This window comes from Strix aluco, chromosome Z, assembly GCF_031877795.1.
Source record: "Strix aluco isolate bStrAlu1 chromosome Z, bStrAlu1.hap1, whole genome shotgun sequence".
Classification (NCBI taxonomy): domain Eukaryota; kingdom Metazoa; phylum Chordata; class Aves; order Strigiformes; family Strigidae; genus Strix; species Strix aluco.
The window spans coordinates 94,243,451-94,385,907 of record NC_133971.1 but is presented as its reverse complement, the minus strand read 5'-3'; the positions used below and the strand labels follow the sequence as shown (position 1 = coordinate 94,385,907).

At 45.6% G+C, this 142,457-nt stretch overlaps 4 protein-coding genes across 12 annotated transcripts; 1 reads left to right on the top strand and 3 right to left on the bottom strand.

The window, feature by feature from the left end:
* Positions 1 to 25,931: 25,931 nt before the first annotated feature.
* On the top strand, positions 25,932 to 43,637 carry LOC141918003 (RNA-binding E3 ubiquitin-protein ligase MEX3C-like). Its single transcript, XM_074811905.1, has 2 exons — positions 25,932 to 26,787; positions 40,445 to 43,637. The coding sequence occupies exons 1-2, from the start codon at positions 26,079 to 26,081 to the stop codon at positions 41,668 to 41,670; spliced, it is 1,935 nt and encodes a 644-aa protein (XP_074668006.1). The 5' UTR covers positions 25,932 to 26,078; the 3' UTR covers positions 41,671 to 43,637.
* An 11,840-nt stretch (positions 43,638 to 55,477) lies between these two features.
* SMAD4 (SMAD family member 4) lies at positions 55,478 to 81,011 on the bottom strand. Of its 2 annotated transcripts, XM_074813780.1 has the most exons (12): positions 80,644 to 81,011; positions 70,803 to 71,168; positions 69,721 to 69,895; positions 69,268 to 69,297; positions 67,463 to 67,678; positions 65,550 to 65,669; positions 65,307 to 65,417; positions 63,440 to 63,490; positions 61,206 to 61,389; positions 60,056 to 60,224; positions 58,672 to 58,810; positions 55,478 to 56,837 (listed from the first exon to the last, which is right to left on the bottom strand). In XM_074813780.1, the coding sequence occupies exons 2-12, from the start codon at positions 71,049 to 71,051 to the stop codon at positions 56,626 to 56,628; spliced, it is 1,656 nt and encodes a 551-aa protein (XP_074669881.1). In that variant the 5' UTR covers positions 71,052 to 71,168; positions 80,644 to 81,011; the 3' UTR covers positions 55,478 to 56,625. The 2 variants fall into 2 exon arrangements, with proteins under 2 accessions (XP_074669881.1, XP_074669882.1); XM_074813781.1 differs by lacking the exon at positions 65,550 to 65,669.
* A 7,202-nt stretch (positions 81,012 to 88,213) lies between these two features.
* On the bottom strand, positions 88,214 to 93,576 carry LOC141918115 (zinc phosphodiesterase ELAC protein 1-like). The gene is made up of 5 exons (XM_074812179.1): positions 92,950 to 93,576; positions 92,586 to 92,647; positions 91,597 to 91,774; positions 89,787 to 90,242; positions 88,214 to 89,175 (listed from the first exon to the last, which is right to left on the bottom strand). Exons 3-5 carry the CDS (start codon positions 91,751 to 91,753, stop codon positions 88,712 to 88,714), a joined length of 1,077 nt encoding a protein of 358 aa, XP_074668280.1. The 5' UTR covers positions 91,754 to 91,774; positions 92,586 to 92,647; positions 92,950 to 93,576; the 3' UTR covers positions 88,214 to 88,711.
* A 675-nt stretch (positions 93,577 to 94,251) lies between these two features.
* ME2 (malic enzyme 2) lies at positions 94,252 to 133,863 on the bottom strand. 8 transcript variants are annotated; one of them, XM_074811670.1, is made up of 17 exons: positions 133,707 to 133,822; positions 132,860 to 133,079; positions 125,580 to 125,708; positions 115,629 to 115,762; positions 114,090 to 114,239; positions 112,115 to 112,190; positions 111,193 to 111,354; positions 110,588 to 110,691; positions 110,144 to 110,253; positions 109,937 to 110,034; positions 107,446 to 107,559; positions 107,233 to 107,347; positions 105,963 to 106,105; positions 102,271 to 102,373; positions 101,589 to 101,659; positions 100,732 to 100,830; positions 94,252 to 99,597 (listed from the first exon to the last, which is right to left on the bottom strand). In XM_074811670.1, the coding sequence occupies exons 3-17, from the start codon at positions 125,685 to 125,687 to the stop codon at positions 99,448 to 99,450; spliced, it is 1,737 nt and encodes a 578-aa protein (XP_074667771.1). In that variant the 5' UTR covers positions 125,688 to 125,708; positions 132,860 to 133,079; positions 133,707 to 133,822; the 3' UTR covers positions 94,252 to 99,447. The 8 variants fall into 8 exon arrangements, 7 of the variants coding, with proteins under 7 accessions (XP_074667771.1, XP_074667768.1, XP_074667770.1 ...); XM_074811667.1 differs by having other exon boundaries at positions 133,722 to 133,822; XM_074811669.1 differs by having other exon boundaries at positions 132,860 to 133,076; positions 133,722 to 133,822.
* Between the last annotated feature and the right edge of the window lie 8,594 nt (positions 133,864 to 142,457).

Sequence of the window (142,457 nt, the reverse complement as noted above, 5' to 3'; positions counted from 1 at the left end):
TTTGAGAGCATTTCTCCAATTTACCAAGAGCCTTTCAAATTCTAGCCCTGTCCTGCAAAGCCCTTTTGGGCTTTTCCCAGTCTGGGATGATCTTCAAATTTGATAAGCACATTCCTGCACCACCAATATCACCTCCAAAAGCCAGAGATGAGTGCCCACCCCAGGACAGCCCTCGGTAACCCCCAAAAATACTCAAGGCTGTTTCCATTTCAACTGGGAGCCACTGGTGACTACTGTCCAATAGCAATTTCCTACCCAGCCCTTCCCTACCTTAAAAGACTTTCTTCTGGACCACGCTACCTTATTTACCTCACCAAACTGCTGGCTGACACATTATTAAATGCCTTATTACAGTTGTAGGAGACAAAAGCCAGATGCACACTCAACCACAGCAGCCTCCACCATCGCGTTAACACTTGCCAGTGGAGTAGAGACCTTAGAAATAAATCAGTTATCGCAAATGAACTATCGTTTCCCAGCGGTTTGCTTACTTGGAGCTCAGGCAAGTCGCTGAGCCAAAAGGTCAGTGGGGACCCAGGGGAAAAGAAAGAGTTTATCATCAGCCAGAGCAGGATTCAGTTCCCTTGACTCAAAGGTATCTGCAGCGTAGATGTCTCCATCAGAGCTAATCACCCCTCAATTCCTTTAGTCAGCGAAGAGAAACAGGCGCTTTTAGGGAGTGATTCATTGAATCTATTTTAAATGTCTTCTGCGGGATGAGATAAATCGCACCTAGAAATCTCAGTTTCTCTCATTCGGTCAGACGGATCCTACCACTAGTGTCAAGACGACCCATTTCATGGGCTTTAAATTAATAAGGAAAGCACCTTGGAAGGGGTAACAGCTATAGTTGTTTACTTTGAAGTCAAATCCAGCCCTTCATTTCTATAATTAAATGAGAAAACAAAAAAAGAATAGTAATAATATAAAATATAAATAATGTATACACATATGCCCTGTGAGCATCCCACTCACTTCCCGGAGCTCGGGCGCCGTCACCGCCCTCTCTGTTTTCCTTCACTCCATTCCTCTTTGTCTGCAACTAGAAAAATTATTATTTTCTGTCCCAGATGTGAGATTTAACATTTGTTACCAGCACTTAGTACATGCTTGAATTATTGTGCTGGCTGCTAACAGAAAAAGATTTAGTAGGATAAATATGGTGAAGAAATGAAAAAAATTGCTGAAGGTGATGAGGGGACGGCAAGAAAACTGCCAGAGAGTGGCTCTCCTTTCCATCCCGATGATTTATCTTTTTCATTTTAGCACTCAGTGAGAATTTTGGTATTAGCACTGGAAACAACCTCTTAACAAAAACTGGAAAGGAAAGAAGCATTTCATACCCCAAATGTCCCTATTATTGGGATGTGGAGAAAAGAATCATTAATATTGCCGGGGGCATTGCGTTGGGGTTGTTAATCGGGCTCGTGGGGTAAGACCAGGGCAGCTCCCATGGGACCACGGGGCCCTATTATGTCTCCCCACATCCAAAGAGAAGCTCTGAGAAAGGCATCAAGCAGGGACCCAGAGTCCTTCAGCCAGGCACATCCCAACATGACACCTTGATTTTAGAAGTAGCATCTAGTCTGGGGGAATTTCTCTTTTCTCTTTCATTTTAAGCATCAGATAAGGATAAAGCAAGAGCTTCAACAAGATCTAGTTGCCCCATGAGCACGCCTTGCAACGCGGATGCTGCCAGATGACAGTGCAACCACCAACCCTGTGCCTGCAAACATCAAATCCCAAATATTTCAAAGGCCAGAAAATACTATCTTTGCAAAGCTCCAAGTTTCAGAAGGGGAAAAACAAAAACAAAAAGCAAAAAGTTGATGAAAGTGGTTGTGAAATCACTGACATTTGCCATCGTCCTAGGACACTTTCCATAGACTGGCACCGAGATGATTTAAACCACACAAAGCCAAGGATGTTGCTGCTGGAGAACTGGTTTAAGAACCTCCCCAGAGATCTAAAATCCAACTGTAAGTCCACAGTCACACTCCGTTATTTTCAGGAGGGGTGTCTGGCAGCCAGCACGCCCCGGCAGAGGCTGGGGTTCATGTTGTTAACCCTGTGTGGGGGCAACGCTCTTGGGAAAATCTCCTTCGTGGGTGCCACGGCCAATCCTCAGCTCTGTTGTCCCCTCAACGGAGGTTAAACCTGTCTTAAGTTGAGGTAACCAATACAGGGAGGCAAACTCCCCCTTCCCCACACTTCCTTTGAAGATGGGGAAGAAAAAGGAGGGAGGCAGAGATGTAGGGGAGCTGGCTCAATTGCAGGCACTGACCCAGCAACTGATCTGAGACACAAACCAAAGCCTCTACGCCATCAACCTGAGGAAGTGCCAGGATGACCGTGGATGGACATAACGCTGTGAGTGAGGGCTGTGATGGTGGTCGTGCATGGCTGTGCAAGGTTTGCATGGGACCCGCAGGTTTCTTCTCATCCCAGGGACGCCAGCGTGGCACCAGGGCAACCTCTGAACCATAAGGAGAGCAGCGAAGAATAAAAAGCCATTTTTAACACAGCTAAGCAGCTCCTGAGTGTGACAGAGGAACAGCTACACGGAGCCAGCTCGCCCTCGAAGGGAAGGCTGCAATCAGTAACACTGTTAAAAATAAAAACCTCTCTTGCTGACGCTGCAGTTACAGCTCGAAACAATCAAATCCTACACAAAGGCTTCATCTACTGAAGAATCACAAAATAGCACACAGTCCTGCCTCCGGTTTCCTCAAATAACAAGCAGCTCGATAGCCAGGGATGCAGGAAGGAGTTTATCCAGAGAGACCCTTCCCAATTAATTTTTGGAAGATCAGTGATGCTTCATGGCTAAATCAAGCCCTGGCACGGGGTCAGCAGGAGCTGAGGGGGGGCAGCCCCTTCCCCGTGAGCATCACTCATTTCTCCTTGAAGCATCACCAACCCTCCCTTCCCCTGGAGAACCTCCCAACCTGCTTTTATATTTTTAATTAAATTGGGATGATGGTCTGGTAGGGCCACCACCACCTTCAGTGTCACCCCATCACCAGCCTCAAAGCCATGTCCAGCAGCTGAATGCCACCAGCAAATGCAGCTCCAGAGACGGTGCAACAGATTTGATAAATGAAACCCTGCTGTGAAAAAAATGTCAGGTTTATTAATTCAGCTCCAGCACAAGGCAAGGCTGCTTGCAACAGCAGCGGGAGCAGTCAGGTCATCCCTGCCTACTGTACTGGCATCTACATTCAAACTGGGCACCTCAACTTGCTCCACTGCCGGTGAGAAAAAAACAGGCGCTTCTAGGAAATGAGTTTTTAGGTTTTCTCATCCCAGTGTAGACACCTGGGATCAGTCAGACAAGTCACCTGCTGTAAGCCAGAGCAGCTCCGGGGCAAACATCCAACAGCTGCCAAGGGCTGAGGAAGAGAAACCTGGCACTTTGAGGTCTTGGAAGGACTGAAAAACCAGGGAACTGCCAGATTGGTGAGATTAAAGTCAGCAATTACCATCCAGGGAAATAAACCATCAGCCTCCTCAGCTGATCTGAATGCTGTCTGGGATGAGAGGCTGTCCCATAAGTCCTCAGCTAGCAGGTAAAACTGGGGAAGGGAGCAGAAGTACTGTGAAAATCAGGGGGAAGGGTAATGGTGACACATGCCTTTGCAGTCTCACACTTGCATTTTATTTATATACACTCATCTAGCTAAGCAAATGCCTGTGAAAACCCACTAAATCCATTTTAAAACACTTTCTGAAAGCAAACTGTGCTGCGAGGCTCAGCAGAGAGTTTGTCCCCTCTCTCCAGGGGACTCCCTGCTCACCGGAGGTTGCACACCTTCTTCTGATGACCATCATGGCCTACGTAAACGACCTAAGACTGGCTTTAAAGTGTTGTCCCAGCACTAAAGGGGCAGATCCAAGACCCCACAAGGTTGGTGTTCAAACCCAGATTTCTAAACCTCTGTTTTGGAAGAGCCCAGACCAAGCTTGGGCTCGGCCCACCACAGAAATGGGACTTTGTTGTTTCTCCTACTGATGTAAGAGAAGCCAGAGCAGGTAATACCTTGATATTAACTTTGGTAGTGAGAATGAGAAAAAGAAAAAAGAAGAAAAACAGGCCTAGAAATTTCAGGGAGGTTTCTTGAGCCAAAATTCATGCTGAGCATCATAGATTGAACTGTTCCTACACACAACCGTCTGCAGGAGAGTTAAAAACAGTTTCAAAGAAGGTGAAGACCCTCAGCGCAGACATCACATTTACAATCTTCTACATTATACCTCTTTTTTACAGCCGTAATTTGGAAAGGGTGAAGACATGATCTCTGTTTTCAAGCGGACAGATGACAGGGTGCCTACCCAAAACTTAAAGCCTGCTAATTGGTAGTAGGTTGTTTTGGGAGGATGAAGCCTCGCTCCTGTCCTGAGGATGTAATTACAAAAGGAAGATTGATGTTTCATACTCAGATCCGCAGAGGCCACTCCAGAGGGACGTTTATAGATCACAACACAACCACAGAAAACATGCGGGGACGTTAATGACACCCAACTGAGTTCTGCAAATACGCTTCAGAGAGGTGTCCAAATACAAGGGGGAGGAATTAATCTTCCAGAAGAATTATTTAAGACTTATAATCTGTTGAGAAAGGAATTACCGGCTGAGTGTTATGCAAAGCTGTGGTAATGATGCTAACAAATTAGAAATACATTTATCTGCTTTCAAAGATGTTCATCAACATTGTATGCTTGGCTTTCCCCATACACAGTTATGGGCAGAAATCATTTTTCTTTGCAGGTTTCCATGTACCAGCCCCACATCATAACAGACTTTAGGTAATCAGCCAACATAAAATCCCACTTTTGGGTCACATAATCTCCAAGACTCACCTCAAGTGCAACCTACAGCGATCTGACTTATGATCCCTGTAACGTAAGGATGTCACTGTCACAACCTGTCCTGATGCTGAGGTCTGGCAGCAAGAAATCTCCCTGAAATGTAAGAAGTTTGATCCAGTAAAAGAGAGAATAATAAATAAATGTTTGTACAAAGTGCTCTGGATAAACATGCATGTCTGATTATAAATGGTAAAGGTCAAAGTCGTATTTTTCTTCTTCACCTTTTTCCGGAAAATTGACATATTGTTAGTCAAAGAAGGGGTTTTAAGAAAGGCAACTATATTCTCTTCCGCTCCTACGCAAAGTCCATTCTTATAGTGTTTTTAGATCGATAAAATAGTTCATTTAAGCCATCATTCCCGTGCAGCGGCGTGGGGAGGATTTCTGGTCAAACCTCATCCTGGCTGAGAACACCGTGGTGAGTCACCGGTTTAGGGCCCACGAGGAAGGTTTGAAAACATTTATTTTCCACTTGCCAAAGTATCTGTAGTTAAAGCACAACATGGGACCATACTGGCTTGGTTGAAATTCTGCCAGAAAGCCTGGCAGGTTTCTTACAGAATTTTATCTACCAAGTGGGCAGATTTGAAAAAAAAAAAAAAAAAAATCTGACTTATTTTGGGGGCTGCAGAGCATCCTGCAAAGCCTGCCACCTCATCCTTCGAGCCCACAAGCTCCGGGCAGCCTGTCTCGTGCAGCCCCCGAGCAACCGGCTCCAGCGCTCAAGCATCCCTCAAAGCAAATTTTGAAAAGAGCAATTATCTGTCAAATGTCAAATGTCAGATGTGGGGCTTGTCCCTCTGCAGGTGTCTCAGCCGGGAGGTGCTACCTTGCCCTTAGTTGTGCATCAGCACTGCTGCCGTCAGAGGTGCAGCAGCAGCTCAGGACCTGGTGCAAGCTGCTCGTTGGCCCTCAGAGCCTCCCAAGGGCAGATTTTGATGGCACCCAAGGACCCTTTCCCACCACAAGACACCACCCGATACGCTCAACGGGATGTCGCTCCCAACGTCCTTCACCTCCCAGGGACAGCACCAGGAGCAGAACTGCTGCTCCTCAAAAGCATCCTGGAGGTTGTTAGCTTCTAAATGAGCTAAACTACTAAAAAAAGCTTTTAATGCACCAGAAGAGTGGAGTTCATCTCCATGGTGCTTCCCAGAGAGCACTACAGCCCATGGAGCACGTAGGCAGCAAGAGTGAAACCTCCAGTACGCTGCAGCATGACCTTCTCCCAGCACCACCAGAGAAACACAGGCTCAGCCCCCCAACACCCTGCTCCAGAGGAGGTCCCAGCTGTGCTTTCCCAAGCAATACGAGGTCTTATCTCCTGGGAATTCACCAGGGATAAAGATCCTGGCCTGGCACACGCCATAGCTGGACTCTGCCCAAGGGTCCATCCATGCTATGACAAGGAGGAGTCTCAAAAACACCAAGAAGCCTGGTTCGGATGGCGGGTTGCCAAGCAGAGGAGCTGGAGAACTGTTGGGAAGGGATGCAGAGGGGTACACAAGACTGGGGACTTGCCTCTCCCCTCCCTTTTTCCTGTCAAAGTTCAGAAACAGGATCACTTAGAAACTTGGAGTGAGCATGTATATATTGACATCGGTGTATTGCAGAGGGAATGGCTATTTCCCCCAGAAGGCTGCCACCATTAACCGTGCATATTCATACTGGTGCCTCCCAAGGCTGCAAGGTAGGAGGTAAATGCATTTACACTTAGTAAAAACAAATCGGTTATGTGCAATGAGAAAACATGTGCACGCAATTAATCATTCCAGGAAAAGCTGGTTAAGTCTCAGCAAGTTGCTTTCGAAACACCATCTCCTCCTAAATCAGGGATGTAGGAGGCAGGAGAGGTCCCAGCTCCTGGTGAGGGCAGAATCCCAGAATCATCTGGGTTGGAAAAGCCCTTGAAGCTCCTCCAGTCCAACCATGAACCTCACACTGACCGTTCCCAACTCCACCACATCCCTCAGCGCTGGGTCAACCCGACTCTTCAACCCCTCCAGGGATGGGGACTCCCCCCCTGCCCTGGGCAGCCCATTCCAACGCCCAGCAGCCCCTTCTGCAAAGAAATACTTCCTAAGAGCCAGTGTAAAATATCCGGACGCGGCAGTCCAGCACTAACCAGCACTGCACAAGCTGGAGAGCCAACAGGGCGCAGACCAGCCAGGGTGGACCTGATGTTACTTAAACTATTGCTAAATCCAGTCTTTGCCTTCATCGCTGCCGGTTTGGTGTCATGAGCATGCCCCAAGGGCCGTGCTGGTGCGCTGACCAAAGCCCCTTTGATCTCTCCCCACACACCCAGGTTGTAATTTCCTGAGGACTGGAGCTTGCAGCAGTTTCTTTGTAGGCTTTGCCGACGAGCCTGATGTCCAAGGGGAAAGCTGGCTGCTGGATAGCGTGCAAGGACATGTTGTGACACGAAGTTTCGCTCCAGGATGGGATTATCATCCTCTTGTCAGAACTCAAACTACTTAATTACTTTGTACACAGACAGCTGCGCTGCAGCGATGGAGGAGACGAGTTGTCCCTGCAGCAAGGGAGGACGCGGGTCTGCTCACGCAGCAGCCAGAATCTTGAGGGCAGGTGGAAACCCTCGGGCATGGTCCTGGGGGTGGGACAACCACCCTCTGGGCTCTCCCTGCCCACCATCGTGCTGCCTTTGATGATGCCAACTAGCAAAAGTAAGAGGAGAGGGCAAATTTACTCCTGCTTTTCACCCAGCACGCCGTTTTGCTCACAAGAGTGTCCTCGCCCACTTCTTAAAGCTAAATTCATAGGGGAGGTGCTTCTGTTTAATTACGAAATAAGTAGTGTTGGTTTTTAATTGCCTCGCTGTTTTCCAGAGCCAACCAAGTGTTTCCTTCAACAGGCAGTGGAAAGACGTTGGGTATTTTACAAGATACCAATTTGCATGTTGCATGGTAAATATAAGCACATCATGAACACAAGCCACAAGATGATTATAGTGCGGCGGAACAATGGAGACAGAAAATAAAATAAATTGAGGGCAAGGCCACTACCCACAATGGGTATTCTGTATTTTGGATCTAAAAATACTGTGCTCAAATAAGGAGGCTTTAACTTACCCCTGACCAAAGCAAATAAAATCAGGTTGAGGCTACATTCAAGCAGGAATAGAATATGCACAGCTTTTTTTTTAGGGTATTTATGTTTTATTTTAAATCCATCCTTTATTCACGCAGTTATCTGCAGCTGTTATGGTGTATCTTTTTTTTCCCTGTATACAGAGCAAGGATATGCAGAGGCAATTGTCTGAGGAGAGAAAGCCTGGTTTGTTGCTCAGACTTTTTAGAACTCAGATGAAGTGGTAGAAGGCACAGTTATTTCATCGTGCCAGCAAAAAAAGCGTGACTGCGTGATAAGGTATAGGAACAGAGCCCAGCCTCCAAACTACAGCCTCCCACATCCCAGATTACAGCCCCAAACCCCACTTTTTAAGACATGAGGCCTTCAGATTTTTCCAGAAAAAAAAAATCTTTTATGGAAAATCAATGTGGCCAGTGAAAACATCTGACCAAAACCCCACTTCTCCATCAAAAAAAGTTTCTAAGAGAAAGCGACCTCCCCAGCTTATTACAACACCTCTTAATTCTTTTCTGCTTCCTTGCAATCAATCCATTTTTAGTGAAGCGCTTCAGTTGTCACCATAAAGAAGCAGAAGGGCTTTCTATTTCAATTAATTTTATTTATTTATGCATGTCAACCACACTTTTATACCAGCTGTCTCTGTTTGGGACCATCTTTATTGGCTGCTGTCAAAGGACTCCAAATAAGTAAAAGCCTAATAAGTGAAATAAGTAAGATTTATATTGCTATATCTGCAGCCTGGCTTCACCTGGGGGGAAGCACTACGGTACCAAGGTTGCTTTTATTTTCCTGCCCGTTCTGACACTGCAGTGTGCAGTCAAGAAGCCAGAGATGGAAAAGATGTACTGGAAAAAAAAAGTTGAAGTCAAAGATAAAAATTCCATGTTAGCACGTCAAGCGCGTAGGGAGCGTATAGAGCATCTCGCCAGTGGCTCCATCCTCGGGGTGCAGCGTGGAGAAGAGCACGCTCCGTACGCCGTCCCCCGTCCCCAGCCAGAGAGGAGCAACGGAAAATTATTATTCATTTCTGGAGCTGGAGAATTGCTTTTCACTCTTCAAACAGCTGCTTTTAAGACGGCGGCGGCCAGCCTGCTCCTCCTCCTCACTGTTATATCCGCTACCCAAAATCAGTCACCGCGCACGGCTGAATCTTCCCGTACGTGGGAGATGTTTTTACATATCTATTTTTCAGTGTTCATCCTCTGCCCTGGGAAATTCAGCGACTGAAGAAATGACATTCGCGTTGGCCAAAATATTTATGAAGAGGCTGCACATGGCAATAAAGAAAATAAATATCTCCCACTGAGGACTGGAAGACACTTAGTGACAAATGTTTGGTGTTGGTTATTAAATTTCACAGTTTACTGAAATACTGATGTCCATAAGGGTCCTGAGGGTCTTTTCCAACCTAAATGATTCTGTGATTAACGTGTGTCCTGCTAAAGGCTACTCCACCTCTGCAATGTTGGCCGCTGCTTGAGTGGAAGCTTTGTTGGATGAGAGAGGACAGTGCCCAAATGCATGATTCCTATCTCAAAACTTATTTTTCTCATGATTGTCTCCCAAAAATGAGATATCTGACCCAAACACCACGGGGTTCATGGGAACGAGTCCGATCACTTCAGTGGGTTATGCACCAAACCTCTCAGGGATGTGCAGGTCCCACGGAAGTCAAGGGGAATCTCTACACCTCCCACCACAGACCTGGCATCAGCCCCTACGAGGAGGTAAGCAGCTACCAAACTGTCCCAAAAAGCTGTCAAAGCCACAGAAATAGTTTCAGCGATGTGGGTTAATTATTTAGGGCTACAGGCTTGCTGGAAAAGAGAGTCCAGCCCCATCTCCCTGGTGGTTCTTTCCCAGGGACATCTGTTCACATCGGTTGCCACTTGATTTCTTAAAATAATTTTACACGGACAGGTCCGGGCAACAGTGTGGGGAGGAGACGTGAGCAATGAACAGGCCATCTCAGATCACAGATATCGGAGCAGTCACCACCCCGAGGGAGCTCTCCCGCAGGAACCAGCATCTCCCACGTATGGGAAATGTCCTGATCCTCTTTCTCCTATTTTTAAAACAGGATTTCAAGTGAGGTTTCCTATTCCCCGGCCTCTGACATCTCTGCTGAGCGACGCAAAACATGTAGACAGCAACACTGGACCTATGTCTGCATTAAAAATGAAATTATTTGTATAAATCCAGCATCACAAATCGCTGCTTTTACATGCATGATGATGTTATTAGTTTGCATATTCATAAGGCAGCGTAAGTTTATGCATCTTCAAAAATACTAAGAGAAGTACAAATTTTCTATTCTAAGGAGAAAAAATAAATACAGATTTGGGTAAGTGCCTTCTTAAATGAGGCTGTGAAGAAGTGCTCCCTCTTCCAGTGCTGTGCAGAGGGGGTTTGGCTCAGAAATTCTTTGAATTTCTTCATCTGGAGATGTGCTTGACTCCTCTCACAGCTACTCAAAGTGTGTCTCGGGGAGTTTCAAGCTCTCAACCCAAATAACAAGTGAACAAGTGCCAGGTCAGCTGGGACATCCCGACACCTCATGTAACAGCACAGAGGGGAGAGTTTTAGCCAGTTCCTGGGATTTTGGTGCTAATGGCAAAATCATCCTTACCTGCAACCTAGGAAAAACTGAGCAATTAGGCAAATACCAGCAATATCTCAAAAGTATATAATTACATTTGTGTTTAATTCTCAGGATTTAGCTCAGAACCCTCATTCACCCCTGCACCACAGCATAAATTCTCCTTAGCAGGAACGAGCCACTCAACATGGGTCCCTTAAACATACTAATGAACAGCACTTGGCTCAAAACAATTCATTTATCAAAGATTTCCAATGAGGCTAAGCAAGTCAGTATTTTCTTCACAGTGCCATGGATGGAGGTTGTAAGCTTTAGTTATCTGTTGAAAAATGGGTTGATTGGCGTGTCCTGTATATGCAGTTTCCTCAATTTACAGCGGGATCCCATTAATCTTATATCTGTGTTTCCATTTACCCGCACCAGGATAAAATGTGATGCAGACGACACTGGGAAACAATATGAACGCCAGGGAGACAAGGAGGTGACTCTCCCCACGCACGATGTCACAGGATGGGTGGCAGAGTCAGAGACTCACAGAATCATCTTGGTTGGAAAAGACCTTGAAGCTCCTCCAGTCCAACCATGAACCTCACACTGACCGTTCTCAACTCCACCACATCCCTCAGCGCTGGGTCAACCCGACTCTTCAACCCCTCCAGGGATGGGGACTCCCCCCCTGCCCTGGGCAGCCCATTCCAACGCCCAACAACCCCTTCTGCAAAGAAATCCTTCCTAAGAGCCAGTCTGACCCTGCCCTGGCGCAGCTTGAGGCCATTCCCTCTTGTCCTGGCGCTGGTTCCTTGGCTCAAGAGACTCATCCCCCCTCTCTGCACCCTCCTTTCAGGGAGTTGGAGAGGGCCATGAGGTCTCCCCTCAGCCTCCTCTTCTCCACACTAAACCCCCCCAGTTCCCTCAGCCGCTCCCCATCACACCTGTGCTCCAGACCCTGCACCAGCTCCGTTGCCCTTCTCTGGACACGCTCGAGTCATTCAATGGCCTTTTTGGAGTGAGGGGCCCAAAACTGAACCCACTCATCGAGGGGCGGCCTCACCAGTGCCGAGCCCAGGGGTAAGATCCTTTCCCTGTCCCTGCTGGCCACGCTATTGCTGATACAAGCCAGGATGCCATTGGCCTTCTTGGCCACCTGGGCACACTGCTGGCTCATTACCAATCCCCCCCAGGTCCCTCTCTGACTGGCAGCTCTCCAGCCACTCCTCCCCAAGCCTGTAGCGCTGCTGGGGGTTGTTGTGACCCAAGTGCAGCACCCGGCATTTGGCCTTAGTGAAACTCCTCCAGTTGGCCTCAGCCCATCGCTCCAGCCTGTCCAGATCTCTCTGTGGACCCTCCCTACCCTCGAGCAGATCAACACTTCCACCCAACTTGGTGTTGTCTGAGTCCTCCCGCTGTCACCTCGGGCACTGCCACTGCAGGTCTGTGTCTGCTGGGAGAAGAGACCCGATGTCACCTCCCTCTGCCATGGCATCTCTGGGTGCTGAAGATGAGGGCAGGGATCAAGAGGGACTTTGGGGAGGAGAAACAGAAATGATATATATCACAAGTCCCTGACTGCCTTTCGCTCAGACATTACCATCTATTTATCACAGACTGCACAGCCACTTCACTCCCTTGTATATATACTCCCTTAAATAGCCCATTTAAGTTCATTTTTATCCTGTTTCTAAGAGCAGACTAGAACCTCTGTTTCAAAGGTGCCAATTAAATATCAGCGCAATCAACCCCCAGCAGCCCGCTTCAGTGGAGCGCTTGATTAGCTGTGCTCTAATTAACCTCTTCACCTCCCCACACGTTAACGGGTAAATGTGTTTACACTCACGCGTAAGCACAAATCCACGTATTGCCAGACTGAATTCCTTGATTTTAGGTTTCTCTCCCTCGATGTGGAAGCCAAGATGTGGAATCTATACACACGTAGCTTTTACCAGACCGGATACCAAAGATTCAAATCTCCCTCAGCCACCACTTGGAAATCAAAAGCTAAGCCTGAGCGTGGTTTTTTGGAGGCGAGGACTCTTCTCTGCCTAGCAGTGATGGCAGCCTAATTAAAACGGGTCGAGAAGACATCTCCATCCACATACGAGACCGGAGTTGAACTAGGGTGGTTAAAACGGCGTTGAAAAAATAAAACTAATATAGAATAAGAAATAATACAGAATAATACAGAAATAATAAGAGATAATATAGTAATATAGAATAAGAAATAGAAGCAGTGAAGTAATATTTGCTCTTAAAAAGAAGGATTTGGGGTCATTTTTCATTCGGAAGCCATTGAGTTCAACATGGACCACAGCAAGGGTGGGATGAGACCTGGATCACCGATGGTTTCTGCTGGTTGCTGGTTCAACAGGTAATGGATTGTGTCTGCCCACCAGCCCAGCTCCAAGCCAGATTTGGGAAAAAAAACCTCCAAACCTCCACATTTAGGACTTTGACTGATGAAGATACACAAGCAGATATTTTTTCAGATGTTGAAGCTTGTTATATGGCTTGACACCAGCATCTCGTGCTGGCTGGCGATAACCAGCCGTCACCACCCAAACGGCTGATGGATTGTAATGGGCTGCGCTGACACGCACGAGTGGGAGGGAAGGAAAAATTCTGTGCCATGGTTGTGTCAAGTTGATTTAACTTTTCGAGCCATCTGTAACTGTAAAAACAAGACGCCGCATCCACAAACGAAGCTGGCAGATGGTGGATTTGGGATGGCAACTATCCTGCAGGGATGCGGCAGCGTGTGTGACGGCTTCCCTTGGAATCGGCCGTCCAAGAGTGGATCAAATGCCTTCAAAAAGCGTAACTCGCTGACACCTGTGCATATCCACTCTTATATTAGCAGGATAAGCCAAAAATCCTGACTTCCTTGGCATGAAGGGCTTGTCTGGAAGCCTCTCAGCCTGAATTTCTGGCCATGACTGCACTCCCTAGAAGACAGGACAACCCATGGTCCCTTTGTCCACCTCCCGTCCTCGCTGCAGCTTCCATACAGCCTGGGGTTTTCTAACCAGCGCCAGAACTCGTCCTAGGCTGACAGGAAATACACCAAAATAAATCAATAAAACACATTCACCGCCATCACCAATGCCACGTGGTGGTGACCCTCTAAATTAAACGTCCCATGGAAATCCCCACGCTGCGGCAGAGGCTCCATCGCCAGCAGGCACAGACCCGGCTGGCGGGGGTGGGTGGCTGCGTTCCCTCCTCCTGCTTACTCCAACTTACAAAAACATCCTTCTTCATTGCAGAAGAAGCTGGACACCTACCTAGCTGACAGAGAAAGATTAGATTATTCAGGGTCACTGCTAAATAACAAGAGGAGATGAAATAGGAAAATCCACCCTAAACTAGGAGGGCAGATCTGACAGGTCAGCAGAAAGTTGAAAGGAATGAGGCAGACAGAGAATATCCCTGAAACGGAGAGGAAAAAGGCAGTCAGAGAGCTTAGCAGGTTTCAGAGACCAAGGAGAAATCCCACCTGATCAGCTTAAAAACTCCCAAGGCACTAAATATCATAAATGCAAGCCCTGGGTCTAGAAACTTTCTTTTTGAAGATAAAAGAAAACAGCTGCAATCCAGCCGTCTTCGCAGGAGCTGGGACATCACTAAAAACATCAAGTTTCACGAGCTTTGCAAAAAAAAAAAAAAAAATCCTGGGGCTTGGCGAGGTTGAGGATGCCCGGAGGGGAGGAGGCCCAGACAGCGCTGCCGAGGCCACGCGGGAGAGAGGGACCATATGGCACAGAGGGATGTTCAGGGAAGCAGGGGAGGAGAGGAGACGAGCAGATGGGAGGGGGAGCTGAAACACAAACCAAAGGAGACAGCGTGTTTGGGTTTGGGCTGCGAGAAGGGAGATGGCGACGCAGGGGAGGCGGTTTGGGAGACGGCGCTTCCATCCCCGCTCGGGCCGGAATAAAACCACAGCAAACACAAACGGGCAGGGAAAATACCAGGCGTGTCTGGAGCGTGGCCATACAAGTTACCATTAAAATCACTCCCAAATTTCCTTTTGCTATAGAGAACCTCTCCTCTGCCCTAGCTTTACCCACGCCATGTCCACGAAGGACCGTGGCAGCTTCTGGACCACATGTGGGAAGAAAAACGAGCTGATCCCTTTGGCATGACGGAGCGATGGGATGCACGGCCCCGGGGAGGATGCTCTGGTGGCGTAAGGAGCGAGCAGGTTCTCACCCAGCGCGGGGCACCTCCGACACGTGGCGTTTCGCACCCTGGCTGGCCAGAGGCCATGCCTGCAATCCACAGCAAAAAACGAATTACATAAACTTAAATTCCTGGCATGACTAGGCTGCCTTGCAAACCCCGCTGCCCTGAGAGCTGAAACAATTAGTATACTGTTTATTCATAAGATTAAACCCAGTGAGGTGTAAAACAGCAGCTGGAGTGTCAAGCACAAGGCATTATTTTGCTGCCACAAAACAGACACGAGCCCGGGCTCCTGGCTGGGTCTCCAGCAATGCTTTTTCACTCACCTGGAAGGAAGGAGCTCACTGTCTTTTTTTGTTGTTTTCAGACATGCAGGGATAAATCCTTGGCTTTAGGAAGGGAGTGGGGCGGTCCATCCTCCACAAAGCCTTCCACTGGCAATGGATTTGAAGAAATATTTCCCTTTTATAACCCCATTAAAACTCCCTCCTTATGCAACCAGATCATTATGGGACTGGTGTAAGAGAAAGGATTATAATAAAAATTACATATGTAGAGTCTGTAGCTGGCACAGCCCTGGTACACAGCTGACAAAACTGTTGATTCTGGGCTGATCTGGTTATTTATATTCACAGTACACACAGCGAACTCCCACTCCCCGGCGAGCCGGGTGGTACAGAGCTTGCCTCGTCTTCCCAGGTCACTGCTGGCAGGCCACCTCACAGCTCTGTTTTACTCTGATGATAAGAATTATGTTTCCAGAATGCCCAAGAATAAATCAAAAGGTCAGATAATACAGCCAGAATCAGTCATTTCTCAGCCTTCAGGTTAATGAAGCCAATTAGATCAACTAAACTCATCTCCCATTCCCCGTAATCCAGCCAGTTCCTCCCTGATTACATTGCAGTGACTGATTCTTGCCTGGCTGAGTTGGTTTTATTCTCCAGGAACTGAGCTTTTTCAGCCCAAAGAAGATGGGCTGAAGGGCCAGCAGTGCCTGAGCGCGGCACCGGCAAGGACGTTGCTGCACGAGCTACGCCTGGGGGACCGGATCCGGCCCCCGGTGCCACATCTTGCAGGAGGCAGCAAAAAGCCCCTTCTGATCTGATTTGGGAAAAAATGTTGTTCTGATCCCACATCTTATATGGGATTGACCCAGGTCACACGTCAATATAGCAACTGGGGGGTCAGAAATGATACCCAAAAGCTTCTCTGCTTTGCCAGCACATCAGCAGCTCCCGGAGATGTCACCACCCCAGGGGAACCAGCTTCTATGTACGTGACCGCGGGGCCTTGCCCGGCCCCATCTCCAGCCGCAACCAGCCTCGGATGCCTCCAGAAAAAACAAAACAGGAAAACAAACTCATAAACCAAACGCAGCAAATACCCACTGATTGTGCACTGGGGGGGAAAAGTCCTCCCTGACCCTTGCCGGCTGCTGGCTGCAGCCCAAAATACCACAATTGATCGTAGCAACTGTCAAGCCAGATGATTGTAACGGTCTCTTCTGACCTCAGAAATCTATTAAATATATTAGATAACAGCTGTTTCCATGCCAGGTGATGTCAAGACAACATCACTGCCCCAGGTCATTTGGATGACGAAGAAAACTGCCTGAGGTCACCGTCTCTGCTCGGACGCTCGGCCACCTGAAGGCAGAAAAAACCATTTTATCTTCCTCATTTGGCACTGATGTTGTCTCACAGCCCCAAGAAGTCTCCAAAATCGATGTTTTCATCAGTGGTGTGGGCTTAAATATATAGTCACCCCCCATGTTCTGTATCAGGATATTTTTTACATCATTTACATGGTAGACTAACACAAAGCTCGGGATAAATTAGACTACCTGAGAAATATTCTTACTGTTGGGATACTAAAACGAAGCTCAGGATACATTAGACTACCTGAAAAATATTCCTACTGGTGGGATATATTAGTCTGTTCAGGCTACACAGAAGGTGGGGGCAGCGTGGTTAATCAAGCGCTTAAAATAGGCTCAGCACTGTACAAATGCACAGGGCTGAGCTAAAACTCCATCTGAGCCTTATTTTTACCAAAACAGGGTTTAGCTCAGCTCAGCCTGCGAGGAAGAGTCTCCGCAAAGTGGCTTCAAGAAAACCTGGTGGATTTTAGCTAAAAAATCAAAAGATGTTTTTTTTAACAGGCCTCTTCCTCCCTGCCCTACCATTTTTAAGCTAGGATTGTTCTGGAGGTTGGCTGAAACGTCATGGAAAAAGAAATCTGCCTGTCCTTCTGACCCCCTGTGCCCAGGCAGGCGACGTTAAGGGATGTGACTATGGTTCTTTCACTTAAAAATCAAGAAGACAAATGCCCAGCCTGTGCATCCCCAAGACGTCAGCGACCCAGCGACAAAAAATCTGCTTCTTCTATCAGGAGGAGGAGGAGGAAAGGAGAGAGGGACATCGGGGCCCGCTGTCCCTGCAGAGAGTCTCGGGGAGACAGGCGATCGTCACCCCGCGCTGCAGCAGCCTCCCATGGTCACCACAGGGTTTCTGCTTTCCTTTCTGGGCAACAGTTCACTTCAAATCATTCCTTTTATTCCTCTTTTTATGATGCATGTGTGTTTGCACGGCTATCTGGAAAAGAGCTTTTTTTTTTTTTCACGGAAATACCTGCATTTGCAAGCATTCAAACATGCTTATTGCTTGCTACACCTTAATAAACCCTCTAAAACCTTTAGCTGTCCGATAGCGGAAAGGAAGCAATCGCGGGTGACAGAAATCACACCTACGATGAGTAATCAACCTTAATAATCCATACGCTTCATCAACGGATATTAATTTGTATATAAATAGATCTTCAGGCAAAAAAAAAAAAAAAAAAAAAAAACACCGAAAGGCCTGCTGTTTATAAAAAAAAAATCCACCCTCCTCTGCGGAGACATACGCACACACAAAAACCAGGCGCAATTTTTCAACAGGTCCAAATGAGATGATGAGCTGAAACGGTGCCAGCTGACTTACACAATATAAACATTTTAGCCCTGTTTTTCCACTGAAATCAATTGCAGGCTCCGATGTTACACAATTTCTTCCCTTTTTATTTCTTTTCTTGCTTGGCTCTTTTAATACAGTTTTGGTGCTGCAGCCTTGCAGGAGGAAATCTGCAGGCTGAAGAATATGAAGCTATTTCAGCTTGCTCTTTGCTACAAGAAACCATCTGCCTCCCAGGCATAATCCCAGTCTACACTTGGTAGGAAACCAGTTTGGTTGCTGGCTGTGTAACTGGATCCACACAGAGAGGTGTTTGGCCAAATGGTTTTCATGTTGCCACCAACAGCCAGCCAGAATTATGCTTCTCTTTCCAGCGGAGCGGGTCTGGCTTTCGAGCAGGGTAATTTTAATCAGGTCACTCATTAGCATTTCCTCAGGTACCTGCTACCTGCAGTGTTGGTCTCAAAAATGGAGAAGCCATGCTGAGTTTAAAGTCTTTCCCAAATGTTCCAAAGAGCTCACCCTTCCTCATACCCACACAAGATCTCTGAGAAGGCAAAACCTCCCTGAAATTCTGCCTCTTTTCTGAAAGGAGTGAGTAGGAACAGTTTTCTCACCCTACAGGCTTCACAGCTCCTTTAAGTTCACGCAGTCCCTGAACCTTCACTGCCAAAAAGATGCTGGAAAAGTCTGTAACCCGCATCCCTCCTCTGCTTTGCCTGTAGGTACTGGGTAGCATCATTCAAACCCCCAGACATTCTCCTTTCTGTTCCCTCTAATATTGACTCCAAACAACTTCCCGGCTCCTCTGCACACCTCTTCTGGGACAGAATCACAGAATCACCTCGGTTGGAGGAGCCCTTGAAGATCCTCCAGTCCAGCCATGAACCTCACACTGACCGTTCCCAACTCCACCAGATCCCTCAGCGCTGGGTCAACCCGACTCTTCAACCCCTCCAGGGATGGGGACTCCCCCCCTGCCCTGGGCAGCCCATTCCAACGCCCAACAACCCCTTCTGCAAAGAAATCCTTCCTAAGAGCCAGTCTGACCCTGCCCTGGCGCAGCTTGAGGACATTCCCTCTTGTTCTGGCGCTTGTTCCTTGGCTCAAGAGACTCATCCCCCCTCTCTGCACCCTCCTTTCAGGGAGTTGGAGAGGGCCATGAGGTCTCCCCTCAGCCTCCTCTTCTCCACACTAAACCCCCCCAGTTCCCTCAGCCGCTCCCCATCACACCTGTGCTCCAAACCCTGCACCAGCTCCGTTGCCCTTCTCTGGACACGCTCGAGTCATTCAATGGCCTTTTTGGAGTGAGGGGCCCAAAACTGAACCCACTCATCGAGGGGCGGCCTCACCAGTGCCGAGTCCAGGGGTGAGATCCCTTCCCTGTCCCTGCTGGCCACGCTAGTGCTGATACAAGCCAGGATGCCATTGGCCTTCTTGGCCACCCTGAAAGGGGATGATGCTCAGAGCATCACGTGCTGGGGGCATCGCCTCTCACTCCAGAGCTCCACCGCCGTCCTGCATATCCACACCCAGAGAAACACCACACAAACACAACACAGCGCCCACGGCTTCATCCCGTTCCCCTCTCTGAGCAGGATAATGGCTCATTAGTGGGAAATATATGGATATAGAAATATGTACAATACAGGTGTATCTTCACCAGCTAGGCTGTTCGCGGTTCCACACTCATGCCCCTGACCCGTGGTCCCACTGCAGTCCTGGCACTCAGACTCCCATCTGCACAGAAGACAGTCCCTCACCCAGGAGATAATTAGTTATGGATTTTAACGAGCGCACAGGACAGACCGCACAGCTCACACGCAGGACACAGCCAAGGGTACCAACCAGCAACCTGCTTACACACAACCAGCCCTTTTCATCCTATTTTCCCACCCTTTTTCCCCCCAAAACACCTTGATCCCTGCCTTTGTTTCCTCCTCTAAACATAGAATCACAGAACCACAGACTGGTTTGGGTTGGAAGGGACCTTAAAGACCATCTAGTTCCAACCCCCCTGCCACGGGCAGACACACCTTCCACTAGCCCAGGTTGCACAAAGCCCCATCCAACCTGGCCTTGAACCCTTCCAGGGAGGGGGCAGCCACAGCTTCTCTGGGCAACCTGTGCCAGGGCCTCACCACCCTCACAGGGAAGAATTTCTTCCTTACATCTCATCTAAATCTCCCCTCTGTCAGTTTAAAACCGTTCCCCCTCATCCTATCCCTACCCTCTGATCAAGAGTCCCTCCCACCTTTCCTGGAGCCCCTTTCAGTCTTGGGAGGCCGCTCTAAGGTCTCCCCGGAGCCTTCTCTTCTCCAGCTGAACCCCCCCAACTCTCTCAGCCTGTCCTCACAGGGGAGCTGCTCCAGCCCCCCGAGCATCTTTGTGGCCTCCTCTGGCCCCGCTGGAGCAGGTCCGTGTCCTTCTGCTGTTGGTGCCCCCAGAGCTGGACCCAGCACTGCAGGGGGGTCTCACCAGAGCGGAGCAGAGGCGGAGGATCCCCCCCCTCGCCCTGCTGCCCACACTGCTCTGGGTGCAGCCCAGCACACGGGTGGCTTTCTGGGCTACCAGCGCACGTTGTTCGCTCACAGACAGTTTTCCACCCCCCAACCCCCCCAAGTCCTTCTCCTTGGGGCTGCTCTCCAGCCACTCCTCGCCCAGCCTGGATTTGTGCTTGGGATTGCCCCGACCCATGGGCAGGACCTTGCCCTTGGCCTTGTTGAACTCCATGAGGTTTGCACGTGCTCCCTCTCCAGCCTGTCCAGGTCCCTCGGGATGGATCCCTTCCCTCAGCATGTCACCGCACCACACAGCTCGGTGTCAGCGGGAACTTGCTGAGGGGGCCTTGATCCCACTGTCCATTCGCCCCAACAAAGACGTTCAACAGCGCTGGTCCCAACCCCGACCCCTGAGGACGTCTCTCTCGTCACCACTCTCCCCTTGCACATCCCCATAATAAGTCTTGTGCAATCCTAAAATGCATTTTCAACCTGGATGTCCACGCAATGACAGCAGGAACAGAACAAGGTGACACCGACTTTGTAGCCTTTTCCAAGCCTTTGATGAGGATGCCATTAGGCTGCTCGAAGCACACCTGGCAGCCCGGAGCTGTGAGCTTCCCCTCCCTTTCCTACACCGCAAAAATATTTGTAGCCTCTGGCCATCTCCTCCTCCTGCTAGTGAGATCTTGCCCTTGGCAGCCAGTGGGACAGGGGTTTTCTAACCCGAGCATCCTCCCACCGCTGCCCGCCCTACGTGTGTGCTGCGGCGCTACCAAGAAAACGATCACCGGACTAGAGGAACGAAGGGGAAAAAATGGAGAAATCTGAAAAAAACATCGAGAATTCATGAGAAGAGAGCAGGGAATAGTTTGTGAAGAGCTGCCAGAGACGGCACGTCGGGGCAGGAGGTAAGAAAGTTCATAAATCCAGTCAAAAAGCAAAGTTCAGCTACACAGCCATGGGGTGAATTTCGATGCTCCACAGTAATTGGAGAAGAAACCTCTTTTCCTCGGGAGTCTCATGGCTAGGAGCCCTTGGGCACCCTGAGCACTGGTTTCAGGGAGGCAGGTACAAGTTTAATGCTGAAAAGAGCAAAATTGTTAGCGGGGCAAATAACCTACCTCAGTAAGGAGATAAACAAATCTGGGCAGATGTCACCGAGGTTAACCTTCATCTTTGGGAAAGCAACATCCTGACTTAGGGGCTGGCACCAGCGGATTTAGATCCATGAGATTTTTTTAAGTAAAAGCTTCTGGATGAGAATTAGTTTGATGCTTGAAAAATAGGTAGGTCTTGAGAGTGGAGGTGGAGGAAATGTTGCAGTGAGACATCAAAGGGTACTTTGATTCCACTTCTACTTGGTGACCTAGGATGGACAGAAAGAAAATTATTATTTAATAAGGGGAAAGCAAACCATTGTGAAACAGCCCGAGAGCCAGCTCTAACATCTGGTATATGCAATCTGGAAACAACGCAAGAAAAATACGATCAGTCCCTATCCAGAGATATTTCCAGAAAATTGGAAATACGGTCACCCCAAAGCCTTCAGCCAGTCCAAAAAACAACACTAGTGCCACGATTTGGCCAAAATCCAGGATGGGCAGAGCGCAGAGGAGGAAAGGAGAGCAAGGAAATGGTCTGGAGAGCATCCACCGCTGCACAGCCACGCTCAGCCTAACTGTAGTCTTCGCTTATTCTTCATGTGCTCCTCACTTGTTTCCCAACCAACAGCGATGGGCAGAACTGGATGAAATCATGGAAAATTTGACAGAGTTCATGGGAAAAAAGGAGCTTTCAGGCCCTCGAATCTAATCGCAGAACTTCACCTAGTTACCACGGCTGTAACCTAGTAAGTCATGTATAAATATCTTCTAGAGATCCATTATTCTTCATTTCAGGTCATCAAAAGCTGAAGACTCTACTGCTCCCCTTCAGACTCCTATTCAACCCTCAATGCTTTTGCAAATGCTGCCAGAATAAATTTTCATTTATTTATCAGCTTTAGAGGGCTTCAAAAGCTATGACCAAATAGCAGAGCTTGTCTGCAGAAGACAACGTGACTGCTATTTACTCCCCTTAAGAACAAGTCTTTAAAGAAATACTCTATATAATGTACAGTTATGGTCCAGTTTCACTTTTTCCAACACAAAACAGGAGTTTCCTGCCATGGAGGGGACACACCGATGGATCAGGAGGAGGGTGGGGACAGAAGGGAGGCAGGGGGAGCAGCTGAACAGGTTCCTCTGGGTACCACCAAACCAAGGGACCTCTCCAGCTCCTCAGCTTGGGCGAACGCCCCGGCTGCCTTGTGATGGTATTTCAGAGCAAGACCTACGAATGCATCAACTTTTTCCCCACAGGGCTCCCCTTCCCACAGGAAGAAAACCTGGGGGAAGAGGCCAAAGGGAGCCACCGTGCACCACGGCGCGTCTGGACAACGCCGAAATCAGCACTGTCGGGCCTATCACGGGAAAAACCCACCATGTAGAGGGAGCCTCTGGTTTCTCTTTCTTCCACCCTCGTAAGGAAGTTGTCCCGTCTTGCCCTGCTTGTCCCCCCGCACTGTCGGACACCTCCCAGGCACCTGCAGGGAGTGTTTGAAAATACAACGTGGAAACCCCAGAACCCCCCCAAAAAGGTCCCTGCAGGTGTCGTTGCTATCAGCATGTTAATGCACGGGGCCGGAGGAAGAGGCATCACTTTGATGCCGCGAGATCTGCAGCTCAAGGCAAGCTGAAGCTGCTGAGTTCTTCTGCTCACGTGTACCTGAAACCCCTGCCCTTCTCACCCAGAGAAACATCAAAAATACATATTTATTTCACCATTCCCTTCCTTTCACATCACCTCCCTGCTTCACAAATAGTTTTGGGGGTTTTTTTTAATTAGATCTGAAGTCACCTCGAGCAGACAACGCCAGGAATGGAGGATTTGACGTGGCACGGAAGAGGAGTTCCAGCCACAAGGTCACCCCAGGACAACAGGTCAACCAAGGCTGGGTGCACCCCTGAACCCCACAACTCTATGCCTGTAAATACTTGTCCAAGTGGGAGAGTTCCCACCGAGCCTGATTTTTGATTTTAAAATGAATGCTACAGAACACCAGATTTAACCTATAATGAAATAGAAGAGGGAAGCATTTGAATTTGAGTGGGATTTGTTAAGAAAAGCGTAAGTGGTGGCATTGCACAACATGTTCCACAGAGTATAAAGGTCCAACTGAGCCTTTCTCTACATCTGATTTTATCAAGAAAGAGGAAAAAAAAAAAGCAGCAAGAACATAAAAGCCTGTGTGAGCCTTATCAACAGCCTGGGGAGGATTCATCCCCACAGCAATCTCTCTGTGCTCTCTCTTCCTCAGCCCTACTTTCACCTCCCTCATAGCACAAGAACCCCTTCTTATCATAATTAACAATTTTAATGTATGGATTGTTTCAAGCCAATTACATCAGCCCGTTATAGGCGGTTTCACAAAGTTGCATTTATAATTCCAGTAATTTACACTTGGAAACAAAGACTTACAAAGGGAAAAGGTTACTGGAGGTTTTCAAAATAATCAGGAGCTTTGGTTATTAGTGACGCTTTCGAAATACAACCTGAAGTCTAACGGTGGTGTCGGGAAAGTCTCTACCGAGTATTTGCGTAGACTAACGGAGGAAACGTGAGAAGGGGGAGTAAAAGCCTCTCTCACTGCATCCAGGGTTTTCGGCTGTCACCTCTGACCTGAGGTAGGAATGATGTTTTCAGCCCCCGTTGCTTGAAAAATATTTCCGAGAAGACTTTTTGTCTTGCCTACGGGCTCCAGCAGGCCATTATCTAATCCTCGTTTTTACAAGTATTTTCCACAGGTAAACATAGGGGCTGTTGTTTTTCTATTTGCTAGTTGAAAAGGGGAAACAAAGGCTCGTCCGGAGCCCAGTGTGGGTGATGTGCCCCCGGCACGGTGACCTAGAAAGCATCTCCAGGAGCTCAGCTCAGACCTGGAAGGAAGGAACTCTGAGGACAAGCATCAGCTCCCACCGACGGAGCGATGGCAGCAAGGCAATTTGGACTTCGGTCTCGCTGCGAGCAGCACCCACCCGGGTGCTAATTAACACCCCCGGTGATTGCAATGACGTGGACATCTGGCTGCTGAGAACAACATGAGCCGAGTCCAACTGCTGCTGTCTGGTGAGCTCTTCCTCTGGTTCAGACCTCATTTCTTTTCCAAAGTCTTCCACCCTGGCACCCTACGGGCTTTGCCACGCTTGCCAGACCCATCCGCCTTCTCCCGGACCCATCAGCCACCTGTGGCACAGTAAATCATGCTCCTCTCTTGGCAATCTCCCCTTCCCTTGCCGACGGTGCACAGACTGATCCTTGTGCTCCAGCCCTCTGCCTTTCTACCCCAGCTAAAGATCTGCTCTCCCTCTCGCATCTCGTGGCTGGCTGCCAGCTCACAGCTACACAGTGAATATAGAACTTTTCATCTCTGCCAGCCCATGCTCCCACCCCGACACCTCCCTCTGCCAGCACTGGGGACGACACTGGCATCTCTAACCTAGACTTGGACTTTTCCCCAGAACCTTTTCTCAGCAGAACATCCTCAGGGAGCTGCTACGCAACCCCAGTTCTTGCTTTGATATTCGTCTTTCAACCACTTTCACGTGGCTTTACCTGATTATATCAAGAACAACTCTGCTCCACTCACACCGACCCCGAGGGCCGCTGTTGAAGCCCATTTTCCAACCTGGTTTTGTGGAGGACCGTGTCACCCTCTGCTTTGCGTTCCTCTCTGGGCTCTCTCCCCTGGCACATCAAACAGGAGCTAGCGGTCTTCTCTCCCTGCTCCTCATTTCACTTTGAGTTGAGAAGTCCTTTCTCATTTCTGACTCGCGTAACCGCATTTTTAAACATGTTTCTTCACCTTTTGCCTGAGCGCTTTCACCTGTGAGGTGAACACACGTACACTAAGGGGCTGGTATGAAAAACTGCAGAGCTCTAACCCACCCGAGTTCCTGCATCCTTGAGGGAACGGCCTCAAGCTGCGCCAGGGCAGGGTCAGACTGGCTCTTAGGAAGGATTTCTTTGCAGAAGGGGTTGTTGGGCGTTGGAATGGGCTGCCCAGGGCAGGGGGGGAGTCCCCATCCCTGGAGGGGTTGAAGAGTCGGGTTGACCCAGCGCTGAGGGATCTGGTGGAGTTGGGAACGGTCAGTGTGAGGTTCATGGTTGGACTGGAGGAGCTTCAAGGGCTTTTCCAACCAAGATGATTCTGGGAATCTGATTCTGTGATCCTGCCTTCACCTCAGAGCTGAAGCACCTGACAAAGTCTGAGGGGAAAGAAGGCAGCAATCAAAGGCTTCTGATTTTTTAATTTTTTTTTTTTATCGGGGCTCACCCCGTTTCACCGGTGTGGGGGGAGATGTGTGAATTTAAACCCAGGACGACCAGCCCGGCCTTGCCCAGGGCGGCCTGAGGGCGGACTCCCCGCCGCCCGCCTTCCCGCCCAGCACGCCCCTGCCCCTCAGCCCCACAGGCCCCGCCCCCTCCCGGGGCCCCGCCCAGGAACCGGCTCCGCCGCCCAATAGCGCGGCGGCGAGCGGGGGGCGTGGCCGCACCGCCTCCTCCTCCGCGCCTCCCCCCCGCCTCCTTCCCCGCCGCCGCCGCCCCCCCCCGCCCCTCCGCCGCCGCCGCCGCCCGCGGCCGCCGCCGAGGGGAGCTGCCATGGGACAAAAGGCGCGCTGAGGAGCGCGGCCCCAGCGCCCAGGCCGCGCCCGCCACGCTCGGTGCCCGCCGCGGCATGGCGGCCCCGCGCCGCTAGGCCCGGTTCGGCTCGGCCCGGCCCGGCCCGCAGCGCCTCCCCCCCTCCCCTTACCCCCCCCCGCCATGCCGAGCGGCAGCACCGCCGCGGCCTCCCCCGCCGCCGCCGAGCCCGCCGAGCCGCCGCGCCTCCCCCCCCCTCCCCACCCGCCGCCGCCGCCGCTGCTGCTGCTCCAGCAGCGCCTCGCCGGCCTCGGCCTCCGCCACCGCGGAGGGGCGGCCCGGCGGCAAAGCCGGCGGCGGCAGGCGGGCTTGGCGCCGCCGCCCGACCCCCCCGGAGAGCCGGGGCCTGGCGGGGCGGAGGAGGAGGAGGAGGAGGAGGAGGCGGCGGCGGCGGCGGCGGCGGCGGGGGACGAGGGAGACCTGGAGGAGGAGGAGGAGGAGCTGCTGGCGGGGGAGGACGAGGAGGAGGAGGAGGAGGAGGAGGACCCGGCCGCGCTGCTGCTGCTCTCCTCGTCCTCCTCGCCCTCCCAGCCGCTCCCGCTGCTGCCGGCGCTGGGCTCCGTCCTGCTCTCGCCCTCCTTCGATGCGCAGGAGGCGGCGGCGGCGGCGGCCGGGGCGCTCTGCGGGGCGGACGATCCTCAGGGCATGATGGCGGCGATGCTGTCCCACGCCTACGGCGGCGGCCTGGGCGGCGGCGGCGGCGGAGGGGGGGGGGCGGCGGCGGGCCTGAACGGCGAGCAGGCGGCACTGCTCCGCCGAAAGAGCGTCAACACCACCGAGTGCGTGCCCGTGCCCAGCTCCGAGCATGTGGCCGAGATCGTGGGTCGTCAGGGTGAGTGGGGGACCGGCGCGGGGGGACACCCCCAGTCCCCGGGTGTGGAGGAGGGAGGCGGCGGCGGGGAGGGGGAGGGGGAGCGGTGGCCTTAGGCCTGGGCCTGCTGCTCGTTCCCCGGGGGTTCGTGGCAAGGTTTACCCGTGGGGTGCCGGCTGGAGGAGCCCCTCGCCCCGGTAGTAGCTTTGTGCCCCGTAGGGCCTACCTCACCTCTCCCACCCCCCGGCCTCCCCACGGGGGAACGGCAGCAGGCCGGCCCCGCTTGAGAAGGCGAGAGCCAGCGCTGGGCTCGCTCAGACCTTGGCTTAGTTTGAGCTGTAAAACACAGGATATAGCCTGGCCCTGTACAGGTAAGTGTTGGCACAGGCTTCGGGCTTCAGTGACACTCGGCTTGTGGTTTTCAGTAAGAAGCTGCCTTTCGCCGTAAGAACTTTGGACCGTGTTTTCCAAAGACTTTCGGGTTAACTTGCTTGCCTTGCAGAGCAGGGTATGGGCTGACACCCTTCCTCCAGCTTTCCACAGCGCTCGCCGAGACAAAGTGGGACCTCAGGAGCCAGCGAGATGGAGAAAGGAGCCACGTGCAGCCTTCTTCTGTGTGAAAGCCCTTGTCTTTCTGCTCGGGTTGTGGCTTCCTGTTGATCGCTATTGCTACACTCCGTGGGTCTCTGTTACGCCGTTAGGATAAGGTCATATCAGTGATGTCACGTTCGTTGCTGGCCTTTCATGTGGTCTCATGGGAGCGGTGCTTGGAGGAGGCAGAAAGATGATGCTTCACGCCAGCTTTCTGGCGGTGAACCTAATTTTAAAAGCACTTTTTATATCGCAAGAGAAGCGCTGTCAAGTGTGTGGGTCTGGAAATGCAGACAATGAAGTTGCCGCTCTCTTCCTGTTCCCTTTCAGTGTTATTCTTTATTGGTCTGGGGGTGGTGTGTCTTGTTTGCTGATCGACTCCGATAACGAGCGGTTATGCTGTCTGGTCTCTCTACATCAATGTGGCTTTTGTTTCTTTTTCTCCTTGAGTATGGAAGAAATGGTAAAATTATTTTAAACCAGTGTGGTGCGATAAGAAATACCCGCTGAGCACCGATGCTTAGGCAGACTTTGGTTTTATCTTCCTACATTTATTTTAGGCAGCAGTCAAGGGTGGGTTTTTGTGCTGGGTGTGTCAAAGGAGAACGAAAGGCTGTGCTGCAAAAATTGGCAGGTAGCTTCCTCTGATGCAGACAAGTCCGTTCTGTTCAAGCAGAAAATATCTTTGAAGATGTTCAAACGCTATTTCTTGGAAGACTTTGCTCATGTGTCATTGGGGATGACAGGCGGCTGGGGGGGGAATGGAAAACAGAACTGAAAATGGTTATTGCTACAGTCCTCTGAAAGAGAAATACAAACTAGTGGGCTTCAAGGACCAATTAGGCTGCCGTGTTTATTCTCCACCAGATCAGGATTGTTCTCTGTAGTACATTTTTCAGTACTTTGGGTCACTTAAAAACAAGATAATGGAGTTTGCATAGAAATAGGATCGTTGTTCCTGAAGAGCTCATTTGCTGCTTTTGCTTTTATTTCTTATCTGATGTCACGCTGTTTGGCTTGTGATAAAATATTTAGCCTCAGTGGGGAGGGATTGTATCATAAAAAGAATTAGGGCTATGAAAGAGGAAGGAGCAGAAGGAGAGCTAAAAAAACTGTTACCAAATATACTTGCATGAAAGCTTTGCGTAAGGAGGTCCTTCAAAATTCTCATTCAGGGGAGACTTATGCTTAGAGACTGACTTATGTAAGTTGTATTAGTTCCACTAAATATTTGTCAAATTTCTTAGAAATACTAGTCCTTGCGTCTCCTTTTATGGCCCAGATTGCATGGGCTAGAGGCTCCTGCTCTCCCATCCACCTGCCCTGCATGTGTCTGTGCTCTAGCCCAGCAGCTTGGTCTGCCTCGAGCAAGCCTGGCCAGAGCTGCATCCTTCACCGATCCTTCTGCTCTCTCTAAAAATGAAGATGCTGCACATTCTCTTCCTAGCACACATCGTAACCAGCTGGGTGCGTTATCTTGAACGAATTCAGCTGAAGTTTGATGCCAGACTCCTCTGTGCTGTGATACTTTAGTATCTAATTATGTAAGGGCAATGCAATTGGAATGTTACTGCTGATGGATTTTCACGAAGATTAAGTTGATATTCTTTCTTTTGCTGTCTTTGTGAGGTATAAAAAGAACTTGAAATGTCTGCAGCCTGAAAACATCAGCTCTGAAATACCAGGAATGCTGAGTTTGATTTAGGCTTTGCTGGAGGCCTCACTGCTGTGTCTGAAAGCATGTTTATTGTAAGTCCTAACCCCCTAACTGAAAGAGTAATGATAACCGGAATTCCACGGTATTTTTTTATCTAAATTTAATTTTTTGCACAGAGGAGGAGAATTTCCAGTCACTGTTTAGCAGACCAAAGGACCCCACGATTCCTAAGAGAGCTGTAAACAAACAAAAACCTTACGGTGCTTGCATTTACTTTATTTTTTTTTCAATTACGTGCAAATTTCAGAAATAAATATAGCCCTTCAGGCAGTGAAGTGGCGCTCCCACAGCCCTGCTCTGGGTCGCTGTGTTGCAGGTTCCCACGTGGGTAGCTGCGCTTGCTGAATCTCTGCTGGGAGCTGGGCACAGATGTGGGATGTCACAGCTATAGGAGGTGTTGGAGGGCCTGAAATGTACCTTGTGGTTGATGGTTTTCTTGTGAAGTACGTTGGAGGCAGCAGGGTTACTGTGACAGGAGTTTAATGTGTTGCTGCTAGAAGCATTTACATCAGCGGAAGAGGCTTAAGTAAGATTTTCTTTTAATGAATAGTAGGTGTTACTTTAAAAAAAAATTCTGTAGTATTTCTGAAACCTGACAGGTTTTGTGCTTTTTTTTGTTGTTGTTGCTTTTTTTAAATCTTAAATGTTCTCAACCTTTTCTTACTCCCCTTGTACCCCCCTGAAAATGAAGCTGACAGATACTGGTTAGAGTAGTGTAATGTAATTCTTTGTAGTCTTTGAAGTGGAAGAATCTCAAAGGTGAACAACAAAGGAAAAGATATTTGTATCCTTTTATTCTTGTTAAGGCATGTGACTAGGAGCCAGGAAAACTAGATTCCATTCATGGCATTGTACAGGCTTCCTGTATGAATTTGAACTAGCTGTTGAATCCAACCTTCGGTAAGTTGGCTGGTCGTCACGCTGATCAGAAAAGTGACTTCCTTTGCTGTCAGCAGCTAAAAATCCTGCATGTGCAAAGTTGCGTTGGTTTAAAAAAAAAAAAAAGTTGGAGAAAGTGCTCTTCAGAAGTGGTAGCAAGAAAGCTGCATTGCTGAGGAGGTGGCCTTGTTTGCCTGAGAAGAGCTGGCATAGGGCGTATACCCAAAATTATATAAGCATGTATCCAGACTTAAAAAAAAAAAAAAAACTTCTGGAGAGTTAACTTGGGAGGTTCTGGTTTAATCTCTAAATCATGTGAAGGACTTGTCAAAGTCTGCTGCGGATCACCTGAAAACTGTTTCTTCTAAGTAAAGCTGGTGGTGGTAACTCTGTGGCAGTTCTGCCCTGGTCTGGAGGGTCTTGAGAAGGATTTGCTAAGTGTAAGGGGAGTTTTCAGTGCCTGCTGCTACTTTCTTTACACTAAAAACCAAAAAAGTCATGTTTGAACACTAAAAGCTCTTTTGAATAGGGGAAAAAAAAAAAAGGGATGGTGTCTGAAGACATGAACAGAAAGCCTGAAAGATGCTGGAAGGGACAAAAGTGTCCTGTAGAGAGATGCTTCATCCTTGAATGTATTAACCATCTTCTGATAATGATTGTTGGAATGTATTTGCTAATGCATTCCAGTGTTGTGGCTGTCCAAGTAACGTGATTTTTCCAAGTGTTTATATCCTCAATAAATCTGACAATAGTGGTTTTCTTCCCTAAGACATCACTGGAGTTGGAGCTACTTAACTCTAAAGCCTGATGCTTCTCTTTCTTCAGTAAGGATAGTTTGGATGGTGGCTGCAGAGCTTGAAACGGGCAGGGCAGCCTCCAAACCCCAGATGAGTAAGAGGAGGAGGAATGATATCATCCCATTTCACTGATTAAATCGATAATGACAAATCTGCTTTGCATGAGACGGCCTTGCAACTAAAATAACATTTTTATGCATATTTAATGATCTTGGGCTCCGTCTTTGCTCTTTGATTTTTGAATGTGGGCTCTTGAGCAAAATATTACTTTGCTTAAAATAGTCCTGTAACTTGAAACAAAAAAATCATTCTGATAAGTTGGTAGCTGATAACTATCTAGCCAAATAAAAACAATAGCTATCACTCTTGGGGAGTGGGAACAGTGCTAAAACAATCCTGGAGCAAATACTTGTGTTAGCGAGTACAGTAGATAGATGTCCTCTAGTAGAATAATTATAGTCTTTTCAAGAACTATATGTCTGGTTTTATGTCTCGATATGTTGTGATGATAATGTTACCGAGTTGCTGACAATACTTTACATAGCCTCGACTTAATTGTTAACCTGTAAGAAGTAGTCAGAAAAAGCATAGCTAACTAGTATGAATTCCTTTTTTTTTTTTAAACTGAGTGCTTAAGATTTCCACTCAAGAATAAGTTTAATTTGCATGACTGAAGTCATCACATATCTCTCTGTCAGTTGATTGCCACAGACAACAAAGACCACAGGTTCAGCTAAATTATTTTCAGTGAAAGCTGAAAAGGCAGTTACACCTCAGATTTTTTTTTTTTTGCATCTTCTATAACAAGCAGGTTATTAAATGCTATATTAAATGGCTTGTTCTAAAGACTGAAAGAAAACTTGAGCTTTAAAATCCAATATAAAAGCTCTTTTTCTGACAAGTTGAAGGCTCATCACTTTTAGAGCCTGGATCTCCAGGAACTGAAACACGTGAGCGTGCTGTGGCCTGGCAGAGTCTGAAATCGCTGCTGAAGTTTCTGCAGCCTTTTGCTCCGGTGCTGTGTAACAAACATCATTTCAGTTCTGCCGTTTGTCACTTGTGCTATGCAAAGATCCAACTCAAGTTGCAAAGTGTGTCAGAAGGGTGCAAGTTCTCCAGCTGGGATCATCAATCCTCAAGTCATAAATGCTGCTCTTGTCTGGCTTGTTGGGTGGGAAGCACACCAAATACAGTGCACACTCAGGAGATTTTTCTCTTTGTGTAGTCTGCCAGAAATTCTGTAGATTTTCGTTTCTGGTATTCATACGTTAATACCTGCATCAGTAAGATTTTTGGATGAAGCTGAAATTAAAATAATCAAAATCTTGTGATGTAAAATGCCAATTCCTACTCCTCTGGTCCTTTTGTTTTTCTTGTAGAATTGCCGTGTTCTAAAAGAGCATGTGTTTTTAAGTTTATAACATACACATACAAAAGAAATCCTGATTAATGTGCTCCTGAACTGCACTGGATTAACCTTTCTGTGGCATGAGAAAAGGGTGATGATTTTTTTTTAAGCTGTTGGTAAAGTCAGCAGATGTTGTGTGTTTCCCTGTCTTAGCCCCTGTTACCCTCTCTTCTAGTACACTGTGGTCTGAATTTCTGGAAGAGAAACTTTGTTCTAAACAAAGTGTTGGATCTCAAAGATCTTAAATTTGTTTTTGATGCAATACCTCCACCCCACAGGGCCAATTCCCTATTGCAGGCAAAAAATGTAACAGGGATAGGGTTGCAAACTTGCTGTAGCAAAAAAAAAAAAAAGGCTGCTGAGAACTAGAACATTTTTGTTTAATCAAAAGAAAAGGCCAAAAAGCCCTACATCAAGCATTTGTTTCCAATTTCAGTTGCTCTTTAAGAATGTCTTCTTTTTCTCTCTCTTTCAGGTATTCCTTTAAGTTCATGAGATCTTGCCAGCATCCGAGATCTCAGTTTCCTTCACTGGTGTGAGTCAGTAATTCTGCGGTCTGCACCAAGTTCTCTGCTGCTCCTTTGAACAAAGACACAGTATCTCTTTTTACCCTCTAGTTCGTTTTACATTTGACAATATACTGCGGAATTTTGTGTATAAAACCACCGCTCTAGCAGCATTTTTGAATCGGGGCTTTGGTGTCGGTGAAGATTTGCACATTTTTTTGCAATCTTCCTTTTTTTGGCCCTCTTGGCGTGCTGCGTGGCATGCTGAATGGTGATCCCTTTTAATATCCTCCTTGTGCAGGTCGGGTTTCCCCCCGCTGTTGCTCACACCGATCTGCTTCATTCACTAGATCAACGTTCTTCATGAAAACAACTTTTTTTCCTGTAGCAGTTTTATTTATTGGACATACTCCCTCTCTTATTTTCTACTACCGTATCTGTCTAATTTTGCTCAGCAGCTGCTACCTTAGTCCTGGTGCTGCAGTAGTGCAAGTAATTAATAATACAAGTTGCTGCCCTCTGGCTCTTTTGCTGCGTGTAACTTGTTTACTGAGTTGCCATCTGTCTTGGGAATTGGAGTATTCCTCTGCCTCTGAGATTGCTGATGTGATAGATTGTCCCAGCCTGACATAAAGAAGGAAACAGTGTGCAGGCTGACTGCTTCATAAATTGATTGATAAATTGATACACACTTAAGAAATCTCTAATAAAGAGTTTGTACACAGTTCTTGAACAAGGGCTTTTGGTTTCCAAAAGAGGGAAACATCCCTGAGAGCTTCTGAGCAGCCTTCCTTTGGGAAAATTTCTCAGCATTGTCAGAGACTCTTAAAGCTCCCCTCTTTTCCCATCTGTTAGCTTGGCAGCCAAACGAAGTCCTGCTCCCTGTGGTCTGGCACCACCGAGGGGCTGACTGATTCCTTGGCTTTTGGTTAAAGTGCTTGGGATCTCCAGGTTGTCCTTCTGGTGCCTCAAGCTTCAAGTGCTGGTCTGGAAAGTACCACGTCTAAAACTCCTTCTGCAGTCCTAGCTGAATACTGACAGGTAGGAAAGTTGTGTATCATCTTAGCATTCGTACACGTAAAAAATACAAAGCAAAAGAAGTGGTCAGTTGCTCCTCAGAAATGGGTAAGTGTGATGGAATTATAATGGGAGCAGTCTCAGTCGCTATATATAGCGTGAGTCATATTGAAATGTTCCACAGGCAGGCACAGGGGTTTGGGAACTGCCGTGTAACTAAAAGCCTTTGATTGCAGCGGTAAGTTAATGAGGGGGTCAGGAGGCAGGGAAAAATGTCTTTGGTAGAAAATGCTCCAATTTTTATTTTTCTTGACTTGTATGCCATCATTCCTTCTCTTGGAGTAACTTTATCAGAGTGGCTGTCAGTTGAGTTTTTCTTTCTCCTCTACGCTACTCACTAGTTAACCTACTTGTAGCATTGCTTATTGTAGTGTTGTATTAGCTATTACCCGTGTACAGCACTTCTGAGGTACAGTTGTTGTCTAAAACCATTAATACAGCCACACTCCAGAGCAGAGAGCCAGAACTTTGTTCCCAGGTTTTAGATCATAATGATATCAGTATCGTGTTTGGATCATAAATTTGAGAAGAAGATCTGGTGGGTTCCCACGAAGCATCCCTACTGTGATAAGTGGAAAAATTCTTGTAGAAAATACAACCTGCTGAAGGGCAGGAGCACAACTAGCCTGTGGGGAAAAGCCTTTGCCCAGGGGACATTAATCTCACAACTCTGTGTGTGTGTGTTTCAGGTGGCCACCTCCAAGGAAACCGCAGCTTGGGTAGCACCCGGGAGAAGATTGCTTTGGTTTGCTAGGTGAACAAAATGGCTGTTGCTTAAAATCTGTGTGCATCCATGTCCCCATTTAAGCAGTTAGCTGCTCTCCTTTGGGGACTGCCTTCTGTTCCCAAACCTGCCAGCGACCTGCCCCGCGAGCTTGAGCAAATCCCAGCTGCAAGCTGCGCCTGTCTCTTGGTGTATCCACATTTGTTAGCTCTCTGGCATGTATCATGTCTAGTTGTCACACGGGAGCCCTAATCTTACCACCTAATTAACCCAAATAGTGATCAGACTATTATCTGTACTATATAATGCTAATGGAGAGCTGTTAAAGCTGTTGGTGGTTGGTCTAGTCCTGTATTTGGAAGGGATGCTGCGCTCTGCAATGAGGTATCTCTCAGCTTACCTCTGGCTGGAGAGAAAGCTGCATAAAAATAAATGGAAACTTGCTTTCAGAAAAATCGGTTTGATAATTATTATCCAAGTTTAGGCTCTTAAAATTGTTTTAAAAAAAATTAAAAGCTTTATTTTTACAGCCTTCCTTGCTAAAATCAAAATGCCACAGGGGCCATAGCTGCCTGAGTAAAGGGTTTTGTGCAAATTGGTATCTTTTGCAAGTGCAGAGAAATTACTTTATCTTCCTTGAACCAACTAACTATATTCAACAGTCAGTTGAAAAAAAAAAAAATTGTCAGGAGTTGAATTTTCTCCAGTCCATGAATTAAAACAAAGTGTGAGATGAATTAATTGATCTTAGGTGAAAGCAGATGGTAACCTGAGTCAGTCCCTCAACTGGCCAGACAACAGGTAGTATTTTGTATGACTTTAATAACCCAGAGAAGTACCAAAAATGTTCTGGTCTTGTGTAGCCAGCCTGCTTGAGGAGTATTAACCATTAAACAGTGTAGAATAGGATTTTTGTTTTCTGTCTCAATGCAGCTTCATCTCTGCTTAATAAATGGGGCATAAATCAGTTTTCTACTGTATAATCACAAACTGGATAGATGTTTTTAGCCATGTCACAACTGAAGGGATGCACTGTGTTTAAGCAAAAGAATGCAGCTTGTACCACCAGCTCTTCTGAAAAATAGGTAGAGCAGTCATTCTTAATGAAGTAGATTAATTTTGGGTTGTTAATCAGGTGGGCAGTGTTATGCTCTGCAGCCCCAGCAGCTGTTGGCCTTCTGGTACATCCAGTGCTTCAGTCTCTGCAAATCCTTCCTTACCTTAGCTGCAGGAGTTCCCACTTCCCAATTAAAAGCTTGTGGCAACCTAGCAATGAAATAAGGGCTGTGCCAGCTTGACAGACTCCACTTTTAAAGCTGTGTCTGCACCCAACAGTCACAGGTTCATCAAAAACAAAGAGCCCTGTGCAGTCCCTTTGCTCCTTGGCATGCCCGGTGGTGCTGTGCCAGCCCCTGCGGATCTGCAGGGACTTCCCAGACTCTGCCTTTACTTTCTAGGTAAGGAATTAGCCACAGCTTTACTCGCAGCTCATGGTTCCAGGTTGACATGACTAATTACTCTGTCGCCACCTCCTTACTGGGTGTCAGTGTATTACCAAAGCTGTGGCCTGAGTGCTAAAGACTGTATTCAGAGTGGAGGCTGTAATACAGTATTGCCTTTCATCAGATAACGGCAAACCTACTGAAAAATATATTCCTGTGAACTACAGCTTTCTCTTTGGTGCTAACAAGCTGCGGAGGCCAATCTGTGAGATCTGCCCTTTGCCCGCGGTTGCTCTGGGGCTGATTTGGAGGACGCCGGGTTTGTCTTGCCTCCTGTGGAAGAGAGGAGTTGGTGCTAATGCAGCTTCACCCGGCTCGCTGCTCTCGCAGCCCGGGTGTCTTCCCACAGGATTTGTGTGTCTCAAGAGCTGGAGGAGGTTCTCAGGTTTGATCCCCTTAGCTCAGTACTCCTCAGGAGCAGGGAAGGAGAACAAGCTGCTATTGTCACTTGATGGAGGTTCACAGGGGCTGCTCACTGAATTTTTACCCACTGTGACTTCCAGGTTTCTACTTAAATAAACTTTCACCTTTTTTTTTCCTAACAACTGGGGAGGCAAGGTTAAACAGCCATGATGCTAAGAAAGTTTGGGTTCCCCTGCATGCCTGGACCCCAATTTCACAGCACTTGGCAGGAGGACTGTGGTGGGTACGAGGCGTGTGTCCCTGCGTTGCTGAGCTGCATTTTACTTTTTTGGGTGGTTCTTGGCTGCCAGCCCCAGGCTGACTGGTGTGGTGCGAGGCAGGCGTGCACAGGGTTGCCGCTGCGGTCGCTTGGCTCTGCTGGCTCCCTTGGGGAGTTTCCCTTGTCGAGTAAATGGCCTGAGATTGGGTTTGACCTCTCTCGAACTGCTTGTGATGATGAAAGGTGAAAGTTGGAGTGATGGGTGAGGACTGTGGGTGCTGTGGCTGTGATGCTTAACCCTCGCTTCAAGGGGAAAAAAAAAATAATCTGTCTTCCTATCACCTTTTTTTTAATAAGGAAGTATTTGATCATTTTAAATTGGTAGTGTATGAGGTAAACAATTCCTTCAGAGCTACCCTTAAGTTTCTTGGGGACTATAATGTTCACAGCGTGTTTAAAACGTTCAGTCAAATAATCCTCTTGAGGGAAAATGGGGAGGAGGCTTGAGAATGATACAAGTCAGCCGGCCCAGGATGAGCGCTGCCTGCAGGGCTTGGTGTGGGCTCAGCTCCTCGTCGGGTGCCTGGGCAGGCAAGTACTAAATCTTTGCCTAAATAAAAGCAAAACTAAAGGATTTTTGCTTTAACCATGTCAGTTGTGGCTGAGTGTGCTGCGTAGGAATGCCTATAGTGCTGGACCAAGTGTGGTAACCTTGTATTGTATTGACTTCCTTTATCATAACAAAACTAAAATTAGTTTGAAGGGCTTGATTAAACTGAATTTTCAGTCTAGAAGTCCCCTCTTCAGGCTTTTTTTTAATCTCTGGACTTCAAAATCTTCGATGCAATGATCTGATGATTTACAGCAAAAATGTGGGGCGGTGTTATTTTTATTTTTCCTTTGTCTTTCTGTGTCTAAGCTCGGGAGATTGGGAAACTTCTTGATTCATCCTTCGGCCACATGACTTCATAGCTGGCCGACCTTGTGTCATCGTGGCCACAGCTGCCTCTGGATGCCCTGAATTGTCGGAGAGGGGATGGGATCAGCCATGCTTCGTATCATCGCCTCGGTAGTGACTAAGGGAGGAGGGTGGGAAGCCAGAGCAGCTGAGTAAAAGCAAATAGAAAAATCATCCTGCTGGAGTGGTAATAATGGGCTACTGACCTTGTGTTTTGCCTTGACTTTGTCTGTTGAGGGGTTTTCCAGCACTCCTTGCGGACAAAACCCAGCGGGTATTGACTGACTCATTCAGAAATGTTGGGTTTCATATGTGGTGACTTTCTTCAGTTCTTTCTGACTTTTCAGATAAAGTTTTGAGGTTGACCTTGACGATCTGTGGAGTCAGCTTTCCATTGAAGCCAGCTTTCTGATGTTTAAAAGTCTTGTTCTGTCGCTGCAGGGAGTTGAGGCAGCGTTTGGCCTCTGCTTTCTAGGTATGTGATTTGTACCTTAAAAGAAATTTCTGCCCACCTTGGCCTGTGCCATTCTGCAGCCTGAGGAAGAAAGGCAAGAAGGCTTTTTTTTTCACACCAGTGTGGTTTGGAAATGTGGCTTTGGCAAAGCAATCTTGGAGTTTGCAGCTGAAATGGCAAACGGAGCTGAAGGTGCAAACTTCTAATTTGATTTGAGCTTCTAAAACACCAAGAAAAGCTTTTTTTAAAATATAAACTGTAAGAATTGGTAAGGCGCTTTGGGATCTAGGATTAAGCAGGCTCTGAACTGTGGTATATAATAAAGAATTATATAGCTATTTATATATGTGTATGTCTTGTATTAGATGCTCCTAGTGTTCTTTAAATGCTGCCTCTAATTTTTGGGAAATAAGGTTATATGCTTGGGTGGAATGGAGTGAATGAAAGTAATCTGTAAATTGGAGAATAATTGCTACCCATCTGACTTTAGTTTTAGGTGTTCCAGTAAAAAGGGCTCGACTGGTGTGAAAACTTCAGCAGCACCATTTTAGGGATTCTCGTGGGTTTAAGGTGTGAGCCCACCATCTTTTCTGAGTAACTGTGAAGGAATGGGAAGCGGAGCGGGCGAGCAGATTTACTTCCAGGGAGAAAGGCAAACAAAGAGATGGGGGGAGTAAAGGCAAATTGCCAAAGAGGGCTGCTGCTGTCTGTTACGAGCTGGGAAATGGCATGGCTTCAAAGGATGTGTGTTCTGCTTCCTTAGGGCACCTCACGCCTGTGTTTTCCTTTTTTTTTTTTTTTTTAATCTGGTAGCACGCTCATGCCCTTCTCGGTGGGCTGTGGTGGGAGGTTGAGGCTTCTGGGTTTGTTCTCTCCTACAGACACTTGCTGCTCTTGCAGAACTTCTAGTTTGGCTCTCGAGATCTCCATCCCCCTCCTTTGCACAGCTCTGCCTGTGCCTCCCTCCTTCCCTTGCTGGGAGCCCTCCCGTGTGCTTTCGGGTGGAGGTAGGGCCTCCCAGAGCCCTCCAGACGAGCTGTTGAAGATAATGAACTTCCTCTCCAGCTGTGTCCTGGAAACAAAGGCCTGTTGTGTTCAGCCTTTGTCCTTGCTGTGAGCAGGGGCCCTGCAAGAAGCAGCTTTTCCTTCCCTCTATTCCCAACCAGCATCTGCATATTTGCGCTTTTTTTTTTTCCATTAGCAGATAGTCCTGAATAAGTGTGTCTTTGAGTGGCTTTCGAACTGTAAAATTACCACTAGTGGTACCTTGGGTGCAAGGGACTGACAAAACACTCTTTCAAGAGACTACCCAGACAGTTAGGAGATACTTAACGAGGAAAATGGGAACAAATTTCACTCTGCAAGTGGAGTGATGCTTAAAACACTTGGTCTGCAAATGTTGCTTGTAGTTGTTTCAAGATGAAGTTTGCTATAAAACGGCATTTAGTGTGCCATGCTTTTGAATTTGTGTTAAAATAGGTTAAATTCAGGTCAGACTGAATCCAGTAGACTGTCACGGACCTACTCGTGTCTCTTAATTTTGGTTTGTGTCTTTTGGTTTTGCCCTGCCTGCTTTTCTGGTCCTGCGAAGGTGCTTCTGCGTGCACCATGCCAAAATGCCTTTAGCATCTTAGGAAAGAGCCTGCTGCCACTGTGTCCTAGCAAACTTTATATTTCAGTCCCCCAAAATCAAAGACAAACGTTCCATTAGCTTTTTGCTTCTCTTTCAGACTATTTTTACCCAGTTAACGAGAGAAATTCCACGTAGGCACAGAATATTACGTAGTAAGCCTTATTTGCATGCAACAAACTGCTTGAAGTCCTACTTGATAGTTCAAGGAGTGGCTCCTTCACCCCCCAGGGAAGAGTAAGGTTTAAATAACACTTATCGATAACAGGAGGCAAATGAAGAGTTCTCAGTAAATCAATAATTTTATCTATATCCTACACAGGTTGTGATACAGACCCTTCTCTCACTTGTAAATGTTTAATTTGCTTTTAGGGCACGCTTGTCGTGAAGGGCTGGTGTATCAGCACGCAAGTATGAGTAAAACTCCTTTTGCTGGAGCTTAGAAATAACTGCAGGGTACCCAATCAATAGGAAAAACTTAAACCCGCCGCTATTCCTGCGATAATCATGAACGTGGCTGTTGGTAGGAAAAAGCCATCCACGTTTATTCACGGTCTAATAGCAGTTGAGGAGATGGCAGGTTAAACCAGCCCAAGAAACGCTGCTAAAATAGTTTGTGGCCGTGTCAGAGGTCTGTTTGGAAATAATAGGTAGAAGTTGGGACTGCTTTCTCTAATGTGGCTTGCAGAGATAAAAATGGCAGCTTCTGGTTTCACCCTAGGGTTTCTTGAAACTCTCAAACAGCTTAAAATAGATGGCTTTCTTGTGGCTTTCTAAACTTAGATTCAACTTGCATGTGTTTCCTTTAAACAGGTTGCAAAATCAAAGCACTAAGGGCCAAGACAAATACTTACATTAAGACCCCCGTTCGTGGAGAAGAACCCATCTTCGTTGTCACGGGACGAAAAGAGGACGTAGCCATGGCCAAAAGGGAAATTCTCTCAGCTGCTGAACACTTCTCCATGATCAGAGCGTCACGCAACAAGAACGGTCCTGCCCTGGGAGGTTTGCCCTGTACCCCCAACCTGCCGGGCCAGACGACGGTCCAAGTCAGGGTGCCTTACCGTGTAGTTGGGCTGGTGGTGGGACCGAAAGGAGCAACAATCAAAAGAATTCAACAGCAGACCCACACCTACATAGTCACACCCAGCAGAGACAAGGAGCCCGTCTTCGAAGTCACGGGAATGCCCGAAAACGTCGACCGTGCGCGCGAGGAGATCGAGATGCACATAGCCATGAGGACCGGGAACTACATCGAGCTGAACGAAGAGAACGATTTCCACTACAACGGTACGGATGTCAGCTTTGAAGGAGGCACTCTCGGCTCCGCCTGGCTCGCTTCTAATCCTGTCCCTCCGAGCCGCACCAGAATGATTTCTAATTATAGAAATGACAGCTCCAGCTCCTTGGGAAGTGGCTCCACCGATTCCTATTTTGGAAGCAATAGATTGGCTGACTTCAGCCCGACGAGTCCGTTCAGCACAGGCAACTTCTGGTTTGGAGAAACGCTGCCTTCAGTGGGCACGGAAGACCTCGCGGTCGACTCTCCGGCGTATGACTCCTTACCGACTCCTTCCCAAACCATTTGGACCCCTTTTGAACCTGTAAACCCGCTCTCTGGCTTCGGTAACGACCCGACTACTAACGCCAAGCCTCAGCGCCGAGGGAGCCAACCATCTACTCCTCGCCTGTCACCCACTTTTCCAGAAAGTCTGGATCACCCGTTGGCTAGGAGAGTGAGGAGCGACCCACCGAGCGCCGGCCACCAAACCGGCCTTCCCATCTACATCCCTGCTTTCTCCAACGGTACCAACAGCTATTCCTCTTCCAACGGTGGCTCCACGTCCAGCTCGCCCCCCGAGTCGAGACGGAAGCACGACTGCGTCATCTGCTTCGAGAGCGAAGTCATTGCGGCCCTGGTCCCCTGCGGCCACAATCTCTTCTGCATGGAGTGTGCCAACAAAATCTGTGAAAAGGAAACGCCATCGTGTCCCGTTTGCCAGACAGCTGTTACTCAGGCAATCCAAATTCACTCTTAAATATATATAGATAGTATTATATGTGGACTTTTAAAACTCTTAAAGGCATGGGTGTAATGGTACCCTCTAGTAAACTTCCTAATGAATTCTGACTGTTGGGCTTTCTTGGGATTAGGCTGAAGTTGTTAATAAAATTTCTACTTTCTCAAAAGGCTGCTACGGTAACACTAAACCTAGGTGGTCTCTGTCTGGTTCAGTGTAAGCAGATGGCACGTTTAGCAGAGATACATCTGGTGTGATGCTATGGCACAGCGAGGGGAAGTTTTCATCAATTACACAACTTTTAAAAAAAACAAATTTGACAGGTTTTTCTAAAGGATCTCTGTGAAGCGTTGGGACTTCTGTGCGCTGGCAGCAATGAACCTCGTCGCCTAAACGCAGAAGTACTCGTCCGCCGTGGAGGGTTTGTGGCATTATCAATATATCAAACAACACTTCCAATGCTGCCTTCTTTACACTGCCAGTTTTGAAAAAAAAAAAAAAAAAAAACCAAACAAAAAAAAAAAACCAACAACAACAAAAAACAGGTTTGGGGAAATTATTTTTGCTTTGTGCAACAACTTATGCCTAATTCTTCAGCATTGCAAATACCTTTATTTTAAAGCATAGTTTGATTTATTGAAATGGGTGATGTTATTGGCAGGTTCAGCAAATAAATTATGGTGAGGCGGGGCTGGCGGGGGGGAGAGAAGCTGCCCGACACACCTCTCTTTCACCCGACGTGTGAGGGGCAGCGTGTTCAGAGGATCAGGAAGGTCTCAAGTTGTGAATTCCTACCCACTGCTTTTTCTTAATGTAATGTGGAAAAGTCTGGCTGGCTTCATCCCATTTCAGTAAGGGCTTTGGGATGCACATACTTCGACTAATAGTGAGGATGCTGACATTCCGTTCATTAGTCCGATCAAGCTGTTCTTAAATTACATTTTTAGAGAGTATCTAGTTCAAAATGTGAAGCATTTTTATGTTCAATCCATATTTGTCTTGCACATATATAAATATATATTTTATTTTTAGTAAGGAAAAGGAAAAAGGGGGAGTTGCGTACGTGCCCGTGTATTATTCATGACAGCAGCTGTGACAGTGGCCCTGCAATCAGTTTACTTCATTTCAAAACTGTCTTTCCAATCATAAAGAGGAGGGGAAAAAAAAAAAAAATGTCTTTTGAATGCGCTTCTTACATTTCAACCTGTGGATGTTTCTAGCTCTTTCATCCTCAGTACGTTCCCAAATCTGTGCTGGCATATATTAAAACAACAAAAAAAAAAAAAAAAAGACACAAAGTGGAGTTCTGGTGGATTTTTCTATTTTTTTTGAAGCATTATTTTCCCAAGACAAGACAAAGCTTTTTTCTCAGTATAACGAAAAGAAATTATATGTGTATTGAACTAGTAAATATACAGAAAATTTTATTTTTTATTTCCACTTGAAGAGTTACATTTCGTATAAAAGTTTACAAATAACGGTTTTTATTTTATGATTTTCAGTATAAGAGTTGCCTTGACGGCATATTACGTACTGCATAACTTTAATGCTATAATTGCTTGTAGAATAGTTCCATGTCAGTATTGAAACCTAATCTCTAGCTGCAGTCTTGTAGATATGAACAAATGTTCACTGAGCATGTATTTTGTATTTTATTGCATCGTACACCGCAACTAATAAGCCAAGGAATCGACAGACATTAGGTGCGTGTACCATTTCTATAAACCACAAACTAAGAATGATAAACTATCAATATAGTTTAGTATTTGCTAATTTTACTACACTTTTTGTTATGTATATGTAGGGAGGTCATAGGGATTATGAATTCAATTTGAGTAAAGTTTAAAAACCATATATTTTATGATAAAGGGCCTTTAACTTATGATGGCCAAAGCACTGATATTATATATTTGCTGTAAAGAGAATTATAAGAGTTTTATTTTTCTGATATTAAAAGTTACTTAATAAAGACTTGTTTCCATTAACTTGAATGTTTTGCTGTCTTCATGGTTGTCACTGGTGGAGGCTGGGGCTGCCTGACCCACCTTGGGGGGAGGGTTTCCCTGTGCTTAAAACACCGTGGCCCTGATTTTGGTGTGGCTGGGTGACTTCATGGGTGGAAAAATCTTGTTTTCTATTAATTTCTGACTTTAAAAAGCAACTTGTGCTCTTCCGGAGGGCCCAGCTCAGGGACTTGCAGCTCAGAGTTATGTTGGTGTAGCAGCATGGTGAACTATAATGAAGTATTTCATTGAATCAGAAAATCCCAGACTGGTTTGGGTTGGAAGGGAGCTTAAAGATCACCTAGTTCCAACCCCCTGTCGTGGGCAGACACACCTTCCACTAGCCCAGGTTGCCCAAAGCCCCGTCCAACCTGGCCTTGAACCCTTCCAGGGAGGGGGCAGCCACAGCTTCTCTGGGCAACCTGTGCCAGGGCCTCCCCACCCTCACAGGGAAGAATTTCTTCCTTAGGTCTAATCTAAATCTCCCCTCTTTCAGCTTAAAACCCTTGTCCTATCCCTATGCCCCTGACCAAGAGTCCCTCCCCCCTTTCCTGTAGCCCCTTTCAGTCCTGGGAGGCCGCTCTAAGGTCTCCCCAGAGCTTTCTCTTCTCCAGCTGAACCCCCCCAACTCTCTCAGCCTGTCCTCACAGGGGGGTGCTCCAGCCCCCCGAGCATCTTCGTGGCCTCCTCTGGCCCCGCTCCAGCTCACAGTTGCAAAAGAACCACCTGAGAGCAGGTTGTGCAGGTCTCCTGCTGCGTTTCCTCCCTGTCTGATGGAGGTTTGCACCCCACGCCTGCCGCAAGGTGCCTTAACGCTTCCTCCTGAAGCCATCGTGTCACTTCTTTCCCACGAGCCACCTTCTCTCTTCTCTTTAAACTCAGGTTTTGCTGTCGCAGGAGCCCCGCGCTGTCTCCTTAGTCTGGCTGTGGCACTGCCCGGTGTTGCAGTGTCCTGAGATACTTCAGTGGTGGTCACACAAATCCATTCTTACTCCCTGTCGAAGCATCTTTCCCTATTTCTCACCCACTGAGCCAGTGAGAGGAAGCAATTCCACTCCGGGGAGGAGGTTTGCAGCAAATCAGAGCACCTCAACCACTGAGACTCTTCCCTGGGCTGGAGAGCAACAGCACTTTAAAATAAAAAAAAAAAAAAAAAAAGCCATTTTAAGGCTATTTGGCTTCAAAGGTGTTTCCTGCAGCTTGGTGGTATTGAAGGGGACCCTTGTTGGGTCTCGGTGGGGTAGATACAATGGGGTATTGCTGGGGTTTTTTGCCAGACCCTATTTCTTACTATTCTTTTTTTTTGGAAGGGGGCGGAATAAAAAAGCTGCTCCTTCCTGGCAGTACACATAAATTATTAATTTCTCCTGCTTGGCCAAAGATTTTAGATGTCCGAGGGTCACTTTGCCTGGATGTTTCACCCGTCCTTCATCACCTACTGTTCAAACAGCCCTGGGGAGGTGCTGGAGCTTCTACATCTGCCCGTGGTCCTCAAAGCCACCACCCTGGAGCTCGTGTCCTCAAACCTAAACCTGTTCTGTTTCTTCAGCAGGACCGAGAGGAGAATATCTCGTTTTAACCATCTTTTTAGTAGTAAGACTTGGGAAGAGCTCAAAGAGTGTTTAAATTCACTTCACTCGGGTCTTTGGGTGGTTTTAGTGTTGCAGCAAGAGGCTCCAGACACAAAACCTCAGGCGGTGGGGAGATGTAACCTCGTTATTTCTAGATGTGCATCAACCATCGTAAACCCCAACCCCGCCACCAGGTTTTACTTAGCAGAGCAAGTAGCAGTTCCTTCGGAGTTGCATAAGACAGGCACGAGCTTTAAAAACTCCACTTCTCAATTTTCTGTCGGGAATTTATTTTTCCATGCTCAGGAGCACTTGTGATGAGTGAGTAACCCGCCCGGAATTTTAAAGCTTGTTCATGGAAAGGGAAGCACTCGCCACGGGGCATCGGCATGAGCCCGTCTGCCTTGCTGCCAGCCAGGCTGGTTAGGAGAGCTAAACCATTTTAATTTTTTTTTTTCTTTCAAGGTGAAGTTTTAAGGAAGTATTCAGCTTGAAGGTTTGTTTTTTTTTTTTTTTCCTTTCAGCCCCTGAAGCACCCAGCTGCTTTCCCAGCTGGGCTCTACGCTGGCCTGGAAGCTCCTGCGGCGGCTTTTCCCCGGGAACAAGGGGGGAAATAGGGATGGGAAACCTCTCCCAGCTGCTGGGGAGGGAACTCAGGGTTGTTTTCTGCTCCGTGTGGCACATATTGCTTGCTAGCAGTCGTATGAACCTCGAGGGGGGGGAAGGAGTGCAGGCTGTACCTGGAACACCACGTCCCCGGGCTCAGCATCTCCCCGGGCTCAGCATCTCCCGGTGGGTCCTGAAAACCAGCCAGGCTTTGGCTGTTCCTGCTCAGCTATCCACGGGGATCAAACTCGCTGCTGGGACAGTCGGTACAGCACAGGAGCTGGCAACAAAAAATGCTTTCAGTTTAAAACAAAAATAAAAATAAATCCCTTTGCCGTTTCATGCTGTTCTGTCGTTTCTGCGAGCGCTCGGGCTGGTGCACCGGGGCAGGGAGCTGCGCTCAGATCTTCTCCCCCTCCTTGGAACCAAAACTCCCTTCTCCATGCGAGTGAGGCTGCTGATGTAGCTCTGACAGAGGGAGCCGCGTGATGCTTCCCTTGGGATGAGACCCCCAACGCATCAAGACTCAGGAGCGGAGATGGCTGTTGGGGTTAGAATGGAGAGTACCTCGAGGGTAGGGAGGCTCTGCAGAGAGATCTGGCCAGGCTGGAGCGATGGGCTGAGGCCAACTGGGGGGGTTTCACTAAGGCCAAATGCCGGGTGCTGCACTTGGGCCACAACAACCCCCAGCAGCGCTACAGGCTTGGGGAGGAGTGGCTGGAGAGCTGCCAGTCAGAGAGGGACCTGGGGGGGTGATTGATAATGAGCCAGCAGTGTGCCCAGGTGGCCAAGCAGGCCAATGGCATCCTGGCTTGTATCAGCACTAGCATGGCCAGCAGGGACAGGGAAGGGATCTTACCCCTGGACTCGGCACTGGTGAGGCCGCCCCTCGATGAGTGGGTTCAGTTTTGGGCCCCTCACTCCAAAAAGGCCATTGAATGACTCGAGCGTGTCCAGAGAAGGGCAACGGAGCTGGTGCAGGGTCTGGAGCACAGGTGTGATGGGGAGCGGCTGAGGGAACTGGGGGGGTTTAGTGTGGAGAAGAGGAGGCTGAGGGGAGACCTCATGGCCCTCTGCAACTCCCTGAAAGGAGGGTGCAGAGAGGGGGGATGAGTCTCTTGAGCCAAGGAACCAGCGCCAGGACAAGAGGGAATGGCCTCAAGCTGCGCCAGGGCAGGGTCAGACTGGCTCTTAGGAAGGATTTCTTTGCAGAAGGGGTTGTTGGGCGTTGGAATGGGCTGCCCAGGGCAGGGGGGGAGTCCCCATCCCTGGAGGGGTTGAAGAGTCGGGTGGACCCAGCGCTGAGGGATGTGGTGGAGTTGAGAACAGTCAGTGTGAGGTTCATGGTTGGACTGGAGGAGCTTCAAGGGCTTTTCCAACCAGATGATTCTGTGACATCCCAGAGCTGGTGAGGGCCATGTCCCTTTTCAGGCATTTTCTTCACAGCCACAGAATGGGGACAACCAAGGTCAGCCCCTGAAAATTTGGGGTGGTTTTGTTGATTTGAGGAGTCAGCGTGAAGCTTTTTCTCTCTGTAAATACAGACAAAGCAGCTCAGGACAGGCATGGTTTTCCTGCAGGCCCAAAGCTGACAAGTTTGGGTGCTGGGACTGGCACCGCAACACTGGGGGTGAGGCTGCCCCTTCCCCCCCCCCAGATGCAGGGATGAGACCAAGGCCACCCAGTGTGGCAGTGGCAGAGGTGGGAAGGGCAGCTGTGGGTGGGGACACCCGGGCAGCTGGTGGCAGTGGCAGGCAGAGGGGGGGGGGTGGGACACCGAAACACCACGCTCAAATTAGCATGGGTGGGTGGAACAGACCCCAAGGAGGGAGCACCCTAAGTAACAAGTGACAGGATGAAAGGAAATGGCCTCAAGTTGCCCCAGGGGAGGTTTAGATTGGATATCAGGAAACATTTTTTCACTGAAAGGGTCGTCTACATTGGAACAGGCTGCCCAGGGCAGTGGTGGAGTCACCATCCCTGGAGGTATTTAAAAGATGTGGTGGGTTTGGCAGTGTTACGTTAATGGTTGGACTCGATCTTAAAGTCTTTTCCAACATAAATGATTCTATGATCCTTCTTGAGTGCTCCCGGGCAGCTGCCACGATCAACTCAATCCATGGGGTTTCTTTTGGTTGGTTATTTTTTTGTTTTGTTCCTTGAATTACGGACACATACTTGCTTGAGGAACCGATTTCCCTCTTTCCCTGATTTCAGGTAGCCTGACCTGCCCAGCTGGGCTGAAACTCAGCCTCCACCTGCACCTGCACCTCGCTCCTCCTCAAAGCATCGCGTTCAGAGACCAAAGCTTAGACTTTCCTTTTGCAGATCCCTCCCCCCCCCCCCCCCATCCCTAACACTCCTGTGCTGCATTTGATGCCACGGAGGAGTCACCTGCTGGCTGCAGTGTGGGGGATTTCCTACAGCCCCTTGGTGCACCTCATTTACCCCAAACCCATTTATTTTCTTTGCAACAACCTGCACGCCCACCTCCTTCAGCTCCTTTGATATTCATTTATTTTAAACTTTACCCAAGCAGCTCCTGAAAATATGCTGCAACTTTGGAAAAAATTGGGCCAACAGTATTTTGGGGGGGGGGGGGGGGGGGGGGGGGGGAACAACACAAAAAAACCCCCAAAACAACCCTCTTTTTTTTTTTTTTTTTTTGTTTATATCAGTTATGCTTCTCTCCAGAACTGGAGCTCTGTAGCACTGGTGTGGGATCCCACCAGGCTGAGCCGGGGCCGGGAACTGGGTGTCACCAGCTGCCTGCACCTTGCCGGCATGACCCACCCTGCCCACAGCTCCCAGCTGCTGAGGAGGGCTCAAGCCTTTCCTGCAGCATCTTCCACCAAAAGTGCTCCTCACCTTACCAGCACTGGCTGTCCTGGCAGCTCCAGTGAGCTGAGGAGCAGAAATGCTGTGGCGGGGGGGGGGGGTGTGGGCGTGAATTAGGAGGTGCCTGTGGGCTGGGAGCTACTTCTTGGGACACTGAGGCAGGAGCTCACTCACTTACAGGTGAATTTTTCTCCAAACAGAATCATCTGGGTTGGAAAAGCCCTTGAAGCTCCTCCAGCCCAACCATGAACCTCACACTGACCGTTCCCAACTCCACCAGATCCCTCAGCGCTGGGTCAACCCGACTCTTCAACCCCTCCAGGGATGGGGACTCCCCCCCTGCCCTGGGCAGCCCATTCCAACGCCCAACAACCCCTTCTGCAAAGAAATCCTTCCTAAGAGCCAGTCTGACCCTGCCCTGGCGCAGCTTGAGGCCATTCCCTCTTGTCCTGGCGCTGGTTCCTTGGCTCAAGAGACTCATCCCCCCTCTCTGCACCCTCCTTTCAGGGAGTTGCAGAGGGCCATGAGGTCTCCCCTCAGCCTCCTCTTCTCCACACTAAACCCCCCCAGTTCCCTCAGCCGCTCCCCATCACACCTGTGCTCCAGACCCTGCACCAGCTCCGTTGCCCTTCTCTGGACACGCTCGAGAAAGGTGATAACTCCCGACGCCAAAAATCCATTTAATATGAAGTTCTCTCATCAAGGATGTATCACATATTAAACTGATAAGAACAGACACTACATTTGTCCCCGCTCCCAAAAGTTCTGGGTCCCTCGAACGCTGCCCCCCCCGTGACCCCCCCTTGGCCAGGCCCAAGGGGCTGTCATGGCCCCAGGTGGGCTTCAGCCCCTTTCCCCACCCGCAGCCGACATGTCCCGCGCCGGCAGACGGAGCACTACGGACATCTAGTGGCACCCACCCTGGAGGCCCTGAGATGTCCGGCACCACACAGCAGCCCCCAATCCCCCCCCCACTGGGGTACAGCCATGGCCCTGTGGCAGCACCCCAGCCAGACTCCCTTGGGGGGTGGCCTTGAGCCCTGTGGGTCACCCCAGTGCTCCCAAACAGCACCGGTGGGTGGGCAGGGGGCTGCCACGGGGACCCATCGGGTGTTGCAGAGGCCGTCTTGACCCAGATGTGAGGCATAAAAGCGAGGCGGGACGGTGCTGTGGCCAGTGGGATGGTGCTGTGGCCAGCGGGATGGGTGCTGTGGCCAGCGGGACGTCACTGCTGCGCTCACCAGCCTGGGACGGCTTCAGCAGCGCTTGTCCCCAGTCCATCCGTGCCAGGGGAGCCCCAGGACCCCCAATCCCTGTGTCCTAAAAGGCCTCTCAGGGCACACGGTGTGACACCATCTCCGCACCACCACTACCACCCCCCACCACCCCCCCAGGAGCAGCTATGGAGCAACACCCCCCCCCCCCAAAAAAAAAAACCCCAAACCCCTTTGTTTTTGCAGGATTTCAAACACTGCAGCTCGCAGTGCCAGGCTGGCACCATCCTGTCCAAACCCAGGGGGGGGTTTGGGGTCCCCCCTCCAGCAGCCAGACGCGCTCGTGGGCCCCAGCTGCTGCTCAAGAGCTGTTGAACACCAGGGACAGGGCAGGGGCCTCACATCGACCCACAGCAAGGCTACGGATGAGGCTGAAAGAGGGATTTTGCCATGGGCATACACTGTACCAGCAGCTGGCAACAGGGGGTGGTCAGTGCTGCACCCCCCCACCCTGTACAGCATCTCCCCCATCCTTTTCGGCGTGCGCGCTGTCAAAAAAAATACATGTTTGTACACGTAGGCCAAGGAAAGATGAAAAAAAATACACCCCAGACTCGTGATCTTTTTGCCCAGAACGGGAAGCCCACACTCCACTCGCGGGTGAGGAGGAGCTGGTGCTCAGACTAAGACTTTCTGGTCCTGCTTTAGCTTTGTGGCATGGATTTAGGCCGAGCCTACAGCCGTGTGGTCGCGTCAGGGTGGGGGTTAAATGCGCGGCATCATGTGCCGGCAGGGTTGTTCGGTGCTTTAGAGGGTAATACCAGTGTGAGATCCAACGGTTTGGCCACGACCAGTTGCAAAAGGGTTGCTAACAGCACCGGGAGGGGGTCTGGAAAGATTTCTGGAGGGCTAAGGAGCTAAAACTGGCTTAAAGTGATGGTTGATGAGTTTAGGGAGGGACTGTGCAGCTGAACGGGAAGAGTTTTAGTTTCGGTACCTCCAGGAAGATGTTTTTTTGGGGGAAATTATCACCATTTGTATTACAGTTGTTAATCTGGCACCTCAGGACACGCGATGACATCGGTGCCCTCCATCCCGGTGCAGACAGCGCGCTGACGTTTCTGCTCAGAGTTAAACAGGCTCTGTGATTTAAAAAGGCATTTTCTCACGCTCGTAAATCATTGGGCTTCAGAGAGTTGTTTTGCCTTTTTTTCCCTTTCTCTAACCATGGGATGTGGTTGCTCACGGAGCCCAGCAGAGCCCCAGAGCACTGCAAGCGCGTTGCCCGCCTCCTGCTTTAGTCCTGGATCCCGTGACTGGTGGCGGTTTTATTTAGTTACTGAGAGGAGTTTTGCAGCCTGGTGACCTCAGCAGCGGATGGAACGGAGCTCCCGGGCACTTTTTTATCACAGGATCCCACTCACTCACCGACACATATGGCTGCAGAGACCTGATACTCGCTCTGGTCCTTGCTCCAAGACCCAGAGCTGGGCCGGTGGTTTAAAACTAATTTCCATTAATATGAGCACCCACAAAATGGTTTAAAACACCCCCTCCCCAGAGCTCGGCCGGTGGTTTAAAAATAATTTCCATTAATATGAACACCCACAAAACGGTTCTGCCCCACCAGCGTGGGGTAGAGGGGTACCTGTGAGCCTTCAGCTGCCCCGTGTGCCACGCTGGACGTGGCTTTGGGGGGGTTGCACCCAAATATTTGACACGTGGGACTAAGTCACAGTCCTGCCCCGGCGAGCTCTACGACACGGTTGGAGGCCGCAGCGAGCAGTGTGGATAGCCACAAACAGGGTGAAAGCTCTCCATGAAATTAAATAAAGAGGCCAAAGACTTGAATCTTTACCTTTTTTAATCAAAAACATACTCTGTTACAGAATTTCAGGAAAGTTAACTACAGTATATTATCCACAAACTAGGTCTAATGAAAAACATACAGTAAGCTACAAAGGAACTACTGGGAATTCCGTTGACCGCTTATCAAAAGGCAATGGCTAAAAGAAGAAATGCTTAACTAGGCTTTCATGCTCAAAAAACCCTCTCACGGTGAGTTTTGGGTTACGGGTACTTCGCAGCTCTCAATCCAGCTGAATCACAACTTAGTAGCGCTACCAAATTTCACCAAAAAGCCACAGAAAAAGGTACTGGAGCAAGAAAGCGCTAGGTGATTTTGGTGAGCTTGAAAGAATGAAATCCTGGGGAATTTAGGAGCGATGCGTCGCTCACAAGGCACAACAGCAGCCAACAGTGCTGAAAACTCTCTGAGATTTTTGTCGGCAGCAGTTCCGCTTTCCCCCAGGTGGCCCCAAGGGAAATTTTCACTCAGGGCAGCTCTCAGGGAGGCGGGAGGGGACCTCAGCAGCGTCACACGCGGCAGCTTTGGCGTCTTCCAGATCATTTTCAGGACCAGCCCCTTGAGATAAAAGCGTTTCGGGAGGGGGATGACACAACGGAAGGATACGTTGGGCATCCAGCTCCTACGTGAGCGGTGGAGAAGTGTTTCCCTTGGTTGTGTTTCAGGAGAACTTGGTGCTCACGGCTCACGCAACTGCCCGATAACGACAGGCAACCTGCAAATCTCAGCCCTGAGAAGTCCCCAAAAACCTGTCACCAGTCATGGAAACGCTCCCGTTATCAGCAGGACCAGGCAAAACCATTAATGTTTCAGTCTTTAAAAAAAAATAACCTCTCAACAATTGTGTTCTTAACAATACCTGACAATGAAGAATCTTATGATTTTATAGAGCAGATGTTACATAGCGTGGGGCCTGCCAGGAGAAGGAGGGGGAGGAAAGAGGATTTCAAATAAAAAAGTCTGAATCCCACTTAGAGGAAGACCCATCTGGCTGTCTTTAACGGGTTGCATCAAAGAAGTGACCAGCCATCCCAGTCACTCTGCTGTCGCAGAGTAAAAAAAAAAAAAGGCAAATCAAGGAGACAGTCCTTTCTAAAGCGCTTTACTCTTCAAAAGAAGAGATTAAAGATGTCTCAAAGACCACCATCAAGACGTAAACAACACTGGAAGGGTTCAGAGGCAGAAGCCTCCCCTATATACACTGGCATAGGAATTTTTTTAATGGTTCCTAGGAAAAGAATTGAGGCAGTCGTTCCTGAGCTACGCAGAGAGGACACTGTCGTCTTTTAGAAGTGTCACAAGAAAGATGGTTCTAAGGTAAGGCACAGGAGTTGGACACAAGTTCAATGACTACTGCTGCTACAGCCCTGTTCCGTGACTGGGGGAGAGCGTTGTCTCCTTTGTGCTTTAGGTCCATCTACTCTGTAAAGCAGCCAGATAATCTCCCAGGTCTTCAGGACGTTAGAGCTGTTAACGAAGTGATTTTTATCGGGGCCAAGTCCCCATCATTCTCATCATCTGCCCCAAAAAGCAGCGTAAAGAACAATTTCTAACCAGCACCGCTTAGCGGTTACAGCTCCTTCCGAGGGATTCCCGTTAGAATTAAAATACTTTTAAACCATCCCAGGGAAAAATTTTCCTCTCCTACATCTCTTCCGGGTTCATTTTAAATGCCCTCGCTTTCAAAACTTAACACGGCTAAAGCTGTCTAAACCTTCCGGTGCTAATCCCAGCTCTCCAGCACACAAAGTGAAATTACCAAGTACTCCAGCACAATGCTCGTTTTGAGGAGGGCCTAATTGAGGGTGAGAAACAAGAGGGGTAATTACTTCATGGAAAGAAGCGCAGCACCCACGGGAACTGGATTGCAAGCAAGAGAGCGCTAGCTGAAAAAAAAAAAAAAAATAAAAATACTTGTTGAATTCTATGTTTTGGAGACATTCAGAGCTGAAGAGGAGACGTGATTCTGGCATTGGTGACATCCCTGCCTACAGCGCATACGGGGATCGTCAGGGCTGTCAAGTAGCTGCAGCTCTTTTTTGAAGACATAAAGGCAAGACTGTCAAAGATTCAATGTGCTGCCGCTGAAGGGTTTCCAATCCATTATGCGCTGCCTTTTAGGCCTTGTCATAAGAAATAAAAAGTACAGAATTTAAGTTAAAGGCCTATTAAAAACTAAGAATGATATTCTCTCATTTTGCCCTTTAAGTTATGATCGTATCTTATCAGTAACTGCCTGGTGGAGAAGATGAATTCCACCTCAGGATTTTTCCTGCCTCGCGCAACGTTCACATCCCTCCTGACGCGGAGCTTGTGATTTCTTGGCTCTGATAAACTCAGCTGACATCATTGTGTGGTTCTATTCAGAATGGTTTTGGCCATTTAAATACTAGCGTTCACTGTAGGTAGAGACTTAAGGAGACTCGTCAAATATCTGCAAAAAAAACCCTGGTTTTAACAGCTGAATTCTTTCAGGCTGCAATACAGGCACCACCACCAATAGGCGGAAGCAATCTTCCACTATTTCATCAAAATTTGGCACAATCAAAACGTAACAACCGCTACAGAGGGTTTTCTGTGAAGCATAAACAGACCAGTCACCCACCAAGATCAGCACCCTGCAAACCTGCAAATTAAACCGGGAGTAAACACGTGGATTCCTGATCAAATTAACAGTCTGTGATAAGCAATTAATCAGTCAGAAGGCCAGATGCTTCCCAAAAGCCGAGGCACCTCGAACCCAGCAGTAAGACAACTCAAAAGGGAGGTTGGCAAGAAGAACGTGTAGTCGGTTTTTTCATTTCTTCCCCCAAATCGCGTTTTCTGTTGCGGATGAAGCGTAGCTGAGCTGCTGGTTAATCAGCTTCTCTGAGGATGTAGTCAGAATCCTCTAAAGTGTTCCTCAAGAATCTGAAGCAGCTTGCTTTTGGGACAAACTAGATCATTAGGAGAGAAAGGAAAATGAAAAAAAAAAAAAGTTTTAAACTAAAAGGCTTGAGAAAAGCAAACACTGTTTTTTCAAATATCAAGAAACCGCCGTGTAAGAGGCGGGGGGGGGGGGGGAAGTGATCTCAGTAGAAGGGAGTCTGAATAAGGCAACACTGTTAATGAAAATTGGGAGAAAACTCATCCCTTTGTGGCCATCGCTCCCCAAATCACCTGTCTTTTCTGCTTCCACAGCCAAGAGCGAAACAATAACTGCTGACTTCTTTCCCCCAGAGCACGGGGGAAGCAACACCTAAACGCTGTGCCTCGTAGCCCTCTGCAGATGGCTGAAACTATGCAAGAAATTTGGCAAAAAGCTTCAGAATAAGCTTTTCCAAGACTTCTACTTCTGTTAACCGCTACGACTGCGCTGCCAGGTCGGCTCGGCGCAGCACGAACTGGCAGCGCTTGAAGGACTTCACCAGGCTTAGAAATCTGTAGGTTCCAACTTAACTAAGCTCCAACTCCCTGCACACGTGCTGAAAAATGAGGAATTCCTGTTCCTCGTATCCCATCAAATAGCCAAAAAGAGATATCCTCAGGACATTTTACCGAAGAATAAAGGGAAGAAAAATTGGGACTTGCTTTCCTGGCATGTTTAAACCGACTAAAATTCCTACCACTATTGGCTGCTGCTGCTGGTCTTGCAAAGGAAAATAATCCATCACTCAAGATCAATGGTTTCAAGGTGCAGAATTACAGAATAGAAGCAAACTAAATTTATAAAAAAAAAAAAAATAATCAGGGTTTTCATGATTTTATTTATACTATTAACTAGAGAGAAAGCATACATATTGTATCTGTCATACAGTCAATACATTTGCATTTTTTTCTACTATAAATTCTCTATACAAAGTCATTGCCAATTGATACGGTCGTTGATGGCATAGGGCTGAAAAGAACCAAGAGGTATAAAAACAAGTTTGCCATCTTGCCCTGAGTGGAAATGGTGAACAGATACAAAAACTGGATCCTAAATATCGATGTCATATTCTACAGGATTTAATGGTATATGCAAGTAAAAAGAGTCATGCAACTTTTGAAAATACCTGCCAAGTTTTACTTGAGTAAAATCATAAAGTCAGTAGTAGTTATGAAAATATGTTCCTGCCATTACGTCCTCATCATGCAATTTCAGTGGCAACTTTGCAGACTGGGTATTTCCTGTTATATTTAAATTGAGTGCCAGCACTGAAAGTATCCGTTTCCTTTAGTGTTTTAAAACTCACGTGTCTATATAAATAAAAATCTAAGATATCTTTTTTTTAAAAACTAGTGAAGGGAAAAGCCCCATTTCTTTTCCTCGCTATTTTTAATCAATGCCAACAACGTATGTCTCATCCCTCACTTTTTGGCAGCTTCTACGTTTTAATCTGGAAAAATCATAACAAGATAGTCAACAAAATAAAGGAAGTCGTCTGTTAACTATTGTTCCCTAAAAAGAACATCACAAATCAGTTGGAATTTTAAAGTTGCTATAAGGTAAATGTTTATAACTATTAGAAGGAATTTTCAGATATAAATATATATATAATATATATTCTGCATACAAAAGGCTCCTGTGAGGCTTATCACCAAGATGCCAGAATAGAGAAGGAAAGTTTCAACGGGAACAACCCAATACTGTAAAGTCTCTATAAGGCGTTTACCTTTCACTTTAAGCCCTGAGCCATGTATTATGACAATTAAGTTCTGAAAATAACCAAAATCCAAATTCTGCATGTTCAGTTTCTTTCTAAGAGCAAGGCGGCAAACACATTTTTAAAACCCGGTTTTAGAAGATTAAGCAGAACAAAAGTAAAATATATCTTCAGGTTATAAACAGAATTGTATTTTACAATCCACCATCCTCACAAGATAACGGCCCACAGCAGTGCAGCAGAGGGATCTCAGTCTAAAGGTTGTGGGTCTGCAATAGGCATGGTATGAAGTACTTCATCTAGAAGCTGGAGGGCACGGTGTAAGTGAATTTCGATCCAGCACGGCGTCTCTTTGATGCTCTGTCTCGGGTAATCAGGTCCCCAACCTTTTACAAAACTCATCCTGAGTATGCATAAGCGGCGAAGGTCATCTACACCGATTCCGGCAGCAGCTGACAAACCTAAACAGGAGAGGTTTCACGTGAGTGTTCACAGACATGTTCTTTTGCCTGGCTCTTTCTTCACGTACAGTTCCCTCTCGGCACAGCCAAGGCCAACCCACATTTCTAGATCTCTGCTATCAAATAAAACACAACGATTATTTCGCGTTTCCTCCAATTAAATTTTTTTTTCACCGTTCTGCAATCTTGAAAGGGTGCTGAAATAAAGCTCCCTAGAATAAAGCAGATGTGACAAAACAATGTCTTACATGATACAACGCCTGTAAACCTTATTTAGGAAATACAGTCAAAAAATATTCAATTCAAAATATTCAAAAAAATAAGAACTCAGACCGACCACCTGCAGGATGCTGGAATGGCAAATCACACTACTTACTTCTAATAAAATAAAAAGATGAATACAGCTGACAAGCTTCAAAGTGCAAGTGTGGCTAAGACAGAAGTAAAATATATTCCTGAAAATGCCTTCAGCAGTTTGTAGGATGGCTGGGAAGTGCCACGTGGCAACACAAGGAATCCACAAAATACTACGGCACATAAAGCAGCCCAAGACACATAAGTACTTACACTTTTAAAAGTGCTTAGGTACAATCTCAAGGAATTCAGTAACTGAGAAAACTCTAGCCCAGAATAACAAGGGGAGAGAGGAAGGGGAGAGAGGAAGGGGAGAGAGGAAGGGGAGAGAGGAAGGGGAGAGAGGAAGGGGAGAGAGGAAGGGGAGAGAGGAAGGGGAGAGAGGAAGGGGAGAGAGGAAGGGGAGAGAGGAAGGGGAGAGAGGAAGGGGAGAGAGGAAGGGGAGAGAGGAAGGGGAGAGAGGAAGGGGAGAGAGGAAGGGGAGAGAGGAAGGGGAGAGAGGAAGGGGAGAGAGGAAGGGGAGAGAGGAAGGGGAGAGAGGAAGGGGAGAGAGGAAGGGGAGAGAGGAAGGGGAGAGAGGAAGGGGAGAGAGGAAGGGGAGAGAGGAAGGGGAGAGAGGAAGGGGAGAGAGGAAGGGGAGAGAGGAAGGGGAGAGAGGAAGGGGAGAGAGGAAGGGGAGAGAGGAAGGGGAGAGAGGAAGGGGAGAGAGGAAGGGGAGAGAGGAAGGGGAGAGAGGAAGGGGAGAGAGGAAGGGGAGAGAGGAAGGGGAGAGAGGAAGGGGAGAGAGGAAGGGGAGAGAGGAAGGGGAGAGAGGAAGGGGAGAGAGGAAGGGGAGAGAGGAAGGGGAGAGAGGAAGGGGAGAGAGGAAGGGGAGAGAGGAAGGGGAGAGAGGAAGGGGAGAGAGGAAGGGGAGAGAGGAAGGGGAGAGAGGAAGGGGAGAGAGGAAGGGGAGAGAGGAAGGGGAGAGAGGAAGGGGAGAGAGGAAGGGGAGAGAGGAAGGGAGAAAAAAGAGCCTCACACTCTCTTCTTCCTCTTCTCAAGAATCTCAAGTTTTCCTAAACCTATTCAAGGACTTTGTTGCTCAGTAATCCCCATTGTTTTGAATAACATTTTTTTGAGCTCAGACCTCAAAGATAATTTTTCAAGGTCAGGTCTAAGCAGCCAGAAGTATCTCTGTTTAAAGGAAGAGAGTTATGTTATTTGACCTTGTATATAAATGTTTTCTCTACTGCATTTCCAACGTCCCCTGAAGAGCACAGAGCGAGAACTGGTGTGTGGAGCAGGTACTCAGGGAATAAATACAGACTTACCAGGGTGCCAGCCCAGCCCCAGCTCCCCCCAATCCTCCTACTCCATTCCATGTTCATCTGCCCTGTCGCAGGGGCAGGGGGTGGCTGGGGGGGTGCTGTTAGGAGGCGGAGCTGTGGAATTTGTTTGCAGGTTAAGGAAAAAAAGGAGAGCAAGCAGTTAATTTACTTACTGATGGCTGGGGCTATTCCACCTACTGATCCTGGTCCAGGGATGTTTCCAGCTACTGCTGCAGCTTGAGCAGCAGCAGCAGCTTGGGCAGTGGCAGCCTGCTGTTGCATCTGACGGTGACACTGGCGTAAATCAAACACCTTTAAAGAAAAAAAAAATAAGTATCAGACTGTGTAGACTTCCCAAAATCAATGAAGGAAAGAATTCCTCAACTCCCACCCCCGATAATCTGGACCTCTCTGCTCTCCCAAAGCAACTCCTACAGTCTCACCATCCACTTGGGTAAAAGCAAATCTTCCCCGACTAGTTTAATTTTTAACAGAAATAATCCACTAAAGCTGATTCTTAAAGACTCTTCTCATATGATGTCACCACCACTGGCAATACCAGAACCTGGCTGAGCTGAGCAGGCTAAAGCAGCACCCCGTGCAGAATCGACTGCAGGATCAGAGTCTGAAGGATGCTACAGGGCTGATAAAATCCCAACTTTTTAGTTAAATCCCAGGATTTCCAAAAAATAGGCATATAAATTAAAATGGAAGCCAACAAGTCCTGCTTAACTTTTCAGGTTTTATTCTTCTTTGCTGCTTTAGCGAAATGTGTTAAGTCTCTTTAAAAGAAATACCAATAATTGATAGGCCTGAAGTTTCAGCAGCTACGTTTGAGGTTGTTGGCATTTTATATCTTTGTGATCAGGCTTGGCACTAATATACACAGGAACTCTGTTCTCATGCTACAAGGCTTGTATGTTGAGGTTGCTGGGGTTTCTTTCACCTTCATTACACAACCTGCCTGCAAAACTGTGGATTTAAAAATAAAAAAAAAAAAAAACTTTGCAAACTTCAGGCAGGTTCTCTCTCCTTCAAGAATGGTTTTTTACAAGTGCCCTAAATAAAGTTGTAAGTCTGGCAGAGGAACGTCCGAGTAAGAATCTCCTGAAAATCATTTGTTTCCACGCAACTTTCAGTGACCTCTGGATCACTTCATGTCCATAACACTTTAACACACACTTTACACTTCTGTGTTTACACACGCTTTCCCAACTTTTCTTGTTTTGGAGAGAGAGAGTGAAAAAAGAGATAAGCTATGCTACAAATTTTAGTAGCAGGTAATTTAAAAAACGGTAAGGCTAAAAATACAAAAAGCTGCTATCGATTGTTTGCAATGAAATCAAAAGTTATTTTTGCAGTATCTAGATGATACTTTCAGTTAAGTTGATTTTTTTAAATGACTCTAAAGTGACTTGGTCAGGTTTTAGGGTTTTTTAAAGGAGAATCAAAAGCAAAGTTACATTTATTTCAGTGTCTCATAGCTTCCCTAACATTTACAAGAACTAAATGTATGCTATTTCCCCCCCAGTTTTCATCCAGGAACATCAAACCCACCTTTATATATGCACTTGGGTAAATCTTGTGCACAGCATCCCCTGGTGCACGCCCTGCTTCTCTATCCAGGTAGTAACTCTGAACGAAGACCGCGTGGTCACTGAGGCATCTGACCCACACGTCTCCTTCGCCTTTGCACTCCAACTGCACCCCTTTACCTATGTGCAACCTTAAAAAGATAAACAGTTCCAATGCACCTGTGTGTACATACTATAAATCAGACCTAAGTAAGGCAGAAATAATTCTCCCAGCTCTCAGTCATCTGTGATACCTTAATTCACACTCGGCTCACACAAGGACTTGAAATTGTAATTATTATCTGAGGTATAAGTTAGTATGTAGTAACACAAAATCTGCAAAAGAAAAAAACGTCTGTAATAGCACGTCAAGATCGATGGCAAACACAGAATGTAGAAGCAATGATGTCTGAATAGCAACTAACACACTCCCTGACAATACAGAGCTGGGATACCAAACGCATTCAGTTCTTGCTCCGAAGTGTAAAATCCCACAAGGATTCTAATACAGAAAGTCACTCAAGTACACACACAAAGCCACATTTTAATGCAGAACTGTATGTTCATTTGGATCAAGTTACAGCAATCTAGCGTTTTGATTGTCACAGTGCAACATTTCTGAAGACGTGGAATCGGTTTTATTCCTTTTCAAAGAAATAAAAAAAAAAATAAAAAAAAGCTGCAAGATTGCTTCGGTTCTCTGTGCTTCCGCATCAAAGCCTAGCACATGCATGGTGAGAATGAATGAAAATCCAACCAGCTCTCCATCAACCTTTCTCCACTCCTTTGACAAATCTATATATTGCAGTTATTCTCACGTCGCTCTGTGGTGCGGAGAGCCAATATTCAGCTTGCATACATAATGGCACGAGTTGCTAATTTTATCCTGGAAGGCACAGCCTTTGAAAGCAATGAAAAGCAACGCGCTACGGCAAAGCACTGAAGGTCTTTGTCACCCCGTTCACATTTTGAATGCGTTACAGGACTGGCCTAGAAAGATATATTCTGCTAGAGTTAATGCAGTTAAAACCACACCATACTTGGAATTTTAAAAGGGAGGCACACACTGCAGGTAAAACGAAAATATTATCAAATACCACAGACAGCTGGAGTGTTTGGGATCTGCAGAATACCTTGCTCTCTCAATGGCTTCTGTTCTATGCACGTTGGAAAGCTGGCCCAGGCAGAAACGGTCTCCTCCAGAAGGATCCACATATCCATCAACAGTAACAATTGGACAGCTCGAAGGGACTTTAAATGTTTCCCCAACTTGCACGTCCATTTCAAAATATGCGATTGAACACCAATATTCTGGAGCTAAAGAACATATACAATTAACTGACCGAAGGGCACAAAAAACCCCCCTATAAACCCATTCCAGACAATCAATTAAGCCCTTCTGCAACTGCATCTGGCATTCAGAGTAAGAGCACACAATCACATAAGTTCAGATAGACAAAGGCATGTCTGCTAGCACAGAAAAATACTGCCTGCTGCAACGGACACGGGCTTGTTGTTTTTATTTGAGCACCCATCAATGCGGGGGGCTTTTGTAGTCACCATCTTACAAGTCTTTGTACAGTTTTTAATTCAGTTAGATTCCGTAAACCTGCACCTTAGGGCTATAGCTTGATTTTGCCCTCCTTCAGCATAAAGAACTAATACATATATGCCTGTTCATGACTAGGCTGAGAGAAACTAACTCTGAAACAGGTCTGGCTTAAGATATAGGAGTAACTACCTCCTAGGTGAAACCACTTTGCTCTATCCTCCCTGCAAAGCAAACTGGATTGGGAAAGCAGGGCAACGGGGCAAAAACATCAAAGATCACATAGTGATCTTGTCTGCACACAAGAACGACAGGCATGGGATAAAACAAGGAAGTATTAAGCAAGGGAGCAGAACAAAATGGCATGTTTTAACAGCAAAGAGGTGCCTTTTAACTCATATTGTTTTAAAAACTGGCTACAAAGGGAAGATGGTACTTGGAAGAAGCTACCATGTGAGGAAGGGGAAACCCTGACTCCCTAAGAGGATGCTACTGAAATCCAAACACTTAAGTAAGCTGGTAAACCTGGCAAAGCACACGAAGTGATTTTGTGTGTGTGTACCAGCTGCTCACGTGCTACCTGGGAGCAACTGGCTTATCAAACTTTCAGCAGTTTGCTGTGTGTGCTCTGAAGTGTTAAGAGTTTCCCTCTTCAGATGCATTAAAACCCAAAGTTGCCATAAGCTCAAGTCACTGGGGATTTTGGGGACTCTTTGCCGACCGTCCCATTTAACACGCAGCTTGTTGGGGAGGACAAAAGAAAAATCAGCCCTACAGGGTACTCAAAATAGGGGAAGCTGAAGAGTTAATGTGACAGCAGCTAAACACAGGCTGGAAAAGCCAACAGGAAAAAGAGCTCTCCCAGTGCCGTAAGCGGTACTTGTTCATTACGAACCACAGCACCCAACAGCACGCCTACTTATCTTAAGAAACTGTTCTGGTTTTATTAGAAAAGAGTAAAATAAGGTGCCTGAATGCCTTTTTAAACCTTCAAATAAATACTCGTGTCCCTGAGGACTGAATAGGATGAAATCAATGGGTGAATCAATAAGGTGAAAAAGACATACTCAATAATACGTAATACAATTTAGCTACAGGTAAGTTCACCCAACAATTATCAACAGTTTTGTTTCTGGTACTGATTTAGTCACTGGCCAATGAATAAACACGTTAAACTTTTAGGTTTTTCAACTATGCAGCTCCCCCCGTGCAGGCAACAGCTTTGCTGTTGTTAGAAAGAGAATATATCACCTTGCACGGAGCTAGCCTGTACTGCAAGACAAGACTTTTTTGGTTCCACAAACTTCTACAATTAATGAAGACTCTTGGAAAGAATGGAGAGGTCCAACAAGGCACCTCAGCACCAAAATTCTAAGGGCAACACCTATCTTTCAGGGTATCTGGCTGCAATGAGGAACTCATAGATTATGGATCCAAGAGGGCTTTGGCATGACCTAAGCTCCATGATGTTTCTAAGCAGGCAAGAAGTACAAATTCAGGCACCCTGTAAAGTTTAGGATGGAGGACATTCAGAGTTCAGACACCTCTAGGGTAGGAACCAGCTCAGTGTGGGTTTGAGGACTGCAATTTTTGACTTGGGCAGCTAAATTAAATTCACAGAGTACGCCACTATTTCAAAACAGAGGTCCGAACTCAAAAAGAAGACTTATCACAAAATGGTTCCTCTCCTCCTTTCCTGCACTTTTGAATACATGTCTCACAAATTTCAGAGCACTTGATACAGGGAAAAAAAAAAAAAAAAGACTCAAACCATAAAGTTTTCATAACATTTAGCATTACATGTTAGATTTTACTCACCAGGATGATTTGATATAGGAGGCTGGAATGCAAGTTCATTGTGAACTGGCCCTTTAAAAGAAAACATGCATTTTGTTTTACACAAGGAAAAAATAAAGTTTTCTTTCTTAACTTGTTTTCCTAAGAAAAAAGACTTATGAGGATGCCAGATGTTATAAATCCCAGTCATTTCTGAATCAATTGGCCAAATCTGATAGGGGAGGAAAATGCCCACAGAGGAATTACACTGTTAGAGGTTTCCTAAAAATTCAGAAGTCGAGCAAAGAGCTCCATTAGTATCCCTGGAGGAAAGGCTGCATGCTGCTCAAGCCAGACCCAGCTCCAGGAGAGAGCACAAACCAGATGTAGCATGGAAATGTAATAAAAATAGGACTTAGGCTTCACATCTGCCCTCAAGTCGGGCAAGGAGAGAATCACTGTAGAGAGACATGTGATATATGTGATATAAATCTGTCAGAAACCACACTTCATTAGTTTCATCAATCGCAAAACAAGTTGCCCAGCAGGCTGTGGACTTGACCACAAGAAACAGTCCCTGAAGATGGAAAAAGCCCTGGAGAAAAGGGCCTACAGAAAAAAAAATACTGACTGTGGTCTTGGTATCGGTCAGTTTATTCTCTCCACTTTTATAAAGTAACTAGGTCCCTTAGAAGCAGCAGAGAACAAGAAGGAAAGACTTAAACATAGTATTATAAGTAACAGCAGCTTTTGCAACAAGATGTCAAAACAGGCACAACGTTGGTAGGTGTCAAAACATGCAACTTTGTGAAGTGAGAAAAGGCAGCAGCCAAGAAAAGCTTTGTGTGGTACCACCAGCCAGTTACAAATATTAATTATGGAAAGATACATGCACTGAGAAACATTTATAGAGTTTCTACAGCACCACTGAAGTTTTTACATCCTATATTTCTGACAAATAAGATGAGAAATGAAGTAGGAACCTAACAGAACAAAATAATGAAACTTTAGATACTTGTGGTATCTAAACCACAATTTTCTGGATAGAAACAAGCTGAAAAGTCATTCTAACATTAACTCACAGTATATTCTCCTCTCCACTAACAATGACTGCTGGAAACAGGTGTTCTGGTTAAGTACTGTACCAGAAAATAAAGAACTGTTCTACCTTTTTGCCACAAAATTTCAAAAAACTTTAATTTGGGTGGGGCTTTTTTGCACTATACTCTTATAATGCATACGCTGTGCTAGACACACTGCAAGTTTGATCACTTTTTTTTCCCCCTTCCCATCTCCTGTACCTTAAAACAAAGAGGCTGTGGTCCTATTTTGTAGATTTAAAAGATTTTCAAGTTTGTGTGTCAAATGTACTCATGAATCAGGCTGTGGCAAGACCACTTTATTGACAATATTACTGCACGAGCTTTCACAAAGTTCTTATAAAGTGGTTCGTGTACATGGACACACGTCTTCCAAAGCTTAATGTAGGTTGTTACATCATTAAGAGACGTCTTCAAAATTTCTAGAAAATAAAAACAGCCAGGAACTTCCAAGTTTTGAAAGAAAAATATCCAAACAACACATGCCGAATCAACTTCCTTTTCCACAAAGGAAATATTTACTATAGGATTGCAAAGCTTTAAAAACAGAGGTTTAGAAAGGAGATGCTAGTTTTGCTAGGTATAGTAAGACAACTGTAATACAGATGGCATCACTATAGCTATCAGAATTTCTAATCTCTGCTGCTTTAATGAAGAAAAGTCCTTCAAGCTCATATGTAACTGTCAGAATATACTAAACACGGTAGTTCTATAATGAGGAAAAAAAAAAAAAAAGGATTTGGGGGTAAAGAATAACCACAAACGAGCACCCAACGTTCAAGAAAACTGAAAATAAAGTGATTCCTTACAGTAATGTCCAGGATGCATAGGTGGATGATGCTGAAGATGGCCATTCTGGTGGTGAGGTATGGTAGGTGTGTAGGCTGCTGTCCGACTTCCAGTCCAAGTTGTAGTACTATCTAGAAAAAGAAAGGAGTGGTTGGTTTTTAAGGGAGTTTTTCCGCATCTCCCTTCTAATCCTCTATTTCTCCTGAACATTTGGAAACTGGTTTTTAGAAAACTAAGAAGAGTGCACATATGTATATACTCACTGTGATGGTAAGTGGCTGGCTGAGCTGTAAACCCATTCTGCTGAGTTCCTGGCTGAGGCCCTGAAGCAATCTGTAAGAGTCCATCACTATGGCTACCTGTCAATATACTGGTAGGTTGACCTGGTAAAAAAACACACTACCTATTCATGAACGTTCCAAAATTTTAATTAAGAAGAGCTCAGCACTACTGGGGAGGAAAATACACCCAACTAAGGGCACTGCAATACACAGTTCCTACAAGTTTGGTTTCAGTATTTTTTTTCCACCCCCCAGAGCGTCTTAGGAAACGTGAAGCAAGATGCTCTGCAGCAGCTAATTTTGACTCGGACACCCTTAATATTTTAGGAGTAGAAGTATGCAGAGAACTCTGGTTATCAACCGCATCTTTTGCTTTGTTCACATCTCATTTTGGAGTTTGAAAGGAAAGAAGAGGAGATGTCACAGGTTTTATTGAACGACAGAGCTGGAGTAGATTTGGTATGAATCCAAACAGGCCAACAGTAAGTCCAATAAATTGCTTATTTTCAGCATGTTATAACTACTGTTCCTAAGGAGGACACTGGCTTAAATTTACGTTCCTCCAAAACGTACTGAACAGTGGTTTATTTTTAAAAATAGTGCTTGAATAGAGCTGCATACATCACTGGACTCCTTCCTGAGAAAGTTGCTGGGGTTTTTTTCTCCCAAATAAATATTTCAAGAATTGTCTAAGCTTTAAAGGAAAACTACAGATATTTCAGAACAGGTTAACAGAATTTGATTTTAAAAGGCTTCAGCTCAGCCATTAACACTAAACTGATCAGCAGGTTCACAAGTACACTTGCACTCTCAAACTGGTGTGGCTAGCAGAATTTAACACATTGAAAACTTGAACTAAGACCTGAAAATGAGCTTTTTTTCCCTGTCCACTTGGCTCCAACAATTACAGCACCGAGGAGAAGTTGTTATTGACTGTTAACTGTTGTGCAAAGGCAATACAATTAAACTGCCCTTCCCTTTTTTCTCTGCTGGAGACAAATAGAGACACTGTATCTCAGCTTGGCAAAACCATCGTTAATTTTAGCCAAAAAGTCGCGAGCTGGAATTAAAGAACATTATCAAAACACCACGCCACCGTAATTCAGATTTGATACCACGAAATGCATGATAAGCACACATCTTTGATGTTAAAGTGACGAAGAGTATGTGAAACCCCTCCAAACTTCATGGCTTCCCTACGTTAGGGCTGCAGGACGCTGCATACGTAACTGCTTTACCGTCCTGCTGGAGTGAAGTGTGAGGTTTGATGTGGGTCAACCACGCTCTTCCACTTGGACCAAATACAGATGGAAAAGAAAGAAAAACTTCAGCGCAGCACTCCAACGGACTCGTGAAAATATTAATTAGGGCTGTCACTCTGCTAGTACGGTGGGCCATTATAAAAATAATCAAAACTGGAAGATTCATTTTGTCAGCTGTGGAACACTAAAGAGTTGTCTGAAAATCTCTCGATGCTGCCACCTTACAGTAGAGCTGTTTGTTGTCCTGCTTGCTGCTCTTAATAAAATAATAAAATTCTTCCATTCCTACAGCAATTATTTCAATAGCCATGATGTTTTGTCAGTGGTCAATTATTTTAAACATCGTATCACTGAACCTTTGGCATATCCAAAGCAGTCTTGTGACACTCACGTAGCGTCACTCTCACTGAAAAAAGACTGAGTCACCAGGAAAAGTTACTCAAATTATGCTCCAAGTTAAAACCTTACGTTAACGCTTACGAGACAGCCTAGATCATATCACCACCCCCTGTGTTTGCGTGGCGTGGTAACACCACAGTTCCAACACAAGGTCTACTTTGGCAAAAAACCAGTGGTCAGCTTTGCGCTTTCACGTTTTTAGTTTAGTACTTCATATAATCTCGATGATCTTACTTGTTGAAGCCACAGGAATGTTGGGAAAATTAGTGGTGCTGGTAGTGCTAGCCTCAGTAGGAGCTAACATGGCTGGGGTGCTATAAGGCTCTGTAGATGCCCTGTTACTTGGTGGGTGCTGGATGGTTTGGACCGAATGGCCTTCGGCAGAAGACAACGACGGCTGCCCCTCGTAGTCATGAACGTATTCGTCTTTCACCAACATGCTTGATGGAGCTGTGAAGAAGCAAAGGGTTAAACACGCAAAGCAAGCCTATTTTCTGAGTTTAGCTACAAATTGCACCGCTACTTTCAAGCCATAGCGATGCTATGAAAACTACTGGGGGGAGGATTTAACCTATATCAACATTGCCAAAGCACAAATTACAAATAAACGCTTCGAGTCAGCAGCAGGAAATTTTAAAGCAGAACTGGATGGAAAAGCAAACTGTTTATTTTGCTTACTGCTATCAACCAAGGGGTTTAGTCCAACAGTAGTAGACTCCAACGGCGTTTTGGTTTCATCGTGTGATTGGACATGGTTAATAAAAGGGAAAAAGGTGCTTTTTGTCAAGCACCTAACTCTCTATTAATGCAGCAGCTAACAAACCAATTCTAGTATATGAATACAAACATACATAAAGCTCCTGTGAAAAATGTAATTCATGAACACAGCACATAAAGAACTTCACGCATCCCTTAGGTAATTTTAAACGACTCCAAATTGACTAGAAACATCAAATTCACATTCAAAACCAACGTAACACCACTCTGTGTTTAACAACGTAGCCACTAATTCAGAATATCGCACACAGAGCGTAAGGAAATTACTACCTTCGCCACCACAAGAGTTTATTTCTCTATCTCCTACGGAGCATGTTCAAGTTAAAACCCTTACACTACATTAGCTCCCATGCTCATTTTTAAAGCAGCCTTAAATACATTAAAATCTGACAGTAATTTTCTGGTTCCTGCTGCAAAAACAGTAGCACGACAAGGAAACACTTATTATGTATTTAGAGTAAGCTTTGAGTCTGTAAAAAAGGATCATTTTTCAGGAGACACCAGTAACAATACAAATTAGCAGAGGTGAGCTCACGAGTTAAAGCTTGGGAAGTTAACAGTTTGTTGGGTTGTTTGGGGGTTTTTTAAAGTCATTTTTGCTTGAATTCTTCTAATAATGTGCTAAAAAAATTGGATTTACCCAGATTTCCTTCTCTATGAATTCCTTCTGGAAGGAAAACCAAAAAACACCTGAGTTTTGAGATAAAGCAGTTACCAGCTGCACAATGTCAGATTTCTGAATAATGTTCACTGGACATTTAATGTCCAATTTCTCTCAAGTTTGACGGAGAGCAAGAATATTAGACTGCTTCATTCAACTGCATAATAAATACAGAATTTCTGTAATTTTCTTGTTAAACTACTTATTAAATCAGAAGCATCTATTATTCCTGATTCAATTAATTAGTACATCATACAGATGCACTCATTCTTGGGTGTTTTTTTGATGGGTTTTGGGGTTTCTTTTCCAATTAACTGCATCCAACAGCGAGGTTTTGGGGGTTTGTTGGGGTTTGAAAGTTGCAGACAATGTAAACAGAACTCACCTACAAGCTGAGCTGAAGCCTCAGTTTAAAGAATTTATCAATACTTGCCTCTCATATGTTATTTAGCTGATTTTTGAAACCAGAGAGACAAATGCATTTCCATCTGCTCTCTATACTCCCTCCCAAGGAGACACACAGGAATAAACTCTGCACGTACTGAAGAGTTTTAACACAGTTTGTGCCCGTAGAAATGCAAGAGTAAACAGAACTACTCACCAGAACTCTGTAGTGTCAGTCCTGAGAGATCTTTAAAAAGAAGAAAAAAAAAAGGGGGGGTGGAGGATTATATACACAGAGATCTTCAACAATATTGAACATTAAGTTTATAAACCTTTACAAATTAGTACTACAGACTCTACATATTATACCCCCTCCATCACAACACAAGTCTCAATGTTAAGTTATTCCTAGGACACACATCAACTGTAAGAACGGGGTGCAAAGCCAACAGAAAGGCTTAAAGAGAAGCCACAAACTATTCTTTCAAATTTGGAATAAAGGTAAAAGAATAATTCCATTAAGAAGACGGACAAGAGCACATGAGAGCAATTTATAATTAGATCATTAAAAGTTAATGTTTCTAATTTAGGCCTGTATTTTCTACACTCAAAAGGAAAACATTTTACATTCCATTCCCACTGTTCCATTTTAAATCAAGAGTCTACTTACCGATGCCAGGCGATACTACACGCTCATAATGGTAAGGATTTACACAGACACTGTCACATTTTAAGTCAAAAGCATACTGACAATATTTAACATGCTTGAGTTCATTTTTATGAAGATCAGGCCACCTCCAAAGACGAGCGTAAATCACATGAGGGAATCCCTTGCGACCAGCCACCTAAAAAGTCAGACACAAAAGTTGATTGGGAAAGTAGCAAGACATATCACTTTACTTAGTGAGGAGCAAAGCTGGAAGAGGACAAACAACAACACAACCTCTCTCCATCATCAAAATATGAAAAAAAAAAGGTGATGTACAGTTTACCCAAGTTCTGTACTCAACAGAAATAAACTTCTATTAGGGTTTTGCTACGGTTAAGTCAACACTGTGATTCTTAAGAAAAAATACTGGATACAAAATGGCAGAAGCAGAATTTGTGCTTAATGTAGTATGTATGGTCACCTTCCCCACCATGGATGATGAAGGAGCTTTGCCCCAGAAGAAGAGGAACGAGGCACTAAGCTACACTATAAGGAATTTACAAGTAGAAGAATGCCAATCCATTATACTGAAAAAAAAAAAAAATAATAAATGCTTCTAGGGTAGACAGAAAGCTAGCCAGCAAACATGACATCTGTCCTGGAACAAGGAAGTCGCAACCCAAGCTATACAGGTACTGAGTACTGACGATGTAAGGCTAACATAAATCCTCAGTGCAGACTCCTTGGAGTACCTTAGCAAGGGATCACAGGTCTTTCTTCACACTGCTGACCAACACAGAGCTAACAGAAGCTTGTAGTGAAAATACCAGGATAAACAGCCGAATTTGTTACGTGACCCTGCTTTTTACTGCCACACACACACTCGTTTAGAACGGCTGATCCAACGCCTTCTGCTCCTCGTGAAAAAAAATAATCAACTACTGCAGCAGTCCAGAGCTCCAGCCACAAAACATGCCTACAAATGGGGGCGAGGAGGGATGCAAGAGAAGAGCTACTCTTCCTCAACACTCTAGGATCCTGCGTCACTCACTTTCGCTCCAGCTTCACTAGGAGGAAAACATCTGATTTTCACTTGTACTAACCTGAAGCCTCCCATCCAGCGTTCTCTGTATTGTAACACACTTGCTAGGATGAGCTCCATTTGTGGTTATAGCTGTAATCAAAGAATCCAATTCATCTTTTTTCTCCTTTAGCTTTTTAACTAAACTTTCAATTGCGCGTTTTGCAAAAGTTTCACTCTCTCCACCTTGTCGATGGCACATCAAGCTGTGAACAATGCTCAGACAAGCATCATTACTTGTTGGCGTGTTAGTAATAGACATATTGTCCATTTGTCACAGCTTTTTCTTTCAGATCAAATGTCAGTTTTGGGGGCTGTTATGATTTTCAAGCTGATGAACAAGAGATGATCCAAGTTAAGTGTTAGATGTACTGTCTCTTGGTAAAACCTAGGAGGAAAAAATATCTACATTAGAATTGTTTTTAACAAATTGCAGATCATGTTTCTAAGGAAGTCTGTGGCTTTTTGCTTCTTTTATTTTCAAGCTAAGTGCAGGATATTAAAAGCACATGAAAAAACTGCATTGCTTGTCCCATGATAGCTAAAACATGCTTAAGACACTGCTTGCACAGTTTTAGATATAAGATTATTTTTTTTCCCCTAGTAACAATATTTAAATAAAGATTATAGTTTATATACATGTACACATAGTATGTACATATAGAAAGGTAGGGATTATTAGATGAACAGGCTCTGAATGAGGAAAAGGAGAACAGTGACAATAATTTCCTATGTTTTATACTGGTAGGATGAAACCAAGTGAAAATACTGACTGGGAATCAAGGGGCATTGACTTAAACCAAATTTGAATAGTGAAGAAGCATGAATGCACACCAGAATCATCTGTCATCTTTATGTAATAATCCTGTTCAAATAGTTTCAGCTATGTTCTGACCTCAGACTAACTCTATTTCTCTCTGCTGATCAGAAAGGCACAAATTGTACCTGGCCATTAGCTTAATACACATTTATGTAAATTAGTATCGTATGTATCTTCGTATCTGAAAACCCCAACTGGCACATTTGTCTTTCCCTGTTTGGATCCAGCTTCTTCTGGATCAAGATGAAGCAACTGAAGTCACTAAAAAAGCACTTCCAAATAGTCTCAAACAGAGCTGCCTTAATTACACTGAATATAAGATAAGGAGTAAGCCCCTCCTAACACATTTGGCCTTTAAACTCCATTTGTTAAGAACCTGCAGCGGTTTCTGGTCGTGAAGTCATCCTTCTCAAAGCCAGCAAACCTCACCCTTTTGAAGTTTCCTTTAATTCACAAATCAGAAGAAGAGCTGGCCTGATTTTCTCAGTTCTGAGCAAGCTAATTACTACGTTTTATCCAGAAACATAGGACAGCAGGTTTTGTGCACTCACAGAAAAGGAGTCTAATGTCAAAAAGCTGCTTTGGTTCTTCAAGTAGTCACCCACGAACACCATTCTACCAACTCTGGGGTCTGACTTTCTTAAGACACTGGCAGCATATATACGTAAGTGATTTTACTACATTTACATTTTCTGAGTAAGCTTAAAATATAAGCCTTTCCAAAACTAACGTGTTCTCAGCAATTTCAATAAAATATATCTGAGTTCAATAGTTAAGGGGAAAAAGTTTGTTCGCATTGTCTGAGGAACACATCCAGTCAAAGACCTGTTACTGCACTGGAATTTTCCATGTTATCAGAGGTACAGTAGCAGCAGCTATTTATTGGAAACAAATGCGTTGCACAAAATTAAGAGTGGGATGTTAATTTACAAAGGTAACGCATCACACAAATTACAGTGTGAATGCAGGGCTTCCCCTCCTGTAAAGGAATACAGTAACACAAATCCAGCACTACTATAAAAGGAAACAAAGTCTTCCCTATTTAATATTTTCTCCAATTTCAACTTTAATACAGCATGCTTTGGTATACTTGGAAAATAAAAAACCACATTGCAAAGCCTTCCCCCCCCCCCCCTCCATTTTCTTCTTTTGTAAGGATGCTTCTGGACCTAATTTCTCCCAAAGGAAAACAATTACCTCAAAGTTTGACTACGATAATTTTACCTAGATATTAAAGTTTTTCCCTCAATGTTAGTTTTTTTTACGCTTCAACTCCGTAAGCCTCTTTGGAAAGTCAAGCTTAACCTGCCAGTCATTCTCCATGGCAACTCGCACTCGCATTAAATCCGTAAAAGCTTGCCAGATAAAACAGAATAGAACATCATTTTTCTTAAATATGAAACAGCATCCCAGATAGATATGCATAAGTAATCATAAATAAGTGACTTGATAAAACTATTAGCCAAAAGACCTTTAAATAAAGAGATGCTTAAAATGAGACATGGAGCTCTATCTTCTACACCCCTAAAACCATGAATGAGAATTTTGCTTGCTGACTTTCAGAAGACTAAGATCAAGCAAATAAATCCTTATTTAAGTGGAATGATCTTCAGAAATGTTGAGTCACCCCTCAGCTGCCACTGCGCTCAATAGGAGCTTCTGACTGTTCAGCACTTTTGAAAGCCGGGCCACTTGTTTAGGATTTTGAATCCTGTTACACACTGCTGGTGCGTAATTGCACGGTAATTCAGGAGCCTCCCTGTAGAAGTTCCTTCTACAGAAATCTGCTATTTAATCTTGTCGTTTTGATCCCCAGAAAAAGGGGGCGAGGTCAGTGGCTATCAATCTGATTGATAGTATTGATAAAACGCTGTGACGTTGTTTCTCCTGCAGCACCAGAAGCATCAGTATATTGTGCAGAGAAGCCAATTTTTTACGTTCCACAAATTTAGTTTCTCACAAAATAACTCTACAAGCCTATCTTTGACTGAGTCACACATTCAAGAAGTGCCTTAACACCTTCTTACTATATTACTTTCATGTGTGCAAATAAAAGCAAAATGCAATCTTAATGAGTTTTATTTTTAGAAGATAGCCTTTGAAGATAAGGTTCCAGCATGCCCTCAGACGTGGAGAGCTAGATGTTCTGCAAAACAACAGCACGCTCGTGTGATTTAACTTGTACTTGATGAGAGAATGAAACTTCAAAACCGCTCCTTAGCACGTCCACCCCCCCCCCCTCAAGTAGGTGATCCCACACTACAGCTCAAGCTTAAATTTACAGTGGAATAGGTAGGGCCAAATATACTGAGCAAAGATCTTTTTACTTCCCTCTATCCAGGAATTTCCTGGAAAAAGAAATGGGTGAGAGTGTGCTTTGGGGGAAAAGGGGCAGAGAGAAGAGACAGGGAACATGAGAAAAGCAGCAGCAGGAGACAGCGCTTGGAGTGGAGCTCTCAGCTTCGCCTCCCAAGGAACAAAAAGGTATTTCTCTCCCTTTTGCTATGGTGTGATGCGAGCAGAACACAGAAGAAATAAAAAAAAAATAGGGTAAGATGATGTGAAACGCTAACAAGTTACAAAGTTATCGAGAAGTTACCTCTACGTTATAGAAAGTCATTTATTTCAGTAACAGGTACGTTACAAAACAAGGGAACAACAACTAGTGTTCTGCCATAGTCTGAAATATTGGAACAAGAATAAGATCCTCTGAAGAGGAGACAAATCTGAAAGACAAAAGAAGTTAAGATTGCCAGGCAATTAAAACCACTTTTGATGATCTGTAGCCAACACGCCGCTATCTCAGAGAACTGATAAGTGACCATGAGCTGAAACTCTTCCTCCAAGACTGATGCAGACTTGAGCAAACAACCGTAATTCTGCCGTACATCCTACCTCCCCGCGGCTGCCTCGCTGAAGGGTGATGTATCTTTTTAGCCCGTGCAATGAAATTCAAAACATGAAGCAGCTGTCTAAAATTAAAAATGCAACACTGGTGCCACATGCCTCATTTTCACGTCTGTGGATAATTCTGCCAGAAATGGTTACCTGAACAATATAAATAGATTCTAAAAACACAGGCATCTATAACAGCATGCTACCTCATATAACTAAAATCAAATATATTATTGACTTATCTACGTGGAAGTAACATTACTGAGCTCTCACACTAGTGCTTTGATTGCACTTACATTTATCTTATGGGCAGAAAAGAAAAATAAGCACCGTACTGACTCAAACTGTTCTCAGATCAACTGCTACATTCTCCCTCTCAAAGCAGCGATCATTTTACTAGCGTGACTAGAAAACAGGGTTTAATGTTCAGCATCTTCTCCTCCTCAGAGCTCCAGGAGAGCATTTCCCATTTGTGGCAGCAAGGTGCTCCTGATCAACTAGAAAAAACAGAGCAAAGTACAAAAAGCCAACGAGATCTCACCCAGAGGGATAATCAATGCATTTATGGAACAGAAAATTACTACTCCACCTTGTTTGCCAGTATCTCTCTTCAGCTGCACCAGCAAGAGAATATTATAAGCTAGCACGGTGCTTTTACATGCCAAAAAACAAGGGTAACAAAACCAGCATGAGCCATGACTTCCAAATATTTGCAGCAACTCTTCAGGCAGCAAACTAGGTATTTAAGAGATCTGATCATTTGGAAGGCCTCACGCGAGGCCCGAGACTTGCTGAGGTGTATTTCAGTTTGAAATTCTTCATCTAAAAAGCACGCAGACGCACAGACACACACGCACGGTCTGAAGAAGGAGCAAGGGGTTTAGAAAAAGAAAAGTTTTTCTGCTTTTCGCGGTTAGAAAAAAAAAAAAAAAACAACACACAGACTTGATTTCCCTGCTTTTACAGTCGAACAGAAGTTCAACTGAGACCTAAGGGTAGGGGCTGCTAAAAAAAATACGAAGACTTCACCTAAACCCCCATCAAATTTTGAAACTTATCTGAACAATTTCTTCCTCCAAACAATTCCCATTTCCAGTACTCTAACGCAGTTGAAATTTGCCGAGGAGTTACAGATTTCTTAAAAAGAACTCCCATTCTTTCTACATATTAAGAACAGCCTTAAATGAAGACTTTTTACACTCACAAGTCACTTATCTTCCCCCTCTCCTCCCACAAAAGCCACACTTTGTGATTTGGGGAGAACGATCAACCCCAAACAAGAAAAGGAAATAATACGCTTACGCAGACAAACCAGGCGGTTATGGATGGAGCTGGAAGTCAGGGAATATGATCCAGGCAATCAGCAATCCAACAGCTTGGGCAAGATGGTTAATCCAGGCTCGACGCTGATATGATACGCCACCCTATTCATTTACAGTAGGGTTTAAGCCAATCGCAGCTGCGGAGGGATCAAATTCACCAAGAAACTCGGTCTAAAAATGTGACAGTCCAAATGCCACTCGATAATTACTTTAAGATATGGGCAAAAGGCCAAAACCCCCTCCATGTCACTTTGTTAGCATATATTTTATTCGTTACGTTTCTACAGCAAACTAAGTATTTTCCAGAGACAACGTGAGACTCTTGGAGACTTCATTGTTTGCAGGACAAATTACAGAAGTAATACGATTGGGAGTGATCAAGTAACACTTAGTTTTAAAAACTAAGATGCTAAGAATTAAGATGCTAAGACGCCAAGAATTAGATACAGAAAAATATACAGTGAAGTGCTGTATTTAAAGAAAAAAAGTTTAAAAATATAGTACAGCCTTAGCACAACTGGAAAAACAGTTCCTGCAGGTGTCAGGGCAGCAACGGCCCTTTGAAAAGTTTTTGATGGAGAAAGGGAAGCGGTCTTGCAGATCAGCTCAGAAAAGCCACGATGCTGAAGGTCCAGAGATGCTGGTGAGGAAGGCTGATAGCGATGCCCAACGGGGGAGGCAGGGGAAGAGGCAGCACATGCTGCCAGATCAGCGAAGAATGCAAGCTAGGTTTGCAACCGCGTGCACAAGAAGCCTGAAATAAACAGTTGTGATGGAAATCCAACCAGGCTGCAAAGTTAAAATCAAAGAAAAAAAAAAAAAAAGATTCTACATGTGCTAAGGATCAGATGACACATTTGGGGCTCAGGAAGCCTTTAAACGGCAAGACTGAGGCAGATTTGCCACCTTTTTGTACAAACTGATCAGGTAACAGTCCTGTGTCACCTCAGAGCGCTTCAGATGATCGCTGGAGGTCCCTTCCAACCCAACTATTCTATTCTAAAGAATACGAACACAGATTTTTAGCAGCAGTTACGCAAAAATGCTCTACGATGCCTGTAAATATACAGGCCTGAGAATTTTTAATACCAGTATAAGGGCTGGTGTTACAACCATGTTGATGCTAAAGATAATAACATAAGGCAAATAAGTGTGTTTAATGGCATTCACCAGGTACAACTCAGCATTTTGATCTATGCTACGAATCTTAAGATAACTTGGCCACCATCCATCATAACATACTGTAGAAGGGTCTAAGCAAGTCAGCAAATTTGCAGGCAGAATATCCTTTGTGATGAGCCACGACTCAAGTATTACCACTACAGTCTTCAAAAAGAAAAAAAAAAAAAAAAAGCTCCTAAGGTCTGAGCTTCCAAGTAAAAAAGAAATTAAAACATGTATATTGCAGTAACAAAGAAAAACCACAGCCAGATCAAGGCCTGTGGTGCCCGTATGATGTCGAAGGGAAAGATGCACTGCCTGCAATTCATATACTGGGGCGAGGAGGGAAATGAATTAATGTAAAAAATATCTTAATGACCAAAAGCCTATTTCCAAGTTGCAAATACAAAGGTAATTTTGGGAAAAATATATCTAAGAAAAAAGACGAATTCTTTGCTTGAAGCTGCCACCGGTGCTCCGGGAGCATGATTTACCAGTAACAGCCATCCCAGTCACAGATTTCCAGCATTTTGATACCAGGCAGTAATGTAATGCTAACGAACTGGCTAATTAGAATAGCGTACAAATTGACATCTTGCTAGAACATTTCACACGAATAAAGGACAAGAAAGGCTCTTGCATAAGCTGTTGCCTCCAAAATTAGACAACCACAAAGATGTCAGAAAAGCAGCACATACATTTGATAGCTTTTAACCACCAAAACATTACTACAGAGTTTTGCTGTTTAATAATGCAGTGGTAGCAGTTTTATGATAAACATGATAAAGAAAAATCCATAAACCAATAAAACAAAAGGCAGCTCGTGATTTGATGAAGATATGAATAAGTGATTAAACTGCAGATACTTTCCAGCACATTAGACTATTATCTACTTGCCCAAAGGGTGAACAGGAACAAAATGTTTGTAGACATAAGAACAATTAGCATTAAAGAGCAAGAGAAAGAGGACTAAGAAGATACTACACTCGCACTGTTCCCTGTACAGTAAGAGCTAACATTCCCCAGAATACTATTTTTGTGCGTGCATCTGAATCATCAGTATCAATTCTGCTCATCTCACTGTCAGTAGCTACAAAAAATTTAAGACACATGACAGCATAAAAGGAACTGGAGAAGAGTTTTTAAGACAACTCTGAGTGGCAACTCTTTCATCTTAACATAAATCCGCAGTTAAAAAGCACGAGCAGCCATTTCTTTGTGGAAGAAACTGATGTGATGTAGCTGCCCAACTGCAGCTCTCAGCATCTTTACTCCTCTCAGCTTCCACCTGTGCACTTCAGCTGCTTTCAAGAGCTCTTTACAAATGCAACAGACTGATCCTGTAAAGAGAGCAAACATTTCTGCTGCACAAGGTTCCAGGTTTTTTTTTTTTTTTTAATCTCGTTCAGTAAAAAACACATCTAAATCCTTATCTTGTCTGGGAATGCGTGGGGAGGGGGGGCAGGACACGATGAGAAAGGTAGCGCTACTATGCTGATGTGACTACTTAAGCACTAGATTTAAATCTCCTAGAAAGTTGTATTTTTCATTTTAGTTCCCCTTTCCCTCTACTTTTTCTTTTTGAGAAAGCATACAGCTGAAAAAAACCCTCCTCTTTTCAATACAGGCTTCTGTATGGTCAGAGAAGGAAGACTAACGCACGTTACACCACAGGAGTGGCGAGGGCAGCAAACTCTACACCTGGATCTGTTTCCACAACACAGATCTGGGTCCCCCCAAGCTACCTCACCTCCAAGAAGGCACCCTTGGGTGTCCAACCAAGCAAGAGGTCATCTCCTCCTCATCCCAGCACCCGGGGGTAAGGAGGGGATGAAAACCTGGCAATGGGCAGGAGTGACCCCGTTCAGAAAGCAGAAGGTGGTGGAGTCCTCGCCACAGAACGACAGAGCAAACCTGAACTCTTCCTTCAGAGTTATCCTGCAAGACCCATCTTCTTGCAGAAGGCTTCCTTCAACAAGGACAAATAGTAATTTGTCAAAACCTCACAAACAGAAGAAACAATTGTGGCTATGCCAAGCAATAAAAGGAAGAGCCAAACCTTGCTCAGGCAGAAGCGGTGTGATTTTTCACTTGTACGTAATGTTTCGATACCCTAGCAATAGGTGTATTAGATAACATCTGTTCTTTATTGTAATCTGCACAGGGATAATGTTCTCTGCATTTGTTCGAGCTTACAAAATAAAAAAAAAAAAAAAAAAAATCACCTCTGGGCAAAGCGAGCATGGAAAATTCCAGTCCCAACCAAAAGCCGAGTTTTTCACAAGGTTAACAACGTAGGAAAACAGAGTCCTAAAATTCCAGCAGGACCTTAACAACAGCACGGCGACCGATCTGCTCTCAGCACCTTTGTTCTCCACTAAATCTGTTGATACCTCTCAAAACTCACATCCCTATTGTGTTAGCTGCGCCTGCACGCATTATGTAAAGAGCCATCTACTTAAAAAAGGAATTCTAATCAGTTTGAGACACTTACTGCTTCTCTTTAGGCTTCAGCTCTTTGAAATAAAGTTTCTATATCAATATTAAACACGCATGCTTATGCAACAAGCAAATCAAAAGAGGTTCATGAATGCAAAGTGAGAAGAAACTCCTTCCAGTAACAATCCGGCCAAGATAAGAGGAGGGCCAGAAGGACAAGTTGCCTACTTATCATGACGCTGGAGTACAAAAACAGGTTTAGTTTTATAGGGCAGTACAGCTATTTCAGCAGCCTCGCGTGGAATTACCTCCATTACTGAACGAAGTACCAACAGTCCAAGAGTCTCACAATTTAAAAGATGACAGCTATCACCGAGCCTGAAATCGCTCTCGCCTGTTGACAGTGGCAACACCATTCTTAACCAAGATCCTTGGAGAAGTGGTGGTAAAAGACACCACGATCCTACTCCGACCGTATGTATTTGACAACAATTGGTTTGCAGTCGTACAATTTAGGCTCTAAGTAATGACACACCTAACCCACAACTAGATTACCCCATAAATTAACCAGCCTTCCGTGGTAAAACCTACGAGACCGAACTACGCAGCACATCACAAACCTCCCCCAAACCCCCCCCCCCCACACCCCCAAAAAGGGGGATGGGAAGGAAAAACACTAAAGAAGGACTAATCTTTAATTAACACCCCTTGTGCTGAGCGGCCCCGCGCTGTCTGAACCTCGGCTAAAAGCACCGTTCTCTGTTATTTGACAAAGAAGATGGCAGATTTGGAAGAACTAAACGCGAAGCGGCTCACACAAAACCATCCCCGGGCATTTTTCAGCGTGCGGGAATAGAGCCCCGAAGAGAGCGAAGAAGCACCGGAGGAAAGTTTAACTGGGGACAGGCCGGCTGGAGAGCCTTTAGGAGAAGGCACCGAGATTTTTAAAAAATAATACTAAAAGTTTGGCGGGGGTGAGAGGGAGGATCGTATTTTTTTCTCGCTGAGGGCAAGCGGGGGAGGTGGGGAAGGAGCCGGGGAGGGGAACCCAGCGCAGCGAGGCCGAGGAGAAGCCCCCGGGCAGCGGGTGAGGCGGGGAGGGGGGGAGCTGCCCCGGCTCCCCGGAGCGGCAGCCGAGGCGGGAGAGGGGGGGGGAAGCGGGCGGGAGGAGGGGGCGCGCTGCGGGCGGCCTCGGCGGGCGGGCGGGAGCCGAGAGCGGATGTTACCTGGGCCGCGGGCGGCGGCGGAGCGGCCGCTCTCCGGGCGCGGCCTGCGGCTGTGGTGAGGGGCGGCGGCGGCAGTGGCGGGAGCTGGGGGAAGGGGAGGGGGGGGGGGAGCCTTCCCTCAGCCTCAGCCGGCCCCGGTGCGACGGAGCGGGCCAGGCCTCCGCCCCCCCGCCCTCCCCTCCCCGGGCTGCGGCCGGGCCGGCGGGGCGGTGCTCACAGGCCCGCGGCGCGGGGGAAGGGAGGACCCGGCCGCCCTGGGACGGCCACCCCGGTCGCCGTCGCCTTGTTGTTGTTTTGTTGTTGTTGTTGTTGTTGTTGTTGCCGCGGCTCCGGCCGCTCGCGCTCCGCGGCCGCCGCCGACACGTCCAGCCGCCACCGCGCATGCGCGACATCCGGGGAACACACCCCCCACACCCCCCCCGCCGCCACGGCCGAGCGCCGCCGCCACTGCGCCTGCGCGCCCGCTGGCTCGCGGTTGCCGCGCCGCCGGCGGACTGAGAGCGGGGCGGGCGGGCGCGTTCGGGGGTTTATTTATGTGGTTGGCGTCCGGCGGCGGCGCGGAGGATCGGGGTAAGCAGCGCTGCTGGGACCTCCAAAAAAAAAAAAAAAAAAAAAAAAAAAAGGCACAGCTCTAAAACTGCAACCCCAAGAAAGGCACAGGTCCGCAAACGCGACCCCTGTAAGTGCAAAAACCCGAAAATGCAATCCCCATAAATGCACAGCCCCACGAACGCAAACCACATCGGCGTAAAACCCCACAAATGCAACCCCCAGATGTTGGAAGCCCCCCAGATATAACCCCAACAAACTCACAGCCCTGCAAATGTAACCCCCATCAGTGTAAAACCCCCCAAATGCATCCCCCCGAGTTGGAAGCCCTAGAAATGTGACCCAAACAAACTCACGGCCCCACAAATGCAACCCCCAGAAGTTGAAAGCCCCACAAATGTGACCCCAACAAACAGCCTCACAATGCAACACCCATCAGTGTAAAACCCACCAAATGCATCCCCCAGAAGTTGGAAGCCCCCCAAATGCAACCCCAACAAATGCACAGCCCCTCAAATGCAACCCCCAAAAGTTGAAAGCCCTACAAATGTGACCCCAACAAACTCACAGCCCCACAAATGCAACCCCCATCAGTGTAAAACCCACCAAATGCAACCCCCAGAAGTTGAAAGCCCCCCAAAGGCAACCCCAACCAATGCACAGCCTCACAAATGCAACCCCCATCAGTGTAAAACCCCCAAATGCAACCCCCAGAAGTTGGAAGCCCCCCAAATGCAACCCCAACAAACTCACAGCCCCACAAATGCAACCCCCATCAGTGTAAACCCCCCAAAAGCAACCCCCAGAAGTTGGAAGCCCCCCAAAGGCAACCCCAACAAACTCACAGCCCCACAAATGCAAGCCCCATCAGTGTAAAACCCCCAAATGCAACCCCCAGAAGTTGGAGGCCCCCCAAATGTGACCCCAACAAATGCACAACCCCCCCAAATGCAACCTCCAAAAGCGCAAAGCCCCACAAATCCAACCCTAAACAAACGCACCGGGCCGCAAACTGCTTTTCCCATTCCTCATCACCTCGTCAAGCAAAAGCAAACTCTGCAAGGGAATTCAGCTGAAAAGCAAAAGATTAATTTTTTTTTAAACTAGAAGGTTATATCTTTCTACCTTTGTGGTGTCGGGCCATGGTTAGAATACAAAACAGAAGGGAAACGGTGCATGAAATACCATATCCACTGCAAAACGCGCTGTATTTTTGCTAAGTAAGCAGGGTGTTTGGCAAGGTGTTGGTGTGCTATCACAGCTACTCTGATAAGAACTAAGAATGATGGAAATTTAAAAAAAAATTGTTATATTGCCATACCAAAATTTCCTGCTCACACTATCAAGTCATTTATAGTCGCTTCCACATCCTTAGGAAGATCTTAGTGATGAAAAGCAATGTAAAATGCTGCTATATTTGTCATCTTTTCCTGGGTAGATGTAATCGAAGCCTCTCTGCACCAGGATTTGCTGAGTAGGTTGCAAATTATCTACTTTTAGAGTTTTTGATGCGTTACGGCTGGGAGATGAGAGCTCCAGTTCAACAGGGAGCATGTCCCATGCAGGACTCCTGGACCACGGGTGCAGCAAATCCACGTGCTCACAGGCTGCCTACACCAGCCTCCGGGCTGGCAAGTCACGCACCACAGCTTCCCCTCCCTCTCCGAGGTATATAATTAAAAAAAAAAAAAAAAAAAAATCATTCAATAATTTGCAGTTTCTAAGCACGGTCTCTACCGCCTTGTGCTTGCAGAACCAGCTGCAGCCCCTCATCCAGGGAAAGGATTTGCTCAAATACGGGGAGGAAAGATGCAAAATGTTAATGCTGAACACCAAGCAGTATGATTTTCAGATTTCCCATTGGTTGTATAATGGCAAATAATAAGTCTAAATATAATATATTACATTTCCTTCCATTGGCAATAGCCCTAGGTTTTTTTTTTTTCAAGGCATACCACGAACCAGAGCTCCACTTAGACCCTTGGGATGCAGCAAACTGCCATTACTGCCATCTTTTTATTTTTATAAGCAAAAATTTCGGGTTTAAGAGGCGAGATGAAAGGGTGTTGGGAAATTCGATGCAATCCTTCACCTTATTTCACAAGCAAGTGTGAACAAGCTGCAAATTCAACAAGGAAATCACCGAGAGACTCTTGAGGAAAGGGCTGACCTGGAGCTGCAAAGGGACTGGGGGGGGCCACAGGTAGGTGCTTCACCAGGGAAAATGCTGAGCTGCTGCCTCATATTTATCCAAAGCCAAACAGCTCCAGCAACAATTAGTCCTGGGAAGGACCTTTGTAGGTCATTAAGGTGATTTTGAAAGGCTGCAGAGATAGCCTGTCCAATAAAATGGTACTTTTTCCAACCACCTAAACGCCTTTGAACTCAAACATTTCTTCAACTATCAAATGCTGGTACTAGCAGGATCAATTTAACATGTTGTGGTTTAGCATCTGTCCCCGCCCCCATCCCCGAAACGTTACTTTGATCAAATTTCTGCAACTCGTTCTACCTCAAGATCCCAATCAATATGTTTTTATTATTAATAAAAAATGCATTAAGTTGTTCTAGTGACTATGTGCCAAACCACTGATTTCAGTGAGACCTGGATCCATCCTACCACCTCGCCAGAAATTAGATTTCTAGAATGAAACTATCCGAGGTAAATAATTAATATCCTTTTCCTTATAAAGGAACATAATTCAGTAAGAGCAAATTATTTTAAAAGTCTGTTTAAAAAACATTTAAAATGCTCCTAAATGAAGATCGTGTTTTTCTACAGAGACAGATGAAGACTCCTACTGTGGGGCCATGGGGAGAGGCTGACAGCAAAGGCTGAACCCCCTCTAGCATCGAGGTGGATTTAGAGCTGGCTTTAGAGCCCAGACTTGATCTTGGGCTCTCCATCCTCGGCACGGACTGCACTACGCTCAGAGCACGTGGGTAACTTATTTCTCAACCTCTTTTGCAAGCTCATGTGGATCTCAGCAGAAGGAAGATTTACCCTCACTCCTTTTGATCAATGTTCATCAGCTACACGTAAAACTCAGGAACATCTACGCTGTTACAAAACTCTTCATGTCTTATTTCCTCCCTCCTCTTTCCCGTAACATAAAAAGCTTCTTTCGCAGTTTATCAAGTCCCTCTGCTGGTACCAGCTAAAAAAGGAACCAAACTTAGAGGAACTCTTCCAGGAAAGCAGAAGAATGTTTAAAATACGTTATTCAAAGTTTAAAAAAAAAATAATCTTCATTTACATACCCAGCATTTGTTAAAACACCCTCCTGGTCCCTATGGGACCAGACCACAGTCCTTTACCTGTGTCTCAGGCAAATATATTTTAACGCAGAGGAATTTTGTTCTCTAGTAATTAAAAAATGGTTAATGGAAAGATAAACTCATTGTGAAAATAGACAATTTGTGGTCCAAATTTTTCTGTCCTTACTGGCACACATGTTCCCATTAATTTAATTCAAGTCTCACTAGCAGCCAGATTTATGAAGTAATTTCATAACCAGACTTAGACAGAGAGAGGAGCGGACCATGGTACGCAAAGACACATGGGTCTGCAAGAAAGAGACAACTTGATTACAAATACTAAAAGCCATTCAATTGAAAATAGAGGCATTTCACATAACTCCAGCACTAAATGTACCCTCATTCACCAACAAACCAAAAAGAAACCATTTTAAAAAATGACAGTCCTATAGTTAATCTGGCCTTCAATATAGACCAGGCAGCTTGCAGATTTTTTTTTCTTGGCTTAGATGAAATGAGCATTTCCTCCCTTGACTGTCCATACAGAATAAATTGCCATTAAAAAATGCACTAAGACACCAGCTCTGTGTAACAAAGTCACAGAATCACAGAATCATCCAGGTTGGAAGGGACCTTGAAGATCATCTAGTCCAACTGTTAACCTAGCACTGACAGATCCCAACTACACCAGATCCCTCAGTGCTATGTCAACCCGCCTCTTGAACACCTCCAGGGATGGGGACTCCCCCCCTGCCCTGGGCAGCCCATTCCAACGCCCAACAACCCCTTCTGCAAAGAAATCCTTCCTAAGAGCCAGTCTGACCCTGCCCTGGCGCAGCTTGAGGCCATTCCCTCTTGTTCTATCGCTTATTACTTGGCTCAAGAGACTCATCCCCCCTCTCTGCACCCTCCTTTCAGGGAGTTGGAGAGGGCCATGAGGTCTCCCCTCAGCCTCCTCTTCTCCACACTAAACCCCCCCAGTTCCCTCAGCCGCTCCCCATCACACCTGTGCTCCAGACTCTGCACCAGCTCCGTTGCCCTTCTCTGGACACGCTCGAGTCATTCAATGGCCTTTTTGGAGTGAGGGGACCAAAACTGAACCCACTCATCAAGGGGCGGTCTCACCAGTGCTGAGCACAGGGGTAAGATCCCTTCCCTGTCCCTGCTGGCCACACTAGTGCTGATACAAGCCAGGATGCCATTGGCCTTCTTGGCCACCTGGGCACACTGCTGGCTCATGTTCAGCCGGCTGTCAATCAACACCCCCAGGTCCCTCTCTGACTGGCAGCTCTCCAGCCACTCCTCCCCAAGCCTGTAGCGCTGCTGGGGGTTGTTGTGGCCCAAGTGCAGCACCCGGCATTTGGCCTTAGTGAAACTCCTCCAGTTGGCCTCAGCCCATCGCTCCAGCCTGGCCAGGTCTCTCTGCAGAGCCTCCCTACCCTCGAGCAGATCAACACTCCCACCCAACTTGGTGTCATCTGCAAACTGACTGAGGGTGCACTCGATCCCCTCGTCTAGATCATCAATAAAGATGTTAAACAGGAGTGGCCCCAAAACCGAGCCCTGGGGGACACCACTCATGACCGGCCGCCAACTGGATTTAACTCCATTCACCACAACTCTTTGGGCCCGGCCATCAGCCAGTTTTTTACCCAGAAAAGCGTTCAATCATCCAAGCCTCGAGCAGCCAGTTTTGCCAGCAGAATGTTGTGGGAAACAGTGTCAAAGGCCTTACTGAAGTCGAGGTAAACAACATCCACAACCTTTCTCTCATCCAATAAGCAGGTCACTCTGTCGTAGAAGGAGATCAGGTTTGTCAAGCAGGACCTGCCTTTCATAAACCCATGCTGTCCCCAGACCGAATACTTGAAGAGGACCTTGCCCGCTGCTTCGATTTGATACACTCTTCCCCTTGGTCTTCTTTATCCAAAATAGACCCGTTCTTATTTAGGATTTAGATCCTAAACTCTATTTAGGGTGTAGTTACGCGATGGGACTGACCCAATGGATCAGCTCGCTACTGCTAAAAGAGGGGGGTCCCAAGCAGCTCTGTCATTTGAATGGGAACTGAAGATATACCCGAGTTCACAGCAATTATCTAATCACACGAACGCAAAAATGGATTTACCGCTGGGATGGATAACCCGGTTCTGGAGCAGCACGATCCAGCAGCGCGGGGAGATGAGCTGCAGCAGCGGGTGCACGCATTTCAGGTTGCGTAGGCTTCTGGATTATCCCTTGGTTTTATTTCCATCCTTTGGTTTTGTCATTTGCAGGTGGTAGGTATCCAGTGAATCTGAAGTTTCCTAAGCTTCGTATCGCAACTGTGAACGGGTTAGAAATAGGAATTTTTGGTTGTGGAAGCAGACGTAGCAGAGCAGGTCAGAACAACGAAGAAAGTTATTCTTTCACTGTCTGAAACACAGAATAGCTGGAGACCGCTCAGCTTTTGACTACGTAAAGCAGAGAGTGATATCAAGATCCCTGCACCTGCCATTAATTTTTATCTTACAAACAAAAAACAATTTAGGGGGGGGAAAAGAACGTGCCACTGCATGATCCACAACCTCTGCCCGCTTTACGGCATTTTAAAGAGAGAAGTTGTAGAGATCAGTGAGTTTCTGCTCCAGAAGTCACGTTCTTCAAGTTTGCAACTCTTCCCAATATTTATTTTTTAAAGAAATCTTCCTCTACATTTCATAGAATCATAGAATGGTCTGGGTTGGAAGGGATCTTGAAGATCATCTAGTTCCAAGATGATAGTTTAAAACACAGAATATTAATGTTGGTGTAATTAATTTCAGAGTTACCGTGACCGCAGGTGAGTCTGTTTGAAGGGTGGGGATAAGACGTTGGATTCAAGTCCATCCCTTTAGTCAAACACTAGGAAATCACACTGCTTTCCTTTTTCTTTGAAGACTGTTGCTTAATTACAGCCAAGTACACTCTTCGAGAAGAAGATGTGAAGAGTATAGAAAAATTATCTGCAGGATTTAAATTGATCTCACCAGCTTGGTCTGGGTGAGGGTTACCACTGCACCCAAACCACCCCGGAGCGGTGCACCATTTACAAGATCTTTAGTGGGAGTGCTTTTGGAGCTTTGTTATTCCACGTTTAGAGCAGGGAGGGAAATTGTGTATTAAAACCGATTCATTTTCCCTCTGTATTACCATCAACAAAAGTACAAGCACGAACTCTCGCAGTTGTACTTAAACCTGCCGGAGTTTTCTGTGTTTATTAGAGCGCTACGAAGTGTTTCAGCTTTCAGGAATCCATGCTAGGGGTAACATATTTAGGGTAGATTTTTCAAACCTGCTGATTTTACTTTTGACCAGAAAATTGAGCTAAAATTTGGGAAACTCTAACTTCTAGTTTTGAGGTGGGAAGAAAAGGACATAAAGTTGGTCGACATGTCCCTTAACTGAAAGAATAAAGTCACTGCAGAAACAGACTGAGCTATACGTCGGTGAAACTCCTCCCGTAGAGGTAGTTCTACAAACACAAATATGCTTTTATCACTATAATATGTCTTTAAAAATGCACTTGGAGGAACAGGCTACTTGTCATCTGCCTAAAGACTTCTAGAGCACACTTCCAAAACTTTACTGATGCAGGGAACAAGTAGGCAAACTTCGGGCTCACGCGTCAAGAGCTTTAAGTGAATCAAATTGTTGAGTGATTCACTTTTGACAGGAAGCCTAAACTGTATTTATTTATGAGAAAACTTCAGATGCGAAGGGAGAATTATAAGAGCTCCTCAACTTGAGCGTAGCAGAGTTATAAATACTTTATTAATAGCCCTCTTGCAGAGAAATCGGGTAACAGTTACAAAACACTGTACACAAGTTTGAAATTGATGTTATTCAAAAGCTTGTAACAGGCAAAATATTTTCAATTCTGGTGCAGAACACAAACTTTCCAAAGGGCTGTGAAGCCAAACGATCCAGTGCTCTGCTCCAGGAATCTGCGGTCCAAGAAAAACCCCTGGGCTGTGAAGGCTTGTGCCAGCCTACACGTTCGGTTTCTGAGGAGGGTAGGTGTCTGAAACCATCACTTATGAATTTATTCCCAATTCCAGATGTCTGACTATCCTTTTTTGTTGCTTTACAAAAGCAACACTAACTGTACCTGGTACTCTCTCCAGCTTGCAACGGAGAAGAGAAGTAATTTGGATACCAGAATCCCTACCATTATTTTTACAGGCTATCCAACACCATCCTAATTTAGGTCTTCATACAGAGCTTGCTAACGCTACTATTTTTACTTTTTCATTGGAATTTCTATTGTCATAAAATCCTCAGCCAGTGTTACTTCTTGACCACCTAACACAGACTCTGCCTGTCTCTTCAGTTCGGTGATGTCCGACTCTCCCTCCCCTCTCTGAGCAGCTGGTTTATACCTCTGACTGAAGTGAGTCAAAACCAGTTTTTTAACTTTACACAATTTTGCAAAATCCGCTGCCATTTTTGGAGTGCTATGACCATGCTCTCTGGCTTTTTCCTCTTGGGTGTCGTCCAGCGTGGCTTCATGTATCAGTACATCTGCCTCACAGCAAAGCTTCACGGCCGCATCTCCGACCACCCCTGAACAGTCCCCCAAAATGCAAATTTTTCTTCCAGGAATTGGAGCTTCTAAGACATCAGAAGGAGAAATTGTTACTCCATTTTCTAGAACAACCGCAGTTCCATTCTTCAGTTTTCCATATAAAGGACCTGGTTGAACTCCTGGTAAATAAAGGCAAAAGAACCCATAAGCATTATGATGAATGTCAGGTTTAAAAAAAAAAAAAAATCACTTAAGAAGAGATACACTATATATTGAGCTGTCTCACTGAAAAAATACCACCTCGATATAAAGAGTAATTGATATTTCAAATATTTCATACAAATAAAGAGCTCGTAATGTTAGCAGGAAGTGTGTTTGAAGAAAAACTGTTCTTCATATTAAAGTCAATGAAGTCATGCAAATACACTGGCCATACATTTCCCTGAAAGCCACGTTGTGCTTCTTGAACTTCAACATCTGAATTTGTTTGCTCTTCCCAGTACGAGAATAGTCTGCAACAGTCTGCTCGTGTTCTGCACCAATTCAGACTGCTGCATTGGCATGAAGTATTAAAATGTCTTTAATAGCAAATGGAAAATTGAATTAAAATGGATTACGGAGAGAGACAGCAGCTCTAATTCGCTAGAACCCCTAGAAAGGTGGTCATAAAAAGATTTCAACTGCCTGCGAACCCCATTTTGTTATATTTGCTGAAAATCAGAGTCACTACTCAGCTTGAACACGGGCATTTAGGCATTTCAAAAGAGGAAAAATAAGTCAAAGTAGTTACCAAGGTCTTTCAGTTTCTGTACATTGAGTTTACCGGTCCGGGGCTTCTCTTCCACCACGAAGCCAAAGGAAGGAATGCGGTGAAATAGGCGAAATGCTTTCAGAACCAGTTGCTCATCCTCAACCAGTAAGTAAGAGTTCTCTACTGGATCCAGGTGGAGTATTCTCCCTTGTGCTCCCTCATCTCTGTCCAAGTCAGAAAACTCTTTAAATTCTTCTGCGGGGCACTGGTCCCGTGTAGGTACCAGCTCATGAACAACGTAGGGAAAGAGAAGTTGGGAGTGGGAGAGCTCCATACTCCTCCATATGAAGTTTCGCAGTCCGAATGGTCCATAAATATCAACGGGTGGTTTGTTTGGGTCAGGGCTACTTTGGAGGCTAAGTGTACACAGCAGACCAGGAAGTCCAAAAAAGTGGTCACCGTGAAGATGAGTTATGAAAATCTTGGTAATTCTACCTATTGATCAGAACATCAGGGAAAAAAAAAAAAAAAACCAAACAAACTAGAAGACAGGAAAATAAATGAATACCGTTAACAACTCAGAAATAATCACTTTTTGCCAAGAAGCAGGAAATAAGGAGGGAGGGAAATTATAAACCAGTGTTTAAGAAATAAATCCCAAAGGGTGTTTCTTCCACAGTAGCGTTAAGTTTCCACACAAGGTTTGTTTTGGCTTGATTGGTGAAGACGAGACTGCCGAGCCAGAAGCTTTAGTTGCTTCTAAGCAAAACGTGCTACAAGCACAGAACAGAATCGACTGGTGACATCTGCCATATTAAAACGCAAAGAAGTGCTGGAAAGTGGTTGCGTTTCCATATATTACATGGCAACTGTAGACTCATGAGAAACAGAAAGTGGAATTTGTGTTGTTCCTAGTTTTGAATTCCGCACACGAAGTGATTGTAAATAAAAAAGAAAAAGCATCCAGGTTTGATTTCAAAGTTCTTTAAGAACCAAGAACCCCACGGTTCCTGACTGGTTTGTTTCAAACAGATGAAAAATTGCACTTAAAAGATTTGGGCTTTGCTTGGTGTCTCACTGCAGCTCTCAGGCACTGGGCCCTGCCCTTGCTGGATTAAAAAACCCCACAATTTTCTCTCCCTAGAGACATTTTAATCAGGCTGCCTCAGTCTTCTCTGCTAGCTGAGTTCCCACTTCCTCGCAGCAAGGCATCTGTTAGGACTGAGCAATAGGAAGGACAGAACCCCTTTAAGAACAATTTAATAAAAACCAGTAAATTTAGTAAAAATTAGTCTATTCGCTTGGTCACTAAATCCCCTGATAAGATTCAGATTTTGAGGGAGCAGGTTGGTTTTCTGTTTGTAACTGATAATTCCATCTTTATAACTTGAGAGCAATGTCTGCTCTTGCCGCTGTAGACTGCAAAAGCGACTGAAGGCAAAGTCTGTTTTCTACTACATCTGCCAAAACGTAAAAGTTACCGCTAATGCACGCAACTTTAACACAAAAGCACAATATTTATTGGCAGGAAGACTCCCAGCAGGTATTGTCTAGAGCTGTCTTCAGACAAATACAAACTGGGCCAGTTTAAAGCTGGTCTCTGGTCCACGTTTGAAATTAGAAAGCCCAAGAAATTAATTCAGGAGAGTTTGGTTCTTGAACGCAATTCTTTACCAAAGGGCAATCAAGGATTATTGCACAGCAGGTTCAGCAGCTGCCACCCATACGCAGATGCTCATGCATGTTTAGTATGTATTCAAATACCATGAGCACCAGGACGAAGTATTTTGTTTAGATCTCATGAAATTTTTCCCCTTCCCTCATCACAATCCCTCTCAACAGCACAAACCTGCTTTGAGATGGCTCTTCATGAACTGCGTTTGAGTCCCCTCCCCGCAGTCGAAGAGCCAGCACTCTCCTTCCCTGCGGAGCACTAACGCCGACGCTCCTCTCATTGGAGAGGGATACGCTGAGCCTGTGCCGAGGAAAGTTATATCCATCGACATTTTGAATGTGTCGGTATCCACCTGAAAGAGAGATTTTGAGCCGCTGAACATACGTATTTATGCTGGGACAGAAACAAACGTTTTTGCTTTAAATGAAGGCATCCTTTGTACTTTAGTGTGAGGATCAAATTCCCTTTCCCTTAAAACATAAAACTTCCCTGGAGTAGGATATGACTTTCAGACAACACAATTTTCACAAGCAGGTTTCCTTTTCATGGCAGTGGAAGGTTGTGAACACGCAGCCCAAACATAAGACATGACCTTTGTTCATTATCTAAAGAAATAGCCCTAGCCTGTTGAAAATGCTCTAATCTATAAACCCACTATTCTTTTCTTCTTTGCTTTATTTAAACTTTGAATTTCCCTGCGTGCGCTTTCCTCTAAAAGCCGTTTCTGAATGACAAACACCAAACAGCCACCGCTGACATTTAAACGCTGTGAGCGAGCAGCACAGCACCGCAGAGGGGACAGATTTGCTCCCCTCAAGAGAGACCCCCAGAGGTAGGAGCGACCTGATTTACTTCACCTTTTCACCCTTAAAAGCTTGTTTGACTTCTCATCGGCGCTAAGTGAAGAACTAACCACCACCACCAAACTTTGACGTCGCCTGAAGGCTGCGTGACAGATCACAGAATGCCTATTGCTGCTGAAGGATCTATAAAACCAGCTGCCATACCCCAGGTGTTTATGTATCCGCAATATTGTCCGGATGAGGAGCGTGGTGGGTCTGCAGGACCTTCCAAAAGCTGCGTTAAAATTCCCAAGTGCACGGCTCTGCCGCCATCTCGCCTCACGGGTGGTGCTTTCCAGTCTTCCCAGACTTGGTTCTTACCTCGTTTTCAGACGTATTTCTGCCTCGTTTCAAACTCCACGCGCCTCAACAGCTGCAGATACCTTTCAAGCAAAAGAATTAGCGTTTTCTCAGGTTTAGTTGCTTTTCGAGGAGCTGCCTCAACTTTAGACGGGATTGCTGCCCTCTTCCCTGGCGCCCTCCCAAGCACATCGAGGTGCATCATTACCTGAGCTTGGGGGGGGAAGATAAACACCCATCACCCCCCCCCCCCCCCCCCCCGCAAAGGCAGAAATAAAACATTTTTCTTCCTTTTCCTCAGTCTAAGAGCAGATTAACAACCTCTCATCTGAACTAGCCTCGGGCTTTACACCCTGAGTTTTGTGTCCCTGAGGCCGAGACCTACCGAGGCCCAAGCTCTCCCACAGCGCTTCACCGGCCCCCGCCGGGCCTGTGGGGACCGGCCATGAGGCGGGGGGGGACCCACGGGGGACGGGACTACTTGAGGCCGAGGCCGCTCCGCCGCGGCGCGGGCCGGCAGCTTTCCCTCAGAAAAGGCGGAACGCGCAGGCCCGGCCCCGCGCCCCGGCCTCTCCCAGCCCGCCCTGCCGGCCTACCTCCCCCGGGCGGCGGCAGGCGGAGCCCGCCCAACCCCGCTGACTCCGCGGCCTCCCCGGCGGGAAGCGGTCGAGAGCGGGCCCGGCCCGGCCCCCTCAGGGCAGCGGCGGGGCCCTGCGCTGCCGCGGGAGGCCACAGGCCGCTGTCGGCCTCCCGTTATTTGTTTTTTGGTTGGGTTTTTTTGTTTGTTTTGTTTTGTTTTGGTTTTTTTTTGTGTGTGTGTGTGTGTCTGTGAAACTACAGATGTAAATCCTCAAATCCCTTCACAAAGAGCCTCTAAAAGCGCTGTCAAACAGCCAAGCGTTCTAGAAAGCCAGTTTTGAGGTAAAACTTTTAATTGCTTTACCTCCAGCCTAAATACCTGTTTTCTTTGCTGACCATCTGCAAGGAAAGGAAAAAAGGTCAATACCGCGGGTGCTTGGCGTGGCAATTCTGTAGAGGTCAAGCGTTGTTTCAAAATAAACAAAATCGAATGTAATTGAGGAGTTTCTATCCTCTCACAGGTGTTCTGGACATCCAGAACAGTATCCTCACAGAAGAGACTTTTATACCATTCGCAGGGCAAAAGCCACCAGGGCTGCGTGAAGAGCTAGAAAACTAGGTGATACATTTTTTAAAATAACAGTATAAGCTTAATTTATACTATGTAGCATTACAAAATGCATCCCAGTGACACTTTTTTCCCTTTGCATACATGTAACAGAATTTTCTGTGTAGATTAAGATTGGTAAATCCTTTTGAATAAGCAGGCAAATAGAAAAAAACAGGTTAAGTAGAATATGAACAAGGATACTGCGGTTCCTTACTAAGTGACAAGATTAATAGTAATTAATTTTGGGGGGGGGGGGGGGGGTGTGAAACTACAGATGTAAATCCTCAAGTCCCTTCACAAAGAGCCTCTAAAAGCGCTGTCAAACAGGCCAAGTGTTCTAGAAAGCCAGTTTTGAGGTAAAACTTTTAATTGCTTTACCTCCAGCCTAAGTACCTGTTTTGTTTGCTGACCATCTGCAGGGAAAGGAAAAAAGTAAATACCGTGGGTGCTTGGCGTGGTCAAGCGTTGTTGTTTCAGAATAAACAAAATCGAATGTAATTTAGGAAAAGGGAATGCATTTTACTAAGAAAATAGAAGACCAGAACACACATTTCAATAGAGTTACAACATAATAAAGGAGGGAAAAACCCCAACGAGTTCACATTTAAATACAATTTTAGTGTCAGCTGAGCAGTGACCCTCCCAGGTAAAGTCAACCCCAGACAGATTAGGCTAGAACTGTTCTCACAAGCACTCCAGTAGACTTAGGTTTATTTGCGTAAGATCATGTTTAAGACAGAAATAAATGTAAATTATGTTGACATTTTATTTCTTGACAAACTGGCCATCTTACTATGTTTGTGTAGTCCTAAAAGTATTTTTATTTCCATTTTCATGAGACAGGAACTACTTAAAGGATGGGTAAGTCAAAGGTACTCAGAGAGTTAAGTTCAATCCAGTGCTGACTTTGTGTGCGGGGAATATAAACACACGCCGTAGGGTTCCTGCACCCCCAGGAAAACGTCTGATGTGAGAGAGCTTTTCACATGAGCCGTAGCCGTGGTGCACCGTGCCACCAGGTACCGGATTCCCCACGTACGACGTAGCTGTTCCCACATCTCCCTCTGCAAGCTGCATCCTCACCGAGCGCTGCGATTCGGGGAGCGACGGGAGGAAGCCGAGGTGTAAAGCGTGCTGGATTTGCCTTGTGGTTCACCCAGAACATCTGCAGGCTTTCCGATACCATGGTGATGTGTATTTTGGGAGTAGGTAGGTAGGTCAAGGTAGATTGATACAGAATTAGATGTCCCTTCACCAGCGGCAGCTGAATTAGATTGCTCAAATTCAGCTGTCAAGTGGGTACAATTAGAGCTCTGCTCTAGATTTTCTCCTTGCTCCAGTGCTCAATGTAACACCAGTCCCTGCCTATTACGTACGGCTGTTATGAAACGGGATAGGAGTATGCGTCATCTTAAAAGGAGTCCAAAAGCGACAGTGGTTTCCTTAAACTCAGGATTAGCACTTATAGCCGAGACAGAACTGGAGTCCAAACTGTCCTGGTCTTACAGTCCGACCTCAGAGTCTCGTAGATACCTTGATCCGAACGACAGAGATGCTCAAATCTGCACCTTTGAAGTCAAGAAGACCCGGAGCAAACAAAAGACAACTTGGATTTACTTAGGCCCAGAGTCAAGCTGAACTAAAATTCACAGTTGTAGCTGTACAATAGTGATCCCCGCTCTCCGACAGGAGTTGTCACCAAATAGGGCTGCTAACGAAGAACTAAAAGGTGTATCAATAATCTTTTGCAGTCACTACCAGAGGAGTGTCACAATGAGTTACTTTACCCCCTCCCACAAAACAGCGTGCTGGAACAACAGTACAGAGAAGACATGCACCTACCACAGGAAACCTGTTAAAACACCATCTGCATGTAAAGCGTTGCTTTGTTTTAAGCTTGGAAAACAAACACAACGTCATGAAACGTCACTGTTCACAAACAAAACCAAGAATTTAGGCAAGGAGTCACATTTTTAAATCTATCGGGTTTTAAAAAAAATCTATCGGACACAATATTTTAATAGTCTTCCTCTACACGTCAGTCGTTGGCACGTGGGCACGTGCTTCAGGAATGTACAAACCTTTGTAACATCTTTGAACAAGAACGCACGTATTTAATAAAAAAAAGGCTGCGCTCCCTTAGCTACCTTTCTTCTCCTCCCCTAGCTGTTTCTATACATTGCTGCCAAGAGGCTCAGCCCTGCTCCTGTTGATTTTAAGGAAGCAAATCTTAGACCAGTCCTGGAAAAGACTGAGCTACTGACCTCAGCGGGAGTTTCTATCCTCTCACAGGTGTTCTGGACATCCAGAATAGTATCCTCACAGAAGAGATTTTTATACCATTCGCAGGGCAAAAGTCACCAGGGCTGCGTGAAGAGCTAGAACACCAGGTGATACATTTTTTTAAATAACAGTATAAGCTTAACTTACGCCATGTAGCATTACAAATTGCATCCTGGTGACAATTTTTTCCCTCTGCATATGTGTAAGAGAGTTTTCTGTATAGATCAAGATCGGTAAATGCTTTTGAATAAGCCAGCAAATAGAAAAAAACAGGTTAAGTAGAATATGAACAAGGATACTGTGGTTCCTTACTAAGCGGCAAGATTAGCAGTAATTAATTCAAAGATTAATTATATCTGAAGAATACACAAACCTGAAGATGAATCTATATATTTCAAAAAAAAAAATAATCTGAAAAAAGATGAAAAGGAGTATGAAATGAACTTAAAACTTCATAAGCTGACACGTTACCCACTGCTAACAGAAAACAGTGGCTGTATGTTAAAGGTAAAATTCTGCTGTGGCTGTTTACAAGTTACAGACGCACAGAACCTGATTAAATGGTGTCCACAGGTTCGTATACCTAGATAAAATCTAACAGGTACCACTTTGCTGCCCTAACTGGGCCAGGTTAGAGACACAGTCAGGCCTTCTGTAGAGCTCTGACCCATCTGCAGCCCCATCAGGGCAGGGCTGTTTGTAACTGGAACCTCCCAGTTGGTTAAAGACTTGTTTTTTCCTCACCTGAGCAGTGGGATTTGCTGAAAAATTACGCAGGAACATCTGTACTTGGGAAAATCTCACTGCTGGCCAGTTCTGAGCAAACCCTCTCGGCATCTGCTTAAAGGCAGCGGGGAGGTGCCAGGAAGGGAAAGGCCCAAACCTCACGAAACAGGCACCTTCCCTCGGCTTGGCAGCGGCCGCTGCGCGTTTCCTGCGCGGGAGCTCCCGTTGGGAACCAAAAATCACTCTTGCCCAAAGCAAAACTCCTGCTGTGCCCACGTGACACTCTTTTCCTATCAGTGCCCCACTGATGAGGGACCACGACTGCACTTCTTGCCTGAAAAAAAATCATCAGACTGAACGGATGGATGTAGATCTTTATTTTGTAAGACAAGAGTTATATTTATGGACCGACTGCCCTGCCCTCTGTGATCACTCTCAGCCAGGCCACAAAATCAGTGCACGGGATATTTTTGTTACTCGTTCTGCCTAATGAGTGTGTTGGCAGCGCTGAGGAAATGTGCGTTCCCAAGATACTCGAATCCAATGATGCAGAACTCCGCTGACACACCGCCACAGGCTTCAGCTAGAGTTAAATTTTCTGAAGGTAAAAATAATTTGTACACTAAATAAATATTTTTTTCAGGAAGATCACAAATTTAAATACAATAAAAACCAGGCATAGCAAAAATAGATGAAAAAAGCATTCTTTGTAAAAACATCCTATGTGTGTGTTGGTCTTTTTTTTCTACATATACTTACATACACAAGTTGCAAACCACGTACGTCGCCCAACTTGGCAATGGAGCATTTTGAGCCCCACCAGACAGCACTTTACCACAGTTTGAATACTCAGTCTTTTCCCCACAGCTTTTCTGTGTTTATATAATCAGCCTTCTCACTTAGGTAAAAGCCTTCCCAAAGTTTCCTGTCCTTTCTATCTAATACATCATTTGCAATTCAGAGGCTAGGCAGTACGCGACAGAGACCATGTCTAAGGGGGTACAGAGATTATTTTCCTTGTTCTATTTTGCACCTATTCTGTGGAGACTGCATTTTCCAATATAAATGAGGATATGAGAGAGGTGCTTGCCACGAGTAAATCCTGAGCAAGCTTTACTTCACCTCTTTGGATTCCGGCTTCAAGTTTGCCAGTATAGCCCTTTTACATCTATTTATTTATTTTTGTCCTTTCTTTGCCTTGATGCAGCAAACTGTGGAACAGCACGCTTGTTATCTTTATTATTTCTGCTCCTGACATACCATTGTTCTTGTTACAGAGACCAGATTTAGAGAAGTCACAGACTGTAACTACCCCTGCGTGTCCTTGTCTGCTAACACAAAGTAATGGAGGGCACTCAAACCTGATATGACCAGAATGAAAAGGAATGCCCATTGTGGTGTCCAAAGGGAAAATTCAACTTGCAATTTTTGTTTTCACGCAAAACCCCTGACAAATTAAACCTGTAAACGGAGCGAGGAAGAGAAAGTGATCGACTTAAGAGCTTCTAAGCATTAGATCTTTCGAGTCCTGTATTCAAACTGAAATAAATATACTGGACTGAGACCACAAGAAACAATTCAAACTTGTGTAAATGTGGGTGTCAATAGCTGCCTGTAACACTTCCTCTTTCAGCTTCATCAGCTGCCTGCGGGGGGGTTGTTCGAAGTGGCAAGTGAGTCCACTTAGGAGTTTTTGAGTCAGCGATGTCACGAAGACATCACACACAAGTCTTTTTGTAAGAACAAGGGTATGCAAGGGAGAAAACAATTTAGCGTAAAAGAAACAGAACCCTGGACAAATTAATGGAACAAAAATCCTTTGGTACATCACCTTGGAGTCCACTGCAGAAAATGTCCTTGTAAAATCTCTAAAAGATTTCCGTAAATTACTTTAGATCCTGCCTTTACATGATAGCATTCATTAGGCAACAGCGTAGCTTTGTTTTTAAAAGCTATTAAGTGATTAATATTATTTTCAGGCTTTCCAAGGATAATTTTCACTAGTTCACATTTTTCCTGATAACAGATCTCACACAACGATGAAAACACGGAATACAAACATTGCTGTAGATCCCACGTGTGCACACCACGCTGCTCCTCAAAGCACATTCAAAGAAACAGAGCAGCCAATGCCACAAGAAAGTCTGGACACGGGCATCTTTAAATATCAGACAAAACAGAAAGCCCATTAGACTGTAAAATTTGTCTTAAGCTGTCCTTTTTTTTTTTTTTTTAGACCAATGCTCTCTGGTGATGTCACGGATAATGCAGTGTGACAACACAAGGACAATTAGAAGACTGATTATTAAAAGCAGAAATAAATCATTTTGGAAATCAGCAGTGATGAGAGAGCTATAGTTCATCATCAAACGCACGTAGCTAAAACATTAATGGAATTTTTTAGTGGTGCCAGCTCCAAGCTAGAAATGCAATGGCATTATTTAAATTGATTTTGGAGAGCTCTCTCATTCCTGTGACGGATGCCAACATCCATACAGTTTATCAGGTACTTGGGAGAGTGGGGAGGAATCTGTGTCAAGTGAAAAACTGGGTAGAAGGGAAGAAAAGACAACAAAATGAGCGAAAATAAATTACAGGACTCAAAGATCATGATTTAAATAGGTCTGAAAAAGGGATCCCTGCAGAGTAGAAGATACCGCCTGAGGAGAGCGATCTTCTGATGCATCAGTGAACCTTAGATTCAGGCCAGTCATACACATCTGGCATGAAGGATTCGTATTCGTAGGTCCAAACCTTTGATCGAATGTAACGGTTCTTGTCTGCAGGTTCAGGGTAATGGAAAGCCATGTTGTTTGCATACAAAAATTCCATAACCTGAAAAGTTAAATCACCAAGCGGTTTGTGCCTTTTACTGCACATATATGCTAAAGACTCACAAATTGGGTAAAGACAAACACCAAAGTCTTTTTACAGAATCATTCAGGTTGGAAAAGCCCCTTGGGATCATCGAGTCCAACCCTCAGCCCGACTCTACAAAGTTCTCCCCTACACCACATCCCCCAACAGCTCATCCAAACGACCCTTAAACACACCCAGGGATGGGGACTCCACCCCCTCCCTGGGCAGCCTATTCCACTCTCTGACCACTCTTTCTGGGAAACATTTTTTCCTCATGTCCAGTCTGAACCTCCCCTGTTGCAGTTTAAAGCCGTTCCCTCTTGTTCTGTCACTAATCCCCTGTGAGAAGAGACCAGCACCAACCTCTCTACAATGTCCTTTCAGGGAGCTGTAGAGAGTGATGAGGTCTCCCCTCAGCCTTCTCCTCCTCACACTAAACAGTCCCAGCTCCTTCAATGGCTCCTCACAGGATTTATTCTCCAGGCCCTTCCCCAGCCTCGTTGCCCTCCTCTGCCCTCGCTCAGCCCCTCGAGATCTCTCTCGTATTGAGGTGCCCAAAACTGGACACAACACTCCAGGTGTGGCCTCACCAGTGCAGAGCACAGGGGGACTATCACCTCCCTGCTTCTGCTGGTCACACTATTTCTAATCCAAGCCAGGATGCCGTTGGCTTTCTTGGCCACCTGGGCACACTGCTGGCTCGTGTTCAGCTGCTTGTCAGTTAGAACCCCCAGATCCTTCTCTTCCAGACAGCTCCAGCCACCCCTCCCCGAGCCTGTAGCCATGCAGGGGGTTGTTGTGGCCCAAGTGCAGGACGTGGCACTTGGCCTTGTTGAAGCTCATCCCACATTACAATTCCTGAATGCCTTACCAGGGATCTGAAAACTTAATTTCAGAAATCAAAGGAGCATAACTTTGGCCCATTATCACTGCCAAATGGAAGCATCCAACAAACCCAAGATTTTGATAAGTGTCTCTTATTAAATGCACAAAGAACCGGGTGGTTTGTGCCCAAGCACCTCGTGTTCAAGGGTCATACTGTGCAATTCAGCAGGTTAATATACACATAAAATATTTTTAGTACGGTCCACTTTTATGCTTCATACTCACCTTGACAGCAATATAAATAGAAACTTCCCTGATATTAGACAGTGGAGGATAAAGTCTTCCTTGTGCAAGCTCCTCATCGGTCAGCTGTTCTGTCAATGCCTGAGTTAGAAAAACAAAATTCTATTTACTGCATCCTGAATGGGATCAGTAACACGCTAAAACACCCGAGAGAAACAGGTTGCAGTGTTCTCACTACTAGAGAGCTCCCAAAGCACTAGAATATGGCAGTCAAAAATCTCAAAATTCTCAAAGGTCAACTCTCCAATCTGTGCCCATAGCAGCAAATCCTACTTGTAAGCATTTAGCAAAATAAGAACCTATTTTTTCTGGAGGCTGAACTACCCATAACCGTGGAAGTTGTAAGAGTGCAACTTGCCTGCAGGACTGCCCATGTGTTTGGCCAGTTGATTCACTGGCTGCTCTGATGTGGTGGGTGCTCCTACCACAGGAGAGGATGGGAGCCTGGGGGCCACGTGCATCCCTGACCCCACACCAGCTGTGGAACCCAGAGCGGGGCGGGAGGAGGAGGAGGAGGAGGAGGAGGAGCAGGAGGCGGAGGAGGAGGCGGAGGAGGAGGAGGAGGAGGAGGAGGCAGGCCTGAGAGGCTGGGAGTTACGCAGGGACAGATTTCCTATCTGGGTGTTTGGTTTCTGGATGAAAAAAATTAAAATTGCAATGGAAGCTGATACTTTTCACAATTCTGTTTGATCAAAATCCATTTGTTTTCCATTGGGGAGGGATAAACCCAACAGAAATCAAACAGGAAACCATCGAGTTTCAGCAAGATTTGAGAAATTTTCCATCGTGGCATCCACCATCATGCCAGAAGCCACAGCCTACTCTGCTTCCACACTTACCTTAGCAGCCTCTAGGAAAACCTTATCACTAATATGTCGAACACTGCTGAGGATCACAGCGAGAGCCACGCCTACAATAAAATTATTGCCAATTAGGGCCACATCATTTTAAAATACGCAGCCTGCTGCTGAGAAGCTGCGAGTCATCTAGAATGTTATTTTTAAAAATCTTCCCATTGCTTTCTACGCACATTCGCAAAACTATTACTATGTGTGCTAGTCATTTACCAAAATGGGTGGCTTTTGAGAAGGGGCTGGGGCTGAGCAGCTCTGGGTGGAAAGGGAGAGAAAGGGGAAGGCAGAGAAATATCCCCAGTGTTTCCTCTGTACCCTCCCTTGTGCAGACATAACTTCAAAAGGAGCACACACACTTCGTTTTCTCCTTCCCCCCCCAAACAAGCAGAAGAACCATAATGCAACAGCTTTCAAAGCCTTTTGTTTTCTTAGAAATGTCCTGTTGGGTGAGCTCACTGTGTGCACGTTGCATATGTAGCTGCACATGCCTAACAACCACCCTTAACTGATTTTCTTTGATTCATTCTTCTGATTCAGTTCTCAGCTTCAAGTGCTGGTGACACCTCTTCACGCTGCTTCGCTAACTGTGCCTAGTGTTGCAAGGGGACCCAAGAAGTGCTAATAAGTCTAGTCTTAAAGATTCAAAGAAGACAACTGTATTTATTACCTGGGAAAATATAAGCATTGTTTCCTTGGCCTGGTTTGAAGGTTCTTCCATCTTTCAGCGTCACCAGCTCGAAGGGACTGCCACTGGCAAACAAGCAACGGCCCTGTTTAAACAGAGGAATAACCACAGTCAGGCAGCTTCTAAAGAGCAAGAGAGTCATGAAATCCAGGGACACCAGAGTCCTACAGCTCCCCAGCAGCTCCAGGACTGCATCAGGAGGATACTCAGGGGACTGGATTATGCAGGGACTTGATGATCTTCAAGGTCTTATCCAACCTAGATGATTCTGTGATACCCGAGCACGCAGCCAAATGCAAAAAGGCAAACGGCCCTACTGAACGCAGCTGCATTCTAGCACATAAATCTCTTGCTGACTCAATTCCTACAATCCCAGAATGACACAGTAGGGCCTGGAAGAGATAACAGAATCAGTAAGCATCTGCCTGTTTCTGCAGCAAACAGCTGGAAAGCAAGAGGCAAGCACACACACTGAATTGTGCAGCTTTCTAAGGAGTGGGAGCAATCTGTTTTATCATTCATTGTTCCTTAAGACAGCAATGACTCAGAGGAACTACTCACACGCAAAATAAAGTACTTGTGTGTTAACTGTGATTATAACCATAACCATTTATCAGGACCCATGGCCACAAGCCAGGACCCACCACCGTAAGGACTGTGCAGAGACAGCTGAATAATGTCCACTTCCAAAAGGAGACTGAAACAGCAGTACAGGAACAAAAAGTCACTTGTTTACTGAGGGGTGGGAGGGTGAAGGGAGGGACTGCTCCATCATACTTGTATCGCTGAGAGCTCTGAGTGAGTAACACAGTTTGCTTATCCTTCCTTTGAAAAGGATTTTAATCAGCACAAATTATTAAAACAAAGCCGGAGTTTGGAGCGTGAAATACAGCCTCCAGATAAATGACCCCTTCCTCAAGCAGTCAAACCCTTAAAAGCAAAAAATCTTGACTTTCTTTTGAGTAACAGGTTTAATAACATAACATTAAAATACTCAAGGCTCCCCACGACCACCACATTTGAGAACAAATTACTAAAGAAGCTAAAGACTCGGGAACGATGTTTGAATAATACCCAAAACTCCTTGTGTAAGGAGCAAAACACACGGATGCATTTGAGAGCAATGAAAAATTAAAACAGAACAAAAAGCCCACGCAATACACAGTAACAGAGGGCACTAAAGCTTCTTCAGGCTTTTACAGGTGCCATCTAGTGGAAAAACAATAAGGAAGGTATCATCACTAACCTTTCATTCGTTTCCTTACTTAGTTCAGCCTAAGATTTCACACCAGCCAGGATTAGGCTGTTCCTGAGGCCAGGAGACACATCGGGCCGACAGCTCGGATCCCTAATTGCCTGACAAACTTTGTTAGTTAAATGACTAAGTAAAATCAGAGGGTATTTCCTAAGTAATTACTGTGTCTTGAAGGGGAAAATATACATTAGGAAGGGCAAACTGAGGACATTTCAGAGCACTGGGAAAACAAACGTTAGATATGGAGGAAAGTCTAAATACAATATTTATTAATAAGGACTGGGACAAAATTACACCCGTTCATTTACTGACCAGTAATATTTAATTGTCCAAATAACCCGTGTCTATAATTAATAACTTATGGTGAATCATGAATAAAAGGACACATGGATCCAATACAGGAAAACCACCAAAGATCCTCTCTCCATTGAGCACAAACTTTTTAAATAGCACTATGCTCACACAACTGCTTCAGTGAAGACATGTTACCCCACCTGAATCTAACCAGCAATCTCTTTTTTCTGCATCTAATACCCTGAGGTCCAACCCCTTGGGACTCAACAAACAGCCACGGGGAATGAGTGAGCCTCTTCCCTTAAAACCTCTATTGCTCTGTTGATATTCTGTAAAAAGTGCAAGCAAAAATTAGGCTGGTTTTCCCTCTAGTAGTGCTGCCGGCCTCCTTCAGGCATCAGAGATGCTAGTAGTTTTTACATTTATTTATGCCAGTTAAAGGCTTGGCTGTATAACTAACTCTTGTTTTATAAGTTACTCTTGTTTTTGATAATGGAATTTAATTTGATATACTGAAACACTGCCCAACTTGCTATTCTGGCTAATGCAAGATATCTGAGAGATATTAAACCATCTTCACTTAAAAGCGTTCTCATTTACTATTAAAAGCTAAGGTCTACATTTTGTCCAGAGGCTTGTTATTCCTGCCTAAGGCTCTCTCTGGACCTGCAGATCTCTGCAGCAAGAGCTCCCTCCGAGCTGACGGGCCCAGTAACAGGGAAGAGAATCTGGGTGCCAACTGGAGACGATGCCCTTGCCGGTGTGAAGCGAACACCGGCCGAGGTTGTAATGCTGGGAACTGAGCCACGCTAACAGTGGCAAGAAGGAGTTCAGAGTTCTGCATCAAGAACCAAGGATCTCCACCCACTCATTTTCACATGAGTCACTTGATTTGGAACTGTATTAAAAAAAAAAAAAAAAACAAAAAAGGAAAAGGGAAAAAAAGAGGTCTTTTCACGAGCCCCACCCCTGAAGTCTGCAGGCGGGCCCTGTGGACAGGGCAGAGATCACAGTGATGTAAAGGAAAGGCATTACCAGCCAGTTCAAAGAGTTAACTGGGTCTGCTTGACGCTCCCTTGCCCCCAGCTCCTTCCCCTCAGGCTCTCTTCAAAGATGATTAATTTTCTATAAAAAACTGTGCAGAAGGATAAAAGACTTGCTTCATTAAAGGCAAACCCACGGTCTGGATGCACTGGTGAGCGTTAGGAAAAAAACCAACCTCAGAACCCCAACCTCCAACCCCCCCGTAAGCACCCCACGGTGTTGATGGTTTTGGAGGTAACGGTGCAGAACGAGGTGTGTTTATTCTGGGTTCAGTGTTTAGTGGTGCCAGTGTCTGAGAGACAAGACCTTGCGAGAGGGGAACACGAGGACAGAGAGCCACCACTGACTCCTGAGCTGGAAGCATAAATCCTCTCAGAACACTGTTAACGATACGAATTGTGGCCTGCAGGCACTAGGAAATGAGTACAAAGCAGAATTCTTGGGTTGGTGCAAGAATATTACCTGCTTTAAGGGCTTTACTCAGCCATTACATTTTAAAGGTTCCACCTAGTCTCTCAATGTTAACAGAAGATGTTTCTTTAAAACCCCAAAATAATTAAAAAGCATGGTGGGAAACAGTTAATCCATCAAAGCTATGAAACAGTACCTAGTGGTCATTCTTTTAAATGAAACAGTACCTAGTGGTACTAGTGGTCATTTTTTTACAAAGTAATAACAAGAATTAGGCTATTTTCAGCTTTGCAAAATGTACTAGTGGTCATTTTTTTACCAAGTAATAACAAGAATTAGGCTATTTTCAGCTTCGCAAAACGTACTAGTGGTCATTTTTTTACAAAGTAATAACAAGAATTAGGCTATTTTCACCTTTGCAAAATGTACTAGTGGTCATTTTTTTACCAAGTAATAACAAGATTTAGGCTATTTTCAGCTTTGTCAAATGTCATTATTTAAAATTCAAGACTTCTTGTCAAATCCCCTCCATTTACTTTTGCCAGAAGCCAAGATCTCTATTATGATGTCAGTAAATCCAAGTGATAATAAAATAACTGGAGTTCTTGCACCCTCATCCTCACAGTTCTATCCCAAAGCGCCAAGGTCAACATTTCTAAACATTACATACCTCTGTTAACGTATATGCTTCCTCTGCTGTGCATTCAGCTTTCGCCGTCGGGTTACTTAGTGCAAATATTATGGGTCGCTCATTGATAGAGGCCATTGCTCTGATCACGTCCTGAGAGAAGAGCCGCCCAGCTCCTGCAACTCCTGAAGGAAATGGAAACACATAAAAAGAGAATCAATACTTGACTGCCTCAGGGCAGATGACAGTGACTGTAGATTAAGTTCGTGTCACCCCTGAAGTCTCCCACTCAGAGCAGGCTCTTCTAGCAGCAGGAGACAGAAACCAGGCACTGCTTTGTTAGTGGCTGCTTAAAAATTCTCATTTTCACAGGAACATCTAATTAATGTGTTCCAAAAGCCTATTTTACATGATTTTTTGTATTGATCTGTGTAAAGAACACTTATTGCTGCCCTGGATAAGCAAGTGGGAACTCCAGGTTCTTCACAGATGATTTATCCTAGCTGGGTGTTAACTCTGCAGTGCACATTCCCTTGATACAGGTATCTCTGACCACACACATAGGTGGAAATACATTAAAAAAGTGGCTACAAACTTCAGGGTTTTGGCTACTCAGAAAAAAACTTTCCTTTTCCAAAGAAACCACGCGCAAAGGAAATTGCAGAGTTGTACCAGGAAACACCTGTAATCCCACCTGATCTGCAGACAGCCACAGTTATAAATCAATAAGTACATATTGATTTATATGTAAATATAAAAAATGTCAGTGACCTAACAGGTATTGGGGATGTGCAGCATGAAACAGCTCTTTCAAGCCATGCTGCTGGCAGATTCTAGCCAGAGAAGCTGACTAGAGGAAGAAAGGTCAGAAAAAAGAAAATTATCCAAGTTAGGGAACTCTTGTAAAGCAGAAAATGCGGTGTTTGTGACCGCTCTCTGTAGGGAATGTGTCTGGGAAAAAGGTTTTATTTTTGTCTTAGTGCCCTTCATTACAGTTTCAGTTCATTGTGGCCACGCAGGCCCTGAGAACATGCTCAGAGTTTTCTAAGAAAGGGCCAACACCAGCTGGACAAGGACTGGAGGAAACATTTAACAAGGACACAAGGTGCAGAGGAGCACCACAGCTGCAGCGAAGGATGCACTGAGAGCTAACCTGCAGCTCAGTATATTTTCAAGCAGCAAATTGACCTCGTTTTCATCTTATTTACACCGGCAGAAATGCAGATGGCTGTCACCGACCTCCTTGGAGCCACACGAGCAAATTAAACGCAGCAAATAACTAAATGATGGAAACAAAAATAACCTTACTTACCAATGATGGCTGAAGGCCTAAGTACGTTCACTGCCTCTACAAATGTCTTTGGTATCTGCTCTGGAGCCTGATGTGTAAATGGTTCTTGATTGGAATCGACCTTTTGTTCTCGGCCCTATAGATAAAAAGTTGATATTTTTTTTTTTTCGTGAGGGGGACACAGAAAGCACTGGCCATCTGTACTGTGGTATTTCAAGGAGGGTGCACCCCTACCTGAATTAATAAACCATATTTGTCAAACATCCATATTCTCCTGTAGGCTTCCTCAGCAGAAACACCGCTTTCCATCATAGCCATAACGATGAGGTTTGCAATTCCCAGGGCGGCCTTGTGGGTAAAAGGACTTTTGATTTTTAACAAGTCACAAAAGAGGTCCGTCACCACAAACACCACCCTGTTCAAGAACCCCACAAAAATCATTTAGTAAGTCAGCTCTGAAACACAAGCAGTGTTTGCCTCGATGGGGGCAGACTCCAGGGATCAACAGTGTCACACCTTCACAGAATGACAGAATCATCTGGGTTGGAAAAGACCTTGAAGAACCTCCAGTCCAACCATGAACCTCACACTGACCGTTCCCAACTCCACCACATCCCTCAGCGCTGGGTCAACCCGACTCTTCAACCCCTCCAGGGATGGGGACTCCCCCCCTGCCCTGGGCAGCCCATTCCAACGCCCAACAACCCCTTCTGCAAAGAAATCCTTCCTAAGAGCCAGTCTGACCCTGCCCTGGCGCAGCTTGAGGCCATTCCCTCTTGTCCTGGCGCTTGTTCCTTGGTTAAAGAGACTCATCCCCCCTCTCTGCACCCTCCTTTCAGGGAGTTGGAGAGGGCCATGAGGTCTCCCCTCAGCCTCCTCTTCTCCACACTAAACCCCCCCAGTTCCCTCAGCCGCTCCCCATCACACCTGTGCTCCAGACCCTGCACCAGCTCCGTTGCCCTTCTCTGGACACGCTCGAGTCATTCAATGGCCTTTTTGGAGTGAGCAAAAGAGAGCAGGCAGCTTTTGTGCGTACTGTGCCCCCACGCCTGTACCAGTTCAGCAGCCACGACTGGACAATATGAACAAATCTGTGCTGCAGCCCTCCTGTCAAGAAACCACGGTGTAGTGTTTTGTGCCCAACTGCTTTCTGAAGTGCTAAGGCTTAGAGAACAGGCCCAAGCCAGAGCTGACCTATAGATTAATCCTGTATATTTTATAACTGATAACCACTGTGCTAGTAGGCATTGTGCTGGGTTATAACAAACCACCTATGCTGATGTAAAAAGTGCTGAAGTGTTGAAGTGTTGAAGCCTGAACAACAGGCCCCGAGCCACAGCTGCTAACTTAGTATGTGATCATTAATGAAGTGTGTACGCTCGCTAGTGAAAGATGCAGCTTGGACAGAATATAATCAGCAGTGAGGATGAAATGCTGAGAGAATGTATCCAACCTCCCTTGTTCAGCCTTGTTCAAGGCTGAGAACCCAAGTGTTGGCCTTGTTAGACACTCCCTTGGTTCTCCACACAAGCCCTGGCCAGGCTTTGGGTGGAATCCAACAGGAGGATGAAACCAGAAATTTTCTGCTCAAATCAAAGGTGCCAGTTATTCTGATTTCCTGATTTTTGGTACATAAAGCTGGACCCGCTCACAGCGACTTTGGGTGCCTCACCTACGGGTGGACGCACCGCGTAGGATTTCCCACTTGCTGGGAAAGGCTCAACAAATCCTCGCTGGCTGCAGCCGGGGCTGCCCAGCGCCTGCGGGTCTGGATGTTGGTAACGTATGCAAGGGGTGATGGATCTTTATTAATTGCTGTTCTCTCTCTCATGTAGTAATGAGTTGATGCATTACCCTGTATTTTCCTATTTGTTTGCTTTAAGTGCATTATTCTGTCTTTTCTTACTGCATGTTTCCTGTATTACTCTGTTGTTATCACCAGTAAAATACACCTACTCTTGTCACTCTGCTGTCCGAGTTTAATTGCTATCCTTAATCAGCAAAACACTTTCCAAACCTCTCCCTGCTCCTGCTGCCTGCGATAAAGGCCTTGCAGGCAGAGGGCAGAAGGTAGATGCTGGCAGTGTTTCACTCCACGTCCCTTTTCTTGGCTCCCTGCACGCGCTGCTCAGGCTGGCAGAAGAAATAACAGAGAGGGAAGTGCAGAGCAGGGCTCAGTGCTCCGGCAACAACACAACACTGGCCAATTACTGCAATCAGGACCTTCCCCCGCTGGAGAAATTTTCAGCTAATTCAGTTATTTTGTCAGCACCACAGAAGCAATTTTGCTGATATATCCAGAAGCACGGTGCTGGTCCTGACACTGCTGTCCCCGTAAATAACTACTGTGTGCTGCAAACAGCCACTGATTTAACTGATTTAAGAAAACCACTGTGTACTTCTCTCCAATGTTATAAAAATTAACAAGATGTTCTTACCCTCTTTCTTACTTAATCATAATTTTTTGGTAAATTCCCCTTTAACTACACACAAGGCCCTGATGCTTTTTTCAAGTCTATGTAAGGAAGTGAGTCCTCGCAAAAGTTAAACACCTTTCAAATAATTATCTTTAAGCAGCTAGTCCCTTCTGTTAATGTATTTCAGCTGGCCTTATATAAAAAGTTCAGCAATGGGATTCAGAGAATGTGAATCTCCCCAAGTCCTACAGAACCAGAAAATATACAGTTAAATCTCTTGTTGCTCTAGAGCCTGTAAGAGAACTCACCTCTCCTGCTCCAAGGAACAGCACTTTCTGCTCTGCAAGTGGTCTACCAGTGGCTTTCTGTGCTGCCAGCAGTCCTGCCAAGGCCACTGAAGCTGTCCCTGTAAAAGCAGTACAAATCTAAGGTGAGCTGAACAGACCTACGTGGCAGACTATCAGTTTAGGCAAAGTTTCTGCGTATACATTAAGGAACATAAACAAAGGGCATACCTTGAATATCATCATTGAAGGTACAATATTTCTCTCTGTATTTTCTTAAAAACCGAAAAGCATTGTGGTTTCCAAAGTCTTCAAATTGGATAAGTGTGTTCTGGCCATACCTACAGAACAGGGCAAATATTCCTATCACTAAACACATAAAGAAATACCATCCTTTTAAAATAAATCCTGCAGGTGATCAGTTATCTTTGGGAAGAGGACGCCCTCACTGCCTAAACCAGTTTCATCTCTGTTCTGTGTATATTTAACAGACAACTACAAGCAGCATGTTGCAGGTGACAGAGAAAATCACTCCAGAGCCAGAAATACAGCCACGTCTCTTAAGTTCTAGTCCTGTCTTTATTCTTTAAATGACTGTTTCAAGGACAGTGTGTTACATGGGTTTTTTGCCAGCAGTTTTGGCCATACTTCCGTAGAGAATATTCAGTGTCATACCTGTCTGTAATGGCTTCCATAAATTCATCAATTAGGTCATCATAGACCTGGGAGCGATCCCTTTTTTGGTATAGGCCCATATAAAATGGATCTTTTAAGAGTGTCTGAAAAAGAATAAATCAGAGACAGCAGCAGGATGAATCACTTCCTCAATATACACTTTCCAGAGTTCACAGTAACACACTTCACACCGAAGATACTGCATTTATACAGCCAGTCTATATCAATGTTCAGTAATTTCAGCTGGCACTTGAGGTTGCTGATGGCTGCTTTTAAAATGGAACAAATCAATACTGTGAACAATAAACTGCTTTAATAAATCTGATTCACATTTCCAGCTTCTTAAAGTCAGGTCAACCTGACTGTCTATTTTACAGTGTTCCAGCATTCAAATTACTTCCAAATGCACCATTTCACTGACAAATTAACTGGCGTTTTTCCATCACTCATATGTGACTGTATAGTGAATTCCAAATCGTTTACCCTTCCATAAAATCTTTGGTTTTATCTTAAATAAGTGCTCAAACAAAAATCTTCTCTAATAGTACTAAATACTCCTACATAATAGGGATAACTTATGGCAGGTAAAGTTCAATCAAACTCACTGTATTATCAGTTCCAACGTCGATGCACACAGGTAAGCATTTATCTGGATGTATTCCTGCACAGGCTGTATACAAACACAGTTTTCCTACTGGAATTCCCATCCCATACACACCCAGGTCTCCAAGACCCAATATTCTTTCTCCATCAGTGACGACAACAGCCTGAAAACAAAAGCAAGTGAAATTATATATCATCACTGAAATTTGTAAAGTTTAGAGTAATACCAGTTGTGGTTTTTTTCCAGGCAAAAATTCAGGTATGTTTGCACAAACAAACAAAGAACGGGTGACAAGGAATATTTTACTTGAAGCAATAATGTTTAATGTCAGAATCTGCCGTGCTCCTTTTTCTTTGCTGAAATCCACTGCCCAAACCCTTGAAAGCTACGTGGGAAGGATCCAAGCTGCCGTGTGGAACTGCAGCTTGTAACTTGGGTTTATGGTTTCCACTTGTAAATCCAGACATCAAAAAGTTTGTATAAGTATCATTCACCTCATCTCCCCTTGTGGTTCTCGACCCAGCTGGGTCAGACTGGATTTAATGGCAAAATCTGGGCCTCCCAACTACCACGTCTGTGTCCTAAACTGAGGACAAGATCATTTCTCCTACTGCTACATAACACAGTAAGACCCAGAGGTTCATCCCCCAACACCTACCCAAAAGGTGGAATAATGAAGTAAAATAAGTTTGACAAGAACAGTTCGCATCATCACTGTTTACTCAAACCATAAACCTCATATTTAGGATAAAACACTGTTCTTCAAAATAGACATTATCTTCACTGGCTGTATTTCACCATCATCGTCAAATAGCTAAGGATCAATTATTTAGTATTTACATTTCCATCAAATACTAACAAATCTTGGAAAGCTCAACTGAGATTAAATAAGAACCAGAAAAAAAATTATACAGTGGCAGTACCTTAACGTCATTCTCTGGCCAGTTGTTCACAATTGACCTTATATGGCCTCTGTCTGAGATAGAAATAAATAATCCTCTGAAAGAAGAAAACAAAGCAGATATATTTTGTAGGTGGCAATTAGAAATTTCACCTTGCTTTGTAAAACTAAATGTCAAACAGTACAATTTTCTTAAAATTTAAAGCGCTGCAATCACTGCTATGAATCACCCGAAGGACAATTTCTAATACACAAGTTTATTTGGCTGCTTTGACACTTTAAAATAAGAACACAGAGAAAATACTTTTCATGATGCTACATGGGTTTTACACTACTGCAGATAATTCACCTTTAATACTCCTCTAGGGCAAAACACCTCTGGTGTTAACGTCAGACATGACAGGATCTACACTCTCCTGTAAGGCTATGAGAAGCGAACACGATCTTAAGCCTGGCTTTACCTTAGTGAGTCTCCGTTCATCACATTACACAAGGTGAAGGGAGGGAAAAGAAAGGAAAGAGAAAGACAGGGACTGAGCATACTGTCTTCTCCAAGACCAGGAGGAGAACAGCATTTCCCACTGCTGAGGGCTCCTCCACGGGAACACAAGGAGGGGAGCAAAGGTGAAGAGAAATGTCTGTATTTCTTCTGCTTGAGCAAGAGCAGTTGTTAGGAGGAAAGGGGGCAGGAAAGACTCAGTGAAGGTGGGAACAGGTAAATCACCAACACTTGGAAAGTGCTGGTTCTTGGAAAGAAAAGGGCACAACCTGAGTTCCAGATCATGCTGCTGTTCCTTGTACAGACAACTTCTAGAGGGGGACACTTTTCAAACTGGTCTGTAATACATATGGAGACGTGGAAGGGGAAAGAAAGCCTGTTAGAACTAAGAGTCCATCTTTACAGAGTCACAGAATCATCTTGGTTGGAAAAGCCCTTGAAGATCCTCCAGACCAACCATGAACCTCACACTAACCGTTCCCAACTCCACCAGATCCCTCAGCGCTGGGTCAACCCGACTCTTCAACCCCTCCAGGGATGGGGACTCCCCCCCTGCCCTGGGCAGCCCATTCCAACGCCCAACAACCCCTTCTGCAAAGAAATCCTTCCTAAGAGCCAGTCTGACCCTGCCCTGGCGCAGCTTGAGGCCATTCCCTCTTGTCCTGGCGCTGGTTCCTTGGCTCAAGAGGCTCATCTCCCCTCTCTGCACCCTCCTTTCAGGGAGTTGTAGAGGGCCATGAGGTCTCCCCTCAGCCTCCTCTTCTCCAGACTGACCAACCCCAGTTTCTTTCACAACCCCTGCCCCAGATCAGGAGCAAAATCATGAGTTTCTTACTGTCTTTATCACAGCAGTTGCACTACACAGCCGAGTCCTCACAGCAGTGAAGGATTAGCCCTTCCTCCACACAGCATTAAAGTCTTCAAGTGAGAGGGCTCTAGAAATACACTGAGAGTATCATGGAAATGAGCTGAAATGACTGCCAGTCTGAACTGGTTTCCTCAACACGAAATAACCTGAACAGTTGTTTTGAAGTCACTGCTGAAGCCAAACCAGATCCCAGCCAAGCTGGGGCAGAATAACTGAAAGCTGACTCCTAGTATCACAGCTTTAATGATCTCCAGAAATTTCCTCCCAATGCTCTGTCCCGATACAGATCTTCAGACTCCCAGATGTGATTCTGAGAGTTGGAGAAAGCCACAGCACTCTCCTCGGAATTAAAGAGCTGCATGGCATCTAGGAAGAGCTGGAAATGAGGCTGAAGCCCTGCACGTGTGCTATTTACATGACACATTACCACTTCTGTTTTCAAATGTTGTGTTTTCCAATATAAACTGGGTCTTGAGATATTATCTAATGGACTTTCACTGCCCTGAATTGACACCAAGTCTTGTGTAGCTGAATCCAAATGAAAATGAAATAAAACATTTCCAAACCTCAGGCAAGTATACGGAAAAAATGATACTAAGAGTAGCAGCAATATGTATCTATTGTTCTTACTTTGGTCTCCTGAAGATGTGTCCATACTGGGAGCAGGCAAGGCCTACTGTTGGTGTGTATACAATTGGCATTAACCGCTCAATATCATCTTGTAACACCCTATAGAATAATTTTTCATTTCTCTCTTGGATTCCCATTATGTAAATATACCTGAAATTAAGCAAAAGAAAAAAAAAAAACAACACCACTTATTGTTTCACATTTACACTTATTTAAAACACCGTGCAAAATCTCAAAGCAAAAACCAAACTTGCTTCGTAATAATTCTCCATGAAATTCCTGCTTCCACTTGAGTTGGGCTTTGAGCATTAAACAAAAGTTGGAAAAGAGAGAGTAGCAGTACTAAAAAGCTGAAATAAAAATACTGACACACCATGCACGCTAACAAGTCAATGTGCAAACGTGCATTGTGATAAAAGATAACCCATGGATTGATTACAGCATGCAGCTGGGAGTCTCGTTACTGTTAAAAATTATCAGTGAAAGAATTTTTCATCCCAAAAAAGGAAGATCTTGACAGTAAGGTCTTGTTAATCCTAACATTTAACACAGTTATAAACCAAATTAACTCCTAACAGAAAGTTCATTTAAGGACCTACCTAGGTGTGTAAATTAAACCTGCATTTTTGCAAATTTACCTACAATCTACCATGCATCAATTTACAGTCAGTCTTGCTGACCCAACAACATAAAGATAATGAATTAGTGGCTCATCTCAGGCTACAGCAACCAGGCACTTTGCCAATACGGATGACATGACTGTTGCAGATCAGCAAGTGACATGATGTGGATTCAAAAGTCATCTTTCAGTTTTCATGAGAACAAAAGAGGTTTGATGTGGTCCAGTAAGCTTCAAACCATTCCAGTGCTCCTCCTGCCTTTAGGAGACTGTGTATTTTTACATGCAGATATACACAGGCTTATATGACAACAGTAACAGGATGCTAAAAACATGCCAGTCTAAAAAACCAAATCAAAATCCTTCACATTTTTTTCACCAAACCAGTGGGCTAAACAACAAAAAAATTGATATAAAAAAATTACACATTATGAGACTCAAAATTCTAACCCCGTAATTCCTTTCTAGCAGGAACTACTGTATATGATAAACACTGGTTTTCATGCCTAATCATCAAACCCTCAATTTACCTTCATTCTCACAGTTTTTTCTAGCATGCGCTAGCTGCCCCCTCCTCTCCCCCAACAGTTCTGTCCTCTAACAACCTGCCACCTAAATCTTACAGAATATTACAGAAATGCATATTACATATTACAGCAAGGTTTGCAGCTTTCTCACTGGCTAATTTGTCCACATTCTTTTTCATTACCATATGACTATGGAATATAAAAAAAAAAAAAGCTCCCCAACCTCATTCAGCCACATGATGGATGAAAGCAGTTTTCTGGGCAAAAGTAAAAATAACCAACAACTGAAAAACCCAGTGGAGGCACAAAAACCTCGTGTGGTCATCCCCGTGCAATATTTTACAGCAATTTGCATTTACTTGAGTGACACAACAAGGCCAGAGGAGCGCTTACTTTTCCAAGGGGTCGGTCATTTTTGCCAAATTCTTATGGAAACGTAAGGCTTGGATGTCTTGTGTCTCTATTTTAGGAGGTAGAAGTCCTTGCAACCCAAGCATTTGTCGTTCATGTAACGTAAATGCCATACCCTGAAAACAAGAGAGGTGAGAAATAATTAGCTGTTCTTCCTCGAGCATTTCTGTTTACAATCTATTTCTATTTGCCATTTCTGACTACCCCCTGCATCCTTTTCTCACGGCAGGTGCCACAGCGGGCAGGGTTTGGATATATTTGCCTCTGCTGGGGTTCTCCTCATCCTTTGTGGGTATCCCCTTTGCCCACAGCTTTTCCACATCTCCGAGTCCTCGTGCCTTTTGCCACCTTTCATTTTCCTCTGTGAAACTGGAGAACAACTAAGAGATCCCCCCCCAGACAGGCTAAGGTTTAAAAGTGAACTAACAGCTGCTTCTTGAATTGTTTCATAGGAACATAAGGTGGACCAAGAACATGTGGGTCACCCAGTCTGGGCCCTACAACCACAGACAGTAACATTTAGTCCTCAGAGGTTTATCTGAATCGCTCCATTTGCTGCTTTTCTCTCCAAATTTTCAGTAATCCAGCCAGATCCCAAAGTTACTGAATCACCCTAACGTTTCTATTGAGATCACAATTCAACCCAAATCCTTCATTTTTATTTAGGGCTAGAACTAATCTATTCATCTTCAACCGTAGTTGTCTACTACTAAAAAGCCTCATTTGTAACAAATTAAGCCTCAGAAGAGTTAAACTGCGAAAACAGTCCACCACTTCCATTCTTCTCTGTTTCAAGGTGGATGAAGAGTTTTAATTTTTGTCATTTAAATACTAATTTGAATTATTTCACAGTAACATTCAATAAAACTGGCTTTTCACTTAGTACACAGAACAAGTGTAAGTGGAGACTGACAGGCATCTTCTCGGGGCAACTAACTTTAAGTTTGCTACTTCCAAAACAGCAATGATAAACTTTCCTTATTTCAGTTTATCCAACGGGGTCAGTTCAGTGAACGATCAAATCAATATTTGCGAGTGCAGGAGCTGAAAAGCCAAGAAAGCCTTTGTTGGGCCAAAGCTGTGCATCAATCTGTGAGCAAAAGCAGAATTGGGAAGGGAAAGGTCTACTAGCTGTAATGTTTTGAAAGAGATGGAAACAAGAAACATGAGTTCTGCTCACAAACAACACTTCCTTTGTTTACTAAAGCAGCTAGATTAAAAACCAAGAGCACATTTTCTCAGATTTCCCCACGCTGGAAGCAGATTCTTACTGCCAAGTGAAAAAACAAAAAGGTTTAAAAACGCTTTATAAGGTTTGTTTTATCCCTTGTAATTACACTCCAAATTCCTCCTGCAATCGGAAAAACCACAAGAAAAAAATTAATATTTTCCCACACTTGAATGGTTTACAACGAATATAACTACTCCTTAGGAAAAAAACATAATTAAAATAATTAGTATTTTTGTATAATATTTCTCTTTGCTTATTTAAATCACATTTATCATCAGTTGTTTTGACTACACTGATTTAAGCAGCTCACCTGCTTTTCTGTACTAATTCTAGAATATGTTCTAAAGTAATAAAATATTTGAAGAGTTAGCAAGAAGAAAAGAACAAAACCAAAAAACTTCAGTTTTGCAAAAAATACTTGCAAATATTTTCTTACAAAAAACTGTAAGTTTTAACCCTAAACTAGATCAATGCTTTGGATTTCTGACAACCTTCCATGTAGTAGATTTGACCTTAAATACTGAACTCAATTTATCCTTTTCCTGCTATCTGAGTCATTCACAAAGCATTGTTTTCTTTCCTCATGTAATTGTTATTCTTAAGTATTCTTCCAAGATGGTCTGTAGATAAATTTCAGATTATGGTTTATCCCTGAACTTTTTACCCTTGTTGCTGGTCTTTTGCTGGGTGTAACAGTCACTTTAGCCACATGATATTTTTTTTCTGAAAAATGATTTGAAGAATCCAAAATTTCCACTGAGAACACAACCAGCAAGCAGCACTGGCTTGAGAAAAAAGCACCAGGAACACACACTGAATCCCATATTTTTTTTCCTATATTGCAAAGGATCTGCTTTAGTTTCACTTCTGCATATTTCATGAGAAATACTGAAAAATTCTCTAGGAATGTAAATGCATCTTCCGAAGTTGCACGGCGCAAACACATCTCGGCTATCCTTAACGACCCCCTAAGTTGTCATCATCAGCAGTTTATGGCTATTTAAAACAACCTATTTCCCAAGACAAACTGTACTTGCAGTGCAAGTGATTTAGGACACAAAGCTGAGAACAGCTGGTAAACATCTGTAATATTTTGACTGTTACTTTAGGCACTACAAAACCAAAAATGATGCCAAACGATTTATGATATTAAGAAGCAAAAAAAAAAAAAAAAAAAAAAAGCTTAGTCTCTTTTCAGAAGATATATAAACACTGCCCAGTAAAACCACTAATGTCACTAGTTTAAGGCATGTCAAAGGCCAGAATCCCTTCAGTGGTACCATACTACTGACATTTTACACTAAACTAGCTGAAATATCTCACTAGTAAAACCTACGTCCTCCCCATCAGCAACTCTCAAGTCCCTTAAAACTAAAATCTACCTAATTTCTAATTTCCACTATTAGCATGACACTGGGACATGGCTGTTTCTTAATTTCCCTGTACAGCGAAACCAGTGACCTTAAACTACCAGGATCCTTAATAATATCAAATTAGTACTAAGCAGAACAGCCACCCATCTTTATTCAGTTTATTCACTTTTTTTTCAGTCTATAGGCAACCTGGTTTTTCAGTGTATCTGGAGTTACAGTAACATTAAACACAGTGAATTCTTTAAGTGGTACTAAGTACTTCCAGCTGTTTATTTACATGAAAATTAGATTTTACCACATTAAAAAACGCTTTAATTTTTGCCCAGGCCTAACTCAGGAACCCAAATGCCGTCAGCCTCCATACAGAAATTTAATCCTCGTTCCAACTAGGACAGAACAAGTTTAGTCCAGAGCAGCACTATAAAAAACCCAGAGCCCTTCCAACACTTGCTGTATTCCCATTCAATATCTTGGTCCATGACCATCAGCTGCCTCCTGTTTTGGATTTGGGATTGCAGCTCGTTTGCACCTCTCAAGACAGAGATTTTTCTTAAACTAGTGTGCCTAGGAGCTGCAGTATTACAAATTTCCTAACCTTTTCCCTCCTTTTCTAAACCCCAGTACAGTTTGCCAGAACCAGCGATCAGGCCCCAGTGAATGAGGAGGCTCTCAGCAATTTGCAGCAGCAGGATTGATGGTCTCAAAAGCACTTAAGACCCCAGCACTTACTTAAGGGGCAAATTCCCTCTGGTTTCCACTGGGATTAAATGTCTAAATACGGTAATGATCCCAAAAAGGGATCACTTTTTGGTTTCTTTTGACCCACAGTGCTAGGTGTCTTTTCTCCGAGTGTTACGCGCTGATTTACACTTAGATTAGTTTCCTTAATCCTCCTTACAGCTCCGAAAAAAAAAGGTGTCCTTTCTATGATAAAGCAGGGAACACATCTAGGAGAAAACCCAGCACACTTCAAAGACCACAAACGAATTAATTAATACTCACGGATAAATTTATTGCAACAAAACCAACATACTGCCATGGGGGGGGGGGGGGGGAAAAAAGCAAGTAAAATGAAACGTTGACAGTTTTTTAGTCAAGACAAGCTCACACTGAATCACCACATACTGTGCCTTTAATCCACAAACGATCTGGGACGGGGATCTCACTTCGGCCCTAACAACTGGGCTCTACCACACAAAGCGAGTGGTGCTATAAATACCAGCATATAAAAATTCTAGTTGCCAACTTTGGATGAAGGTGAACAGGAGACCTGAATCCTGCAAGTGTGACTTTTATAGCACCGCTGAGTAAGTAATACTGAGAGGTTTCTAAGCAGAGAAGTACTAGTGGTGATAATTTTTTCCCCACTTGCAAAGTTTTGCAGGCATGCGTGTATCGGAGGGGATACTTTTACCTGATACTCTCAAGCATTCTGAAAACCTGTAGAGTTTACAACAAATAACCCATTCAAAGCCCCTGATAAAGATGTAAATGCAGAATATATCCAAACATGCCACTGTTTGGAAAATGAGTTAGCCTACTTCACAGATTTAATCAAACGGTTTTCGTGTAATTTCTAGTCCTTATTATATTCAGCAGCACACAGGAGGCTTTGAAGTAGCATCATAAACATTTTTAAAATAGATTTTACATTGGATTGTGGGCTGCTGCTTCTCTTAACTCTGCTTCCTTTTGCTAAATCACAAAGTTCACTGTTGCACAACGTCTCCCCTGCAAATTAAAAAAGTTCACTCATACGAATCAAAGGTGTATCTGCTATCTCAACCATAGATTCAAAGTTTCTCTGTGTTTATGAGAACAGTGTAGAATATGGAAATCTCCTTTGATTTCTTTCCTCCTTCATTTTTTTAAACTCAATCTCATATCTTTATTCTTCCCGAAACAGCATAGGATATACACCAGAGGGTGTGGCTGATCGAGCACAGCGATCTGCTGAACTGTGGAAGGATCCAGACCTTCCCCAGGTTATCCAGCCTTTAAAGACCTCGGTCTCTCAGCAGGCAAAGCTGCCACGAGCTCTTGTACCGCCTCTGTTCTGTGTGAAACCAGATGTAAATAAATCACTTTGGTTGCTGAACCAGACTTAGCAAACCCGCAGTAGCTCTCATTTACTAATGATGAGGCTTCAACTAAAAGCATTCCCCTGAAGAAAATGGGGAAAAAGTCAGGATCAGAAAGCCTTTATACACCAGCAAGGAAGTCATCCAGCCCTCTCCAGGGTTTGTTTCCAAGCACCAATGGTTATGGTAAAGCTGTACATATTGTAAATCATGAGTATGACGACTGAAATGGTTCAGCCACACCCTATGGCATCACTGAACGCCTCAGAGACATTTTATTAAACTGCTGTTTTTCTAACTGAGCATGCCATTGCTTTTGCTCCCCTTTAATGGCATCAGTCGTGCAATAAAAAAAAAAAAACAATTTCAAAACCAAGACAGCTTCCTTTCTCCACCCACCATCCCAGCAGTGCACGAGCCCCGAGCAGAATAGCTGATCTAAGTTAAATGTGGTGCAATGCCACCTATCACCTTTGGCACTTACAGCACCTTTTCAGCCAGATGATAAAAGCTGGTTACAGATTAAACAGTTCCATCTTTCCACATTTAATTCCCTTGAGAATCACACAGATCTCAAGGAAGCTGAGAAAAGCTGCAGAAGCTGCAGAGGCACGGCCGTGCAACCTCCATCCAACAAACCCGCCATCTCCAAACCAGTTGGGCAGGAGATTAAACTTGTGGTGGGACTTTTGGGCTGGGTGTGTGCGTGCACAAAGAAACCAGCAGTTTCTATCAGTTTCCTGCCTTCTAGGATCTTTCTTTACGACTGATCAGAAAGTGGTGGTAGTATTTCAAGCACTGAGCAACATGGCAATTACCATTTGCAGTACGTCTCCACATCCTGTTTATCCTGGTTTCCCCAGGAAGGCAGACAGGCCTTGCATATTCTACACCCTGGCTGCTCAACCCAACTGACACAGCCTAAAAAAATATTAAAATGAAATTAAATGTGTCAAACACCACCACGGTGAAGAAGGACGGGGGAAGGGGAAAGGCAGCACCTGCTTTTAGATCTTAGAAGTTCATACAATCTTTCTTCACATTCTCTTGTCCTATCCTATTTATTCTGACCAACTAGCTTTAATTTTGGGTTGTCTTTTTTTTTGTTTGCTTTTTATTCTGTATTGGAAACACAGTGTTTGGATATTTGCCAGAAGTCAGTGAGGTCACCTACATCTTTGTTAAGAAAACTGATTCTTTAAACAAATGTAATATCACAGTATCTGAAGTATTCAGTAAGGCATAGGTGAAAATAAATCGGGCTGAAAAAGTTGGGAATTAATACAGATGAAACTGTGATTAGTGGTCTTGCTAAATAGAACTTCTGAGAACATATGGAAGACAGACACTGGGCCAGTTTCTCAGCAATCGGTCTGGGATTAAACTGCCACTTGTGACACCATCAGTGATTTTTTTTTTTTTAATTTATCATGTATTCCCACGCACACATGCCCAGGCATATACATACATACAAATATGTGTGTGTTTAATGCAATGTCCTAAAGATATTTGCTGAAGCTACAAATCTGAGAGGCACTGTCAATACATGAGAATTGATATTAAAAAATGAAATAACCAAACAATATTGGGGAACAGAGTAACAGAAAAAGGAGTAATGGAACCAACTGTACAAAATACCCTTAGAGAGTAACAAGAATTGATGCCACAAGGTAGAAAAATCACCAACTAAAATACAGAAAGTGTCACAAATTATTCAGAGTCAAAAATTTGCTGCAAGCACACGGAAAGCAAACACAGGAATAATGTTACAGGTCACGTATTTCCAGTGAAGATAAAGGCCTGCTGATACCACTCTACGCCAAGGTCAGGGATCATCTCCTCATGCATCATCTGTTCTGTGCTGGAAGAAGAAATCCTGGCCCTTGAGTGAGAATCCAAAGCATTACCACCATATAAATAACAATTTAATTGCCAGTACTAAACAAATGAGACTGCCCTAACAGCGTTCTAAGCACCCAACAAGCTTAAAATGCTGCCTTGGCACAACAGGGATCTCCAGCAGAATAAAAGGTCCTGAAACCAATTAACTGTAATTTGAATCCCTGTCACAGAGCAGAAACCAAACATCATGGAAGATCGTAAATACGCACGGATGCCAGCAACGGAGTTACAGTATGTTCTGCAATTGTTTGGCTGCAACAGCAAGGGCATTACTGATATAGCTCGTGACCTTTTCTGAGCCACCCTTCAAACAAAAAAACCCCAAACCAGTTGATATAGGTGTAGCATGCACCTGCAAAAGACAGGTAAGGATGGGAAAGAAAAGAAAAAAACCCACATGGTAAGAGAAAAACCTGCTCCAGCGGCAAAGAACAAGAGCAGATTAATCTGCACAAGGGGAAGGGGTGGTTTTGTGTTACTGATGCTGCCATCTTGCAGTTATTTTTGGGCCCACGTATATTAAAAGAGATCAAATATTCTGTAGAGTTGAGAGGGACTGTAAAAACTAAACATAAGCAACTAAAACACGAGCCATAGAATGATGATCTCAACAAGCTGCCAGCGAGAGATAAAGCCCTTTTTCTGTGCCTGTACGTATATGATATATGTTATAACATGCACGAGGCACTGTGGGCAAGAAAAACACAAAGGGTAAAGTACTTTGCATATTTAGTCAATCATTTATTTCTCTGCTGCATTCCCAAAATACATTTCTGTACAGATACGGTATCCAATATCAAGCAGTAGCACTTCCCTAGCTTACAGATCCATTCATACAGGTGTCAGCCTTAACACCAAACAGAGCCAAACAAATGTGGAAAGTTTTTTTCCCCTCTCACAAGTATCATTTCGTGGAGATACTCAAAAATTTAAAAAAAAAATAAAAAATCAATGGCTATTAATAAGCAGCTCTCTGCTCTTCCCTCCTCAAAAAAAAAAAATCATAAAAAATATTGCATTATGCTCAGTCCACCAGAGAACTCCAGGCTTAAAAAAAAAAAAAAGTTAGATATTACCACTAGAAAAACAGTAAGAAATGACCTATTGTTTTTGTTTCTGAATACTGTTGCATAATCAGCACTTGGAAAAGCTTACGGGGCTTGAAATAATTTCCACTGGCATGTCAAAGCATTTATAGCTCAGGAAAGTCTCGAGATAATCTGATCCTGACAAATCACACCAATCCACTCTTTTCTCCTTCCCTGACACAGCAATCCCAATTTTACTTTTGCAGTCAGCCAGTAACTTCTACATTTCTCTCTCCATACACAACCTGCATTCATGCAGTATCAAGGCATCTCGTGCTATACTATACTGTACAAGAAACAGTAAGAAACATGGCTGCAGGTCTGTATTTTGTCATCTTCCTTTCTTTTCAGGACACTTAGGAGTCACACTTGCCAAAAGACACACTGGAGCAATTCTCCCTGTAGTAACAGGGAGAACACAAGGAGATGCAGCTTGCAGTTCCTACCCTGACAGCCTCGCCAGATATTCTGAGCCCACCGGCCAACTTCTGACAAAAAGAGAGGGGCAAAGAAAATCAGAAAAAAAAAAAAAAAAGGTTTTGCCATGCTGAGGAAAGAACCAGCCTAGTCTTTCTGCTGAGAGAAAGGCTCAGGATTATGCATCTGGCTTCTCTCTGGGGGAGAGAAGGAGTCAGGGCCATGGGCAGAAAAAGAAGGGAAGGAAATTTAAAGTGAAGGGGAAATACAAGGCATTACAGAAAGGGGGAAAAAATAAAATGATAGAATGGGGAAGAGGAGAAAAGCCAGACATTAAAAACGTAGGATAAAACTATGCAAGTCCAGCTTCCATAGCTCCATTGCTCATGAAATACCCTGTCAGAGGCAGCTAGATTTGTCACCTTTCTTGGCTACTTTAAACATCTTGGATTAGCTAACAAAAGCCCTTATCTCATTTCTTACTAGTTTTAGTTTACACGTTGTTTCGATATTCCTGAAGGCTGCTACTACTGTAGGAAAAAAAAAGAGATTGGGGATGGGGAGGTGGAGAATAGGAAAAAAAATAGGAACATTTTTCTGGAGGGGTAAAAAAAAAAAAGCTACTTTCTTAGGAGAAATTCCTCCCACTACATGGAAATAATAATGTCTCTACCTCCCAGCTAGCTCCATTCAAGGCTTATTTTTAGATGCTCTCTGTCCAGCTCTGCACAGGGATGTTTCTTACTGATATGGCTCGGTCCCAATTCAGTCTTGCAGGAAAAAGCCAGGACTAGGACAAAGAGGCTAACACGTATTAGCAAGACTGAATTAACTTTTGCAAGCTATGAAATAAGAGTCTTTACCTGCTAAAGCTTTACTTCAATTTAACCAGCCCAAAAACTAAACCAGTAATCAGGAAGAAGCAGCGATTCTTCATCTGGCACAAGGAGGCAGCAGTACTGATCGTGTAAACCACAGCAAAGCAGGGGAAGCGCAGGCTGACAGAAGCAGAATCACAGAATCATCTTGGTTGGAAAAGCCCTTGAAGATCCTCCAGTCCAACCATGAACCTCACACTGACCGTTCCCAATTCCACCAGATCCCTCAGCGCTGGGTCAACCCGACTCTTCAACCCCTCCAGGGATGGGGACTCCCCCCCTGCCCTGGGCAGCCCATTCCAACGCCCAACAGCCCCTTCTGCAAAGAAATCCTTCCTAAGAGCCAGTCTGACCCTGCCCTGGCGCAGCTTGAGGCCATTCCCTCTTGTCCTGGTGCTTGTTCCTTGGCTCAAGAGACTCATCCCCCCTCTCTGCACCCTCCTTTCAGGGAGTTCACAGAATCACAGAATCCTTCAGGTTGGAAAAGACCCTTGGGATCATCGAGTCCAACCCTCAGCCCGACTCTACAAAGTTCTCCCCTACACCACATCCCCCAACAGCTCATCCAAACGACCCTTAAACACACCCAGGGATGGGGACTCCACCCCCTCCCTGGGCAGCCTATTCCACTCTCTGACCACTCTTTCTGGGAAACATTTTTTCCTCATGTCCAGTCTGAACCTCCCCTGTTGCAGTTTAAAGCAGTTCCCTCTTGTTCTGTCACTAATCACCTGTGAGAAGAGACCAGCACCAACCTCTCTACAATGTCCTTTCAGGTAGTTGTAGAGAGTGATGAGGTCTCCCCTTCATAAACTTGAAATGATCACTGAGTCCTCCATCATCTGCACCCTTTTTTGGCTGTGGCCCAGTACACCTTCTGGAGGTGGTTTAACCCTGGAACAAGGTCCACTGGATGATTACCGGATGAAGATAAGATATTTGATGATCACACACACTACCAACCTTGTTTGTTCGGGGGTTTAACATCAGTGGCTTGCCTTTTTCTTTCGTATGTGCACCGCGACATGCCATCGCACAGGGAGTGGCAGCTACTCGTAGTCGGGAGAACATTTTTTTTTTTTTATATTGCACCTGGGAATAAGAAAAGAAAATCATTATTTCAGATGCAGAGGCAGTAGAACTAATGTTCATATTTGTAGGCCATCTGTTGTAAAAGAAATACATACATGCTGGATAAGACTCTGCGCTCAAACATGGTGATAACAACCCAAAATTGCCTTGTGGCTGCCAGGAGGAAGAAAAAGAAGGAAGGCTTTACAACGAGAGTGCATGAATGAGTGGAGAGAACATACAGGGATCCTAACGTGAGCTAGCACTATGCTGTGGGTTGCAGCCAGCCAGCATTCACTAGGTGTTGTCTTATAACTGCACCATAAACTCAGAGCAGAATTGCCATTAGCAAATATTAACCTTCTGTGGTGACCCATGCGACTGGCACCAGTGCAAACACCAGGGAGGACAGAATGACTTGGGCTAGTGCAGCAAAACAATTTAAGCTGAGTTTCTCCAATAGCTTTCTGCCAATGAAATCTTGTGGCCTGGACAACTGAAAGGAAAGAAACTCTGCGTATTAAAACTAGATTAGAACAAAATGTAGAATTCGAATGGTCAAAATTTCACTGAACTCTGGATGCCGTGCTTAGATTTTTTGAATTCCAGACCTAAAAAGAAGTTATTTTCAGAGAGAATATATCCTTTTCAATAAAGGATATACTTCCCTAACAAAATAAAAAAAATATTAGCAGCACTCAAGAGCTTAGTTCTTAATTTCACCAGGTGATAACCCCTCTCAAACCCATTTTAGTCAACTATTGATGTCAAGCTCTTTGGAGGCGGAAATTAATCATTTCTTACATGCTTGTACAATGCACTACCACCAGGGAATGTGAACTGGACTCATCTCTAAACATCATTTCACCAACACAGAGAGCCCTTACACAGGACCTCGGCCTGTAGGAAGACACATTAAGATGGCAGACATGGCTCGCATGCAGTATCCTGCAGAATCCTGACATGGGAGAGGGAAAAACAGATCCCTTTTGCCTACACAGTGAGTGGAGGAAGGCAGAGATCCAGGATCAGCGTGGCAGGGAAGTCCTTTCCCTCTCCGTTGCTACTGGTGTGGGTGGGGGATCCCTACAGCCCGTGCTCCATCAGCCCCCGGCCCAGCAGTGTGTTCACATCCAAGACACACACAAGGAACAGTAAAGCAGGTATGAGACATTTTTAAGGAATGAAATGATGCATGGCTTGGATTTTTAATTTCTTCCAGATGGAAGCCAAAATTAGATTAAGGAACAAAACTTCATTATCTTAAATATAGCCTGAATACTTTAGAAGACCTTTCTGTAATCAAATTTACACATAATCAGCTTTTAAGATGGCAGACCGATCTTACAAGTTGCAATCCCAGGATTTTCTTCAAAATCTTTCCAAAAGAACGTGCAAACATTGAATATTTTGCAGCATCAGTTATACCCAAGTTTCTCTTCTATAAAGCCTAGAGGAAAGCAGCGCTGACATTCAGCGGGATCCCTTTCTCTCATCCTTTGTTTGTTTGTTTAAGCCTTGCAATTGGAAAAAGTTCCACTCAAAACCCATGTGTTTAGTTGTTTCGTGGTAAAGAACATAAATTTACTGTGTGGAGACAGGAGGAATGGAAGCCTTGCCAGCACTACAAACAAATGTTGCTTTTAACATGATAATTCCTCCCTAAACCAGCTAGCGGTGGACTAAACACAGCTGGTCTGCCAGAACTCAGGGCAGCTGAAAATCAGGAATAGCTGAGTGAAATTAAATTTGTGCTGCAGAACAACCAGCCCTTAGGAATGACAAATTCAGTCTTAACTGTTTTGAATTGTGATTGCTCATCTGCCATCGTTACACGATTGCAAGTCCATCTCCTCCTGCACGTGAGGCTAAAACCGATCTGTGATTACAGTGTAGCAGCAAACCTCGGCCTGCATCCCTCAGGCTGGTGTCAGGGTGGCTTCAGTCTGTCATGAGCAAATACCTTTAACATGGAATTAAAAAGCAGGCCAAACACCACACCTTATCTTACTCTAATTAAATTGAAATTACTTTGTGGCAATTAATGAGCAGTTAAGAACCAAACAAGATTGTGGCCCAGATTTCTCTTAACTTGATCAAGTAACTCTCTAATCAACGAGAGAGAAAGACTTTTCAGGGTGTGATTCAAATCTTACTTTCTTCTCTCCCCTGAGGTGCCACAGAGGCACCTAAAATGATTCTCTTGGTGGAGGGATCGCAGATGCATACAGCATATGGGAGGAATCAGGCTTCGTTTTCCACTCAGTCCCTCTGTTTAGATCCAAGAGATATGATCCCAGTTAATTTATATCCAGCATAAACCTGACTGGTTACTTAGTCCTGAGCTCTCCTTCCCCTGCTCTTCTAATTGTTTCCTATTTCACAGAACCATCAAGGTTGGAAAAGCCCTTGAAGCTCCTCCAGTCCAACCATGAACCTCACACTGACCGTTCCCAACTCCACCAGATCCCTCAGCGCTGGGTCAACCCGACTCTTCAACCCCTCCAGGGATGGGGACTCCCCCCCTGCCCTGGGCAGCCCATTCCAACGCCCAACAACCCCTTCTGCAAAGAAATCCTTCCTAAGAGCCAGTCTGACCCTGCCCTGGCGCAGCTTGAGGCCATTCCCTCTTGGCCTGGCGCTTGTTCCTTGGCTCAAGAGACTCATCCCCCCTCTCTGCACCCTCCTTTCAGGGAGTTGTAGAGGGCCATGAGGTCTCCCCTCAGCCTCCTCTTCTCCAGACTAAACCCCCCCAGTTCCCTCAGCCGCTCCCCATCACACCTGTGCTCCAGACCCTGCACCAGCTCCGTTGCCCTTCTCTGGACACGCTCGAGTCATTCAATGGCCTTTTTGGAGTGAGGGGCCCAAAACTGAACCCACTCATCGAGGGGCGGCCTCACCAGTGCCGAGTCCAGGGGTAAGATCCCTTCCCTGTCCCTGCTGGCCACGCTAGTGCTGATACAAGCCAGGATGCCATTGGCCTTCTTGGCCATCTCTTTCATCTCCCATCTTGCACATCTTTAACTCTTTTTGCCACAGACTTTTAAACCTTTTTTAGCAAGAATCTGCCTCCAGAACTCACCATAACTTACCCTGAAGCCACAAAGCAGGCATCCTTCCCCATCCCCTGTCCATGCTCCTATAGAAGGGCCAAGGGCTCTGTGCTTTGCCCTCATGGCTGTAGCAAACCTGCCCTCTCCTCCCAGCTCTGCTGGCCATCGACCTGGCAAGAACAAGCCACCCACCTGCCCAGGTCCTTCTTTCTAAATCCTAATTCTTCCTCAAAAATATGTGGACAATCCAGTAACCCTTACAATTAAAAATCAAGGCTATGTCTATACATGCCACCAGTAGTTGAATTCTTTTTAAAACAGAGCTCCCAGGCTCACCCCCAGCCGAGCCGGATGCAGCACTGGGGTAGCCATAAAACCAGCTCACACCAGGAGTTTGGGATTACACTTAACAGCTTCTCAGATGACAGATACCACCAGACAATAAAAATATTTCAGCTGCAGCACGGTCCAACCGACAGCAAATAAGCTGCTACTTCTCTTCTGGTGTCATGAGAAAGGAAGAAGGGACACGAAGCCTTGTGCCTGGTGGCTTGTATTTGCCAGCCCTGTTTCTGGGGAAGCACTTGGGGCAGGCAGCAAGGACAGGTCACAGAATCACAGAATCCTTCAGGTTGGAAAAGACCCTTGGGATCATCGAGTCCAACCCTCAGCCTGACTCTACAAAGTTCTCCCCTACACCACATCCCCCAACAGCTCATCCAAACGACCCTTAAACACATCCAGGGATGGGGACTCCACCCCCTCCCTGGGCAGCCTATTCCACTCTCTGACCACTCTTTCTGGGAAACATTTTTTCCTCATGTCCAGTCTGAACGTCCCCTGTTGCAGTTTAAAAAGGTCTGGAAGAAAGGTCCCAAGGTCCCCAAACCGATACCTGGTTTCAAGGAGATGAAAGGGCTGGGTCATGCTGCTTTGTGGGAAGGTTTTTAAATGGTTTATGATGGGTTTTGTGGAAGAGAAGCCAGGCTTGAGCCGGTGGTACTTTAACCGTAAGAAAAAGGAGAGATAATTTTGAGAGTAGAAGCTGATAGAGAAGGGGGAAGGATGTTGACTGAGGGAAAGACGGGGGGTTGCAATGATGTGAGAACATACACAGAGCGGTGAGCTCATGCAATGTCCTGTGAGGAGGAATTCGGAAGAAAGCAAAGGAATTGAAAGAGGAATAAAATTCCTGCTAAAACATTTGTCAGCATAACTAGAACAAGGATTTCTTTTCTTCTTTCAGTACCTGACAATGGTAAGGACTAAAGACTGCAGTGCACCACTAGACTTAATCCAATACAACTGGTAATTTTTGACTTATTACCACGTACATGCTGTGTCACAATTTAAGAGAATTAAATTCTTCAGCAGAGCAGATGACAGCTCTTCTCTGTGCCTTATCAGGAGGCATCTGGCCAGGTCAAACTAATTACCAATACTGCACAAGTGCTCTTATCTAGGAGCAAATGTTTTGCTGCTGCAATTATGGATTTGTTAAATTGCAAAAGCTACTTTTAAGGGAAAGGTTCATCATACTTTTGAAAGGTACAATTACATTGCTCAGAGAGTCAGGAAGCTCAGTGTCAATTAAAGCAAGATCTGCTTCAATTACTGCACAGGCTGCCTGACTTGTGGATCATACCTAAATACTGAGGAGTATTTCTCAGCGGACGGCAACTTGCGCTTGATGACTTTGCAGTCTTCCTTCAGTCTGAAGGATGGCTAAGCATAAATATTCTTCAAGTATTCCTGAAATCCTGTGTAAACGACACTTCCAGTCTTTTGTGTACAGAAATTACCAAGAGCTGGGTGTTAACAGGAGCTTGTTCTTGATAAACACAAGCTGGAATTATTAATTCAAGACCACACAGGCCTCACAGAGTATCCAATCTTTCTGGCCTCGATCGGTTTTGGGTTTTTTGCTCTAATGCCAACAAACATTTTCTCTTATGTACCCACAGCAAAGCAGCCAGTGAGTCTGCACTACCCTGAGTCTGGTGTGGATGCACCCTTGCACTCTATTCTTTTTTTTTATTTTAATAAACAGACAAGCCTTGCCTACCCAAGCATGACACAAACCAGGCACACGCTAGCTGGCTTCATCACTTCAGGAATGATAAAGCAGTCTAAATTATTACATTAGGCAAGTACCAACTATAAATGTGTCTCCCAATGAGACTTTTACTTAAAGAAAGCAGCTTTCCCTGCACCCACCACCCACCAGCACTGCAGTGGGTGCTCCGTGGATCAAGGGAGAAGGAGGCACTTCCATTTTACAGCGGGAGCACCCCAGCACGTACAAAGGAGCAGAGGGATGAGGCTGGGCGATGCAGTTCTGCACAGAAACTCAGCATCTCCAGCTCCCTGAGCTGACCAGATGCTGTTGGGGGATGTTAGCAGAAAATGGTGGTAATAATATTTCAGGTTCCTTCCAGCAAAGTCCTGAGCCGTCATTTTAAATGACATTTCTAAGGTACCTTGAGCTCTGCAAATTAAAAGGAACAATCACACAGGGGGGGTGTTACTAATAAAATGTCAGGCAGTGGTGAGTGGGTCATTTTGAAAGCAGATCTTGAAACTACTTTTCTTCCCTCTTACTCTGAGGCAACCAACTGAACAAGGAGAAAAGTCAGATATAAAGTACTTGAGTAAGGAAGTTCACAACCTGAGGCTTGCAACATTCAGCAAATAAAGCACGCTCAGGCGAATTCAAACGAGAATAATTTCAGAACACCGTTGTAAAGAGAGCATGTGTTCTCTACATTAACTTACAATATTGGCAAACCTCTCACAGCACAACTAGAAAGGAGGACTAAATTGTTTGGTATTGGAGTCTTGATTCATAAAAGCTCCTACCACAGAACATCAGAGCACTGGTTTTTTATACATTAATGGATCTGACCTACATTTTTTTTTTTTTAAGCATCAGAAAGTCCATGACCTTGTACTGTGGAAATTGCAGCAGCTGTATTTTTGGCCCAATCTGGTAAGAAGATGTATTCACATTCTTGATTTTATTCCATTTGTCTAACTGGGAGGGCTACCGGTAGTAACGGTAACTGCATCTATGTATGTGGGATAAAGGCTTTATCCTGCAGAATCCTCAGAAAGATTGCAGAAATAAACAGAAAGCCACTATTGCTTCATTCTGGAGAACCGGTACATCTCTACTAAAGCTGTTTTCTTCAGTTCAAAAATACAGATTTTTGGGGATATAAGTTGAAAGAGAAACAAGGATGTTCTCAACTGCTGCACACTTATGAAAGGGAATTCTTCCTGGGAGAAATAAGTACAGAGAAACTGAGCTGCTTACTAATTCAGTGTCAATCAGGTGAAGCACAAACCTGCCAACCACTTACAAACCTTAGTGTGCCCTACAATTACAACTAGTTACCAGCCCAAGTAACAGCGAGTGCTCCTTCTGTTGCAATAAAGGTGCTGCCACCAGCAGTAAAGATGAACACTCAATTAGTACTCACTCAAGTACGGCAGCTACCACGCATTTTGACAGCTTCTTAGTTTGCAAAAGAAAAAGCTTCAAATTTTGTCTGTGCTTACGCTGCTGACGCAGGATTATCAGCAATTTCATCCTGGGACTGTAACAAAGACTTTCCCTTAAAATACAGGCTCAGACTAAGTTTCTACAGACTTTACCACGTCTAATAGAGGCAACATCATGTTAGACACTGCTGGCTACACACACACACACACAGATTACTTGCAGTTTCATATTCTGCCTAGCTCTATTACCCATGCGTATACACACATATATAGAAAATTTCCCTTTCCTGTTCACTACTAACATTTTGGAACGAAGGACACAAAGATACCAAATAATAATTAGCTCGCTTGGCTGCAAGATCGTCCTTTTTTATCAGCCTTTTATCAACATGGTGTAAGTTTTCAGTTTCCTCAATTAGTTAAGAGATTCGTGCCATGACAAACACACCAAGTTGCTCAGAGACCAGCACTTATCTAGGACCATTTAACGTGACGGTGCGGCGAGGCCAAGAGGAACGTGGGGACCTGCAACGGTGGCATTTCAAACAGCCACTTCTTTTAACAAATAGCCAAGAGGCAAAACCCAAGGACCGCAGAAACTAGATCTAAAAATACCAGGCAGCCGGCCGGCGTTTCCTCTTCCAACACCGCACCAGCAGCTCTGCTAGTTCCCAACTTTTACTCTCTAGCTTTTAGGGCCGTGCCATAAAAGTTCACCGCAGGTTGAAAGTCGGCGTGGGGACCGTCGGCCGACGCTGAGGTGATGCAGAAGCAGCCGTGTCCTGAATTTGGCCAGTTTGGGGGAGCGTCCTCTCAAGCTTGACCCGAGGAGCTGCTACCAAAGGAAAGGGGGTTGTTCTCAGAGGGTGGCAGCTGAATTTGTCACCCATTTTGACAGCTGGTAAACACGTACCCTGCAAGCTTAGGCAGCGCCTTGTCCTCTTTCCTCTGAGGCCAAACAGCCGCCTTTGGCGTTTGCCACCTGCCGCAGGGCCGAGGGCTGTGGGCCGCGGCGGGCGGGGGGGTTCCGCTGTCCCTGGAGGGGGGCTCCCAGCAGCAGGCCGAGCCTCGGGGCCTCCCAAAAAAAAAAGGGGGAAGGGACGAGCTGCGGCTTTGGGACGACTTCAATCAGCCCCCGAGCACAGGGAGCTCCCTCCATCACCCTCCCCGCTCCCGGGCGGGCCCTCGTGTGCCCCCCCACGCCCGGGCCCTCCCGGCCCCCGGGTCCTGCCCAGCGCACACCTCGGGCAGGGCACGGAGCGAAAGTCCCCTCCTCACCCTGGCTACACGCAGGCGGCAGGGCCGGGGGAGAGGTTTTAAAGGGCGGGGGAAGGGGGGGGAGGGAAGGCACTCGAGGAGGAAAGGCAACAAGGGTCGAGGCTCTGGAGAAAACGCCCCCAAAATACGGGTTTGCCAAGAGACAGAGGCCTCTCGCACGCCATTGAAACTGTAAAATTGTTACCAGAACGGGATCTACCTCCTCCTGCGGCTGCTGCCCTCTGAGTGATGCTGGCCGAGGACCTGTGTCTATTGTGCAACAGCAGCTCCCATCCGCCCGAGCTCCGGCCGCCTCGATACCCGCCACTGAATGGAGCAAACAAGGAGGCAACAGGGAGGGACACCCCGGAGGGCGGGGCGCTGTCGTGACTGACAAGCAACGCGGTCAATGAAAGGGAAGGCGGCTGGCCGGCAGACGGCGGCGCTCGACCAATGAGACGCCTCCCCCGCGGCTCCCCGCCCTGACGGCGGGGAAAAGGGGGTGGGCGGCCCCGTAGATGTTAATTAGGCCGGGAGCGGTGGCCAATCAGCGCGGGTGGGGGGGCGGGGCCAGGATCCGCGGGCGGGGAGGGGCCGGGGCCGGGGCCGTGTGGGGATGTGAAGGACTGTGAGGGGACATGAGGGGTCATGAGGGGACAAGGACGTGAGGGGTCTGGAGCACAGGTGTGATGGGGAGCGGCTGAGGGAACTGGGGGGGTTTAGTGTGGAGAAGAGGAGGCTGAGGGGAGACCTCATGGCCCTCTGCAACTCCCTGAAAGGAGGGTGCAGAGAGGGGGGATGAGTCTCTTGAGCCAAGGAACCAGCACCAGGACAAGAGGGAATGGCCTCAAGCTGCGCCAGGGCAGGGTCAGACTGGCTCTTAGGAAGGATTTCTTTGCAGAAGGGGTTGTTGGGCGTTGGAATGGGCTGCCCAGGGCAGGGGGGGAGTCCCCATCCCTGGAGGGGTTGAAGAGTCGGGTTGACCCAGCGCTGAGGGATGTGGTGGAGTTGAGAACGGTCAGTGTGAGGTTCATGGTTGGACTGGAGGATCTTCAAGGGCTTTTCCAACCGAGATGATTCTGGGATTCTGTAAGGGGACGAGGACGTGAGGGGTCTGGGGACATGAGGGGACTGGGGCTGTGAGGACAGGGACTGTGAGGCAATGGGGATGTGAGGAGACAGGGACCATGAGGGGAGGCTGAGGGGAGACCTCATCGCCCTCTACAACTACCTGAAAGGAGGTTGCAGAGAGCTGGGGATGAGCCTCTTTAATCAAGTAATAAGTGATAGGACAAGAGATAACGGCCTCAAGTTGCGCCAGGGAAGGTTTAGACTAGATATTAGGAAGTATTTCTTCACAGAACGGGTTGTTGGGCATTGGAATGGGCTGCCCAGGGAGGTGGTGGAGTCCCCATCCCTGGAGGTGTTCAAGAGGCGGGTTGACATAGCACTGAGGGATCTGGTGTAGTTGGGATCTGTCAGTGCTTGGTTAACGGTTGGACTAGATGATCTTCAAGGTCCCTTCCCAACTAGATGATTCTGTGATTCTGTGGCATGGGGCCATGAGGGGACTAGAACAATGAGGAGACATGAGAGCACCAGGGCCATGAGGGGACTGGGGATCTGAGGGGACACTGTGAGGAGACAGGGGACATGAGGGATCCAGGGCTGTGAGGGGATGGGGACGTAAGGGGGCTGGGGATGTGAGGGGCCAAGAGGGAACAGGGACTGTGAGGAGATGGGACCATGAGGGGATCTGGGCTGTGAGGGGACAGGGACCATGAGGAGATGGGGCTGTGAGGGGACTGGGGACATGAGGGGACAGGGGCTGTGAGGGGACCAGGGCTGTGAGGCGACAGGGACCATGAGGAGATGAGGACATGGGGGGACTGGGGCTGTGAGGGGACAGGGACTGTAAGGGGATGTGAGGGGATGGGGATCATGAGGAGATGGGGCTGTGAGGGGACATGAGGGGACAGGGGCCGTGAGAGGATGAGGCCATGAGGGGACTTGGACAATGAGGAAATGTGAGGGACCAGGGCTGTGAGGGGACAGGGACTGTGAGGGCAGCCAGGTGGCACCCAGTATGGTGGGGGACCATGGCCCCTGAGGGGCACGCTGAGGAGGACGGCGAGGCAAGAAAGGCAAAGCAGAAGGTAGCAGAGAGCAGGTCTCTTGGTGGCGGGGAAACGGGGTCCCCCCTGGGTATAGTTACTTGGAGCAAGAGGGTCACCACCTCCCAATGGCTGGGGCCACAGTGCTGGATCCCCTACACCGATTAGGGCTCCTCCAAACACGCAGAGCAACGGCACCGAGGAGTTACCCTCTGCCTTGTGTGGTGCCTTATAGAGCCCGGCGGGCTGGAACACCCTTGGATTAAAACGGAAGACTTGACGGAAGATGGTGAGGTCAACACTAAAATTGCCAAGGCCCAGGAAAGAATTGCGGTCTGAAAAAGCATCACTTTTCCTAATAACATCGGGCTGTTTGTCCTAACACTGGTCTCACCTTCTTCATAGGAATGATACTCTTCCCCAGATAAACTTTCACAGGGTTTGGAGAGGGAAGGTACGTCAGTATGAAACGTGACCGCTCAGCTCATCTGAGACTTTGTCCGTCTCCTCTCGAGCCCAAACTCTCAGATGTTTTCCAGTGTCACAAATTTTGAGGCTGTTAATTCTCTTCTGGCATGAACGTGATTTAAACTGTTAGATGTATAAATGAGCAGTTAAAAGCAGCAGAGTTGCTATAGTAACCGTAACAATAAATATATAAACGCACTTAATCAAAACCTCCTCTTCTAATCATGATTTTGAGGCCTGTCATGAAGTGCATATTCTGCTGCTTTCCCCCCATCAGCACGACTGCGACGGCTTTGAAACATTTCTGAATGATGTGGTGCTGCACCTAGATACAAAGGAGATTGCTAAAACAACGTGCAAGGTCATGACTTTGTGTCTGGCTAAAAATAGCCCCAATTAAAGGCATTTTAAAATGCCGGACTTCACACCCGAAGAGCAGAAATCAGTATTGCTGTAAACCCGTGCCATTTTAGACCGGTTGAGGATCTGGTTGAACGTATCTAATGAAGAGTTAACGCCTTGCTGAGGTGTAGTGCGTAACGCTTCCTTGTGAAAGATTGGCTGTCTTGAAAGCTCTGGTGTAATTCCTCCCACAAAAGAAAAACCTGCACCCCAGGGAACAGGATTCAGCAGGGCTGCAGGGGCTGAAACTCCCAGCGATAATTTTTCATGGGAGGGAGAGTTTTCCCTTCCTTTTGCACCAGCGTTTTCTCCCAGCAGCTCTTTGGTGTCAGTTAAATTCCTTCTCAAATCCAGACTCCAGCCCACCAAACTGTTTTTAAGCTCCAGTCGTTGTGGAGAGGAGGGCTGGAGCATTGCCTCAACACAACCCTGGTCTTGCACAGGTGGGCAGCAGCAACCTGGAGTGATGGGTCATGCTACAGCTCAGCCTACTACCTGATCATGTAAACTTGGCTTAACCTAAGCCAACTGGGGGGTTTTATGTCTGATCTATGGGGATAGCAATCCCATATGGAGTGGGATCCTGCCTTCTCAAGCCTGTTCTTCATCTCATGCTACATGTTGATTGCCAGCCAGCTGAACAGGAGCCAGCAGTGTGCCCAGGTGGCCAAGAAGGCCAATGGCATCCTGGCTTGTATCAGCAATAGCGTGGCCAGCAGGGACAGGGAAGGGATCTTACCCCTGGACTCGGCACTGGTGAGGCCGCCCCTCGATGAGTGGGTTCAGTTTTGGGCCCCTCACTCCAAAAAGGCCATTGAATGACTCGAGCGTGTCCAGAGAAGGGCAACGGAGCTGGTGCAGGGTCTGGAGCACAGGTGTGATGGGGAGCGGCTGAGGGAACTGGGGGGGTTTAGTGTGGAGAAGAGGAGGCTGAGGGGAGACCTCATGGCCCTCTCCAACTCCCTGAAAGGAGGTTGCAGAGAGGGGGGATGAGTCTCTTGAGCCAAGGAACCAGCACCAGGACAAGAGGGAATGGCCTCAAGCTGCGCCAGGGCAGGGTCAGACTGGCTCTTAGGAAGTATTTCTTTGCAGAAGGGGTTGTTGGGCGTTGGAATGGGCTGCCCAGGGCAGGGGGGGAGTCCCCATCCCTGGAGGGGTTGAAGAGTCGGGTTGACCCAGCGCTGAGGGATCTGGTGGAGTTGGGAACGGTCAGTGTGAGGTTCATGGTTGGACTGGAGGATCTTCAAGGGCTTTTCCAACTGAGATGATTCTGTCATTCTGTGATACTACACAGTCACCAAGTGCCTGTTGTATTTATAGCTAATTCATGCAACTGCCTGAGCGATAGTACAAGAGAAACCGTCGTTTCTTCTTCCTCCCGAGGACTTTTAGCACCATATTTGGTGCTCAACACAGAAGAGTTTCTTTTGGCGCACATGATGTTGTTGCTTTGCTGTTGCCAGGAGAGCAACTGGGAGCCCCTGGCACTGCTCCGCTCGGTAAAGCCAACTGCCACGGCTCTGCTGTCTCTCTTGGCTGTACAGGGCCGGCCTCAGGCAGTGTCACTGCTCACTCACTACAGGGCGCGAATTCATTCAGAAATTTTTAATACAACAGGAGACTATTTGATTAGAATAGCAGATTTCCCATGTGCGCAGGCTGTTGTGTTTTCGTGGGGTTCCTCTCTGGAGGAAGCCAGGGGGTTTGTGCTGAAGTAAAATGCCTCTCCCAAAAGTCATCCGATGGCAGTTTGAAGATATACATCAAGGTGGTTTTCTTAAATCACTTCCACTCTCCTAAAACGATCCTGTATTTCCCATTTGAGTTTTCCTGGACTTTTGATCGTTTACCCCTATTCTGTCCCTCTTTGCTAAATCACAGTTGGATACTTCCTGTTTCATTTTTCTCGTGATAAACCGTACTGATTGTAACCACGTCTGCCCGATAAATTCAACAGAAGACTCTTGTTTCCCATCCTTGAGTTAATTTTGTCTCTCCTTTCTGTAACGTTTCCAGTTTTTTCAAGTATCCTATTTAAAGCAACATCAGCAGAGCCGGACTCGGTGTTCTTGGTTTTTATGTCACTGATTCTTAATGGAAATTTAAAAAAAAAAAAACTAAAAGACACTTTGCTGTTCTACTCACCTAGATCCAGGGTTCTTTTTCTTCCCTTCATATCGCTGCCTACACCTACACTGTCACTCCCATAAATGCGTTGATAATGTAGCTCTATATACACAGCTACTGAACAAATAATTATTTAAGCAGTTGTCTTAGTTTTTATCTACCTTCCAGCTCAGAAATTTTTACAGTACAGACCAGCAGACAAGCCCTCTCTTCAGAAAAAAAGTTTCTGTGGCTTGATAAAACCTGGCATCTTCACCTTCCTCTCTTTCTTTCTGTTTAAAAGTGCTGAGGGTTAACTACATGTTGAGACTAATCCTCAGATGGAGAGATGACACTAATGACTCTTCTCATTTACATTATGAGCAGGAACTAGTAAAGACGATCGTTACCTCCAGGCAAGGTTTGTGAAGAAAAATAATCTTTTATTAGACCGATTCCACTAAATGATACTACTTCTCGTCACAAACCTCGCCTCTTTTACATCTTCAGATTAACAACACTGCTAATTACCTTTACACCGTTGTCATTATTTTGATTCTGCTTCTACCTAGTAATTCTCTTCTATCTTTTAAAGTTATTCTGCTTAAAATCGCTCATGTAGCGTTTTTGCAATCCGATGTATCCAGACTATTCTCTGGCCGTGAGACCAGCTCGCATGGGAACTGCCCACATCCGTGCTGTTAAAATGTTTTACCATCCAAACCACCGTCTGCATGTGGACTGTATTTTGGGAATAGTGTGCTAATTCCCACACTGTCTCCAGCGATTGTTTGGGAAAATGCTAGCTGGCCTGATGCAGAATTCTGCCTGGGATTGTGCTAACAGTGTAGATGACAAAGCTGGGGATGTTTTGTGGCACTGTTAAATCTGTCTTGATTAGGGATGATGTTAATTAAACATATATCCGTATGTGTCTGTAAATCTTCCCAGTTAGGGAGCTTTGGTGTGTGTGGATACCAGTCCCTCCCCTCCCCTGTTCTGATGAATTCCTCTGCCAGTGACTTATATAACTGTCATCGCAGGTTAACAGGTCTGGCCTTCACTGCTTTTTAATTTATATTTTACTTTCTCTGCTTTTGATCTGGAGCCTCTTTTTAGGCTGGTGACCCGTTTGACCTCAGATCACCAGTTGCTTCTACCCTGCTGCGCTCCCGAACAGCCAGGGACATGGTGACAAACCCTGGGATGGTCTAACCAGGTGGTATTTCATCTTTTTTTTCCTGCTCTTCCTCCGCTTCCTTCAATATTCACTTTCTTCAGTCCACCTTCAACACTGCCCCATGCTACTTTACTTATCCTGACCAGCGACCGGCTCCTCCCTCCTCATTTTTGCTCCGTTAGCAGAGGATTCGCACAGACTTATCCATACTGGAGCTAAACTGGCCGCCACGGTGGGGCCAGAAGCAAGCGCACTGCGAAGGAAAGGCTGCCCAGTTCTGCCTCACCCCCGGGCAGAGACCACAGGTACCACACAGAGCAGCCTTCGCAGCCTTTTTGCTGCCTTCATCCCCTAATAAATCTACTTTTCTGCTGGGAATGGGGGTAAACCCCTTCCTCTTCTCCACTGCTGCTGGTTTTATTAGTTGCATTAAGTGCTGTGGTCACAGCTCCCGGTTCTGGTGCAGACACACAGTGACCTTTTCTTACGCCACCCTCCTAAGTGGGAGCTTTCTTCCAGAGATCATCTACAGCACCCGACCTCTGCCCGTCTGAATCATCTTCCCTGACATCACGTTTCTTATCTTTCCTCTCAAATGACTGAGTTCCTTAACTATCTTGATGGAAGGACACAAGGACATGGAGCCTGAATTGAGGGGGGCAATTTCACCCCAGGAGAGAAAACTTCTGTCTTTAATGTGCCTCCTTTAACCATAGACATAACCAATTAATTTTCATCGTGAGGCTTGAACGGTTTAGTCATGACCTGGACTGGGAGCCCAGAGAGTCACAACAGTTCTGTGATCCCTTCAGGTTAAATTAAGGTGAAATGACACCAGATGACCAGTTAAAATGTTTTACTTGTGGTAAAAAAGAACTTAAACTTGGAAAAGGATAATAAGCAATGGGGTGTCTTATAAATCTGTAAGAAGGGAGGGAAGGGAAGGGAAGGGAAGGGAAGGGAAGGGAAGGGAAAGGGAAGGGAAGGGAAGGGAAGGGAAGGGAAGGGAAGGGAAGGGAAGGGAAGGGAAGGAAGGGAAGGGAAGGGAAGGGAAGGGAAGGGAAGGAGGGAAGGAAGGGAAGGAAGGGAAGGGAAGGGAAGGGAAGGAAAGGAAAGGAAAGGAAAGGAAAGAAAGGAAAGGAAAGGAAAGGAAAGGAAAGGAAAGGAAAGGAAGGAAAGGAAAGGAAAGGAAAGGAAAGGAAAGGAAAGGAAAGGAAAGGAAAGGAAAGGAAAGGAAAGAAAGGAAAGGAAAGGAAAGGAAAGGAAAGGAAAGGAAAGGAAAGGAAAGGAAAGGAGGGGAAAGGAGGGGAAAGGAGGGGAAAGGAGGGGAAAGGAGGGGAAAGGAGGGGAAAGGAGGGGAAAGGAGGGGAAAGGAGGGGAAAGGAGGGGAAAGGAGGGGAAAGGAGGGGAAAGGAGGGGAAAGGAGGGGAAAGGAGGGGAAAGGAGGGGAAAGGAGGGGAAAGGAGGGGAAAGGAGAAAGGGGAGGGGAAAGGAGAAAGGGGAGGGGAAAGGAAGGAGAGAGTCAAAGAATCTGGATCACTACCCCTGGATCCAGCGTTGTCTCAGGTCTGATAATCTTGGGTGGTGGGTGCACACCCAGCAAAGTTTTCTGTCGCCTTTTAAGTTCATCTTATCAGCTGATTTGCATACTAGATGAGGAGGGGCAGGGATTCCACCAACTCATTTGCATGAAAGACGAGGAAAAGGTGGAGCAGGGGTTCTGCAGGTGGTGGTACACACCCTGCCCACCTTTGGTTCTTGCCCTGTTCCCACAGATTTTTGCTGACTTCCTGCTTCTTGAGCAATCATCCTGCTCCTGGGGCAGAAATGCTCACCTCTTACCAGTTCTTGTCACCTCTTCAGTGGTGAAGGATCGAAGTCATTAGCAAGGCCTGCATGGTGTCTGGCTTGCACAGCAGAGCCACAAAGTATCAGGCTTAAACAATAGAGCCAGCGATCAGCCGTTCTTGTGCTTGAGGGGAAACGTTTGGTTCCACTCAGTCTGTGTCTCCCCCTTTGAGGTTTATCCAAGGAGTTTGACGATACAACTGCAAGGAAGTGGGGACGTGCACCCTTCGATACATTCTGCGCTTCCTTGGGTGACGTTCCGTAGACTAATCCAAAGGCCACAGCTTGTCTTTGAGGTTTTCTGTGTCGATCAATGTTTGAGGCATTACTTCTTTTGGTTCCTTACACTCCCTTCTGTGTCATTATCCGGGAGGGGGCTGAGAACTAACGTAATCCTCACAGATGCTCCATACCAAGGTGACAGAGCAGCTTTGTTGATAGAGTCGATAGAATTGCGTTGGCGTGGGCCCTACTCCAGCGCAGCGATGTTGTTCAGGCCTTGCATCCAACCAGCATAACCGTATCAGCACAAACCTACAGCCTCAACTTGGGCCTTTGAGACTGTTAATTCAAGCATAGAGTAAGTACAGAGGGGGAGGACTGCCCTCTTCTGATCGCTCAGCATATACCAAGTGGGGATTGTCATGTCTTTATTTGACCAAAGCTTTTATAAAAAGCACCAAAAACTTAACACAATGAGTTTAGAAGTCCTAAAGTCCTGCTGACTTCTGTTAAACTGGGAAGAGCTGTTACTTGGACACCTCAGGGGAGAGTCCAACCCCACCACTAAGGGTTTGGTGATATTGCATCTGGGTTTAAGATCTTGAAATCGGCACAC

What these genes read in the sequence shown, in the direction of transcription:
- SMAD4 (XM_074813780.1), bottom strand. Translation starts at nt 71,051, where the DNA reads ATGGACAATATGTCTATTACTAACACGCCAACAAGTAATGATGCTTGT. An exon ending in TGTAGTATCGCCTGGCATCG is followed by an intron (nt 69,298 to 69,720) that starts GTAAGTAGACTC and finishes TTCTTTTTAAAG; the next exon opens with ATCTCTCAGGACTGACACTA. An exon ending in TCCTATATCAAATCATCCTG is followed by an intron (nt 61,390 to 63,439) that starts GTGAGTAAAATC and finishes TATGTTCTTTAG; the next exon opens with CTCCAGAATATTGGTGTTCA.
- LOC141918003 (XM_074811905.1), top strand. Translation starts at nt 26,079, where the DNA reads ATGCCGAGCGGCAGCACCGCCGCGGCCTCCCCCGCCGCCGCCGAGCCC. An exon ending in CGAGATCGTGGGTCGTCAGG is followed by an intron (nt 26,788 to 40,444) that starts GTGAGTGGGGGA and finishes TCCTTTAAACAG; the next exon opens with GTTGCAAAATCAAAGCACTA.
- LOC141918115 (XM_074812179.1), bottom strand. Translation starts at nt 91,753, where the DNA reads ATGTCGATGGATATAACTTTCCTCGGCACAGGCTCAGCGTATCCCTCT. An exon ending in GAAGAGCCATCTCAAAGCAG is followed by an intron (nt 90,243 to 91,596) that starts GTTTGTGCTGTT and finishes TCTGATCAATAG; the next exon opens with GTAGAATTACCAAGATTTTC. An exon ending in ACAGAAACTGAAAGACCTTG is followed by an intron (nt 89,176 to 89,786) that starts GTAACTACTTTG and finishes TTTATTTACCAG; the next exon opens with GAGTTCAACCAGGTCCTTTA.
- ME2 (XM_074811668.1), bottom strand. Translation starts at nt 125,687, where the DNA reads ATGTTCTCCCGACTACGAGTAGCTGCCACTCCCTGTGCGATGGCATGT. An exon ending in CTTCAATGATGATATTCAAG is followed by an intron (nt 110,035 to 110,143) that starts GTATGCCCTTTG and finishes CTGCTTTTACAG; the next exon opens with GGACAGCTTCAGTGGCCTTG. An exon ending in TGTTCCTTGGAGCAGGAGAG is followed by an intron (nt 107,560 to 109,936) that starts GTGAGTTCTCTT and finishes TTTACCCACAAG; the next exon opens with GCCGCCCTGGGAATTGCAAA.